The sequence below is a fragment of the Mixophyes fleayi genome, chromosome 6, assembly GCF_038048845.1.
Source record: "Mixophyes fleayi isolate aMixFle1 chromosome 6, aMixFle1.hap1, whole genome shotgun sequence".
NCBI lineage: Eukaryota > Metazoa > Chordata > Amphibia > Anura > Limnodynastidae > Mixophyes > Mixophyes fleayi.
Genome location: NC_134407.1, coordinates 181,130,361 through 181,274,539, shown reverse-complemented (window position 1 = coordinate 181,274,539; position 144,179 = coordinate 181,130,361). Strand labels below are relative to the sequence as shown.

Genomic DNA, 144,179 nt, shown 5'->3' with positions numbered 1-144,179 from the left:
TAACTAGCTAACTGACTAGAATCTGCCATGCACTATACCACGGAGTTAAAAGAATTGCAGGCTAGAGTGGATGATCTGGACAATAGGGGTAGGCACAACAATGTCCGCATAACAAGGATCACAGAAGACATCTCCACTCAAGGCATTGTCAATGTCCGCATTGAAATCTTTAATGAAGTCTTGGAACAGGATCCCAATGCCCCAAAAGCCCAAACTCTGAACTGCCCAGAGCCATTATATGCAGACTCCATTATCATTCACAAAAGGAAGTGATTTTGCGGAAAGTGTGGAATTTAGATGAAATTGACTTTGATGGTAATAGGATTCAGATGTTCCAGGATCTCTTCTGCCACACCCTGCAAAAAGAAGGAATAAAGGTTTAGAAGAGCTATGGAGAAACAACATCAATTATCTATAGGACTTACCACTTAGCTTACAAGCAGTATTCAATGGCGTGAACACTGATCCTGCTAATGGATTCTTCTGACCTTGATTAGTTCTGCTCCACTTTAGATCATCTGACAGTCACACTGCAGTACTAGCAAAATTGGACTATTCGTCTGTTACCTCCTTCTCTCCCGCAATGGAAGAGATGGCAGGAAGCACACAATCCAAACAGAAGCCTCAAGGCTGTGGCTTGTGGGAATCCAAAGGACAGCACCGGACTTTGCAGCTATCTTACGGTGAGACTCTGAGTTGTCATTCTCAAGTCCCTAGGCAAGGACATGGTATGAGCCAAAGTTTAGTGCAGCTTAAAACCTAGAAACATAGAATTTGATGGCAGATAAGAACCACTTGGCCCATCTAGTCTGCCCATTTTTTAAACTGTGGTAACCTCAAACCAGTGGCGGATCCAGGCGAGGGGGCGATTAAGGCAATCACTCCCCTAGCAGGGGCTTGCTGCCAGCGGCTGCACACTATGTGCAGGTCCGTTCGGCAGAGACAGGCAGGGAGAGTGTGCTGCCCAGCTGCTCTGATCAAAGCAGCTGGGCCGTACACTTTCCCTGCCTGTCTCTGCCGAATAGACCTGCACATAGTGTGCAGCCGTAGGCAGCCTTAGCTGTCATAAAGGGGGCAGGGACTAAATCCCCCCCCGTAAGATTATTTTCTAAATCCACCCCTGCCTCAAACCCTATTTAATCCTTATTTCTTTTTAAGGATAACCTTATGTCTCACCCAAGCATGATTAATGAAGCAAATGTATACATTTATTCTGGTTAGCCAATAAAGGTATCGCTCCTATAATACTTTTGTCTTTATTGACACGAAAGTATTCAACATCACATAGATTTTTCTGGCTGACACGGTAATGCAATAAAAAAAAAAAATTGCTTCACATTCCAAGCATGTTTAAACTGCTCTAGTATATTAGCCTCTGCCACCTCTGATGGGAGACTATTCCCTTATCCACTGCCCATTTTGTGAAGTAGTTTTTCCTCAAATTTTCTTTAAGCCTACTTCCCTCCAGCTTCAGTACATATCCTCATGTTCTTATATTTACTTTATTAGTCCCTTCCTCTCTCAGGATGCCACCAAAACTATCATACACGCACTCATCATCTCCCACCTTGATTACTGCAACCTCCTCCTTACTGGCCTCCCCCACTCCCACCTCGCACCCCTCTGCTCTATACTCAATGCGGCTGCAAGACTCATCTTTCTTTCACGCCGCTCCTTCTCTGCCTCCCCTCTCTGCCATGCCTTACACTGGCTCCCTTTCCCCTACAGAATCCTTTTCAAACTCCTTACCACCACATACAAGGCTCTCTCTCAGTCCACGGCCCCTTATATCTCTAACCTCCTCTGCATTCACACTCCTGCCCGCTCCCTACGCTCAGCCAATGACCGCCGCCTCTCCTCCACTCTTATCACCACTTTCCACTCCAGAATCCAAGACTTCTCCCATACTGCCCCCCTTCACTGGAATGACCTCCCTCGCTCCATCTGTCTCTTTCCTAATCTGTGCTCCTTCAAACGAGCACTCAAAACTCACCTGTTCCTCAAAGCCTACCAACCTTCTACCTAACCCCGCATCTTCTCCTAATGTTCTACCCTCTCTCCTCCCGGTCCTTCTCCCCACACTTCAACTTCCTCCTATTGTGTCTGTTTCGTTTCACCCACCCTTAGGATGTAAGCTCGTATGAGCAGGGCCTTCTTCCCTCTTGTCTCCACACCTGTTCTTCTACTCCGCCTTTACTGCATTAACCTGCCTGGAGTGTCTGAAGCATTGGTATTTTTGTTTATTGTTCTGTACTGTCTCAACCTGTATAGTCTACTGTTTGCTTTGTGTACGGCGCTGCGGAAATCTTGTGGTGCCTAACAAATAAATGATAATAATAATAATAATAATTAGTAGTTTAGTCCTAGTTTGTTCTAATATTATAATCTTATACTGCATCTAATAACATGTGTTGTATTACTCTAAAATCTGTTGTAGACTTCTGAGCTGTTTGTTTTAGTATTTCCCGTTGCAGGCTCAGTTTGGTCTAATACAACTATTTTATAAAGAAGTTTTCGCACCACTTAAGCTGATCAGTATGAAATTGCATCAATGCTACTGACTGTGGATCATAGTGTAGGCAATGGTGCTTACTGTGACTGTGAGATTCATGCCATAATGTTCCCCTCTTGAGACCCAGCTACAGTCACATTACAAGTCCAGTGGTGTTGCTTCTTAACTTACTAGTCTATATGACTTATTCTGTGTCTTTGTATTTCAGTGTTCTTAATTGAATTTGCTCTAAGCATCAATTTCGTAGTATTTTACTATTCTTAATACCACCAGTTCTTAGCGTACATTGTACTTTGTTCATTATATATTTTACGATACTATTGTTTTTCTAATCCACAAGTTATTTTAGCACCATCTAAGTAGTGGAAGCTGTCGCTACTCTACCCCTGATGGCAAAGCTGTCAAATGTTTTGTCTACCTAGCCATGGGAAGGGCTTTTCATTCATGATGTTTACGTGCGGCGTTCAAATGCTATGTCATTACTTGTCATTAGTCTGTTTCTCTCTTCAATTGTTGCTGCTATTCCCCTTTGTCTCCCCAATCTTACCTCCCCCTTTTGTTTTCACCAGGGTGTGCCTGCTATTTTTATTTGTTGTATCACAAAATGCTGTCCACTCAGAATAGTTGCCCAGATGCCACAGCTAATATGGTAGATTCTCTTAAGCTCTTAACACTGAAAGAGCGATTAGAAAGGTAGGATGAGAACCAGAATAGGACAATGTCTTGAAGATCTAGGGATTGTAGCATATGTATGAGACGTGAGTGGTCAGCAGTATCAAATTCAGCAGAGAGAGCCAGGAGTATTAGACAATATGCAGTAAAATAGCTGTTTCAGCATACATAGTACCCTTACCTTTTAACATTAAAGAATTTCATAGGAAGTTATGACTATATGACTGTAGGGATCATTTGTTGCAATGCCTCTGTGCTTGAAATAATGTGCTCTATTAAATTGCAGACTTGCACTACATTGTACCACTACATAAACCACCTCATTGCAATGTATAGCATGACAGCAATTGCCCTTTATGTTATGTCACCAGTTGTGAATTTAACTTATTCTCCCCCATATTGTGAGCACATGGATTAAATCTTTCCCATATCTATGTCCTTGAATCTATTCTCCCCAGGGGATGACTGAACTCCTCACTTTAAATTAATTTGTGAATTGACTTTCAGATCACTGATATTCTTCCTCCCTTTAATTGATCCGCTGCATTCTCCTATAGATCACATTGGCATGCAGCCCCCACAGTACTGATTTCCCCCAGCTCGCACTGCTCCCCCATTCACTTAGTCTCTGAGGTGATTAGGCAGCAGCAACTATGCAGATGCTCATCTGCCTGAACCCTTAGGCTCTGTCCTGGGCTGATACAATTAGCGGTATATTTACTAAACTATAGGTTTTAAAGAGTGGAGATGTTGCCTATAGCAACCAATCATATTCTAGTTATCATTTATTTAGTACATTATACAAAATGACAGCTAGAATCTGATTGGTTGCTATAGGCAACATTTCCAGTTTTTCAAACCCACAGTTTAGTAAATAAACCCCTTAGTGATAAGAACCCATGTCTTTCAGTCTAGTAGTGAAATCTATTTGCACAGCTATTTGGATAAAATGGGAAACATGTATAAGTTTATTTTACTGCTGTTCTACAAAGTCTATTTTACAAAATTGATTTATATAAATAACTATGGTTTCCATTCACAAACTGGGATAATAGGTCACCAGGTATAAAGCTCTGTGGTGTTTATGGTTATTTTGGCCGTGCATAACTGTTATAACTAATTTTAAGTAACCTATTTACTATTTTTATCACGTTGAGGCTTTATGTCTGCTGCTTATAGCTATATTGTTTTTTAGAATATGTTGTGCCAAAGATCAGCATATCCCCTTCCTGTGGTCACTAATTGTGAAACAACATGCTTGTAGAACAGTCAATTTTATCTTCTATAACAAGCCTGAAAGTATGATAATGTCAGTAGCAGCAGTTTTAGTTTGTAGTAAAAAGTGTAGTAAACTTGTCTCATTTTTAAATGTTCACCAACTTCAGTTAGAGAAGAAATTATATTATAGTTATATGAAGATCGACAAGAAAAACTGAGGAAGATTGATACCATGAGTTAGTATGATATAAGCAGTGTGCACAGTTTTCACTGCGGCAAGAACAAAAACGACAGGTTTAAATAGGGTTTAATATAGACAATAAAAGACATATTCTTAAGTAATGCCAATATAACCAATCTTATAGGACTTATGCCAACCTGGTTGACACTGTGAAGACTCAATGCAAAACAACGTCTGAAATGCTAAATAAAAGAACTTCAACCAACTTTTTTTATACATTTTTCCAAATTTGTAATAACATTATTTGTGTATTGATGTTTTTTTAGCTGCCTTTAACTAATACAGCACATACTAAAGCTTTATTGGTCTGGGATACTATATCTCCCCTAGCACCTGCTAGTTGTGACAAATTAACTAAAGCAGAGCAGGGCCATAGACAGCAACCTCTTATTACAGATATATTGTTAAATCAGTTGATACAATCTTGAACACCATTAACTCTTAAGGTGCAGTGTTGCAGATGATATCGTCCAACTGGCCACTGGTTCATTTAACATTCACGTATTTTGCACAGATCTGCAAAACTTAAAGATGAATGACCTTGCGCCACACCAATAACTGCACATCTCCAAAAACAGGATTTTGTACTGGGCCTTTGTTTGCACTTTTGGTAGTTATAAATTACCGCCTAAGAAGATTCTACTAAAGTTAAGCAAATTACAAACCAAAATTTCTGTTTGCAGTTTAATATCTGGAGTCTAGTTTCTACTTGGAATGGAATCATTCTTTGTTCCATATCACAGTCAGAGCAGTGGCGGATCCAGGGAAAGCCGATCGGGGCATTCGCCCCTCCTAGCAGCAAAAAGCTAGGTCCCAGCCACCGATCAAAACGGGAGGGGCGGGGCCAAGTGTGGGCAGAAGGCGGGGTTTAACGCGGGCCAGCCAATCAGAGCAAAGGAGGGGCGTGATTATGCAAAATCGCCCCCCCTAAACATAAAGTCTAGATCCACCCCTGAGTCAGAGTATTCCTGGATGCAAGGGAAGTTTGGGCCAGAAGGACTGAAGTAAGGATACCAGAAGCAAGGAGCGGTGAAGCCATCAGTGATCAGGGTTGCATCTGTAGTCTGAGCAGAGATCAGAGAAGTCTGTAAACAGAGAGAGGGTCAGAGAGCCCGGAGGATTGTCCGGGATACCTCATGTCATGCACAAGAAATCAGAATACAGAGAAACGGTGGACCACGGCGTTGAAGCAGAATAATCTGGCCACTTCCCTTAGCAAGGCACCGACTATATATGCTAAGGTGTCAAGTGCGCAAACTGACACAAACGCTGTTGCACACCACAATGAGCATGCCCACCACAACCTGACGCACAATTTCCGGCAGGTGCCCGTGTGTTCACCATCTGATGTGCGTGACACAGAGGAACGTGACAGTTATACGTTTCACAACACAGTATTTTTTATTACTCTTGTGCATTTTGTGCATTTTGGGGGTAGGATGGCCAATATTTGAAATGTCTCTCTACTTTAGCCCTGGCAGCTCAAGTCAGATTAAGTATTAATATTTTTTGTAATTTGAAGTATCCCAAAAGCTTGGTTTATGTTTGGCTAACAAGAACCAAAGTTGAGCACTAATAATCTCTGCCCAACTGCAAGAGACAGTTCAGTGTCACACTGTGGGCCAGGGGATAAGGAGCCAATATGCAAATATCTCTCGGTTTAGTCAAAAGAGCCACATAAGCACCAGAAAAAACTTAGCTTCTGATAGGCTAGTGCGCTCAAACATGCTGTTTGTGCTTTCTTGCCATTCACAACATAAGGAGGCTCCACTGAGCAATGAATTATTGTGACAATCATTATTTAATATTTAAGGGGGAAATTATTTTTTTTTAAGAATTATTTATGATGGGAACAACACTAATTATATAGCACTACAAGTGCCAGCATACACTTGCGCACATGCACATGTGCATGCTGGTACTTTTAGTGTGCAATATAAATGGTGTACATGAAATAATAAGTACTATCTCCATCATAAATAATTATAGCCCCTGTTAGCAATCACATATTTTGCACCTTACTATAATGGACAAAAAAAATGCCCTCTTAAGTAAATTATAAATTTAGTTTGTCCCCATAAACATTTAATAATGATGCCACAATAATTCATAACCCAGCGGTGCCTCCACCTACATTATGAATGACACGATAGCTCAAACAGATGCTTTTTGAACAATTTTGCCCCTTGCAACCACCTGTTTTGGCTGTTTTGTTAGACCGCTGCTACATACATTCAATGGCTTGTCTGTGGTCAAAGTTAAAAATCAGGAAGGTGATGTTAAACGTTTTTCTGGATGAATCAGTTTTGCATTTAATACATCGGGCGGTTTAAAATCCGCCCACGACCGCCTTCTGATGCATTCACCCTTAGTGTTAATATACTATCTGTAATGTAAAGTGTAATGATGTATTATGATACTGTAATGCAATAACAAAAATGATCAAAATGTAATCCTTCTACTCCTAATTTGAGAAGAAAACTAGGTTTAAAGACACTGGCTCCGTTTTTAGTAAGGTGATTAGAAAATAGCATTTACATGTTCAATGGCTATATACAAACTTTAAGAAACCCATCCATTTTTTTTTGTCTTAGATGCCCCTTACCAAGGGGACAAGAAATAACATTTAGTTTCTGCTTGAAAGTAGAGGGTCTGCTGTGTTTTGGAAATGTGGTCAACACACTAACTTAATCCTCTACACCACATGACAAAGCTGTAATGCTTTCTCAGAATATAGATTGCTGTATGTCTTTGGGGCTGTACCCTGCATAGTAGTTCATGAAAATGTTTATTTCCTTAGCTTTACTTGTTTTTTTTTTTAAAACTCAGTAAAATACTATTTCCCCTAAAAGCTCTGGTTGTTAGTTAAGCACATTCTTTTTAGTGAAATGTTATAGAGTGGCCCTTGGGTACATTCAAGACAACAGCTTCTCCCTCTGCAGTGCGTCCCACAGACCATTTACTATAAAAACATGTAAGAATTACACTTTGGGTGCACACCCTTTTAATGTTTTAAAGAAGAATTAAAGTAAATATTTCTTATGCTGTAGTACACTGTACTTTTCTTGATGCTCTATATAAAAATTTTTAATATTACACACTGCCATATATGTGAAAGTCCACCTCATACATAGAAGGTAATATATGAATGGAACACATGCAGTATTTTTTAATGCACTCTGCTTTATGCAGAAATATACCCACGTGCTATGTGCATACACAGGTGTACACTACCATTCAAGTTCTACGTGGTTTACTGATGCTTTGTGCATTTTGCTAGTTTGCGTTCATCACAAAGCTGTGCATGCCAGAAGTAAGAATTCACTTCAGAGGCCTGTCTACTAAACATTTTTGTATTAAAATACTGCTCATTAGAACCTTAGATATTTTTTCATTAATTTAAGGTAATAATTAAAGGGAACATGGTGATTTATGTTATGTTACAATAGTACATTTTCTTATTTTAATTATATTGGTTTGTGTTTGCATATATATGCACTTTCCAGTATAAAACATGCTTTTGTTGGAAAGTATTGACTGGTAATCAGTCGTCAACATTTTAGAGGACATGTTAAAGATCGAACTGTTTTGCCAAGGTTATGTTGATGCTATCTTTGAGTTCAGCTTTGCCATTTCATGAACTGGCACTCCCCATTGTATTTGTAAATTCTGCATTCTGCAGAACTTATGGTCCTTAATTGTATCTGGAAAGGTGACTGTGCCATCTCATTCTGCTCTATGGTGTGGTTGGTTTATAATATGGGAGAAGTCCGAGTGGAACAAAATTTGTAGGGAGAATTACGTGCGGAACATTTTAGGCCAAAATCCACTGGAGAAACACGCAAAATTCCACACTCAAAAGGGAATATGGTAAATACTCCATAGAATAGTGGACTACATGCTTAGTTGTTAGATATGCTCTTATTGCTTGCTGAAATACTAAGGATATCTCTTAACCTTACTATGAGAAGCAGACATCTACATGCAAGCACAATTTTCCAGGTATTCAGAGATCAATTTTACTTAATTTAACTGAATCTACTTTTGTGGTAATCTTTCTCAGTATAGGATACCCAGGGCTGTAGGAATAGTTATGGGTGACCTTTGCCCCCCACCTCAGGCCCTCTAGCATGCCGCTAGCATCATACAAAGTAACTGTGTGGGCGGGCATCAGTGCTCTGAAGCCCCAAGCTTATGCTCCTCGGTGTCAGGTTGGGAGTGGCACTACACTAGGTTGTCACAGCACAACACAACCCTGCCAGCCCATCGCAGACACACAGGAGCAGCGGCTGGCAACTTCACGGGTAAGAAGTGTATAGGTGTGCTCAAATTAAATTAAATAATGACTAGAGATGCTCAGGCTCGGTTCCCCGAGAACCGAACACACCAGAACTTAGCAGATCCTGCTCGGCTCTGTACATTTGCGCGCCCTTGGAATTGAAAACGAGGCAAAACATCATTGTTACGTCATCAGATTTTGGGTCTCGTGATCTCTCTTTTCTATAAGTTCCGCCCTCGACGGCGATCCAGCGCCATTTCACAGCGACACACAGAAGGGGTAGTGTGGTGGCCGAGTACTGATGGGATTTCCTTCCCTTCCCTTGTCCTCCAGACACGAGTCAGGTTCTTTTTTGGTCGGACATCCGGTGGTCAGGAGATAAATACTTCAATGAAAGGGACAAGGATTGGTCAAATAACTTGGGTTTATTAATAATGCGGTAAAGATAATTTTGGTAAGCCACCGTGCCACTGACCCCTTCAACTCAATGGTAATGACAAAATATTCATTTTATCAACATAGAGCACAATTGCGATAAAATCTTCAATAACAATAAATCGATTTTAGGTAAATCACTTAACATTAACATTTAACTAATACATTTGGTGCACCAATATTATCCCTGGTAACGTTACTATATTTTACACTCAGTCCTGGGCTGAACTGTGCACAGGAATTTAGTAGAAGTGCTGCACGTGGTTGGGGCCCATAAATTACTTTTTCACGCCAAATAAGCTGATGATCTTTTGTATTACACGGTCTCTTTTGTGTGTAATCACAGACCTCTCTATTGTCTCTCCTCTCACACTGTTCTCAGTACATAGCTCAGTCTGTTTAGTGTGATGTCACAGATCTCTATACTGCTTATTTGTTTTCAGTACTTTCCTTTTTACTCATACCTCTCTTTGGCTCACTTCTTCTCTTCTTCTCTTCTTACACTTACTTCACTTTTAATCTGCTTATATATCACTTTGTCCGAATTTCATTCTGTCCCTATTTTTCTCTCTCAGTCTATGCAGACACAGGGATCTCTCTCAGTCTATGCAGACACAGGGATCTCTCTCAGTCTATGCAGACACAGGGATCTCTCTCAGTCTATGCAGACACAGGGATCTCTCTCAGTCTATGCACACACAGGGATCTCTCTCCCTCAGAAGTCTAGAACTTTCCTCTTCCCACTGCCTTCTGGGAGTTCACAGTTATTACCAAAGTTAGTGGACTTGTTGCTATGCCACACACTCCTCCTTCCTGTTACTCCCGGCAACCACCAACCACTCCCAACTGTCACTTCTCCCTCAGGAAAATATTTTTTTTATTATTTTTTTTTTTAAATCTTTATAAACACTTTTAACAATTAACAAATTAAATTAACAAATTAAAAACATATAGATACACCCCAGGGTACTCAGATTTTGGGGCACCACAGTAGCACAGTTCTTGGCAGTCTCTAGTGCAGTTGGGCAGCGTCAGAGGTAGAAAAGAAAGAGTAGGGGGTAGCAGTGTTCTTCAAAGCCTCCAGTGACATTCAGGAGAGCTCCATTACTAATTGTCGTTGAAATACAAATAATAGGTCTGGCAGGCTTGGTCTTTTAAATCTGCAGTCTTTGTTTGAAAGTGTATGAAAAAAATATTGTGACCTGTGAGCTGGTCAAAATTGACTGCAAATGACTTGAAATTAGTGTTTTTGAGGTTAATAATAATGTAGGGGGAAAAAAAGCAAAAATATGTGATTTTAGCAACAAAAAAAATAAATCGGGATCTTAGAAAAAAAAAACGGGAACCAAAACACGCAAGGCCGGTTTTGCCAAAACCAAAACCAAAACCAAAACAAGAAGATAATCCAGATCCAAAACCAAAACCAGAACACTGGGGTCAGTGAGCATCTCTAATAATGACACACATTGTCAGTCAATTAGGATGGGTGGTGTGTGCTTAATATAAGTTCTCGGGTGGAGAGCCGTGGATAACAAAAATATTAAATGAGTGATATGACTCCCCCACTGGCACTGTAGGCGATATCTCCATAGACCGCCTGAGTTCACCTAATAGTTGCACCAGTCCAGACAACTCTGCCAGATTTGACTAAGCTCAGATTTGACTAATTTCAAGATCCCACCCTCAAACCCTCAACGCTTTTTCACCCTTTCAGTGACCATCTTTAGCCTATGCTAGGGCTAATGTCCTAACATCACATTTAGGTGCAAACTTTGCACTGAATTATTGCATCCAATTAGATCAGTTATGAAGCACGACGCCTGCACACTGCAAAATGTCTATGACTATGTATAGGTGTGTTTGGGTGGTCTGCTCAGTGTACACCAAGATGTACGCGTATTATGTACTCTAAAGAAACTTCTCTGCAACCTACAAGTGCACCTAAGTGTAAGCACAAGAAAATAACTTTTCTGTTTTCTCCTTGTATGATTATATTAATCAGGAGAGTGGCAGAATATGGGGACTAATTTTGTGTATTTTAAATGTTTTATTACATTGCTGAGTATGTCTAGACTGCAACAGAAAACGGAAAAAGTATAGGACCAGACATCCAGCACGGAGCTGTTACAAAACTCAGGAACTTTTGGGGGGTGGAAATAGCTGCACACAGCATGACCCCAATATGCTCCCTCTCCAACCCCTTCTCTCATTACAAATACGTTTTGCTACTTTTGTCATTTAAAAACCATATCTTGTGTTAGACCATGGAGCAAAGCATTTGGGTAAAAAGATTATGTATCTCCATTAGTTTCTCTGTTCTTCGACATGCAGAAAAATATATTAATTTACTAAACCACTGAGCCTAAATATTCTATGAGGTGTAAAGTTTCCATACTGAACTATTAGCCTCATACAGAGTTTAGCAAAATGTTCTTAAAATAAAACTGTGCTTATCCACCCACTCAATTTGGTTTCACAGCTTTTGCTTCAAATCTGATCCAGCACGGGAAAGTTTAACTGACATTTTATTTAAGGCCGTTCTGTTTACGCCCTTCTGACCGTGTCCAACGGTGCTTGTTCTTGAGATGTTTTATAGACCTCTAAAATGCTGGCAAACTGCATCCCATAGACCTCAATGGTATTTAAAAGAAAAACCACTTGAGACTAAACGCTGCTAGCATTCACGGTAAAGGGAAAAACTTTGGTTGGAGGCATTGACAGATAGGTAAAGTGTGTCACCATTGTAAAATGTGCAGATCACGTCTTAAATCAAAGTGATTCCAATCATGGCTGTTTGAAAGGCCAAAGAGCACAACAGGCAGATTGTAATCGGAATTAATAGCACAGCAAAGTGTAGACATCCAGATCTATGTCATCGCCTAGGACAGGAGCCCATGGCGGTGCTATGGGGCCTTACTATAAGATGCTGGAGATTCCAGCCTAATGCGTGTGAGTCACAGCTTCATTCTGTGCCGCTCTGTGTCATGCAGAGCTGAGTGTTACACATTTACAGCCACCAAACATAGCTGTAAGAATTCTTATGGTACAGGCTGGTTCTGTAATTCTGGTGCTGTCCTGCATCACAAAAAATGAAAACATCAAGCACTCCGGAAGCAAATGGGTTTAAAACACATGTAAAAAAAACACACAGTAGAAATGCAAAATATACTAATGGACTAAACAGTGTCATAAATAATAAAAAAAAAGAATATAGTAATCGTAGTTAAAAAAGAGCAAACACACACATTAGCAAATGCTACAAATAACACACATGCTACAAATGTAATACACATCAAACACGTAAAAATCAAGGACAACATAGAATCTATAATAATTAACACATAATACATTTGAGCATGACCTTCACAATCAAACTTGACAGCTAACATCCCAATTATACTTGAAACCATTTCAGCTATTGCCAAAAAATATAAAAAAATACTGACATTTATAAAAGTGAAGCAACAACGGGGAGCCTTGATATTTACTCCACCACAATCGCAGTAACTATTTAGGGGTTTATGTTAAGTTGAACGCAAATTGCATTCCTACCGTATAATGCACCTTTTTACTTTTGGGCAAGCGCGCAAAGCACTCATTACGAAAGTAGTAGTAGCATGCTCAGATTGAAAAAAGCACATTATACACCAAGAATGCAATTTGCGTTCAACTGCACATAAGTCCCTCAGTGTTTAAATTGTGTAAATTAAAAAAAAATATACATGAATACCGTTTTGAGAACAATAACTCATGTATTCATGCACACATTCTGCTCAATAATCACCTGCACAATAGATGTGGGGTGTGTAACGATTAAATTTGTTTTAATATAATTTATTATATGTGTGACAGAAAATTGTCTTTTAAATGCTGTCAAATACATCAATCACTGTGGTTCAATTATTTTAATAGTGACACTTTGTTTATCTTGTACACCTATTTTCAGGCAATAATACATTGCCACAATATCTGGGTTTAAAATTATGTTAGTATACTTTATTCTAACTCTTTGGGCTAGATTTATTAATCTGCAGGTTTGGAAAAGTGGAAATGCTGCCTATAGCAGCCAATCAGATTCTAGTTATCATTTATTTAGTGCATTCTACAAAATGACAGCTGATTGGTTGCTATAGCCAACATCTCCACTTTTTCAAACCCGCAGTTTAGTAAATATACCCCTTTGTCTCACAAAAACTCTTTTTCACTCAAATGCCATAGTATGTGTGATGGAACTTAATACATACTACATTACATTAGCTGTGCTCAAAAATTGCTTGCTTATATATATATCTCTTTCACCCAGATAAGTATCACAACAGGTATGGTTAAGGTTCATTTAATATACACAATATAATCAATATAATGAAATCTGACTTACAAACTGAGGGGCCTCATATTATGTAAGAAACTCAGACATTAAATAAAATGACTGTACAATTACATGTGTTTGCTGAGTCGGACGTATCTCAAGATGTGCCCAAGTCTACAATGGTCGTGTATTTGCCAGGTTGACTTCAGAGGTACAATAAATGCACTTACTGCAAGATATGGCTGTGTGAAAATTCAGAGCAGGGTGTATACCCAGAGGGTATGCCGGATTTCTCAATAAAGATAAAAGCTAGCTCACAGTAGATACATTATTGTCCCTTATGTATATAACATTTCCATACAGGATATTGTGTACTTTGATGTACTTTACAATTAATGACCTAACACACACTGCAATTAGCCAGTCAATAATAAGGATCTTTCTATAGGATTGTTATTCATCTTATGGGAGCTAATATGTATTCGGCCTACACTATGTACCGGGCCTACACTATGTACCCGGCCTACACTATGTAAGCGGCCTACACTTATGTACCCGGCCTACACTATGTACCCGGCCTACACTATGTACCGGGCCTACACTATGTACCCGGCCTACACTTATGTACCCGGCCTACACTTATGTACCCGGCCTACACTTATGTACCCGGCCTACACTATGTACCCGACCTACACTATGTACCCGGCCTACACTATGTACCCGGCCTACACTATGTACCCAGCCTGCACTTGCACCACTCTTCCCGCCTTCATTCTGGTTCTATATGTGTAAGGATTTGTAACCTACGGATGTGGGCGTATGTACGGTTTATTCCCATGTGTGGTATGAGAATGCCTATTTTAAGCAAAAAAAATTAACATACGTCTAACAACTAGCTAAGAAAGATAATATATTAAGTGTAAAAGAAAAGCCAATTCAAATAGTGAAAGCTGAAACACAACCACTGTCTCAAGCTTACATTCACATTAGTTCTACTGGAGAGAGAGGGAGAGAAATAAACAAAGATGGCTCTTTGGGTGAAGAAAATTAACTGAACTGGCTTTTGCAATAGGATTTTTGCTTTTTACTAGTGAATTGCCAGATCGATTTGAAGATTCCACATTACTAGACAGTCCTGAATTGGTTGCTAATTACATTTTGAAAGTTTGCTCATCAACAATGGCTATTGCAACACAAAAGGTTGATGCAAAGTGGTTGGTAAAATGGATGTAAATTAAATTGTAAAAATAGAATATTTCCACCCATATGCAGAGCAGTGTACACCAGCCCATTGGCAGGAGGTGTACTCCACTTATATCATCATCTAACACCTGCCCTGTTAGTAGGTACTCTTATCCTTGTTTCTGCAGGTCTGTATGAGCCACATTCACTGTACTTGGTCTACACTACAACGCTCCTGCCCTTCCCTCTTATGCCTCTCCAGGCGCAGGTGGTAGTAGTGCTGGAATGCAGCAAGTCTGCATAAGTCCAAATGCATGTGCCTACTTTCTGGGCATGCGCAGAGTAATTGGACGCAAGATACGCTACGCAAACTATATACAAATTTTACATACATCAGTTTCGATTAGAAAAAGGTAAGAGTTCAACATATGATCTCATATTTCAATAACTCTTCATTTTCCAATGCATCATTGGCAATTAAGTGTATAGGAGGAGCTGTGCCTAGGGTACCAGGACTCACGCACCAGCCCTCCCTAAAACCCACTTTTTAGGAAATCCGAGGATATCCTTATAACACAAAACTGACCAGAAAAACAAAGGTAAGTCATTTTGAGGAGGCAGCTGATTAAAATGAGAAGAAGGAGTTAGATGGTATTTTTTAGGGGCATGGCTGTCACGATTCACGGCAGGGATTATGGTTCCTAGGTTTGTCATGCAGAAATACAGGTACAGGTAGGGGGACTCAATGAGCAGAGATCTTGTAGATTAGTCACACTGAACAGCTGAGCTGAGATGCTGGAAAGGATGGTAAACTCTGTGAGCTGATATCCAGGAATAAGCAGAGCTGAGTCAGACATGTAGAAATACAGGAACCGGTAGGAGAGCTCCATGAGCTGAGAACTGTAGATTAGACACAATGGTGCAGCTGAGCTGAGGTGCTGGAAAGGATGGTAACACTGTGAGTTGATATCCAGGAATGGGCAGAGCTGAGTCAGACATGCAGAGATACAGGAACAGGTAAGACAGCTCTGTGAGCTGAGAACTGTACATTAGGCACACTGGTGCAGCTGAGCTGAGGTGCTGGAAAGCATGGTAACTCTGTGAGTTGATATCCAGGAAAGAGCAGCTGAGTCAGTCATGAAGAGATACAGGAACAGCTAAACTGGAGCCAGGGAGCCAAGTCTTCACACAGTCAGGGCTGACAAACAAAGAACAGGCAACTAAGTGTTGGCCCAGGTGCCTTAAATAGTGAGGAGATGACAGGCTGAACGAATGGAAGCAGTGAGGAGGAGTTCTACCTGACAGGATGGACCTGCGCATGCAACGATCCAAATTCAAGATGGCCGCCGTCATCGGACGGACGCAGCACCCGGCGCCGACAGGAATCCCCACATATGGCAGGTGAGAGTATCGAGCCCTTTGTATTGGGGCGTTATGTGATAATGGCTTTGTGGAAGAGTGCACAGCTATATCCAAAAAGTCCTGGGGCCTGATTCATGAAGGAACGTAAGGCAAAAAAATTGAGTAACGTTCCTCCTAAATAAAACCATGTTACAATGCAAGGGGTGCAAATTAGTTTATTATTTTGCACATAAGATAAATCCTGGCTGTTTTTTCATGTAGGACACAAATACTTGATAGCTTAATTTATTCAAGCATGCCCTTAAGACTCATTTCTTTATTCAAGTCTATCAGTCCTCATAACTCCCTTGTCCTGGCTTTCTCCCCCAGTTAGTACCACCCTATTTGTGTCTCCCCCTTCCCTTTAGGTTGTTAGCTCTTATGAGCAGGGCCCTCTTTCCTTGTGTGCTCCTTCTACTGTTCCTTCACCCTCTGTACCTCTTGGCCTGCTTCGCTAGCCCTGTTTTACCTGTTTTATTAAGCTTCGGCCTTCTTCTTGCTGATTTCTACCATCCCTTTCACTATCTGTCAGATAGATTTGCTTTACCCTGTCACCTGTGTTTGTATATATTTGTGTATCATGTTGTGTCTTGGTTCTGTTTTCTGTATATGTAATGTACGGCGCTGCGTACCCTTTGTGGTGCCTTATAAGTCAAAGATAATAATAATAATAATACACTGAAATTTAAAGCTGATCTAAGATATGCTCAACTCCAACTATAAATCTGTCATCACATGTTAAATTTACCTCCCCCTCCAATGCAACATGGTTTTGTCAAGGTGCAAAGTTATTCTTTTTTTTATTTTCCTTCCTTTAATGAATCAGGCCCCTGATGTCCTCTCACTCTCATAATTAATATAGTATTTCATGAGACAAACGGATGACAGGGGCAGTTATAAAGTGACATAGACTTTTGATGTGACATTTAAACACTTATATTTCTGCTTGAATCACTCATACTATTATTATACAATTTATACTGGAAATTTCTACTAAAACAGTTCAAAGATCACTGACTGCTCTTCTAATGTTATAACACGAATGTGGAAATTATGAGTTTGCCTCATTTATCATTACATTTTTGTGGTTGATTTTCAGGATTACATCACTAGTATGTGAGTCCAAAAACATACTAGTAGGCTAATTGGCTGCTATCAAAATTGACCCTAGTCTCTCTGTCTGTGTGTCTGTGTGTGTGTGTGTGTGTGTGTGTATGTTAGGGGATTTAGACTGTAAGCTCCAATGGGGTAGTGACTGATGTGAATGAGTTCTCAGTACAGCGCTGCGGAATCAGTGGCGCTATATAAATAGATGATGATGATGATGAGTCTCTGGTGGTTTTTTCCCCTCAAAGTTTCTGTGTTAAAGAATACACATTTTAAACTGACATTAATATACATATTGAAATGTGTGTATTACACTTAAGTAAATATGTCCATCAGTGGAGTTATCAGTGGTTTAGTGGCAGGACCAGCGATGGGCCATCCTTAAATATGGAAAAGAGTAGCCAGCAGAAATGTGGATGTGACAGTCCCTGGTACCTGCTCAGTACTAGTTACACAATTTCTACACACATTTAATGGAAAGATTGCTAGCATATGAAATAATAGTACTAGTAGTAAATGGGATAGTGCACACCTAGTATGATATAGTACAATATCAGAAGTCACTGAGTGACCTTATACACGTCGCAGAACACCAAGGTGTAGGGATTGTCTTGAGTCTATTTTGGGCAATGTAGTTTCTGAGAGAGGTAAATATGATGAAGGAAGTTGTAAATTACATAAAGAAGCTGTAAGTAATATTTAAGCACAGTGTATAAATAAGTATTACATATAATTATGTTTATCAATATCTGGCATGAATGGGATATGTACTAACATGATCCTGGTAGTGAAAGATATTATTATATTTAATGACTAATCATGTAATACACCACTTAGTTACTACTACTATAATAATAATAATAAGAATAACAACAACAACAACAATAATAGCAGTATAACAGCAACAAAAAATATTGTATATGTGGAACCTGCATCTAAAGTAAACAAAATTCATGCATCTAACTTGGCATTAAGTGATTATTTATTTTCACAAATTGTATCATATTTTTACTCTAAAATCAACATCTCCAACAAGACAAAATGTGAAACTGGGTGAGACTGATCTAACAAGGCTAATTACTGAGGCTGCAATAGTGGTTTGTCCGTATCAGCAACAATAACAGGAAGTCCCCACTACATTACAGCCCTAACAATACAACGTGGGTAGGTAATGGTGTATTTAACCTACAAAACACGTTATCAAAGATGTAACCTCCAAGTTTGCAGTACAGTGTAAAATTAAAGGGCGTTAGTAAGTAACAAATTATTAATATTCAAAATATTTCTCACAGTGCTTGGGACAGAAATTGAAGGTGGCTTTTGACTGGTATAATCGGAGTAAAACGGGTGGGGTAAGATCTGTTATTAATTATGGTATTTTTTAAAGCAATGTTGTTGTCTTAAAAATTGGCACAAAACGAAATCCACAAAATTGCGCCCTATTATCTAGCTGTAATTTAGTAGTACAGTAGTAATAGAAAATTCTGATCCTTTCAAGTGGTGATATTATTAAGCCTCAACATGTTATAGGTGGAGGTTTGGAAATTGAAAGAGCCAAGTGACATTCAGACAGACACAGAATTGTATAAATATCTTTAGCTTCTGATGTAGTGGAAATACGCCTAGTTGCATGGTAAATGATACGAAGTGAAAACAATTGCAATTGCTGCCTGTTTCTGAAAGTGCATTGCCCAATGTTACATTATTGACTTCGGCAGTTCCATTAATCATTCGGGGTCAAGGTTGGAAAATGGTTTGGGTGTCTCAGCATAGGCTCTCCCACAACCTCTGAAATACTCCACGTCTGCCATTTGTCATTGAACAGTCATTTACAAAAAGTAATGTGTTTTCTTTATGCTCCATTTAGTATATGATTGAATCATTGTCCTTCAGAGGCTGCTCCTATTCGACTTCTCCCACTGGACGTGCTGGAGAGTATGGTTACACCCACACGACAATCGCCTAGTCCTGTAATAATACCCAGAGAATTAAAAAAGGAAAAACCCAGGGAAAGTGAGGTTTAAGAAAACTACGACTAAAAGCCGCACAGCCAAAGAGAGATATTGCAGTCTGTTTAAATAAATCACACAGACCAAAAAAGATATGGTAGCACTTAATGGTAGTAAACCAAATAAATATAGAGATTACTATTAATCTTTATTTATAGGGCACCACATGAGGCCCGCAGTGCCGTACAGAGGGAAAACAACAAGACAGTACACATAGATATAAAACAATATACTAAAATTATTCTAAGCGGAAACCAAAGTATGTAAATTCATTTATTAATCTAAATTGCTAAAACATTGCTACAAGGCTCAATATTAAAATATGCAGCTGACATATACAAAAAGATGATAAATCACCTAATGTCTGGAGAAAGTGGTTATAAAGGTATATGAAACCAATATGCGTTCCTCTGGAAAATTAGCTTTGGTTTGAAACAGTTGTTAATCCCAGGGTCTGTAGGTTTCCACCACTGAAGAGAAGATAGTACCCGGATAATAACAGGAAAAATCCTTCAGATGAAACCATCAGTATAGACGGAGAAACGCGTTAAGATTAAAGAAATTAAAAGACTGCTTCTTTAAGGCTCTCTCATCGCTACAATATGGTCTCACCGAAGCTGCATAAGATTGACATCCATGAATACCCCTATCAGTGGTCACATGACCACAAGTTCAAAAATGTTAGAGGGCCGTGTGCCACCTGCTGTATAGAGTGGGACAGGGGGTCAGGAGAATGCGCTGGAAGCTAAGACCAGAAGAAGCGTGACAGACCTTGGGCCCAGTAAGTGACAACGTGACTCCAGGGTAGTAAATTGATGGATTCTGCAGCTTATTTAATGGTAGCCAAACCTGTGTCGGCATTGCAGGTGGTCCAAAGGGAGAGCAATGCCCAAGAATGATTAGGTTATTATAGTGCATGCTTATAAACTTGTTTAGTAGATGATTGCTATGGGTCTGTATGTCTGGTCATATTATGGCCGCAGTATTAGATCCTTTTTTTCACCCAGCTACTTAGCCCAAGCAGGGAAGGACGGGATCTTTCCTCTTATCAACATCTCATGTTTGTGGTCAAATTGGAAAGTGATCCTGTTGGAAAAACATGGGCAGATATTGTGGTTCAGCTTGAGCACAATTGACAGCATAAGTGGGTGACCAAATGGAGAGATCTGGAAGTCAAGTGTTCAGACCAAATACAGGATCACACGGGCAGGTCTCGAACGTTGTCCGTTTTCCAACAAGTACAATCCAACTCTAGTGTATCCCGGCTGGATTCTGTTATTTTATTAATGATTGATAATTATCAATCATTATAATTATGTGGGCCCAGAATGATTACAATCATGATTTGATACCTTTGTGGCACTTCCTCTTTTACATCTGGTGATCACAATTAATTGTCATTTGGAATGTTAAGGGATAATATTAGTGCACTGATTGCACACTTGCTGCTACTTCTCTTCCCCATTCTAGCTGTGTTCTAGCTGTAGTCAGAATGCCGTGCATAGCACCAGACTATGACAAATGTTAAGCCTAGTTGTTCATATCCTTACTTTGATTTTAAATTACTTCTCATTTACAGAGGAATCCCCTTTGCTTGCTACTTTTAAAATTACATTTGAGCCACCTCGCCACAATACAGAATATCATGTTATAGGCAGCAATCTTTAATGACTCACATATCTGTGAGCAACTCATTTTAGATCTGAAGCCATCTCCTCCTACAAAGGAAAAAAACCAGCATTTATCTCTTGTTTTTCATTTTGTAAAGGGAAAGTAACCTACTAGTGATGATCACAACAAAGCTAAGATCACAGAGTGGAAATACTAAGCACAGGCAGACCCAGTTTTCAGGAAAATATTTGACTCACAGATCACGGTTTCATGAAATGTGGCACAGTCAAAACTGACAATAGAGATTCCTTTCATCTAAATGTTAAACATACTTACAGGGTACAGGGTATCCTCTAGTTACTAGTAAAATGAATTAAATGGAGTAGTAACAAATCTAACAGCAATAGTATTGCTAATTTGATATAGTATGAACACTCTACAATCAAGAATTTTTCACTGGCTTATATCTCAAAGGTATTGTATTATTATTACTATTATTATTATTATTATTATTATTATTATTATTATTATTATTATTATAATATGACCTTTATACAATTATTTTGTACAATACATCCACAAGACACTCTTTTGCAAGTACTGGGAGCAGTCTGTACTTCATTTCATATTGAGGTGCATGTGACTCTGCAATTCTCCTGGATCACTGTCAGAGGAGCCTCACATCACTACTATTGGGGACTCTGCTCCATCCACTATCTAATTCTCAGTCTGTGACTTCCCTGTTTGCCCTTATTCCCCTCTCCACATCATGACACTGCCCCTGTCCTCACTAACATAATCATACAAGTGGAAAGGTCCCTGCCTCCCATATAGATCAGCACACGCATCTCCTGCTGCTTTGGGCATTCTGATTGGTTACATTTTTGTCTTATCCCTGTCCAATTAATTTCAAACCTGAGGACATCCTGGATAAGTGTAAGATAATGATGATGGTGATGATTGAATACAATAAGTAAATGCACCTGTATTTATCCAAAACAGGTTTAACATATTTCAATTTTCTTTTAATGTCTTCTACATCTGCTGGAGGATTGTTGAAAGCATCAACTGCTATTCATCATCATTAAAATAATTTATTCTGAAGTCCCGTAAAATAAAGGTACATCAATATAAAACTAAAGCATACAATAATACATAAATGTAATAATAATATATAAACTAGGTAATGCCTAGGTACAAAATAGCATACAACAAATAAGCAATACACGTTGCTAACACAGCATTCCATATTAAGCGTAAAATGTAACGGACATACAGACATGTCCAACACACAGGAGACAAAGGGTAGAGAGGACCCTCCCTGTGAGAGCTTACATTCTAAAGGACAATAATTTATACTGCTGACCACATGTTAAGCTCCCATTACCGTATTACAGGCAACCAATATGTTATTCTGGTTATTCTGGTTTAAGCAAGGTTCTGAAAGCCAAAAAACCTGATATGGCTTCACAGAACTTACATTAGGATAATTCACAGATAATAAGACATAAAAGAATCCTGCAGTCACATATTACATTCACCACCATGTGCTTTTATATGTGTCTGTAAACTTAGATTTCATTACTGCCCTTTACATTTATAGTCGTCATTAATGCTGGCAACCTGCATATATATAAAATATTAATTAATCTGTCATTTGTAGATCATTGTTGCAGTACGTAATATAGTGTTTGTTGACTCACTGTCACAGTTCCTGATATAGATTTGAATCCTGCAAATTATAATTTTTGCTACATTTTCCTCTGTTACTAGTTATACAGGCAGCACAAAGGTTTTAGGTTATATAACGTATGACTTGTGTAAAAGTTGATTATATTTGGGAAATAACTTTTCTTACCAATATATTTTTTATCACAATGTCAATTTAGCTATCGTTTCTATATAAAATGGACTAAAGGTCTCAATTTCTTACATAATAGTGCATGAAAATCATTTGACTATCGCTAAAATAATGTTTTAGTTGTTAACCCTTAATTTGCTTCCCCTTCCCGTTTCTTTCATAGGTATCTGTAATAACCTGGCTTATTTAAAGTAAGTGCCTAAATTCCTATTGCATGTAATTGGAAACATTTTAACTTTTGCCTTTAACATCTTAGAAATGTCCAATTCACATATTGGGAGTGTTATGAACTAAATAGCATTATAAATAAAAATTGCTCCTGTAGCTTTAGAAATAAAAAAAAATTAAAAATGTATTTAAAATGTAATTTGTACTGCAGCCAGCTATCTAATTCTCCAGTTTATGTAGCGTAGCAAAAGTGCAGGTACTGTGCAAAATATTTGTATTTTGTATCATTGTTACTTCCATTATCTTTGGGTCTTATTACTTTAGAGTTAATGAAGTCATATAATGAATAAATACGATAATATTCTGGCATTTTACATGAATACGATTTACATTATCATTAATTTATGTAATCTCTGATTCTTATCCTTTGATGCCAACATTTAATAAAAATATATAAAAGCTAAATTCCTTGAAAAACACTCAAAATCTAATTCAATCAATTACATTAGCATTACATATTCTGGTTCAAAACAAAATGTAAAAGCATTGCTTGGCATGACAACTATAACAATGTTTAACTTCTTTCTTTAATTTGTTCTTATTTTTTTGCCTGCTTCTTACATCGAGCTTCTGACGGGTTTTAGAACTCCCACGCGTTCTAACACCTTTCTCTTCTGTTATGTTTTATCTTGTATATTGTTTTGTTGTTGTTCTAGTAACTTCAGGAAGGACAGTTTAAAGGACCTCCAAACCCCCAAAATGAAATTTTCAACTTTGAACCATGGGGGTAAAATACATAATTCTCCCCACTCCTATGCAGACAGATGAAACCTCTCTCCAGTTACTTCTTGTATATTATTCAGCTCAGTAATACACAGCCTTACCTATAATGTATGCATTTTAATGGTGGCATTACTTGCTCTTTAAATCCGTTCTGCTTTCAAATCTTGCTATTTGTGATGTTTAGTATAATAAGATAGGCATTTGGCTGTTTTCTGTTGTAAAACAATAAAACATGTATTCTAAGAATTTTTAATATTAGACACAATAAAGCATTACAAAAAAGTAAGGTATTTATACCCATTACATTAATAACACAATCAATTTATTTGATATATAATAAGGTTTGAATAAGTAAATGCTAAATTAATAGGGTTTAAAATGATTAACAAATTACATTGTAAAAAAAAATGACATTTCACTAGTGCTCTTTATTAATAATTGTAAAATAATATTTGTACTATTTTTTCTTTTTCTCACATATAGTTTTCTATTTTCAGATGTGAACATTTTTATTAACTCATCAATACTATTGGTATTTTAAATTTATAGTCAGCGGTTGAAGTGGAAATTTAGAAGTGACAGTATGAAAAATGTAATGGGAATGTAAGTGAATGGAATTTGATAATTTGACAATGAAGTCAGCAGGAGAAGTGTCCGTATGACATACCACCATATACACCCCCACTTCCACCACTGTTTATAGCTAAATATGATATGATTTATAAACACGCTGCTGGATGACTCAGAGTCTAAAAAAAGAATATTACCCTATTTTATATTCATATAGGAAGGTCCATGGATTTTTCAAATATTTATTATTAGTGTTAGATATGGCAGGTACGATTTTAGTGCCCAAGAAAACATATTGTGTTTTATGTACAGTGCTGTGTAACATGGTAGTACTAGATAAATAAATTAAAATAATAATAATAATAATAATAATAATAATAATAATAATAATATTGTACCAATTTCCAATATGTGTACAGAATAAAACCAACTGTGTATATATATTTACAAATTCACTGCTATATTAAATAATTTGATAACTCTTTCGTCAGTGAAAGCTGTAATATCGCGAATAATATTAGCCATGCTATTTTAATGTAATTATAAGTACATAAAAAAGTTGATTTTAGCTCAGATGATGAAGTACGTTGCTCCTGTCAGTAAGGTCATTGTCACAGAAGCAGCAGACCACATCATATCACCTTTTTTTAAAAGATTACTGTAGAATTATTTTGATGTAGGAAGTATTAGAAAGAAGGTCTGCAATCTATTTTTTCATCAAAGGAATATTATACTTAAACATAAGTGCATTATAGAGATGATTTATTTACTCCCAAGTTTGTGAAATGGTTTATTATTATTCCATGATAAATATATCTCTTTTTCATGATAAACCGGCCACTAGGGTGCCCTTTTCTTTAACTTACTTGCAGCTATCCGTTTGCCACATTGCAATTATATTAACAAATGTGAAAGAATATCTTCATGTAGAACTAGTCGGCCCCCATAAGTCTATATTTTGTTTATTATGTATAAGAAAATAAAGTCTAGGATAGTGAAGCTCCAAATGTGTAGAATGTATAAATAATATTTGCATATGTAAAACACTTCTGTAGTTTTTAGCCAATGTGTTTATTAGTATTGCATGTTAGCAGAACAGAAACAGTTTTATTGAAGTTGCAGATGTTTCTAAAGGGTCCAATGATATAGTACGTGCTGATAGTATGCAAAAATATAAGTGAGTAGAAGTGAAGTTTTCTTTTAAAATTATGTCAGTTAGTCAAATTTATTATAAAAAAAGGTTAGTAGAAGATTTGAGGTTTTGGAATATCGATAAAGATCTGTAAGAGGCTAGTAAGTTAGCACAGCACCATATAAGCACCAGTAAATAATACATTATGGTAACATAGACTATGCTTTTATTAGGTGTGGTGGCTTCTAAGCAACCTGGAATGATTGTTTTACAAAAACGCGTTAGCACAAATCAACTGTGCATTGTTGTACATAAAAGCACATTCTTAAAGTAATCCTTCAAGATGGAGTTCTCATTAGTTTACGCATTTATATTTGTAGTTCCCAGATGAGTCCCTCTGGACAAAACATTGGTGGTATCTGAAACTAATCTATCCCTACTATTCTTCTACTTATCACTTACTAAATTTATAGACTTCAGACAAAAACAATTTCAAATGTTTGGTTCTAGTGGTTTTGAAAGATCATCCGAGCTACCGTTTGGAATACACTGAACTCAACTCTACCAGGACTTATTGTACAAACAACTAAAATCAGTTAACATCAAGGACAACCCACTAGCTCAGTGATGGGCAAATCTGGAAGGTTGGACGGCCGCAGAAGCAGCCAACATAGAAGACAAAGGACGGCACTGAGGGTGGACGGAGAGCACACTGTCTCCTCTGTTACGCAGAATGACCTCCCTGTGTCATGTGCGGTCACGTGATACGGTCATCGGCTGCTAAAGCATTGAATAAGATCGGAAGTAGCCAACTAGGGGGGCCGCAGCTACCCACCACTGATCTAGCCCCTGAGAATTATTTTTGCTTACTTTTGACTAATGTATGAAACTACAGCTTCCTGTACATTTTAATGGTTAAGTCATATGTATAGTGTACATTTTGACATACATATTTAATGGTATACTTTGAACTAATACATCTGCATCTACACATAGTGTTTGCATCCAAATCCTGTGTAAGCATCACAACATCACTGTGACTCCAACTTTAATTCTGTTTTTGACTCATATTTTTTTACATGAGCACCGTCCTTCATAGCGAGCTATATTTTTGCCTCCCATGATGAGCTCCATTGTGAGCCTAACACGTGTCTATTCACCTCATCCTGCCACAACGGCCCTAAATATTGGCTGAACCAGAAACGTGACTATTCTTTGCGTGAAATGTAGAGACAGACAGCTTGTTTTGACTCTAACATAGTAACAACAGTAACTGGTATGTCCAGGTGAGCCTGGATGACATATAAACCAGAGGCTAACAATAAGCAATGTAAAAATCATGTTTAGCCTAATTTATATTGCTAATGACATTGATATTTTTAACATAAGATTTTTTAAAAACTTATTACGCAGAAGAGGTAATTCTCCCCAGCTGTGTGCCCTGAACAGTACCGCAGACTTCTCATGGTGCTGCCCACCTACTCACACTGCACACACAGGAATGTGTAGAGAAAGGGTAGAAGATAATCATCACTTCAGTTTCATATAGGTAAGGAACGTATCATAACCTCCCACTAACCATTACCACACTGCAGTAAAGAATAACATGGGAAACACACTGCTGTTTTCGCTCAGAATCACTCCAACATCCAAAATTTCTTAGCCCCCTTATCAGTTTTGTGAATATTTCCACGGCTTGCCAGACCCATGGTGCCCTCCAACCGCTCAATCACAGTAGGAAAAACTATTCTATAAAAAATGCTGAAGCTCATACTCTTATTGCTGCCAAGGCAGCAATTGCACAACACTTGAAGCAACCATTGCCTCACACTATTCATAAAACAGCAGCTAAACTCCAGTTCAGCTTCAGGATGGAGACATATGACGTCCCTTACTCTATGGCACCATCCTCACCCATAGTCAAGTGGATTGCCTGGCCTGTGTTTACCGCAGACGGTGAAGGCTCTAAGATATTATGCCGACCAGAATTGTCTGCTCTGCCGCCTTTGGCCCGCCAGACCAGCCTCTCCTCGCTCTCCCATGTGACGTGTAACAGTTGTTTGGTTCTAGTCTATTTACCTGCCAGAAGGGCACCTCATCTATTATATTTTAGGTACCAAAGTCATTTCATATTTTGTTGTATTTTATGTAATGTCTGCTCCCCACTATGTACCCCTCCCCATTCCCCTCTTTTTTTCTGTATCCCCTTCCCCATACCAATTAAATACCCTAATACAAATAATTCTGAAGCTGATTATTAGGTGCATACAGCATAAAATATTAATATATAACAATATAATTAATATTTTATATATATATATATATATATATATATATATATATATATATATATATATCACTCATTTTGGTAAGTAACTAAATTGACTCCACAGTAACTTAAAAATATGTACCGTATATTATAAAGCAGAATTAACACATTCTTTGTCTCATTTTGAAAAACCTCTCAGGTTACAAAATATGCTTGCCACTTACACAGGCTCACAGCTCTCAGAATGTCATGTGAAGGAGAGGATTGTACTTTACACATAGTAGACAGATCTCAGAGGAGCATTCCAACGCCTCTCTGCTCACTACATCATGAGCTATGTGACTCTGGTTGCCATGGAAGTCCATGACACTGTACAGTATTATACATCATTATAAATCATTAATAGCAGCATGAAGAAACAAACTAAGGAAAAATGATCAACATTCTTTTTATAGCCTGCCACAGTGATTTATGTTTATAAAAACACCTCATTTTTTAAATGGGATTTGCTACTTTGATGACAAATAAGAAGTTCTTTTCATGCATAGATATCAGTTTATTAATGGATGAATGGATAAACACTTTGTTAAATACACCAGGTATGACAGAAGTCCATTTAGGTTTATCTAGTTATGCTGATGGTTAAGTAGCAGTCACCATTAGTTTACAAACAAACAGTTATTAAAATAAGATTTGGATACATACAAATATGACACATTTTAGTTAAAAGGTACCGATACATTTCTGATGGTTCCTTTTGGGTTAAGTATACACTTTTTTAGTGAAAAAAGCAATGAAAATAATAATAATAAAAAAAAAATTAATTGCACCTTCTAAGCCATTATTTCCCCGAATAAGCTCTGCGCCACTGGCAAGCCGTGGTTTGCAAAATTTTTGCAAACAAAAATAAAGTATTCTCATAACGATCCACTATACATAGACTGTGGAAAACAACACGCTGGACTTTGCAAAAAAAAAGGCATATAGAAAGTAATATGAATCATTCCATTTGAGTTGGTTATTTAAATAATTTTAAATAATTTTATCCAACTTGACAAGATTTGGGCTTACAGATGATTGATGAGATCCAGCATAGATAAATATAAGGTAATGTACCCTGACTTATCTCCTCATTCCCACTTTGTACACACAGCTCTGTTCCTACCTACCCCTCTGTAAATAAATTTCATTATTCAGTTAATTGGAAACAACGCACCAACAGCTGGAACCCCTCCCACATATTTAGGACATGTCCTAATAGGATCTGGTACAGATCAACAAGCTGTGACTAAGTTATTGTGCTCTTACTGCCTCTGTATGAGTCAACCAATCCACACAGTGCATTTCTAAACAGCAAGTTTACACCACTGTCACTCACTGCTTGTTTAATTAGAGAATCTTCCTAACATGGCCACCTGCTGCAGAGGAGTGAAAGATAGCACTTTGGAAGTCTTTAAGTATAAATAATTTCATATATATTATTTTGCTTGGCTGTACACAACCTTTCATGTATATTAAAGTCAAGTTGTGGCTTTACTTTCTGTTTAACTCTTACCCTGCAAAACTTACCAGTATTTCACATAGCAGACAATAGCCGGAGAGCATATAATGATGAAATTAAATAAATGTTAAATAAATGGTGCAACATAGAAGGTGTGGATCATTGTAGGGGTTATCCTACATAGTTGCCTACTCCCCTGGAAAGTACAAGGGACCTCTGAGTTAGGGGGGGCCAGAACACATGAGCGAGTAGGCAGTTCTCCATGAAGGTGGACGTGGTTGCTTGTGTCACCAAGCTCCGCCCACCTCAGTGAACACTAGGTAAGCAGTGTGCGCAAAGGTGGGTTTGGCTTGGGTGACAGTTCCCATCATCATACACGTTGTACCCTCCACTTGATGATGCAAATAGGGTCATCAAGCAACCCCCACCCACCTCTTATCATATCTCACTTTCAGATATCCAAGAAGTAGGGTATGAGAAACAGTCCAGTATAAAGTACAGCAGTGTTTTATGCAGAAACCATCTGTAAAGCACACGCACAATGCACTTTAATGGTAGTTTATGTGATATATTGTAATATATGTAATATAAACTGAACAGTCACCCAGCATATAGGAAGAAATATTTATTACAATGAACTCTCATGAACACTGGGCTACCAAGGAATTCGGTCTTTAGACAGAAAATGAGCTTTGTAATGTATATTAATCACCATATAATGAAACTTATTTATACTAGTCCCAGATAAAGGGATTTATAATTGTATATACTTGATAAAGTTATGAGCTGGTATATGGACTGGTATATGATGGAGGACTACTGTTTTGGTTTAATTTGTGGGGGTCACGTCTGACTTCTGGTATAATGTGAGGGGTCTAGTGTTTGGTGGCACCATCGTGACATGTATAACTAATAATGTTGGAAAAGGAAAGTGGGGCTTGCTCGGAGGGAGATAGGCATATTTCGCTGTGTTCACATTAGGTGCTAGAACAGCTATTCCCATCACGTGTGGTAATTTCATTTATCATCTATCAACAATCGAATAAAATCTTGATATGTATATAAAGGAGGTACATGCATGAGAAGCAAGTCTAGTTTTTGTCTATGTTTTTAACTAGTGCTTAACATCATCAGTATATGCAACCCCTAACTAAATCATATCCACTACTTTCATGATAGAAAAGCATTTACTAATAGCTATACCAATTTGGATGCTATTTGTATCACCTTGTTTTTCTGAAAATGAACTCTCTACACCTATATGTTCTTGTCCTCCTGTCCTCTGTAGGTGTGAAGGGCTTCTTGTAAAAATATTCACAACAAAACATTGCATCCACTTCAGTGTGCTGCTTATCTCCTCATTCCCACTTCCTACAACCAGAGAAGGAATGTACAACTCCTGCCCAGCCATCTGTAAGTTTCATTATTCAGTTAAATGGCTCGCTGTGCTGTATTATTATAGCCTGTGAATAGAGCTGAGACAAAATAACAAAGGCAGAATAAGAAGAAAATTTTGCAGAACAGGTTTGGAAATTTACCACTTAGCCATGAAATTCTGTATGATTTGATGGCAAAAATTGGTTGAGTGTTCAGTCTGATCCAAACCACACCAAACAGCAAAATGAATTAATCGTCATCGTCCCAGCTCTATTTATAGACTATACAAAATATTCACTATATTCCTCAAAGTGTGACTGTATAAAAAGTGTGGAATGGTCATGCAAAAGCATCACTAAACAGCCTGCTCCACTCCATTAATACAACACTTTGCCAAGATTTTAGTCATTGCTAGTGGCTAATGTGATAGATTAGAATAAGAAAGAATATACAATGGAAGGAAAGAGTCTAAGAGGGGTCAGACAGGGCAGCATTGTGTATGCTAATACCATATATATATATATATATATATATATATATATATATATATATATATATATATATATAAATTAAAAGTGTTTCCTCATACTTTAAGCTCTGATATATAAATACAGCTCCGCTGATGCCTACATTTATAATGTCTAATATATTACTCTTTAGGTCTCATTCACACCTGTCTCATTTTATTGCTTTTCAAACCTTAATAAATGTACAAAAAGCACATTAAAAATAGGACAAATAAGAGTTAAATGTGTTGTTCCTACCAATGTGCTCTAAACGTAAATGCTATGTTTTAGAATGCAACAAGCTCTTTCAGTGTATTAGATTGTATTTGTAAAGTGCAACACATTAAAATATTTGCATAGAAAATGCACCACTAAATGCATCTAAAGTTGGCATTAAGAATGCATTTGATCCATTTCCCTAGTGTATATGTGTGAATAAGCCCTTAGTCATTTAAAATAATTGGACTAAAGCTCATGAGTGGTGATAGAGGAGGGCATTAGCTAGGGATGATTGTGGGTCAAGGTTTTCTTTTTAATTTTATTGGGGGGGGGGTTAAATTAGTTGGAGTTGGATGGCTAACATTTTGATATGGAGGATAGTGGTTTCTACTTAGTGGTTTCCATGTTTGAAAATATCTGTTTTTCTAATCAGCCAAGAAAATATAATTTGCTATAGAGGAAAAGAGGTATTGTGCTATATACATTATATATTCATATTCTCTGGATTTTGCAAGTAAATATTTATTGATTTAGAGTATCTCAAAAAATACTCAAAACTCAAGGTCAGTGAAAAAAACCGATTTGTTGTAGCAGTTGTAGAGCATGAATGCCCATCTAAACAGACTACAATTATTATTATTATTATTATCGTAGATTTGTAAACCACAGTGCTCCGCTGCGCTGTACAGTAGGGAAAACAGTGCAAACATGAAACAGGGACATACAAGGTAGACAAAAACGCAGACATGAAAACAAAAGGCATGGAGGATCCTGCTTATTAAAGAGCTTACATTCTAAGTAGAAGTGGGCACAGCTCTTCCACTTAGATTGTATACAAACACTAAGAGGTGTTTGTATACTAATCGCTCAAGTAGTGTGGCGGCAAAGGGGAGGAGAGAAATAGGGCAGTAGTTAGAGAGGCTGGATGGAGAGATAATTTCTTTAGAATTGGTGAGATGAGCGCATGTTTAAAGGTGGATGGCTGGAAATGTGCCAGTGGAGAGAGACGGGTTGAAGAGGTGAGGTAGTGGCGGGCATGCAGTGGAGGAGAGGAAGCAGAGAAGTTGGAAAGGAATAGTTTCAAAGGGACAGGTTGTAGGGTGAGATGATGAGATAAGTGCAGAGACTTCATCTTCAGCTACTGGAAAGAATGAATTAAAGGTGGATTCAGGAGTGTAGATAAAGGTGTGTAGAGTGGGTGGAGTGAGTAGAATTTGGCAAGAGGAAGTATCTTGTCAAATGGTTGTCTTTGAAATAGTTGTCAAATTCATGATCTGTGAGAGAGGAAGGGGGAGGAGCTGCAGGACGGCAGAGAAATAAGTTCCAGGTGGCAAAAAGGCAACGTGGGTTGGATATTAGAGATTTAAAGAATGTTTTTTTGGAAATTGAAAGGACAGTGCTGTAAGATGAAAGGATCAATTTATAGTGGAGGAAATACAATGCTTGATGTGCATCTGCTCAGCAGCAACATGTGCTGGAGCTGGCACTTTGTGAGTTATAGTCCTCTGATGAAATTGCTGATAGGTGACGAAATGCGTCAGCACAATTCTTAATATCCTGTTATACTCCTGTTGGAAGCCGTGGGTGTCATATCATTTCATTTTGATTTTTTTTAAATATATTTTTATTTTTATATTTTTTTTAATCTTTGATGTAAGCAACCTCAAACAGATTGTCCTGGATTTGCACTTACCACTCAATACGCTGGCCACTGAGCATCAGAGGATTGAGACGTGACCACTACTGCTGGATAACTTATACTGTTAGCGGTTAATCACCTGGAAGGGTAAGCAGTTGGCTCTCACTGTTCTATCCTTCTACCATTTTACGTGTGACAGTAAGTCTGCCTTGTGGTTGGTTCGTGAAACAGTGTATTTAGCATTATACTTAAGAAACGCCTTGGAATTTATGTTGCTGATGCTAATTGTGAGATTCTACTTACAGGACTGGAGAAATAGAAACAGTTCCTGCACATTTATTTGGACTGAATTAATATCCGCGTCGAGTTCAGAATATTAAAAACACATTACTGGGTGCTGAACAGAAACTCATTGACTTTAATTTGACACAATTTTTTAATTTCAGTTACATCTGACCCAACGGGAAGTTGTTTATGTGTTGCTCCAACCAATGGTAGAGTTTATGATATCTAGTGAATATTATCCAGGATATTGAATATCATTTTATAGATGTTACAGATGATTAAAGTTATTAATAAATTTACTCATTTTATTGCATTTTTCTGCGTTGTGATCATTTAATTTTTGGACTGCTTAAGTGACAACCTTTTTTCTTGTTTGTCTGCCTGTCTATTTAGGGTGGTCATCCCCCTAGGCTGAGCAGTGAGAACAGCCTACTAATTTGAATATTTGGTTTACTATAATGGTTTTTATGAGATTAATTTTTTTTTTCATCATTTGAGCAGTCTTAATTTTGAGGATAAAAAAATGAATGATTTTATTGGACATAGTGCGCCATCAGGGAGATGTGTGTTTGTTTTATACCTTTAAACATGTGCCTGGGAATTATAAACAGAAAATTAAACTGATGGCAAGTAAGTGGATATAAAATGTAATTATGAATAGATCTAAAAGAAGCTCTGCACATATCTAAAAGAAGAGGTGCTGGCAAGTAAATCTAATGGGTAGATTTCAAGAACATAAAGACAAATTAGTGTTTAATTGTCTTTTAATCATAATATTACAATAGTAGACAAAACAAGCTTAAAATTCACCAATAAAAACAAGATAAAAAAAAGCTAATTGTCATCAAAATATTAGTTAAAACAGCGCAAATAATAGGCAAAGCAGCACAGCTGCAATAAATATAGAATAGTCCTTGGCAGCACGTGTCAGGAAATATTGACCCGCAATGTCTTGCTGAACAGGTACTGAACAGTCTAAATAATATTGTAATAAAGTCTGTTGGCTCTTGAAAACCTGATTTTGGAAACTGAAATTTGCCATTTCCCAAGCAACGAAGTGGCTTGCTGAAGAAGTTCTGTTTGTCTTTTCTTTTTAGAAGAACATTCCTTATGTCTTCCATAGACTCTCTCTCTCCAGAGCTGTCTCTGAGTCCAACCCTTCTGTCATAAACATGTAAGAACTGACCGCCTCCCTCAGACCCAGGCTGACCGGACAATCTTCATTCAAGTTGTTATCTTCATTGAATAATGCCGAGCTGCGGAATAAAAATAAATGATTATTTCTGGTAAACAACTTGAAATGTATTTTGTCCAGGGGTGTAAAACTAACCAACTAACCTTGACATACTAGGATTCGACTGGGCTATGAGAATACTCATACAGGGTCCCCTTCTATTTCCTGAACCTACTGTTCAGTTCATGTTCTGTTTATATCATTAAAGTGTCAAAAGCGAATAACTGATACACATATGTGGCTACTGGTTTTATTTCTGATGTATTTTAGCCTATGGATGGCACTTATCTGCCCCCTATCTGTATTAGCCATAGTTGAATATAAACTTCAAAAACACTTCCAAAATGACTACTTAATATGTAAATAGGCAACTGGATTTTCCACTTTAAGGCATCACATTTAGCCTAGGCTAGATGGCAAACATTATTTGTAAATATTAATAAACAACTTAAATATATTAAAAAAAGTGTACATCCAGATACTTTCCTTAGCTGAATTCTATAAGTTTAGGGGCTAGATTACTAAACTGTGGGTTTGAAAAAGTGGAGATGTTGCCTATAGCAACCAATCAGATTTTAGCTGTCATTTATTCTACAAAATGACAGCTAGAATCTGATTGGTTGCCGTAGGCAACATCTCCACTTTTTCAAACCCGCAGTTTAGTAATTATACCCCTAGGTGTGGTTGTCAGCAGAAAGAGTAGACTGATTTGGTTGCAGGTACTTATAAATTTGTTGCTGCTCCATAGTCAGTAGTAAAGTTATTGGATGTACATGACACATAAATCTTAGTATACAATTGTAGAAAGATCAGACACTAACTACAGAAGAATGTAACATATAATACATGTGTGACTTTGTAACTAAATCAATAGAGTGAAAAGTCAGACATTGGAATTTTCATAATAAAACCAGAAATAAGGGGTGGTCATATTGAGTTAGACAGCAAGAGAAGATAATATAGTTATTTCAGGTTTTCTACTAACGCACGTTCAATAACTTTAAATAGCAGCGCTTACCTATCTAGATCTCTCCAGTTGAGTGTTGGCCTCCTGACAATGACTGGTTCATAATTTTGGACTACAGGAGGGGTGAATCCTTGTACAATACATGGCTCCTTTAAGATGCAGCAAATTCCATCAGAGATTTCTTTAAGAAGAGAACAAATAAAAACTATGAAGCATATTTAGCCAGTTGGATGACCAGAGGACAGTGATTTGTAGAACGTTGGTAAATAAGTCAAACAATGAATGTGTCCCCAGACATGCGACACTGGACACTAGGATATGTGACATCACCTAATATTGTAGACAAAGCTGGATTATAGGTAGGGCAACTGGAGCTTGAGCCCTGGAGCCTCACAAACTAAATGGCCACCTGTCACAAAACGACATTAGTAGGAAGCAAAGCTGGGAGCGAGGAAGGCAGAGTGTGACTGCCCAGACCACAGGGAAGCCGCCTGGACAGAGTTTATGGCTTTCAATTGGTCCTCGGCGTTACTCCCACTAGGGAGTCTGCCGCTGCTGTGTGTGCAGCCTGGCAGGGTGTGACTGCATGGACCAATCGGCAGCCGCAAGCATGAGACCTTGCAGCTTCCTATTGCTCTTCGGCAGCCACACCCACCAGGCAATATACAAAAGTCAATGCTGATCACTGAGAATGACTGGTAGAGATCCTCACAATGCTTTATAAAATTACCATAGCTATTTGAAGCTCATTCATTAGGTAGTTTGGGCTTTGTGATATTATGTTATCAGTTTAGCAGAAAAAACAGACTTAACCACTTCATGACCGGAAGGCCTTTTTTTGTGTTTTTTAGTAATAACTAATGTTTTTTGTTAGAAGATATATGATTTTACTGTATGTAATCCTTCATCACAATGCTAAAAGTGGAATCTGTTTAACACCATGATGTATTTAGATTGTTTTGCGAAGATGCAATTCAGCAATACCTGAGTGATTGACTGCTGCCCCTTCTTAAGTTAAAGGGCAGGTAACTGTGTACAAAAGATGGTGCTGCCCATATAAATTAATGAGCTTTCAACTGTATTTTTTTTTAGTACAACCTAGAAAATGAAAGGAAATATGTCTATAATTGTCCCTACATTTCAGGATGAATGTATGTACAATGTATAACATACATGTGATACACACAAAGATACAAACACATGTAGCAATGGCCCAACAAGCATAAACTTGTTCCGCAGATACAAATGATGTGTTAACAGCAGATGGCCAAAGATAGGGATTTCGGAGGGAGGGTTGCAAAAGTCTGGAATCCTCCTATGCCCAGTAATGTTACTTATATATTTCCCTTTATAAAATGTGGACTTACCAGAGTAGTAGTCCACCATATCCTGGAGCGTGGGAAAGGTCAGACGAGGAGATATATAAAACCATCCATTATCTAAGTGATTGATGCGATAATGCTTGATTGAATCCCGTGTAGCTAAATTGGTTCTCTTTACTGACAAGCTGTAACACCCTGTAAGGAACACATGCTTTATATAAATAGGTATCCAATAGACCATGCAGAAACACCAGGATGTTACAGATCTATATGTTCATGGTCTATATGTGAATGAGCAGAAGTCTAGCAATAATATACTGTATTTCTATCAGTTTATAAATAGGAAAACAAAGTAGCATTGTTATAGGAGTCTGGTGGTCACTAGTACAACATCAACTTTCAGTCCCCTTATACCAACTCAGAATTGGTCCATTTGAAACCAAACCTAAGTAGCATCTTGAATAACCGCACAAAGGGATGGTTTCACTATGTATAAGCTGGATTTAGGGAAAGGCCACATAGGCAGGACATTGAGTTAAGTAAGGATGAGTACAGCAGCTACACTGTACACCCATTGTTCCATGCAATCTGAAGAACAATCAGATAAGATAGCAGAGAATGTGAAGTGTTGTGGATGGGGGCTAATTAGAACAACAAAATATTATTATAATACACACGTAATGTAAATATAGGTATAAAATCCTGTTAATAATATATTTATAAAATGTCAGTTCTAATGTCGTCACATCACTATTTATTAGATAACCTTGGCCCTGATTCATTAAGGATCTTAACTTAAGAAACTTCTTATTTAAGTCTCCTGGACAAAACCATGTTACAATGCAAGGGGTGCAAATTAGTTTTCTGTTTTGCACATAAGTTAAATACTGACTGTTTTTTCATGTAGCACACAAATATCAACTTTAAATTTCAGTGTACAGATAAGCTATCAAGTATTTGTGTGCTACATGAAAAAACAGTCAGTATTTAACTTATGTGCAAAATAGAAAACTAATTTGCACCCCTTGCATTGTAACATGGTTTTGTCCAGGAGACTTAAATAAGAAGTTTTTTAAGTTAAGATCCTTAATGAATCAGGCCCCTTGTGTATTTTATGGGATAATGCACCTCTTACTGTGAATGATTACAGATATTAGAAGTCATAGAGGATTTCTCTGTATAAAGGACGCAACATACAGTCTTATGAATTTAGATGGTCACAGAACTTCTTGGCAACTTTAACTATCCCTATAATTTACAGTGGAAACTGCATTATCTCATTTATTTTTAAACCATGTCAATTGTATTTCAGTTTCTTTAAACTAAGGCCTTTTGGCCAATATAACAATCATTGTTTTTTCCCCACTTCCTTTTGTATACCTACCACTATATTAAATAAACTGATTAGAGAACTAAATCCCACAAGCAAATTACCTATATATAAATATTGTAAAGAGCTAGAAACAAGTGGTAAAATAAGCACCATATGGACATATAGTTTATAGAAGACAAGCTTTTCTTTTTAATATATTTGCATTTACAGTTTAATAATGGACATATGACTAATGGTGGCTGCCATATTTAGAATATAATAACTTGGCACAGTCTAACAATAATTATCCATAGGCAGTAAATGCAGCCTTGAATTATTTCCTAGGCAAACTGAGCAGTGTACTTTTAACAGCCATGAATAGTTCTGTATTATACCCTTTATTGAAATATATTTTAAAATTTAGTTTTCCTACAAAACTGGCATAAGGTTGGTAAATGCAACTAGAATATATACAGATCCAATCTGAATTACATTTTTTTTTTTTTAAATCTAGTACTAACCTCTAACTTAGTTGAAGCTAATTCAGTCACGGCTCTACATCAGTAATCATAGACTGATACACCGTCATTAAAGGATATTCAATGAAATACACTAGCGGAGCAGCATACAGAAAAAGCTAGTTGAGAGAACACTGCATTGCACCTGTGTAAGAACACCAGGCTATATGGTTTCCTGTTACTAAAGTCTTCAATGCATCATTTCCATTACTCACACCACATACTGTGTGACAGGTGTGATGACTTCCTGAGGACAGATCACAACTGTAAGAGGTTCTATCGGAAATGTAACACTCAGACCCTTTAACAGAGTTATGGCAGAATATCCATTGTAGTCTAAAAGAATACCAGTTATATAGTTTAGAAGTAAATGTTTAAAATCCAGGCGCCGTATGCACTTAGGGACTCCACAGCTATGTAACTGATTTATAATGAATTGATTCTCATGAACACTGGTTCATCCCTAAACACAACTGTCTCTGTTGTGTGTAGGGTACAATCACTGAGAGACAACTCTCCCCTGTGGTAAGTCACACTTCTATTCATGCCTGCATAACACCTTCATTATTCTGTACCACAATGTGGGCAAGAAGGATGTACCCAAGTCAGGCATCACTAGCCCCCTTTCAGTCTCCTGGGTGGTACAGGACCCATAATCTTTATAACATGTTTCTGTGTGGTCACATAACACTGGCATGAAATAAAGAAGATTAGTGTAGATGAAAAGACCAGTATGCAGAGGATATTTGACATGCATTTTTAGACCATCTTTAGGTCACTGCATGAGGAAATTTATAGTGGAACAAGACTTGAATATATTTCTGGATTTTTATTTTTCGATGCATATTCTTGTTTTTCTTTATACAGTATTTATCAGATAAATTGGAATTTTCCTGACACCAGAGTTGTTTACTACCTATACTGTACCTCTTCTAGTTTCACTCTCTCGAATCAAGAAGGAACCAGTTTGGTTGCAGTTCACCAAAAGCAACTCTTCTGCTTTTTCCCGATTTATACCTTTATACAGCCACCTGAAATAACGGGGAACTTGTGGTTAGGAATTACTCTGTTCCTTATTTGTCACATGTCAAAAAGTGTGTTTATGGTACATATCTGCATGATTACAAAATGTATACTGTAGTGTTACATGTAGAATTATCTATTGAAGGCACATATCAGTCTCCAGTCCTAGGTCTTTGCAAGTGTTTAAGAATTACTGAGTTAATTCCACAATACTTATATTACATGTTTGTTCAAGTACAACACAGAAGCTCACTACATAGTACAGGGTACTATGGGATACAGCCCTGTTAATTGTGGGTTAATTTTCATAAACATCCTGCATGGTATAACTGAGGGACCTTTATATGCTATCTTGCCAATAAATACATTTTTGTTTAAGATAAACTTTTAGTTTAACACATTCTAAATTAAAATTTTAAATTCTATAAAGAGTTCCCCAGAACTGTGTATCCTTTGTGTAATTATACAGTACTTTACTCAAATGAAATACTCATAAGCTTGTGAGCAGGGCCTTCTTACCTCTCTGTCTGTCTGTATTACCTACTATAGTTTTATTACTGTGTTTGTTCCCAATTGGTGAAGTGCTGTGGAATTTGCTGGCGCTATATTAACAAATCAAAAAAGACAGTTGTCAGCCCTTGCTAGATGTAAACCCCTATACCTGGGAGGTGAGTGCATCTGATTTTAACTGCATTTTAATGGTGTTTAAGGCATATAGGTCAGTGTAGGACCTGCATACAATGAGGTGCCCTTGACGCTGGGATGCAGGGTTAAATGTTTTGATCAAAATATGAACTAATACCTCATGTTTTCATTTTACTAGATACACACAGATATCCAGTGTTAAGGATAAGCACTGAAAACTGTCTTTTTTGTTCTGTATACATATATGGACATTTATACTGCCGTGCAGATGGTACCATATATAATATGGGATATACCGAGCGCGGGCTTGTTTTTTCTCTATATGAACAAATGCAGCTGATGATGATAATGATGATAAGCCTATCACATTTATTTGAATATGGTGCCTCCCACTCATGAAACTTATTTACATACAATGCCTTTCTGATGAAGCTATGGAAAAGTCTGCCTTTGATTTCTTCAAGCGCAGCAGTATGTAGATATCATCTTCAAAGCCACTTGTGTGACTATACAGTAAATCAGATTAACATTTTTATTTCCCTATAAATATACCTGTTGTACACTTTAGCAATATAATTTCTAGGCATGTAGCATTCTCGTCCAGTAGAAACAGACATCACTTTCCACCAATCTCCATCCCTGGAAAATATAAATGTTTTGAACACTTTAAAATGATTGCAGAAAAAGAAATAAACATATGCCAAAGTTAATAGAAACATTATTAAAATTAACCTTCAACCTGGAGGAAGCCATTTTGTGGGTTGAATAAATATCCAGTCTGCTCACAAAATGGCTGCAACCAGTGGAAGACATTTACAAAACACAAAACGGCTGAGGTGCCGGGAAAGGTTTAATCTGCAGTGTACCTCAATTTCCACCAAAGTGCATAGGTTAATAGAGCAAGAGGGTGGTGTCTGCAGAGGAGCACATGCTGGAGCCAGTTGGGTGGAGTGAGGGTTTTCCTTGCGAAGTACAGAATGTGGAGCAGAATAAAACCAACATTTAATTTTGCAGAATTTGACTTTTGCACCCTGGGGGAGCCGGCGGACTTTGATTCTTGTTCTATTTTTTTACTTGGACGTATTTTGCAGCCTCGTGTTACACTTCACTGGAGAAGCAACTTTCCAGGCACTCGCCAAGCAGTATAATAAAAAGATTCACACATGTAAAGTGACATATATAATAAAACCCCCTCCCTCTCATAATTAATTTGAGGCATAATATGCCTAAATTTATCAGCATTTTAGGTGAAAAGCAGAGAAGTTTAATTTAATGAAGGCTAGATATAATGGTAAGTGTTTGACGTTGGACTTTGACGTGGCATTGCTGTGCACCTTCTCAGATTCTTCCAACTGCACACCTAGCTACACTTTTAGATTGCGGGGCCCAAGAGAAAAGTTGGTGTGCACCTTGAAGTGCATAGGGCAGATCATGTAGATGCATCAGGTGTATTGGGCTGCACATTATAGGTGACCTCCACTGTGTGCAGGCTACAAGTATGCTTTAAAATGAAATAGACAATCCAAACAGAGGCAAACTAGTTTATATACAATGCAGGCAGAAAGCAGGTAAAAATATATATATATAGGGGTATATTTACTAAACTGCGGGTTTGAAAAAGAGGAGATGTTGCCTATAGCAACCAATCAGATTCTAGCTTTCATTTATTTACTACATTCTACAAAATGACAGCTAGAATCTGATTGGTTGCTATAGGCAACATCTCCTCTTTTTCAAACCCGCAGTTTAGTAAATATACCCCATAGTCTCATTGTAAGTTAGACACATTTGAAATTTAACACAAAATAATATTTGTATTCTACAAATTTTATATTTTTCATTGGAGATTTGTGACTGCTACGCTACAAAATGTTATTTTACACCCAGGTAATCAGCAAGACACTGTTCCTTTCAGCTTTAATCACCAAAGCATTCTCTTCATCTACTCACAATGGAGACTGCTAATATTCAGTATACATTTACTAGAAAGTGCCTCAGTGATGTCACTAGTTGCTATTGAAGTGCTGGGCTGAATTCTCCTTAATGTTGGTTCAGTCCAAAGTATGGCTCCCTCTGTTGAGTTGAGATGACTGGGGCAGCTTACGCTGGGGACCATATTGTACAGAAAATACATTATATAGCTTCATTTAAATGAAACAATAAGCTAAATGGATCTGCTCAAAATTACAGTCTCTAAAATGAGAACATGTGTCCTGCTTTTGCAGAGCTGGAAATCAATAATATAGGCCTTATCTTTTATTTATGTTAAGATAGGAACAACATATTTCTTTTACTCAGTCTGGCAATCTATATTAAAAATAGCTCCCCCCAGGTCCTAAAGAAGACAACTTCTTTTAATAAATAAACCAATGAAGTATTGAGTATATACCGTATACTTTCACTGGTTTTGTAGGAGCATATAAATGTATTTCAACCAAACATACTGCATCACAATCTATAGTGGATTGGAAGCAAGACTCTTAAAAAATAATTACCTATAAAGCTAAATTTTAAATGGTCTTTTGGGGTATTTCTGTTAATTGTGATGTTGTAATCTCTACATAGAATGGCATTTTCAAATTTCTCAGTAAGCTGAATATCAGACTGTTCTCAAAGAAAGCCAAAACATTCAGAAAAAGTCCTATGAATTATGGGTAGAGGTATGCAAATTACCACGTCTTGTCCTTCTTCAGGTTCATATAGTCTGTATAAACAGCACAGTCTGAGGCAAAAAGGCATAAAATGATAATTTGCACATTCCTCCTTCAGAAAGGTCAACCTGACTAATTCCATTAACTTGAGTTTAATTAATTACCTAATAAAAAGTATGTCCCTTACATGAATTAATAAATTCAGCTCAAATGAATGTAGAAGGAATGGGTTAGGTTGACTGGTATGCTGCCCACAATTCCTAGATTGGAATGGCAGAAATTTTCAGTTTGGTTTGATGTGGACATAACTTGCATTTTAGATTGCACATATATTTGTATTATCATTACCCAGAGTACCTGAATGCCGAAACAAGCATGGCATAAAGTGTATGCCTTGCAAATGTTTATTTTAATTTAAGTTATGGTGAGCTGAGGTGCTGAAATGTATTTAAATTGCATTATGTTCAGCTTTCAGGAAAAAACAAGCTGTTTGAGGTCACTCACTCAGAAAGGATGTTCAGCTGCTCTCCAATGCGAACACTTATATCAACTTGACCACCGACTGGAAAATTGTACAAAGCCACAAATACGCACTTGTCCACTGTTGACAAAAATAAGAATTGTGAAACAAATGTTCTTTGTGCTACATGTTTTGAACATACAGCAAAACTTGGAACAGTTTGGCAACAAAATTAAACAAGCTTACGCATCTCTAACGAAGAGTGTATAGAGTTACAACTGACTAAAGCAATAGATACAAAATGTAAAAAGACGTATTCCCCCAACCGAGAATATGTTTATTTGTAAAGTATTGTTATTGACTTTTCTGCTGATTTCTGAAGAAAAAATAGGCATATGTTGTTTCTAACCTATCTACATGTGGCTGATATGCAGGAGATTGTGGCTGATTTGTATCGAGTTAGTTTTAAACAACAAATCTGCTCCCCCACCTGCTCTTCCCCATTCACTGCAAAGAATCCTTGGTGGGTGGAAACCACAACCACTGTTTTTTCTATTAAAAATATTGCTGCACTTTGGTGAATGTTGGATTAGCAGCTAAGTGCAATTTAACGTACCTCATTAAGACCCGTAATAAAAGCAAAATACACAAAACCAATGCACAAGCCACCCATTGCAAAGATTCACATTTTGGGCCTCATGTGAAGTTAGGAGCAAAGCAATAAAGGTACATATTGCACGTTGCACTCCAGGGGGGTGGCGCAAATTCAAAAGGTGCAGACATATTTAGAGTTGGGAGTGGGCGAATTCTAGCCCAACTCTAAATTGCAGTGTATTTTTCCTGAATGCTAATAAAATAATCTGAATCTTTTCCTGTACATTATAGCTGCAAAGCTATCAGGGCCTCTCAGAACCTTACTATATAGTAACTGAGGCAGAACTGACTGCATGTGTCTGCACAGCAGTTCTTGGTTCAGCTAGATTTCTTGTAGCTAGCAAGAAATTAGGATCCACTTCAAAACATTTGGAGCCAACATATACTGAGCCATATTTGGTACCAGGTATAATATGTTGAGTGATGCCAAGTGCTAAATATAATAATAGGTATATTATATCTGGTGCCAAGCCCAATAGGCAAAGCCATGTCTGGACCCCCATCTAAAATACAGACCCACATATGGTACCCTGTCTAAAATACACAACCATATCTGGTGCTCAGTCTAATACGCAAACCCATATCTGGTGCCAAACCTAAGATGCAGACCCATATCCAGTGCCATATCTGGTGCCAAGCCTAAGATACAGACCCATATCCAGTGCCATATCTGGTGCCAAGCCTAAGATGCAGACCCATATCCAATGCCATATCTGGTGCCAATCGTTAGGTGCAGACCCATATCCAGTGCCATATCTAGAGCCCAGCCTAATATACAGACCCATATCCAGTGCCATATCTGGTGCCCAGCCTAATATGCAGACCCATATCAAGTGCTATATCTAGAGCCCAGCCTAATATGCAGACCCATATCAAGTGCTATATCTGGTGTCCAGCCTAATATGCAAACCCATATCAAGTGCCATATCTGGTGCCAAGCCTATGATGGAGACCCATATCCAGTGCCATATCTGGTGCCCAGCCTAAGACGCAGACCCATATCTAGTGCCATATCTGGTGCCAAGCCTTAGGTGCACACCCATATCCAGTGCCATATCTAGAGCCCAGCCTAATATGCAGACCCATATCAAGTGCCATATTTGGTGTCCAGCCTAAGACGCAGACCCATACCCAGTGCCATATCTGGTGCCAAGCCTAATATGCAGACCCATATTCAATGCCATATCTGGTGCCCAGCCTAATATGCAGACCCATATCCAGTGCCATATTTGGTGCTCAGCCTAATATGCAGACCCATATCCAATGCCAAATCTGGTGCCCAGCCTAATATGCAGACTCATATCCAACATAAAAATAAATTAGATTAGGAGTGCATACAGCTATACATACGTCTGTGTGTGAATGTATATGTGTACACATAAATAATAAGTATGTACATAGTGCAATGCTTTAGTCATATTCTTATTACAAAATTATGGTTTTTTTCTAACAAGAACCTACAATTTGATGAAACTATAAGAATAACATATCTCATACCAGTATGATTTATTTGAGCGTTGGCCATAGTTGTCTGAATTGCTGAATATCCTCTTTTGCTGGGTAAGTTTCCCATTCCTTCTGGTGTTTCAATTGTGAAAATCCTTTAGTAGTAACAATCTGCCAGAAATCAAAGCCATGTTATTATACACGCAGCTTGATCAGTCTACTGCTTATAGGTGTTTAACTTTATAATTATTTAGCAATTGCCATAATACGATTACTAATTCATGCCTAAACACACAGCACCAGTAATACATTAAAGCAGAGATGGATGTTGCTAATCTGTCCTTATAAAACACTGAACAATGGCATGCATTGATGAATATTTATCTATGTTCTCTGAATTATTTCATAGAAGCAAAGGTATATTTTTATAAAACTTTTTTTTAATACATAATTTGTGTATTTATAATTTATACATAGAACCATTTATCCTTTACATAAGGTTTGTGGACAAATTTAGACAAGCCTAATGCAGGGCTGGGACTACCAGCCGCCTATGTGTTAATTAACCCTTAAACATTAAGGATTGTATGTTTTTAATCATCATTTTATTGATGTAAGATGACCATTAGTTTCTAAATCTAAAATAGACAATATCTTACATGTACCTATACACTTTATAGGACATATTTGAATCAAAACTTAAAATGTTGTATTGGATGAAGTTGACGGAGTTAAAATAATAAATTAAATTTAACTTAACTTATATGCACTATTTGCCAGATCCAGTGACAAGGCAGCCTTGTAAGTATCTTACACTCAAGTGGATCTGATGAACAGCACATACACACTGTCTTATGCAACAATGGCACGGAATAGGTGAAAGCAAAAAAAATGAAAGTAAATTAAGCACAAAAGCTTCTTGTATATACTACTTAAGTTGATACAATGAAGAAGTATTGATGACAGTAAGAATTACAAAAGTGTATTAAGTAGATGTGTTGCCATTCCAGATACACAATGGGCCTGAGTCATTAAAGAGAAAAAGGCAAATATTTGATCATGGACAAACCAAGTTACAATGCAAGGGGTGTAAATTGGTTTATTATTATGCACATAAAAAAAATACTGGCTTTTTTGTCATTTAGCACACAAATACTTGATAACTTTATTTTTACAATGAAATTTAAAGTTCATGTAGGACATGCCCTGCCCCAACTATAAATCTGTCCCCACATTTTAAATTTACCTCCCCCTCCAATGCAACATGGTTTCGCCAAGGTGCAAAGTTACTCCTTTTTATTGCTTTGCTCTCCTTAATGACTCAGGCCCAATATATTTAAAAGTATATCTCTAAAAGTGTACACTGGTATAAATGTTCTATTATATACAATAAAGAACAGCATTCTACAGAAAGTGGAAGGAAGCATTCTGTACCAAGTCCCAGGTTGTGCCTTGTCTCATTATCCGATTCCCACACAAGCACTGTCTATATAACCATGTGCCCTCGTGTCTCCCCTTGTTACAGAGAAACTCCCTCTCTGCCACTTTACTGGCCTTGGGAACCCTGTATGTAGTGTGTGCTCTGTCTACAGGTAATAGTCACATCGGGTGCATTGAAACTCCTAATATCTATATCATTGCATACAGGACACACCAGGGTTCCACCTAAAAAGTATCCAGTTACCCACTGTAGAAAATGGATGCTCTGAAACCACTGTGTTCTTTTTCTGTTTATTTATACAAGTGAAGGAACAAACTTTAACATTATTGTGTATATTACTAATACAAAAAGCTTCCAATCTCTTCTACGATGGAAAATTAGTCACACATTTTCCCAATGTATGCTGCATACATTTCACATCACAAGGATGATAAGGTGCTCAGTTTTGCGTGGGTGATGGGAGGACCATTCTTTCATAATAAAGATTAGTTATGATAAGATAAAAAGACAGAGAGCGGAACAACTGTGAAACAGACATCAGATAATATCAAGGACTTATGAAAAAGGAACAAGAAAATATGAACACTTAAAAAAAAATGTTATTGTAAGATATAAACGTGTGGACACATGCTGGGAAATAAAAGTCTAACATTTAATTAGTACATTTCTTTAATGAGTATATTTATTACTTTTAATGCAATCTGTGAAATTGAGATATATGAATATGTATTATATAATTTTCCTATGAAGATGGTGAATGAAGTTTTAACCTGTTAAGTACCTTTGTACGCCTTTATTAGACATAATGAATATCTGAACTAGGGCTCTAAAGTCTTGTTTTGATAATTAGTTGCAAAGCACCCCTAATATTGAATAAACTCTAATAAGTTGCTTTATGTTAAAATATTGCCCATTTTTTGTGATGTAATGAAATATGTATGACACAGATGCACAGTTTCTATCTAATGTTACTAATTCATCGATGTGAACACAATTCTGTTCCCCAACTTCTCTGTCTCGTCCGGTATCCTTTTGGTATTTCAGCCAGTACTGCATTTATTTACACTTACATACACATTCATCCACACCACAATGACTATCATAGTTTAGCTATAACTACACTGTAACTAACATTGAAATAATTTGCCAGCTTTAATTCCTACAATAATGCTTCACACTGTTTCAACTACAGGTTTTTAAAATGTATTAATAGATTTACTTTTGTCGTTCTGATTTTAAAGTTGTGTAAAAAAAGCTGTATCTTATAATACGTTATATTTATTAAAAAAAAACAACAATCATAACAAAAGGATGTAAAAGTTTTGAGGGCCAAGGTTGTTCTTAGAAGAGTTATATATAGACATTACCTCCCAGCTGTGGTTGGGGTTAAGAACCAAAGGAAAATATAAAAGTGGCTAAGTTGAAGAAAGAGTGTTACTTCTGCTATCTTTAATTGTTAATTAGAATTCTGTTGTATTTACTGGGTCTAATGTAAGAAAAGTTTTTTGTCTTTTCCTTGTGTTTTCTAATTAGCTTTTTAGGAATACAGTTTAATGCATCTAAATATACACTTGCGAAATCAATATTTTTTAGATTGTTTGTTTTATGTATTTATTTATGAGTTCACACTACACTATGTTTGATTTATGGCACTGCATATACAGTCATTTATTTTATATATTATACAAATGTTTTACATTACATTGTTAAAAAATGTGTGATACTATAGATAAGTTTAAGATAAAAAGTTGATCTATATTTCTTAAACTGTTCATGCAAAGAAAATAGTGTGAAATTGATCATTAGTTCTGGTTGCAAAATATAGAACATGACACATGACCCCTTCCACCTAGTACAACAGTGTCTGCTGCCAAACTTCCCACATATTTTATTATTAAATTAATTGAGCGGGTTCGGGAGCAGAATATTTTGTAGAGGGCCGGTGGCAGAGCATGTTAAAGTGTTTGCAGGTTGTTGACTGTAATAGTCATATGATTCTCAAAAATAGTTGAAATAGTGGACATGCTAGCTGATTTTAGTTAAAGTTCTGTTTTATTTAAATCTTATTCTTAGATAATTGAGATTTTTTTGTGCCCACAATGTGTCTGTGTACAACCACACACACACACACACACACACACACACACACACAGCCTCAGCCAGTTTTATTGAGTAAGCAAACAAAAGAAAACTCCAAAATAAACACTTTGCTGTCGGCTCTAACTAAACACTGGTCACTCCTGACTAACAAACTAAGACAAAACAAAGAGAAGTTTCAGCACAGTAACTAACAGGCAGATATCAGGATTTCAGACACTCTGCAGCCCCTGTCCCCAGGCAGTGAGAGACGACTGAGTTTACTAGCACCACTCAGGTGCAACTCATGACTACTAGCAGAATCACTGGTAACTTGGAAGACCCGGTTAATAGGCCTTCTGGATGGAGCCCGCCCTCACACCCCCATCCATAAACCCCAGGACCCTTTTCCGGTTTTTAAACAGGCCTATAGCCCTTCAGCAGCTCACAGACAGTTACATTTTCCTGGGGATTTAAAACAAGTATATATTTATATATATATATATATATATATATATATATATAATACTGTGCAAAAGTTTTAGGCAAGTGTGGAAAAAATGCTGCAAAGTAAGAATGCTTTTAAAAATAGGAGTGATAATAATTTATTTTTATCAATTAAGAAAATGCAAAGTGAATGAACAGAAAAGAACACTAAATCAAATCAATATTTGGTGTGACCACCCTTTGTCTTCAAAACAGCATCAATGCATCAATTCTTCTAGGTACACTTGCACACAGTTTTGGAAGGAACTCGGCAGGGAGGTTGTTCCAAACATCTTTGAGAACTAACCACAGATCTTCTGTGGATGCAGGCTTGCTCAAATCCTTCTGTCTCTACATGTAAACCCAGACAGACTCGATGATGTTGAGATGAGGGGCTCTGTGAGCCATATCATCACCAGGACTCCTTGTTCTTCTTTACAATGAAGACAGTTCTTAATGACATTGGCTGTATGTTTGAGGTCATTGTCGTGGTGTAGAATAAATTTGGAGCCAATCAGATGCCTCCCTGATAGCATTGCATGATGGATAAGTACCTGCCTGTATTTCTCAGAATTGAGGACACCATTAATCCTGACCAAATCCCCAACTACATTTGCTGAAATGCAGCCCCAAATTAGCAAGGAACCTCCACCATGCTTTTTTACTATCATTATCATCATCACCATTTATTTATATAGCGTCACTGTTTCCGCAGTGCTGTACAGAGAACTCACTCACATCAGTCCCTGCCCCATTGGAGCTTACAGACTAAATTCCCTAACACACACACACACACACACACACACACACAGAGACTAGGGTCAATTTTGATAGCAGCCAATTAACCTACCAGTAGGTTTTTGGAATGTGGGAGGAAACCGGAGCACCCGGAGGAAACCCACGCAAACACGGGGAGAACATACTATTGCCTGTAGACACTGATTATTGTACAGCTTTCCAACTTACATTGGGAACTTCTTTGTTACATGTCACTTTTGTGCATTTGTGAGGGTATAAATGCACTAACCAGCATCATACGTATCTGGATAGTAAAAAAGCCATCCCACTGAAAGCTTAGGTTGACTCATATTTACGGGCACTTCTTGAGCACCCATAAAAATCAGTATATTTGCAAAGACATCTACTAATCAGAGGCCGCCTCTATAAAGTAACTCTCTTCACCCTTGGAATCTCATTTATTTATCTCGCCATGTAAAACAAAATCTCTATATTTTTCATGCTCGCAGACATGAATGTTCCATTATACTGTCCACACCACCAGCAGACAATCTGCTTACGTATAAAATAAGAAAAAATGACAATTAAGGAAAAGGTTGAAAAATAAACTGTAGATGGGATCCTAACAAAACATAAAAAATGTGGCCATGGTGATGAAACCAGGACAACTTGCAATTATGCCACCTTAGGCCCCAGCCTATGTTGCATTTCCACAAATCTAGTCCTGGTTGTCCCTCCCAAACGCCAGTGGTAGTGACACATTATAACAGTTTCCTAAGAATGACAGTGTCTGCCACTCTAGTCTCATTTTTTTGAAAAAAATACATTGTGCTTGATTCATTAAGGATCTTAACTTAAGAAACTTCTTATTTAAGTCTCCTGGTCAAAACCATGTTACAATGCAAGGGGTGCAAATTAGCATTCTGTTTTGCACATAAGTTAAATATTGACTGTTTTTTCATGTAGCACACAAATACTTGATAGCTTATTTCTACACTGACATTAAAGTTGATATTTGTGTGCTACATGAAAAAAGAGACAGTATTTAACTTATGTGCAAAACAGAATACTAATTTGCACCCCTTGCATTGTAACATGGTTTTGTCCAGGAGACTTAAATAAGAAGTTTCTTAAGTTAAGATCCTTAATGAATCAGGGCCATTATTGTTTCAATTTTACATAGATGTTTTTTTCATTCACCAATGCATGGACCAACATAAATATAAACAGTATAAGATTGAAACAGAGGGACAAGGTTGTAATATTCATATTCTTTACAGAACCAAGAAATCAACATAAAAAAATAGGAAGCAACAGCAAGAAGTGGGATGTATATTTTACAAAGTGTATAATGTTTAAATGTTTAGATACTTCTAGAGCCAGTTCTTTGTACAGTGCAAGTAAAAGGCACATTTTTACTTAATAACCCATTTGTACCTCCAAAAAAAATACCTAATCCAATTACTTATTATATGCCTCAATTTATAACATAAACAACTGACCCATTATGATGAAACGCTATTTCCACATACAGTGCACTTGCTAGACCTGAATACGTTTTTCATTACTAATCCTGTACACATGTTGACATATTAATCCCAGTATACCAACGTCTGCGCAGCTAGACACCATTTTTTTCATTTAATAGGTTAATCATAATGACAGGAACTAGCAATGTTTAACTAGTACAATTATTCAATAGGTTTTGCTTAAAGAAAAGAGGAAGGAAACTTTTTTGAACACAATTTATTGAGCCGTCTCATGAAAGTGATTACTAAGTACTACAGTTCTAAGACATTAGGGGGTTCCTTGAAGAGTAAAGCATAACATTTGACTTAGAGGTTGATGCTGACTAAGAAGTGTTACCAACTGAGGTCTATTAGGGAAAATAAATTGCAACGAGAAGTAATATTGATACTGAAAAAACTTAGGGGGCTCCATCTTCCAACACATGGAGTAACAGATTTATAAACAGGTTGTTTATAGGATCACAGACAGAATAGGATGCTCAAATTAATCTCTGTTTTATGTATTGTACTGGGGTGTGCACGCCTATTGTATTAGATTCTTATTCGCCCAGCAATGTCTGTGTGTAACCAGACTTAAAGTGGACACCCTTATGTATATGAAACAATTTCTATTAAATTATTTATATATACAACTTATTTAGATTTATACTATTGTGTTTAATGCGTAGTTGCAATAAATAAATATGTTATAATACACAGTTGTATCTAGTTAGCAGCCCACATGACATGAATTTTCCCAGTGGATTGGGCCACTTGGTTAATTTAATAGACCCAGGAAGTTCCAGTTCTGACCCTATTAGTAAGTAATGTTCATCTGAAGTATTAGCGCATGGGGAAAGGCATGATGGTATATAGACAAGAGTAACTTGTTTGCTCGAAAATGATTCCCCCCCCCCCTCCAGGGCTGCACTGAGATCCTGCCACAAGGTAAGTTATTTAGCTTCAATGATAAAGCTCTGTAGGGTGGATTGTAACGTAGGAATTTAATTTCCCACGATCTGCCACATAGTGCCCCCGGAATGGTCGTGAAGATACTGTGCAGCATGTAAATTCACTGATTTTATTTCGCACCCGATAACGGTGCGCAGGAAAATCAACAATGTTAATGTAGTATCCGGAAATTAACTCTTTGAATTCCCCCCTAAAAGTGAGAAAATAAGGTCTTATGACCAGTTATGCTACATTCAAACATTACAATAAAATGTTCCTCTACACCTTGTACTTTTCAGATGGTTCAAACTTTGTTGTGTAAAAAAAAAGCAAAAAAATAGTGGCCTACCATTACTCATGGGGGGGCTGGCAAATTTTAGCCCGGGAGGGTAAGACTAGACTCAGAAGCCTATTAGGAACATATTTAAGGTTAAAAAAATGCTGTTAGCCCAGTGAACCAGCCCAAGGTAGCCCACTATGGGACTGGCCTGGGGGGGGGGGGTTATTAATCCATTTGCTGTTGACTTTACCAAACTCTAACAAGAGTAAAGGATGGAGAAAGAAAATAATAACTTGTTGTTCAATTTCTCCTCTTAGTATACTGAGTTGATTGTTTGTTACAAGCTTTCCTGATGCTCCTGAAGCAATCATTAAGATGTAGGTGATATTATTCTAACATTTTCTGTGCACAAATATTTGCCATGACAAATTAATTAGTTTGCCAACAACAGGAAAAATATTTTATTTTTATTTTTTTTTAAAAAAAAAGATACAGTCATAGATTAATTCTGTTTACTGATCACTGTACCAGCAGCAATAATTCTGCGTGTGTTTAAAGACTGCAGTCTAAAGAGTAAAGACACGGCAGCACAGGCAGTTATAACCCCCGCATACTTATTATGATAAAGCAGACTAACCAGGCAATGTTTTCGAGGAGCACCTCTTTCAAGCTTGTGATGAATATAGAATAGAATATAGAGGTTATAGTGTGCCGTGTTCATCCAATGTTATCGATTACATTTGAAATTTTTGTACTGAGCATGGGTGCACATTTATTTAAACATTGTAGATAAATATTCTAACAAATATATCTGCCTCCCAGAACTCACCATTTCTACAATCTGACTCTCATCAGTTAAATTCTATCTATTATAGCATTTATTTAATATTCACACATTGTATTTTTATATACTGTTTTTCTTTTCATACAGTTTAATACCATCATAAAAAAAGAGAGCAGCAGGAGACATGGCCAGCGATGGCATTACCAGCGCACCCCTGCCGGAGTTTGCACATACACAGTTATGCCCCTTTCCCCCCAAAACCAGGTGACTATTCCGATCGTCAAGACATGGACTCAGATTCTAAGGGGGTAGGTGCTAGCAGCAAAAAAAGTATTCATGGCATGTCACCAGTGGCTGTAAGCTACATGGTTTTCATAGAAGGCCTAATGATTTAAAACTTCTACTATCCACAGCCTCATATTTTGCAGAATGTCTATTACTAGTATGTATTTTATACTACTATCATTTGTAGATCATTAACTAAGTTTATTTGCGCAGTGCCATCTTTACCTTCCATTCCATGTCATTGTGTGCATTTTATTTGCATCATGATCCCTGGAAAGCACAGAGCTGCTTCATATGTCTGCACTTTATAGGACAATATTCATTTCTAAAATTCTGCAGAACATTGTTCTGTTCCAACTGTATATTTTGTGAAATATCTATTTTCTTCTTAAATTAGGATAAACTCGTGTATTTTTTAGCTCTTCACACTGTTAATACCGTGTATTGGCTGTAATGGGGCATATTCTTGCTTCATGGTAAATGCACATCTGAACTTGTGTGTGGCACTTGTCTTTCCTGAATTATAGCCATGTGCATATAGCTTTACATTAACTCCTCCATATGTTCATCTTCCATATGTACAATACCCGAATTTAGGCTAAATAAGTGTTTTTGATGACTGTATAAAAGGGCTCTGATACTTGGAAACAAAGAGAAGCTCCGAACCCAATTTCATGTATTTGATCATTTATTCTCAAGTCGTTCTGTGAGGAAACTCCCTTTCTGAAATTCATTTATTGTTATGTACACTTGTACCACAACTAGCAAATATACATGTTTGGCACCATCTAGCAATGATCTGTTGCAATGTTTTTTTAATTATGCTGCCTTAGCTATTGTTTGTGAATATGCTCTAAATATGTTATTGTTCATACAACAAGCTCATTACCCGCTATTCAATAACCCCCGTACATTACTTTTACTAGGGCAAATGCTGCTCAAGTTCGCAAATGCTCACATACAGCCCAGGATCTATTCAAACAAATGCATCTAGTAGTCACTATGGAAGAATTCAAAGATAACAGAAGCTACAGAAAAGCTTGGCACATCTGTTCTATCAGCTATAAGTTCTTCAGTCCTGTCATTTTCACATAAATTAGTATAGTTATAAACCCATTTATCTTTCCGAACTTTAATTTCTAACTAGATGAAATCTTCCTCTAAAATGTAATAATGTTATAAACATTCTTTTAAACGATTCAGACTGCAATTCTTAATTTCCAAGGACAGTCCCGCGATTTAAAGTTTGTTTTTTCTATCGAGGTGTTCAAATTTTAAATATTGACATCTGTAAACTACATTTTCCTTGGTTCATTATATAAAGTGCTAGTCTCACAGGTTCCTATTTTCTAGGCTGTTAATATTTATCAGAATGTTTACAATGTAAAAGAACATTAGAACTAGTATTAGCAAACATATCACCAGCATTGTTACACACAATGGTCTACCTAGACAATACAGTGCGTGAGTGACAGAGATGGACCTGCTCAGTCTCAAACAGACCCTAGAAATTTTAAAGCAACTGGGCAACCCAAGAAATGCCCAAGATGCACATATATTATTATTATTATTATTATTATTATTATTATTATTATTATCATCACATATACACCTATTATCTCAACGTTTTACATGACCAAAAAAGGACAGATAAGATTGTCAGAACAAATAGACCCTTTGTGGGAATTATACACGTGTATGCACTACTTGCTAAGAAAATTATTATGCACCGTTATAAACACCAAAAGGCATATATAAACAGTAATAATAAATAATGTGTTAACCATAAAAAATACTGAAACTAAACAGATTCATTCGTATTTCTGTTCTGACATATACATATGCCCCTGGGGCATTTTTGTTGGAAAGAGGGAATGAAGAATTTAGATCCAATATATAGATTTCAATGTATGTACTAAATCCATTTGACCTCAAGTGGATTCACACACTGATTTTAAAATGTAAGAAACATATTACATAGCTGTCGCATGAACACAATGCAAATAACAAAGATATAGAAAATGGTTTAGAAAAGTGACAACGATAACAACTGCAGCTTCCAACTATAAAATTGTAGCATTCAAAGTTTTTAAGCAAAACTGTATCCATGACAAACCTCCTTAAATATCCACAAATATTCTACATTGCTAGTGCTCATTAATATAGTATGAATCATACAACTTACTTTGCTAGCATGTTTTATCAGCAGGGAGTGAAGTCTGCTCTGACTATTCCTGTCAGTGAGAGCTAATGAGAGCTACAGTCTCCAGTATGACAGCTAATTTGTTAATGAACAGGGTATAGAGTCAGACGGGGACGGGGCTTGTGTGGGCAGTCTCTGCAGCAACCTGACTATTACAGCACCATGACATCACTCCCAGAAGTCAGAGGGGAGACCTGAGTGATGTCAGGGAGAGCAATGTAGGAGTGTGTGTGAAACTGCCAGTCTAACCTGACTTGTGTCACGGATTGTATGGTGTAACATCACTATACCCGTAGGTCACGGAAAGTACAGGTTGTTTGTGAGTCCCTTTGAAAAATAAAGAACCCAGCACAGCAGCCAAACGTAATAGATCTTCTCTCCTTAAACCACACGTCAGGGAACCCCAGACCGCAAATCTCCCTGTAGCAATTTATTTATCCTTAGTTAAAGGAGCATTCTAAGATAAGTTCAGCTTAACCGGCTTCACTCATTTGATGTACACAGCTGTAAACACATGATCTTAAGAAAAATAAATAGGATGCAGAAGATTTTTTTTGTTGCTTTTTTTTAAAGCTAATATTCCCCTCATCCCAGTTAGCAGAAGTGTACAGGTACCACACTACCACAGCTGGGTAAAGTCATCCCGGCACCAACGCTGCTAGGAGTTGTTATCCCGTTTGCCACTCTAAAAGATGAGAGTGCTGCCGCTGAACATGTGGGGTGTGCAAAAATGTCAATACTTTTTTTGCAGACATTGTAAAATTAAGTGAAATTAAATCTTACTACTTAAGCAATAGGGATATATATATATATATATATATATATATATATATATATACATCTATATCAATCGGGAATGAGCGGGCTCGGATTCCCGCAATCCGAACACCCCCGAACAGTGCGGATCCGAGCCCGATCCGAGCACTGTTCGGGTATTTCTGCTGATGGCAAAAATGAAAACGAGACTTTAAGTCATAATCCCGCCGTCGGATCTCGCGAGATCCGGATTCTTTATATTCCCCGCTTGCCGCCGCCATCTTCACTCGGGCATTGATCAAGGAAGAGGGAGGGTGTGTTAGGTGTCCTCTGTCCTGCTCTTTCTCGTGGTGCTGTCCTGTGCTGTGTCCTGCTGAGTCCAGTGGTGCTGTGTCCTGTGCTCTGTCCTGCTGAGTCCAGTGGTGCTGTGTCCTGTGCTCTGTCCTGCTTAGTCCATTGGTACTGCAATATAACTACGTTCACTGTTCCTGCAGTATATAAGTCCATTGGTACTGCAATATAACTACGTTCACTGTTCCTGCAGTAAATAAGTCCATTGGTACTGCAATATAACTACGTTCACTGTTCCTGCAGTATATAAGTCCATTGGTACTGCAATATAACTACGTTCACTGTTCCTGCAGTATATAAGTCCATTGGTACTGCAATATAACTACGTTCACTGTTCCTGCAGTATATAAGTCCATTGGTACTGCAATATAACTACGTTCACTGTTCCTGCAGTATATAAGTCCATTGGTACTGCAATATAACTACGTTCACTGTTCCTGCAGTATATAAGTCCATTGGTACTGCAATATAACTACGTTCACTGTTCCTGCAGTATATAAGTCCATTGGTACTGCTGTATAACTCCAGTCCAGTGGTACTGTCCTGTGCCGCATATAATTTTTAAAGGCTTTGACGAGTGTGTGTGGTTTAGGGGTACGCTCTCTTGTGCTGCATATAATGGAGAACCAAAATTTGGAGGATAAAGTAGGGAAGGATCAACAACCACTTCCTCTTAATGCTGAAGCTGCTGCCACTAGTCATGACATAGACAATGAAATGCCATCAACGTTGTCTGCCAAGGCCGATGCCCAATTTCATAGTAGAGGGCATGTAAAATCCTAAAAGCCAAAGGTCACTAAAATGATCCAAAAAAAGAAATTGAAATCATCTGAGGAGAAACGTAAACTTGCCAATATGCCATTTACGACACGGAGTGGCAAGGAACGGCTTAGGCCCTGGCCCGTGTTCATGACTAGTGGTTCAGCTTCACCCAAGGATCAAATCCCTCCTCCTCCCCCCCCTCTAAAAAATTTAAGAGATTTAAGCTGTCATCAACAACACAGCAAACAACTCTGTCTTCTAAAGAGATGTCATCACAAATCCCCAAGGCGAGTCCAAGGGTGTTGGTGGTTGCGAAGCCTGACCTTCCCATCACTGTACGGGAAGAGGTGGCTCCTTCCACCATTTGCAGCACGCCCTCTGCATATGCTGGAAGGATCACCCACAGTGCAGTTACAGATTTGGATAATGAAGGTGTCAATGTTGTACACCGGGAGGAGGATATTGATGTAGCTGGCGCTGAGGAGGAACTTGACGAGGAAGATAGATGCTGATGTGGTTATCTTAAATGAGGCACCAGGGGGGGAAACAGTTGTTGTCCATGGGATGAAAAAGCCCATCGTCATGCCTGGGCAGAAGACCAAAAAAATCCACCTCTTCGGTCTGGAATTATTTCTATCCCAATCCGGACAACAATTGTATTGCCATATGTAGTTTATGTGAAGCTGCAATAAGCAGGGGTAAGGATCTTGGCCACCTAGGGACATCCTCCCTTCTACGTCACCTGAAGACCCTTCATAATTCAGTGTTTAGTTCAAGAACTGTGGCTAGGACCGTCAGCAGTCCAGGGACACCTAAATCCCTTGGTCCTGTTGTATCCACACCAGCAACACCCTCCTCGACAATTTCCTCCACGATCTCGATCAGAGAAAGTCCTGCAGGCCATGTCACCGGAATGACTGAGTCCTCTTCAATCCGGGATTCTTCCGGAGGATCCTGCAGCGGTACGCCTACTACTGCCGCTGCTGCTGTTGCTGCTGGAAGTCGGTCATCTTCCCAGAGGGGAAGTCGTAAGACCGCTACGTCTTTCACTAAACAATTGACCGTACAACAGTCGTTTGCCATGAGCACGAAGTACGACAGCAGTCATCCTATAGCAAAGTGGATAACTGCATCCTTGACAGCTATGTTGGTGTTAGACGTGCGTCCGGTGTCCGCCATCAGTGGAGTGGGATTTAGATGGTTGATGGAGGTATTGTGTCCCCGGTACCAAATCCCGTCTAGATTCTACTTCACTAGGCAGGCGATACTCGGGATGTACAGAGAAGTACGAAAAAGTGTCCTCAGTGCTCTGAAAAATGCGGTTGTACCCACTGTCCACTTAACCATGGACATGTGGACAAGTGGTTCATGGCAAACTAAGGACTATATGACTGTGAAAGCCCACTGGGTAAATGCATCGCCTTCCGCAGCAACAGCAGCAGCTGCATCAGTAGCAGCATCTCCGAAACGCCTGCTCGTTCCAAGGCAGCCAACGTTGTGTATCACCGGTTTCAGTAAGAGGCACAACGCTGACAACCTCTTAGAGAATCTGAGGGAAATCATTTCGCAGTGGCTTACCCCACTTACACTCTCCTGGGGATTTGTGGTGTCGGACAACGCCAGTAACATTGTGCGGGCATTACATATTGGCAATTTCCAGCACGTGCCATGTTTTGCCCACACAATAAATTTGGTGGTGCAGCATTACCTGAAAAGTGACAGGGGTGTGCAGGATATGCTTGCAGTGGCCCGCAAAATTGATGGACACTTTCGGCATTCTGCCACTGCCTACCGCAGACTCGAGCAACATCCGAAAAGCCTGAACCTGCCCTGCCATCACCTCAAACAAGAGGTTGTGACGCGCTGAAACTCCACCCTCTATATGCTGCAGAGGATGGAGGAGCAGCATAAGGCCATTCAAGCCTACACAGCCACCTACGACATAGGCAAAGGAGTGGGGATGCGCCTGAGTCAAGCGCAGTGGAGACTGATTTTCGTGTTGTGCAAGGTTTTTCAGCCGTTTGAACTTGCCACACGAGAAGTCAGTTCCGACACTGCCAGCTTGAGTCAGGTCATTCCCCTGATCAGGCTGTTGCAGAAGCAGTTGGAGAAAGTGAGGGAGGAGCTGGTAAACCATTGCGATTCCACAAAGCATGTAGCTCTTGTGGATGAAGCCCTTCGTACGCTTTGCCAGGATCCGAGGGTGGTCACTCTTTTAAAGTCAGAGGAATACATTCTGGCCACCGTGCTCGATCCTCGGTTTAAAGCGTATGTTGTGTCTCTGTTTCCGGCGTACACAAGTCTACAGCGGTGCAAAGACCTGCTGGTCAGGAGATTGTCCTCTGAAGAGGACCGTGACATGCCAACAGCTCCTCCTTCATTTTCTTCCACACCTGTGGCTGCGAGGAAACAGCTGAGATTTCATAAACGACCCGCTGGCGGGGATGCAGAGTACATCTGGTCCGGACTGAAGGACCTGCCAACCATTGCTGACATGTCTACTGTCGCTGCATTGGATGCTGTCACCATTGAAAAAATAGTGGAGGATTACTTTGCTGACACCATCCAAGTAGACATGTCAGACAGTCCTTACGTTTACTGGCAGGAAAAAAAGGCAGTTTGGAAGCCCCTGTACAAACTGGCTCTATTTTATCTGAGTTGTCCTCCCTCCAGTGTGTACTCCGAAAGAGTTTTTAGTGCAGCGGGGAACCTGGTCAGTGAGCGGCGAAGGAGGTTGCTTCCGCAAAATGTTGAGAAGATGATGTTCATAAAAATGAATTATCAATTCTTCAATCAAGACCAGCAATGGCCTCCAGAGACTACAGAGGGACCTGTGATTGTGGAGTCCAGCGGGGACGAATTGATAATGTGCGAGGATGAGGAAGTACACACTGAAGGGGGCGAGGAATCAGAGGATGACATCTTGCCTTAGTAGAGCCAGTTTACTTTGTACAGGGAGAGATGAATTGCTTTTTTTGTGTGGGGGCCCAAACAAACCAATCATTTCAGCCACAGTGGTTTGGTAGGCCCTGTCTCTGAAATGATTGGTTTGTTAAAGTGTGCATGTCCTTTTTCCGCAACATAAGGATGGGTGGGAGGGCCCAAGGACAATTCCATCTTGCACCTCTTTTTTTTCTTTGCCAGCTAGTTTTGTGGAGGTCCAAACGAACCAATCATTTCAGCCACAGTTTTATAGGCCCTGTCGCTGAAATGATTGGTTTGTTAAAGTGCGCATGTCCTATTTCACCAACATAAGGGTGGGTGGGAGGGCCCAAGGACAATTCCATCTTGCACCTCTTTTTTTGGCATTATGTGCTCTTTGGGCCTAGTTTTTCAAACTGCCATCCTGTCTGCCACTGCAGTGCCACTCCTAGATGGGCCACGTGTTTGTGCCGCCCACTTGTGTGCTTAGCTTACTCATCCAGGTACCTCGGTGCAACCTTTTAGCCTAAAAACAATATTGTGAGGTGTGAGGTGTTCAGAATAGACTGGAAATGAGTGAAAATGGTTGTTATTGAGGATAATAATAGCGTAGGAGTGAAAAAAAACAAAAAAATCTCGATTTTACCAGTTTTTATGCTTTTTTAAAAAAAAAATCAGAACCCAAAACCCAAAACCTTGAGGGGGTGTTTTGGCAAAACACATCAGAACCCAAAACGCGAAAAGTGGCCAGTGCACATCCCTAATATCAATACTTATGTATATATATTATATATATATATATATATATATATATATATATATATATATATATATATGTATAGATATATAGACACAAACACACACACTCCTCTGCACTCTCCATGTACACTCTGGGGTGCAAGAGGGGTTGCCCGATGTTATATAAACCAGAGACATGGATACTCTGCCCTTTTCAAGTACACAAATAAAACTTTTACAATTACTTTTCTATATTAAAAAACAGGGAGTGTTAGTTGCACATATTGCAATAATAAGCTGACCAACATAGTGTGTGTGCGTGTGTGTGTCTGTGTACGTGTACATGTATATGTGTATACGCACAACATTAACCCCATTGATAAGTGAAGTGATTATTTTGTTGCAGTGACACCTGTCATGCGGTAGGATATATTAGGCAGCAAGTGAACAGTCAGTTCTTCAAGTTGATGTGTTGGAAGCAGGACAATTGGGCAAGCATAAAGATCAAAGTAACTTTGACAAAGGGCTTAATTGTCATAGCTAGACGACTGGGTCAGAGCATCTCCTAAACAGCAGGTATTGTGAGGTGTTCTCGGTATGTAGTGGTTAGAACCTACCGAAATTGGTCCAAGGAAGGACAACAGGTGAACTGCGACAGGTCCATGGGCGCCAAAGACTCATTAATGTGCTTGGGAAGTGAAGGCTAGTCTGTCTGGTCCAATCCCACAAAAGAGCTACTTTAGCACAGAAGTTGGTCTGGTGTAATGAATCACATTTTCTTTTACATCATGTGGACGGCCAACTGAGTATTAATTAGGTGGTTTCAATGTAGTGGCTGATTGATATACACGCACGCACGCACACACTCTGGTCAAAGTGGAAGTTTAGAAGTCGTGGTATGAAAAATTTAAAGAGAATGTGAGTGAATGGAATTTAACAGTTTCACAATGAAGGCAGTAGGAGAAGTGGTGGTATGGCACACCACTGTACACACCCTCACTTCCACCACTGTGTGTGTATATATATACAGTATATATACTATATACACATAGACGCATCAATAGAAAATGATACAAGCACCTAAAGAAATGTAAACAGAGACTACTCGATCACTATCTAATAGATGAAAGAGACTCGCAGCCATTAGACAATATGCTCAATTGAATAATGGGAAATTCAGTTTTATTACTCTTTCCAGGAAGTGATATTTTGTGCAATCAGGTGTATATATGTGTACCTTCAATTGAGTCTATAATCAGAGTTACTAGCTACCAGTAAATAAAATTTTCTTACTGATGAGTGAAAATAGGCAACTCTGTAAAAATCATCTCCACTCCAAACACTACAATAACGCACATGCAAGTGTCACACCAGTGATTTTGAGCTTGTGTAGGGTTGTGACCCTTTTAGTTATAATCAGTGATTACCCTTTTGTTGTAGGTGATTCTTTGACCCCTTTAAGACATCTAACACAGCATTTACAGCTCTGCACCCTGACCTCTGATGGTGGAGCGAGAGGTGCTATCAGGGGCTCATGCGGGATTGTCAGGTGAGAATCTCTTGTCTGCCGTCTGTAGAAAGGTGTCACCTGAGATAGGATTCTCGCTTCTCCTCATTAAAGGAATAGCCCTCTTTCTACTTTAAATTCACATACAAATATGTCATCAATAATGGTAGCCATCAGGAATTCTTTATAACATTATCAGAAAAAAAATGTTTTTTTGTGCAAGGGTTGCCTGGAAAGTCATAGTTAAAGTATCACAGATCAAGTTAGACATTAATGTTCCAATGGAGTAACAAAGATCATTGCCAGCAGAATAGTACATTTGATTTTCTGTGTGGGAGGTATACCCACAAAGAAGATCTCACCCTTAATATTTTAATATTGGCACCGATTTACTGTAACAATAGAGACCGTCCCTATCAAATCTATGCAAAGATTCTTTCACAGAAATGATTTACATTAAGAAAGTTCATTTTCACTTCTCTAAACCAGTACATCCCTCACCAGCATAATTGATTCCGCTAAATATAGAGGAAAAAACACAATGCATTAATTGCAAATTAAACATATAGGACCTGATTCACGTTCAGACGTACCTCCATTTGTGTAGCGTATCTTGTGTGAAATAGCTCTGCGGGGGTCCAGAAACGGACATTACGCCAACTAGCGCAATTGCACGACTACCACGACATGAGAAGTGGAATGGGGAAGGGAAGGAGCGGACTAACATTTGCCATGTACAGTAAGGGTGTTCCGACGCAGATGCGACTGATTCAAGTCCTGGATTTTCAAGTCCGCTTATTTTCAGACGTATCTTTTGCACCCGCTACAGGTCAGGTGTAAATGCCGACTGATAGTGTTGACTGACACAGCATTGTCTTTGAATTAAAAAGTACACGTATGTGTGCCAATAGCTATCACATAACAACTGTATGCAACTATGATATACCATAAAAATGCATTGTATATACAGTACTTATGTTATATAATAGAAAATATATATATTTGATTTTTTTATATATATATGATTATGCTGTTAACAGTTATTTTAAATTTTAGTAACAACAGTTTTTGTGAGTGGGGTATGACAGCTCTAGAGAAAACAGCCTATGAAGCTACAGCAATCCAGTTATGTACACCCTCCTTAACAAACACTGTCCTAACACTGTCAAATACAGCTACCTGGCTTCATACTGGGAGGGTGGACTAACAGTTTAATTTATGTGGTGAGCACTAGCTTTGAAGAAGAATATTATGAAAATATTATGAATATTTCGAATATTTCACAAGTATATTATGTAAATACTCCGGCCCCTCAACACACCCACCTCTGTGCCGTCATTCACCTCTACAGCTTTTAGCAACACTTTCAGCTGCTGTCTTTTAATAAAATATCTGCCTGCCCTCACTGGAAATGTGTCGCAGGCACGGAACACACCTGACTTGTGCAGGCACCAAAGTGTAGCGGATCTCATGGTCTGACCAGACCGTGATTGTAACCCTGCACGGCGCTTGTTTTCACAGCAGTGCTCTACTGGCCGAGCCCTCTCCTCTGTGTCTCCGAGCCCTCATTCAACGGCAGGAAAGGCTGCAGCAACTCTTGTGCATTTCTCTTTGTGTTCTCCAGCTCCTGTGAACAGGTACCACATCGACTTGAGAATATATATAGCTGCGTCTCATTCCTGCACTATTGCCTGGAAGTGCTCACTGTAAAGTAGCATCCTGCTATCTCATTGTGGTGGAGTTCCCGGAGCAGCTGCAGGCTCTAATTTTTCTGTTCATCGTGTTGGGTTCTGATCGTTTTGCTTTGTTCCGATTATGTCTTTATCTAATGGCCATTGATCACTGAGCATTGTTTTGATTCTGCCAGTTCTGTTAAACTTGATCAACCTTTCTGTCTGGTTCCTAATCCTGTCGTTTTGTTTCTGCTTAAAGTCTTGATCCCTTAGGCTGTTGGATTGTTTTTATCTCCTTTTTTGTCCTGGACTGTGGTTTCAGATGTATGTTTGTGATTAACCCGTTTCTGTACCTTTTATTGCCTCTCTTTTTGGTGTCACGTTTTCTATCCTTGTTGCCCTGTTGCTTAGACCTCTGCCTGCTTTGTCTTCGCCATCCTGGCGTGTTGATCTTGCCTTGACCATCTCTCACTTCTGCTTCCTGTCTGACAACCTTATTTACCCTTGTTGAGCTCCATGGACCAAGTATTTAAAATGTTGCAATCTGAAAACCAGATGGCTATTACCAAAGGGAAAGGGGGCTGTAATAGGCTGAAGTACATGCTAAGCTCAGTGTTCGGTTTTCATCTGCTTTGCATTCTGTTTGTTACTCTGATCTACTATGCAGTTCCAGTGTGTCTCCTTATGAGTGCTGATTGAAAGGCTTCACTATATAAGCTCTCACCTGTTCTGCATATGTTGCCAGTGATAACGTTACAAGCTAGCTTTCTGGTTCCTGTATCTGTGTCCTGTGTGATTCTGACCTTGCATCAAGCAGTTTCTGGCTGTGCATTAAGCAGTCTCCTGTTTCTCGATACCTGGCTTTGCAACTTTTAGTGTACTGGTTCCTGATAGCTGGCTTTGCAGCTGCACATTATTCACGTACCTCTACACAATATCCTCAGTCACAGACTTATCATTGCTCACCCTGTGGGGCATTTACAGTAAAGACTGTTATATTCCTGCATTGCCTCAGAACCTGTGCTTTACTGCAATATCTAATGTGCTTGTGCTCAGACAATCATATGTAGTGAACTGCAATATTGTTTTTAATACATCATCACTTCATATTCTTGTGACTTTTTAACTCTCAGCCCCTGATTTTCTGTTTCTTTTTTTTTCATGTTAAATTCTATCCCATTATTTCTGCTAACCCTCATCCTAAATGGCTAACATTCTGTCCTATTCATGTTTGTTCCTGATATTACTACCAAGAGTTTTCATTTCAGCATGTGATCGGAATCTTTATGTTTTTAGTCATGGATTGTTCCTGGATGTGAGTATGTGAGAGTAATTCTTCAGTTTTTGTGCTTTGAGAAACGGTTTCTACATGTCAATTTGTTATCACTATTTTGATTTAACAAGGATTGTGAGTTTTTGTCATATTAAATCCCATTTAATAACGTTCCATCTTTGTTTTCTTAAAGAATTCATGTGTCGTATAGATGTGATTGCATTTTGGGATAAGTCAGGAAGTAACTCCTAAAAGTGTCATCTCTTGAACTAAATCTTAGTGGTAGCAGGATTTCTTCTTTCATAGTGTGTTTGCATACATTTTTGAGGGCCAGTTATAGACAAACCAGGAGGTCTGTTTGTGCTGATTAAACCTTTCACATCCATGTCATATATGCCCAGGTAAGCCTTGCTATTACACGTGGGTTTACAAGACTGTCTAATGGAAAACTGAGCTACATATACACATACACTCCATATTTTGGGAGAGGGATAAGGGATGTAACACAAAAAAAGTGTTCATCAGTTTGATAAACAAGCTAAACAAGCAACACCATATCAGCCAGCCCTGGCATCTGGAAGGGATTTGCAGTGGTAATGTTTTCTGGGTTAGTTGTAAGAGGCTTAACCATGAAATCCCAAATATGTCAATGGTCTTTGGTGTGGACAAGGTGTTTTTGTTTCCCTGTACTATTGCTAAGGTAAGCCAAGGCTACAACATGTTACTTACAAATACTGTGAAACATAAGTAAACATTTCCTCTATCTTTGGCTCTGCTAGTGGTTTTTTTTTTGTTTTTTTTTGTTGGTTTTTTTTAAGATCATAGACACACTGACAGGGTTTTTGCTCCCTCTAGTGGGGAAAAAAAGTGTAGTCTGATATACGCAATAATTTCAAATCGACAATAATAGTCATGCAGACTAAAATTCACATTGTACACAAGATTTAATTAAAAACCATGAAACTTGCAGAAATGAACAGTAGCCAGTAACATGCAACCAGATATTAACCGGCTTACTACACCTATTATATTATAATCTCACTTGAGCAGGGCCATCTTTGCATTCTGATTCATATCATTGTACGGAATCTGTTTCTATAATCACTTTAATGTCAGGTAAAGTCAGTGTGTTAAATAAAGGAAAATAAATATTAAATCTTAAGTTTTGAGATATTATTTGAGGGGGTTATAACCCCCCTCTCCCCACAAAGAATAATTAAATCTTTAAATAATATCTGTAATGAAGCAAATATTTAAAGAAATGTGTATTTGTTTTATAATTGTGATCCCAATAATACCTCATTTTAGGCACTACCAAAATTCATTGCAAATAAGCATCACTGACCGAAAATTGTCTATCCCCTGAGACTTCATCTAACTGTAGTGTTATAAATTTAGTGAAACTTGGATGAATTCAAATAAATGTGAACATATATTTATGCTTAAAGAGTGAGTAAGAGTTAATAGCATGCAGAAGGAATAGTCTGCTCAAGCAAGTTTCTAACAAAGAGGGAGATAAGACACATTCCTGTAGCTAGTTGTACCAAGTACAAGAGAAAACAGATGAAACCAAATGTACTGTGTACCTCTGCAAGGTCAAACTCTGTATAGATGGGAGTCCTAGAACAGGGTGGGTTACTAAAATCTGCCCAGTAACAAAATACGTATATAAGACTGTGCAAATGCAATATTTCTTGTGCAGATTCTTGTTTAAATAATAGACCCCTGCTTGTCTGCCTGAATAAAGAAGCTCACATTTGGATGTTTGCCTTACGATTTTTGACTATATATTGACTATATATTGCAGAGGTCCATCTGGGGGAGTGGGAGTTTCCTAGTGCCTGGAACCTCCCCTTCCCAGCCTGGGGCACTGTATGCTTGAGGTGTCTGGACCCTGCCCCCAGGACCAGCAACTTTACAGCTTTTGTGCAGAACGTTTCTGTCTGCATTGTTCACAGCTCTCTCTCCCAGCCCCTTTCTCTCCTACTGCCAGCATGTCTCATGTGTGCAGCAGCAGGACACAAGACACAGCACTAGATGAAGAAGTTTGGGGATATTTAATTTAATAGTGGGGTTATGGCGGACCTATTAACAGTGGGATGATGGGACTATTCATTTAATGCTGAAATGGTTTGGGTGCTATTAATTGAATGTGTGGCTGAGTTTGGGGAGAAGGAGAGCTATTTCTTAAAAGTGAATACTAATTATTTAATAATTTGGAGGAAATAGGCTTATTTATTAAATGTAAATACTATTAATTTAATGTTGGGGTTGTTTGGGGGGAAATGGGTCTTTTTATTAAAGGTGAATGACATTATTTTATTGTCCGGGTTGGTTCCTGGGAGGCCTAATTATTAACTATAGGTGCTTTTGATTTAATATCGGATTGTTTTAGGGGATAGAGGCCTACTGTGTTCACTTATTGCTAGGATTTCTATATCATGTACCTGTACCTTTTTCCAAACAGGGAACCAACATTCCAGGATCCAGACAAGCAGCAGCTGAGCTTAGGATACCAGCAGCAGCAAAAAGTAGTGAACACAGCAAGAACAGGTAGGAGAAAGCAGGACAATCTGCCAACTGTCCTGATTCTGGTGGGTCAGTCCTACTTTTGGGGACTTACACACTCAATCAGGACTTTGTTCCGACTACAGGGACAATTGGGAGGTATGTCCCGCTTCACACGGCTCTACTTGAAAAGGGAGAGCTGTAAGCACCTAACAGTAGTGCACACAGCATTACCTGTGTATATGATGGGGATAGGAAGAGTTGGAGCACAGCCAACCTCTGTCTAAAATTATAGCTACTCCCCCATGCATGCTGATCACACCCACTGGCAGCGTGGCATGGAAACCCCTCTCTACAAATCCTAAGTTTGACCCTTAATGCTTGGTAAAATCCTAGCTATAAGAGTAGCATGGTTGCAGCAGTTAATGTTTGTATTCTGAGAACTAACACCTGTAGAAAAGATTACACATAATAGCTTGAAGTAGGATGGAACAGGCCAGTTACAGCTAAAGCTGCATTGTAGTGTTTGTTGTCCAAAGCAACTAAACTAAATAATACTACTACACAGGAGAACAGACCTTCCTGGATCCTCTAACCTAAAGTTCTCAGGTATCATGTTGCATTAGCAAAGAAGAATGTGTGGTTCTAATATATTTAATAGAAGTCATCTGTTTGATAAATCAGATATTTTTTGGGATAGTTACAGTGCAAGGATATAATTTTGAACAGGATATACATACACAAATCAATAAAGTTGACTGTACCTAAAAATTCTACAGATTAGTCTGTATAAAGCCACAGTTACCTAAGAACAATAAAAGCAACATTGCTGGACACATGGGAGCCTAAAACATTGCAATGTGCCATTAAGCATTATCGCAGGTGACCTGTCGCTTGTGAAGCGCTTGACATGCTGCTGTATCTGTGACTTCCTGTTATTTCAACCTTGCCGTGTGGCCAGCATCTGAGAAGAAAGCATTTTGTCCATTACTGTATTATCTTAAAACGAAATAACTTGTTTTACTGTAGTTAACATCTATATTCATTCATCAAAAGCATGTTTGCACATTTTTAAGTAATTATCGGTTTTATGGGGATTAGAAGATTACTCGACGACTGATCCTTTGTAAACCTGGTACTTAATAGAAATAAACATTGATACTTGAAGGGATTAGCAAGTGATCTTTTCAATTAATTTATACTGTTACAGCAGAACTCAGAATGTGCAAGCTCCATATCCTTATTTCCTCATGAATGCATGCAGCATTCTAAGACTTGTCTCCACTGCTTTGTATCACATGCCACTTTATGATGGTAAGTGTGTGCAGTGTGGTACATCTATTCCAAGTACCCCTAATGTGTATACATTTACCAAGCAACTCTGTGGGTCATTTATGTTGAAAGAATAGCCTTTGAAATTTGTATGGTTTACCAATACCTTAAAGAATTTTAATTTTACCATACTGAAACAGCCTATGGGGCACATTTATCAATCATCGGCAAAAATGAAAAATAGTTATCAATCCTTATCGCATGGATAAGGATTGAACTATTTCTCAAATTTATTAAAAACGGATCACAGAAACAGCAGTTCCGAAAAACTGCTGTTTCTGTGATAAAAAAAAAAATCGCACTTACCCCGCCTCTTCGGAACGCGATGTCCTCCGGGTCCTCTTCATTTGTCTTCACACTGGAACGGTGCATGTGCAGTTCGAAAAACTGCACATGCGCACAGACATCTCCGATCTGTCTCTGCAACTATAGTTGCAGAGGGAGCGGTGAGTGACATGGAGGGATCATGTGATCCCTCCACACATGCGCTGTCCAGCTCTGCTCTTCGGAGCCGAGCTGACAGCATTGAAATCTGGCAATTTTGATAATGTACGCCAGCTTCAGCTTCTTTACCGGAACTTGTTAGTTTGCGGCCAGGAGCAGTCACCATACTGTTGAATGGTGACTGCTCCCAAATACTAAGAGGAGTCCACGATATCTGCTGCGATGCACCTTTCATAAATATGCGGAGGACACAGAGGGACCTTAATTTCCCGGTAAGAGCACTATCGTTCTTTCTTAAATATGCCCCCTTGAATCTCTCTAAGGTACCTCCCTGGGGATACATTTACCACAGTTCGAGAATCTATTTTAAGAGAAACTAATTACTGTAAGTGACCGGAAAACTGAAGTATAACAATATTTGCATATGTTTATGAACAATCAAATTGGATAACCAACCATGGAAGCCATGTGGTTTCTCTTACAAAAACTCAGCCCTTGCCAAGTGTGTCTTTAACACTTCAGGCACTTTACGACTGTTCTCCTTGTAGGTCTGGGCAATAACATCCTTGATCCATCTTGCTAAAGTAGGTTTTGGTGCAGCACATATTTTGAGCAGAAGAACAAAAGTTGCCATGTCTTCCTGAAACTGTTTCTCTGGAAAGATAAGTAGATATCACTCTAACCAAATCTAGAGTATTTATTTGTTCTTCTTTTTTATTAGTTGGTAGTGAATAGAGAGACAGTAGTATTATCTCTAGATTGATATGAAAAGAAAAAAATAACTTTGGGTAAATAACCAGGATTAGTCCTTAATACGACTTTATCTGCAAAGAGTTTTAAGAAAGGCTCTTTACATAATAAAATAAAGTTGTTGTCCGGTACTCACCAACAAACATTATATAAATCACTATGTGTCAGTCTATACATAAAGGAGATTTTTGTGCACAATATAGCAATATTGGGATTAAGCTCATCTGCCAACGTCAAGGCATCTCCTGTAGGTGAGTCTCTAAACTACAGATACAAATTTATATTCAGGATGTCCCATTTAAAACCTTCTCTGAATCTCTATCTTATAAAGCCTGCAGCACCCGGAGAGAGTGGCCAACTCCCAGAAATACAAACTAGAAATTAGCCTTCTTTCAATTAATGAAATGTGTGCAGGTGGTGTGTACACATTGGTCTCAAATTGTCCTTGGCTGCATTCTCAAATGATTTTATTCACTTGTACACATTTCATTAATTTAAATAAGTGCGCCTTTTTTTCTTTCACTAATCTTTACATAACAAGGTATGTAGATCTCCCACTTGACAAGCAGATGTAATTGCTAATAAAACAATACTTTAAGGGTGAGCCACTTTAGCGGGAAATCCTGCAGCGGTTCAAATGGATCTGAATTGAAAACAATATTGAGATCCCAATGTGCCACAAAATGTTTAAAAAATTGGAAAATAAGGTTTTGAAGAATACTGATTTCAGATATCTGAACCTTCAGTGTAGAGAGCCAGACCCTTAACAAAACCATCTTTAAGAAATGTCAAAATAATTGGGATACCGGCAGACATGGGATTCTCTATTCTCTCTATTTAGACTACAAACTGAATTTCTTTTCAGACTATGTTATAAGTGAAAGAAAAATTACTCTTTCTTGCTTGAAACAATATATTAATAACTTCATCAGAGACACCTTTGTGGTTTAAAGTGACCGCTAAATCTCCATCCCATCAAAGAGAGGGAATCTGGATTTGGGTGGGGAACTGATCCCAGGTGTAGAAGATCTGACCAGCATGGTAGGTCTCAAAGCCTCCTCCAAGCCACTGGAATCCAAGGATGGCAATGACAAAATGGGAGGAGTGTTACTACCTGCTTTACCTCTTTCTTGATTTTCCACAAATGCAAGCAATGATGGGAAAAGGAGTTAACACATATCCCAGTTTGAAGTTCCATGATACTGATAGGGCATCTATTCTGAGTGCCCTCTTGTACCTTTGATGGGATAAAACTGGAGCTCCTTGGCATTCTGAGCTGTATATTAGGGACTGACGATTTATGGACGAGCAGGTAAAATTCTTCTTTGTGTAAGACATATGCTCTTGGGTAGACACCTGCTGATGCTGTGACATTGTCTCTACCTGCTTTGTGAAAAGCCAAAGGAGATTGTTTTCTGGCCATGACATCAGAGTTGTCACCTCTGACATCATTATCTTGTTCTTGTTGCCTCCTTGCTTGTTTATAAAAGCAACTACTGTTCTGTTGTCTGAACATATCTATTTTAGCCACATGCTTATTTCTATATGCAGATGAGCTGACCAACCAATGGAACTTGAATCTGTTGCAAGCACTATCCACTCTGGTTCTGAAAGAGTTATACCTTGATTCGTGAAATACGGACTATAAAGGTTTAAAGAATATAATTGTGATCCCACTTGGCATATGCCATCTTGTCCATGCAAGAATTCCTATGGCTGAAGAAATATCCCTAACAGGTTGTGAAAAGTCCTCACTGAAACCCATCTTTGAGACTGGACCTACTGTGACAAGGATAGAATCTTGAAAAGAAAAAAAAGAGTGTATGTGGAGTTGGTGCACATTACTGGTAAAATATTGCAATTACTAGAATTGCTATCAGTGACATATCAAGAGTGAAAAGTTCCACATTCCAAAATACTTAAAAAATAATCTTTATTTGTACTACAAAACATTAAAGTTGAAGCAGCGAAATCAATTAAAAATATGTAAGTGTAGTGTATTGGATCTAGAAAACTGTTGTACCCAGGGCGATTTAGGCCCCACCCCCTCTGACTTCTGCAGTCCCCGCTCAGCAGTGACAGTGTGCTGCTCAGATTGTGTTTAAAACACACAGCAGCTGGGCAGCACACTGTCCCTCCCGAGCAGACCTGCACCTACTGTGCAGCAAGTCCCTGCTGTGGGGGTGGGGGTGGGGGGGGGGGGGGGAATTGCCCCGATCACCCCCCCTGGATCTGCCACTGCTAGTCAGTGGGTCTATTTTTCAGTTACAAATCCTGCTCATCTTTCATTGTTCCATTCGGTGACCTGTATCTGAAAACCTAAGAGATTCTGACACCTGTTGTCTTTAGCACAGACATGCCCACCTGGAGCCAATGCAAACTGTTTACACTGATTTAGACCCACCGTTGTTTGCGCAGTGGGGTCAGGCCTGCCTGCCCTGAGCAGAGCATACCTCAGAATATATTGTGTTATAATTACATGTTCGATACACCATATTCAAGATAAGCATGGTGGTGGTGTTCTTTAGTAAATACATCCAGAAGTGCTAGTCCATTTATATTAAATAAATCTTTTTGACACTTTTACACCCCCAAAAAATATGTACCAAGATTTATTTTCATAACTGCTGATGCTCTGGCAGAAGTTTTAATCATACTTGCATACTTTTTCATTTTGGGTTCTGGGAGGTCCAGGGGCAGGGCTAAGAATTGCATCACTAACAACCACCTCTAAGCAGTTATCACCATTGTGCCCTATCCCGGCAGGTGGTGGGGACGTGATGATGCGTGAATTGCAACACTAAGTCCCACCCCGTCTATTTAATTTACCAATCTGTCAGGGATCCCGGAGTTTGCCTTGCTCTCCTGGGAGTCTCCCGGACATTCTGGGAGAGTAGGTAACTATGATTTTAATACTGGTCACTTTAATGAATCAATGGCAATGTCAAAGTATGGTAGTATTAAGATAGCCAATGCTCAGTATCCTGCACTAAACTGGCAACTTTAATCCAGAACAGATTTATATATTTTTTATTCTGTTCAGAAAATCCAAAACATGGACTGATAAGTCTGTGCCATTAGGAGGTAGCTTAGGAGGTGATAGAACAATCCTTTAACATAATCACCTTTATTGGAGAAAATTGTAACAGCATAAAAGTGATTGAACCAATAAGTTCATGGGATGGGCAGGAAAAATGGGTCTTGTAGAAGCAAACATAGATCAGACTTGTTATGTAGCGTAATGGAATCAACATATAATGAACATTTCAAGGAGGAGCTAAAATATTTTGTAGTGCTGTAGACAGGTATTCAAAACAAGCATAGAACACATTTCACAGTTTATTAGTAAGCACGAAGTCCATTAGAATGTCAACGATTTTATTTAACAGCAGAAAATTAGTTTTAGTTATACTCAAGTCTATATTCTCGTTCAGCTACAGGAAAATATATATGTTTGTTCATGAGAAGATATAAAGTAGTAACAATCCCTTTAGGTTTATTATTGGTGCAATACTTCTCTGGCTAAAAAGGTCATTAACCACACCTGCAAAGCTAGTATAGGGCAGGTGTCTGGAAAATATAAGTGGTGATGTGGGGGGGGTTGAGGTCACAGATATAAAAACACAAACCCAAGACAACTAGCAAGCCTGAAGAAAATACAAAACAATATATACATGAGCAAAAACCACATGACATTTATGATTAGACACAAAAAACAAATGTTGTATTTTTAGGTAACCTGATCAAATGTCTATCATAAATCAGTATATGTAGTTTTATTAACAGTACGGGCAGCATCTCAGCATAAAGAGCATTCTTGGCATTTGAAAAAACAACCTTGTGTTCAGAAGAAATTGTTTTTCCTCACTAGTAGAACATTCCCTAAACTAGTAACAATATCATCTTGACCAAAAACCTCACTTTGCAATTAAGGCGCACCAATAACTATTACTTTCTTAAAATCTGTAGCAAACACTGTAGTGTATATATAATATTCCTGTTATTGAAAATAAAACTATGCCTCACTCGTTACTATTCTAGTACTAATTGCTCTGTTCTATATTTTAAGAGGACATTAATACATTTTATTTAATTCATTCCACATAAAATACTTTGTATTCTAGATTTGCCTTCTCTAACTCCACACAAAGACAAACAGCACCTAGGAAAATGGTGGGCAAAGCATTAAGACATTTTGGGAGTCTGTAGAGCATTTTACAGTCACATTTGCCATTTTTAAAGGACTCTTGTTATTGGCAGTGTCTGTTCTATACTAATCACAGCAGTGAATAAGTTATACATTAAGTGCATTAACTACCATTATTACACCAACATAAGAGAAGTGTATAAAGGATACTGAACATAATACACCAGCAGTCATTTCCCTCTTAAGTTAAAAAAAAAACAAAAACATAAATTTTCTAAAGATGAGATGACATGAAAATATATATTTAGATATAAAACAAACACCTAAAGAAACATGTCAAACTTCAGTTTGTGTCACAGATTGTTAAAGACAAGGAATGATACAAAGGATAGGATTATTCATTTTACAGAAAAGTATCAAAGGCTAATCAGATAAGTATACAGAATAGTCATGCAAACGTTATATATTTTTCAATTCAAGTGAAAGAATGGAAAGGTTATTTCCAGAGCTGCTCGGGTTGGAGGTCTAGGTGGGTCCACTGTTCAGCCGACAAATGAATGGAGCGATTTAGCAAGATAATTCCATTGTTTGAGGAGATTCTTGGACATCATTTGTCTCTGCAGTGCCAGGGGTGGTCTCTAGCTGGGCATTGCTGGTTTGGGAACGGCTGCGTGGAACTTCTGTGGAGCCACAGCTTGAGGCAGAGTGAGTGCGAGAACGTACAAGTCTAGATATACTTGCTGTTGGAACTAGAAGAGAATTACATTTGTATAAAGAAAACTTGCAAAAACCCTTTAATAAAAAAAGGTGAACAAAAGGCAAAAAAACAAAACCTACTTAACATACTTGTCTTTTCTACCAAACCTATTCAGGAACATTTATGAAAACTAGTGGATACACAACCATGCAAAATAGAAGTTGTCACTGTTAATCGTAGATTTGTTTTTATCATCATATCAAAACTGGTTGCTATGGGCAACAGTACTTCGTAAAGTTGAGCGTGCAGCAGTTCCACATGGCAAGAATCCTACATTACCTTTAAAAATGAGGGCCAAAAAAACAAACAAAAAAATAAAAAAATGAACCGAAAAAACCCAAACCCACTACAATTTGCAGCCATGCAACGTCATGCATAAACTGTCACAGCAAACATCCATGCCAAAACTTGCTGTAGTATGTAAATTTAAAACTAAAGGCAAAAATATAACAAATTAAACACAAGAGCACTATAACATTCCACCAGCAAAACATCCAAGACGTGCTGCACCACCTTCTGGCTGTAGATACCTGATTCAGTACTCAAATGACTGAGCTGAACATGTGGAACTGTGGGAACATACAACAAGAGGGACATACATAGGAATAAGTTAGAGGACATGAAAAAGGCTGCATAGACCTTGCTTCTCGCCAAAGTATTATGACTAGCTATGTCTTATGCAGTCTAAGCGAATCTAAGGCAGTAGTGATGACTAAGCTGCCTCTTTTCGGGGCATTGTGAGCATGCCCTTACCAAACACTGACAATCAAGCAGTGATCAAATCACCACAAATCTGTGTCAGAAGAACTTTTCCCCATGCAAACACCCAATTTAAACATTTAATGCACTTAGAGACTAAATCGGCTAGATTATGCCCCTACTCTGTCCTAAGGATGTGCGTTATCAACTGTACATTTCAATTAGGATATAACTGGGGTTATAGTGAAAACAATACTACATCTACACAAGATAGAGACTTTCATGTTAAGGGCTGAATTACCACCTGATTACCCAACTCACTAGGAACCAGTATCTCAAATAGCAAATCGAGCAGTGCCTCAATCACAGCTTCCAAACAAACCGATAGGCTGCATACTGGTGCAGCACATAAAACTTATGCTGCCACTGGGCAGTTGACAACTCCACTATTAGTTTAATTGGTTATAGCCAACCTTTCATACATTCACAGCCTTGGAGTGCAAGCTGCTCACAGATTTATATACATGAACTTATTACATGCTTTTAGCAAAGATGTTGTGATGGTTAATATCTGTTGGTATAAAAATCTTTATTTGCAGTTAATTGAAAGAATGCAATAAAGATACATATGTTTGCTTATGACACCCCAGTGTATAATTAAAGTACACCTTGTCTACTTGGTTATGCTTTCTTTTACTCACATCTCTGCCAAGTTAGAGAGAGTTAAACCTGTCTAAGCCAGTTTGGGTAATTGCAGTGAAAAACCAAAATACAACATGTAAAAGAAAAGGATTAAGCTTACATATTGATTGCACATACATTTTAGATTAGTTTGCAATAAAGTGTTTACATTTGTGGAACTAAACAAGATTTATGGATAACTTACTTTTTCTTTCAACCACCACCACTTTACTATACCGACTAGGACTTAGTCTCAGGTCAGTTGGAAACTCAGTGTTAGCAGTCTAGAATCTTTCCAATACTCATACAATAATTATTGTATGAGTGTTCAAAATTTCCATAAGGGTAGAACTATCTTGTGGAACTCACAAACAGCAAAGCCACCTGAAGAGTAGAACAATCTAGTGGCAGCCACAATAAAAGATTTCTGGCATACTTAAAAAGGTAGAAAAGATAAGATATTGCCTATGCGACAGGATGGACCACCTATGCCACCCTGTCTGTTGTTGCTGGGAACTGGCTGGGCTTACTTTGCATTTGGCATAACAAAAGGGAATGATGCTAAAAGCAGTAGGAAGGGCTTAAGCTGCTGCCACCACTGGACTCCTTAACGACATCCGGAACAGTGTTCCTTCTGGGTAACAGTCGCTGCTAGTCTACGGTGTTGCTGGTACCCCTGACCTCTTCCAATAGATCAGGGTTGCTGAGGCTGGATACAATCTGGCCCATCACACTGGCCAGAGCTGCTGGGTAGCGGGCAGAGCGGTGGTACCAGAAAGCTGGGTCCAAACCTCAGAACAGCCAGGAACGGATTAGAGTTGGGTCTAATCTGTAGGTCACAGGAAGTTCAGCATGGAAGGAGTTGTCAAGCGATGCTTATTTAGCTCCAGTAGTCCTAACAAGGTTAGATTACACTGGTTGAAGGTACCAGTGATCAAGAGGTCAGAAGAAACAAGTATGCTTTTAAAAAAGGCACCGTTTATTAAAAACACATTTGGAGACTAGTCTTAGTAGGAGGTAATCCGCCCTCCTGTCTGGGTTGATTCATGCAGCCTGCACTTGAATCAGCCCAGAGAGTTTAACACCTTTAACATTGCTGCTAGTGGCAAGGGGGGCTGAAGCTCTGACTAGGGACTTGGCTTTCTGGGACCCCCAGGAGACATTGCACCTCCCAGAGCCGTTTGATCTCAGAAGGCACCCATGGAAATCCCGCCATTATCATCAATTTCTATATAGCGCCACCAGTTCCGCAGCACTGTACAGAACTCATTCACATCAGTCCCTGCTCCATTGGAGCTTCACAATCTAAATCCCTTAACATACACACTCACACTGGGCAATTTAATAGCAGCTAATTAACCTACTGGTATGTTTTTAGAGTGTGGGAGTAAACCCACAAACACAGGGAGAACATACAAATCCACACAGATAAGGTCATGGTTGGGAATTGAACTCGTGCTCCAGCAGCCACTGAAGCTGGCTGCCAGGGGGTTAAGGATCCAGGACTGCCTCTGCAGCCACCACTGGACCAGCATGGACTGGGCAAGTTCTTTTATTACATTACACAAGTGTATTTAAAATGTAAAGTGTATATCTAAACTACCGGTGCTGCAGCACCCCGGCTAACTACCCATACAGTCATTTACATAGTTTTATATTTAATTAAATAAGTTTAGAACCACTGGTTTCACTCCCTGGTGCCTAGTGCTGGGGGGTTAATCCCTCAATTGCTGCAGTACTGTCGAAGTCCATTTCAAGATGGCCGCCACACGTTACTCGGGACCCGGCCACAGCCTACAATTGCTCTGCAAGAGGTTTTAACTCAGGATTAGGACTACAAAAATTGGGGTAGTATGCCTCAAGCTAATAAAATGATTACTTACTGTATCCCATTCCTTGAATAAAATATTGCAGGGCCTCAGCCAGTTTTCCAGGCTAAACAAAAAACAGAAAAGTGTACATTAAAAATAGTCACAGGAGGAATGCATCACATAACACTCACACATGCAAGTTCTTAAAATAAAACAAAATTAACCAAATCCACCTCCATCCTGGTAATTTCCTTTGTAAGATGTATGTACAGTGGTGATGGCAAATATTACAAGCCTGTTGAGAATTTAAAAGGTTTAGTAAGCCAGTGATGGGCAAGAGCTGGCCCTCCGAGTCCTCACATGTGGCCCTCAGCTCCCTCCTGCGTTATCACATTATTGTTATAGCTTGTAACACTTGTTTAAGAGGACTGTTGATATTACAGATAGGTGTCTGATTAAATGTATTGTTAACTTGTTACTGAGATTAAGGATAATGTGCAGCCTTTGAAGCTTAGAGGGCAGCACCATGAGGCCTCAAATGTTTCAGGCTTCCCTATCATGGGTTTAAAACAATGGAGACCAAGCAGCCTCAGGTGCACTGCTTTGTGCACAAACCACCACAATATGGATGGAACAGCGCCTACGTCACAGCGTGTCATCAGTTTGAAATGGAGGAGCCTTGTCACAGTGATTGCTTTTACTGGTTAGTAGCTTCTGATTGAAATGAAGCAAGTAAGGAGTTCTGTGCAGACTCTACAGTTCAATAACCCCAGCTCCATCTGTATGTTAGATCTACAAGAGTTGCAGCCATGATTGTGTTATAGTCACGGTTCAATGCCAAGGGGAGGTGTTGAAGTTTAATAATTGGATGAATGCGGTTAATCAATATTTTCTGTACACTACAATCAGTTGAAATGTGATCAATATGTCATGTAATTATTTTCAAAACATTTTATTAAGCTTAAACATGTATCACTTTATTTTATATAAAAATATGAGGATAAAATAGGTTTCCAACTTACAAATTAGTTTGGTATTTTGTTCGAAATTTCATAAGAATGTTTTGGTATTATTTACTGTAGCATTGGCCAAGTGTGAACGTTGTTATAAATATCACTTTCATACACAAGAGCCAGCTCACAGGGATCAGAAACAGATTATACAAGTCTAGAGCCAGGAAACTCAATGACAGCTGGCAATCTCAAGGAACAGCCAAAGGAATCTACCTCCCAGGAACTCCACATGATGTTGGTGATGGACCAGGCAACGAATGAAGACCTTAATATTGTAACCGTGCATCTGTGTGATGTCACTGCTTTTTACATCTGTACAGTGTATACATTGTTCACCTCTGGCTTTGGACCCCACAGCGTTCTGATAGAAGCTTGTGCAACAGGCACATATGCTTATGCATACCAAACTTTGCCTTCGGTTTTATTTGCAAAGTAAATACATGTGCTTTGGAACCACAGCGATTGCATTGGAGAATCTTTATTTTAAACTATAGAAGTCTAGGAAATGTGCCTAATTAAACAGTGCAATGTGTTCAAATGCACTGAAACTCAGATAGAAGTTTTTATATAGAGAAGTTAATAAAATTACGACCTAACCAACCTGAACTGCTTGTGGTAATCCTCCACAATCTGCCATCTAAAATAAAAAAAAACAAAGCAATCAGTATTTAACCTTTATTTGTATAGGGCCTACATATTACAGACAATATTTAATCATTTAGTCCCTGTCCCAATAGAGCTTATGATTTATATTTCATATCACATACACACTAGGATTAGCAGCCAGTTACTTTTTTTTGACTGCAGGAAGAAAATCAACCCCATGCCCCAGCACTGCAGCAATTCTAACCACAGTGCCACCATGCTGCACCTTGTGTGTATAGAAAACATGACTTTCATAATCTAGACATATTGCGTTAAATAAGCATAACGTGAGGACAATACAGAAAATATCTTGCATTTTATTTTATTATGTTAAGGTTTTGCACGTTAAAGTTGAACAGATTTCTCACAGGCTAAATGGTTGTACAATAGTAGACATTTCTGCCTCAAAGCACCAGAGTCTTGGGTGTAAGTTTGACCAGGGTACCATCCAAGTGCAGGATGCATGCTCCTCTTGAATTTGTGAATAATTTCCTCAAGGCAGCCCAAAGACCCACTGGTAGGTTAACTGGTTTAGGCCTAAGCAGCTAAACTGGGACAGGTCCTGATGTGTCCAATTAAACTCTCTGTACAGCACCACAAGCTTCCAGTGACATGTACTACAACAAATAATCTGTAATAGACATCAATTTCATAAATCATAATAGCTTATGCAAGTTTTCCAGGAGGAACAACTAAGCGCAGCAAGTACAGTGTAGTATAAGTGTAATAAAGTCTATGGGCTAGATTTACTAAAGGGTGGTTTGGTCAAACTGCCGTTTTTTGGCTATTTTTCTGGCAGTTTTGAAACCACTGGATTTACTAAAGCACAAACCGCTGTTAAACGGCCAGAATAGACATTTTTCAAAACCACCACTTTGCAAACCACCATCCCGATTTTAACAATGAACATACAAACCACCAGATTTACTAAGCTGGGTTTTTCAAGCCTGCCGCAAAACAGCCAAACGGCCAAAATGAAAGGTGGTTGTGAGTAGCGAGATTGCTGAAACCATGCTGTTTTATGTTCTGAATGGCAAAATAGATCAGAGAAACACCATTGACATTTCAATTTGGGTATTTATTAAATTAATTTTGCCCCTTAACTTTTTTTTCTCTTTATTTATTTATTTTTTTTTTAAAAGAGGACACTATAGCATTATTGGGGACATGTTAATATACATTAACTGATTAATGGTGGATATAATTAATGTTGCTCATTTTAGAATTACATCATGCCCGAATAAACTTAAATTTAACTTTTGGGGGGGGGGGGGGGGAGGGGAAGTTTCACTATACTAGGGGAGACAAAATTATTTAGCACCTTAAATCAACAAATAATGATTGCCCAAATAAGAGAAAGCACCATTTCCATTCAGAACATAATTTAAATGCCAAAGTAGTTTAAACCGCATGTTTCAGGCTTCAAGCCATTCTGAAGCAGGTATTAAAACGGTCCTGTCCTTTGGATGGCATATTTTAACCAAACCCGCGGTTTAGCTTTCAATCTGCCATACAGCGCCATTCATTTTAAAACGCATCCTCAAACTGCCCTATAGTAAATGTGGTGTTTTGGACCACTAAACCACCGACGATGGATGGCTGTTTCAAACCGCAACCAAACACGATTCTTAGTAAATCTAGCCCTATGACTGAACTATAGTATTGCAGTATAAAAAGTTGTTAGTGACAAGTTCACTAACTGTAGGAAACAGTTTCTGGGGTGATATAGTTTAGAGAACAGACATATCACTAGTCTACTAATGTAGTACTTTTACATTGGAATGTGAACAGATGTCCTAGACTAACAAGCAAGCCCACAAAGCTATAGTTTAGCCTGGCACAGTGACTGGCTTCTTGCAGGCTGTTTCCCTATATCATGTAGCCACCTTTGTAACCAATCACAACTGATGCCCTAGGACAAACACTGAAGAACCACGTTGTATCTTCTGAAGAGCATTCATAAAAATGGTATCTGGAAATACATTAACTTCCACTACAATATTACCACTGCCATTTGATTTATCAGTACAATATTTGAAAGTTCTATTATGATCAATACAAAAAAACAAAGCAATATAGTAAATTATATTATGGGCTTGTGGAAGCAAGAAAGGTGTCTGGGCTTTTACACTGTGCATCTTTAATGAAAAATATAGAAGTGTTGTAGTACAACTGTACATACAGAAGCCTACATTTATACATGTAAGGTAGATTACAAATGCTTGTTCGGCAACATTTGTAAGAAAAGCCTAAACAGAACATTGTGCGTTTGTCTCATACATTTAGATATCACCTTGCCACCCTATGACATTATGAAGCCAATAGCCAGGTTTAATTCATTTCCAAAAAGATTCACATCCACCATGAGAAATTACTTCTATGAACTACATAAAAAGATAGATCCTTACACAGTTTAGTACTACTATAAAGGCATCCTGCATAAAGGGAACACATTTGCATATAGCAAAGGCCTAATTAAATAAGGTTAACAACTGTGGGTCAACATTTTTTTGCAGACCTTTCGTTTTGAATATTGCAGAGTCCATCTGAAAACTCAGTGGTGGAGAAAAAGGAATGGTAGTCATGAAGAAACATGTAACAGCTTTACAGAAAATCTGGGGTTCCTCACGGTCATCACAGAATTACCTTAAGAAGAGTTGTTCTTGAGGGGTCTAATCTGGCGTTGCATTCTACCTGCAGACAAAGCAAATTAAGTTTTTACATGTAGTCTACATTATTACTAATCACATTTCTAACGTAACCCACAGATTGATTAAAACAGTACAGATACAGGAACAGTTCATAGTATACAGGCTTAATTATCTCAGACTGAGAAACAAACTAGTTTTTAAAATTATGCTTAATTGCCGTCTGCCCCTATATACGTTTTATACCCCTATAGAATAGATTAAATGTGCCATTCAAAACCACCTCAATTCCTTAGCACACTAATTGGACAGATACGGATAAATTAGTATGACTGCACACAGTATATTGGAATGCCTGACCATCAGTGTTAACCAATATCTGTACAAACATTTTAAGTTCTACCACATACTCCTACCAAGCCATGAATATCTTTAATACATTTCCCTGCTTGCAACAAGTGGTTCATTAGTAATGAATGTGGGCAACTCCATGGGAGGAGAAGACGATTATGTTCTGCAGCAACATTTATGTACCAATCACGTATTTACAGTGTGTAAGGCGATTGCCAACTTGGCAATAAGGTACAGCAGGGCTAATACATACATACACACCTTTAGCATTGAAAATAAATATGGAAAGCCTTTACTATATCATAATACCAATAGGTTTACAGAGATAACTGATGCAAATACCAAAATACTTAAATTAGCAGTTCTAGTAAACTTACTACAACATCAACTGCAGGCGAGTTATCACCAACAACTAGCAAAGTAGGGCACCTATGAAAAAAACAAAAACCACAAAAAACAGTGTATAGTTTATATATTTTTGAAGGCACCAAAACAATCAAAAGGCAGATACAAAAATGACATCTTGCAAACTGGCGTTCTAACTACTTTACAAGTCACTTAATAAAATGTGTTTTTGACTTTGCATCAGCCCTAATTGGCAGGCTTGTTCTCCAACTTCCCACCTACAATGTCCCATTGAAGCATGTCATATCAATTAGGACTCACTTAAGCCAAAAACCAAAATAAACAAACCACCAAAAGCAATGTTTTAGCTAAAGAAAAAAAACAAAAACCTTGTTTATCATTTTTAAAAGACCGTTCCCTTGTGGAACGCAGAGCCTCAAAGTTTCCCTGTAGCATAGTGAACTATGTATGTAAGCGAGCATTCCCATAGAACTATGCAATATCTTAGCAACCATCAACACTTCTAAAATGTTGTAGGAAGCATCTGATGGGCTTTGAAAACCCATCCATGTGAATTAGGAGGTACAAAGGCTTCACACACACTGGCATTTTTCAGTACCTATGGTGTATTATGCAGAAGTGAATTTAATATGACAGCACCAACATGTACATTTATAGTGAAGCTTGGGTTGATTTTGGATTAAAAAAAGAAAAAAAAGTGTATATTCAGAGATAAGTGAACTTAACCATTGATGCATAGATCTAGTGTCAACACCTCAGCAAATTGCGCCCCACACACCTGGAAAGTGACCACACTGCCAGTAGTTTATGGTCAGGTGATCAAGTTATATCAAATTATGCCCTACATAAATCTTTCAAACTTATGTAGCCAATCCAGAAAATAAATTCTGGAGTCCTGAAAAAGAAAACATTCTATCCCCACACTGGTGCTATAGGACACGCTGCCTCTATCATACAGGAAACCTGCAGGCATCCCATTGTGCCTCCAGCAAGGCAGACACCACACCTAACAGTACCTGCAATTAAGCCTCTATATCCATCAAATGGACAACTAGAAATGGCTTTTGCTCATAAACATATCAATAGCCTTTTTTGACCTACTTGAGTGTTCCTTCAGAATTATGGGATGGATTAAGGGGTCTCTCGATCTCCAGATCTTTGCGGCTGGGGAAAAAAAAAAAAAAAAAAAAAAAGTCTGAATAGATCATATTTTACCTCCTAAAATAAGAATTAATGTAGAAACATGGAAGTTGTAATCTGTTTATTTTATTTCCTCCCGTTTCTAATATGTAATTTTAGCTTTGCAGAGAATGAAACATAAAAATCTATGCAGATTAGTACCATGCACGTGAAATACAGAGAAGTGAAATTGTGTGTAAAATATGTCTGAAAGCAGAACATACAGTTATGTGGCGGTGTAAAGGTCTAGAGACAATGGGGGAATTCAATTGGCCACGTTAATGTAAAAAGTAATGTAGCTTGCGCACCATTATCTTTATTACGGTAATTTTAATGCCGGCTTTTTACTTGCTGCTCCCTGAGTGGTGAGCAGAAAGCTGGGTTTGTTTCGTTGTAAGAATGATAGATTTATTACAGTCTAATCTGGTGAGGGGGGGGGGGGGGGGGATTCAATTCCCTCCAATGTGGCAAATGACAATGCAAACTTTGTAATCGGTGGTGCCATATAAATGATGTTCACAACATGTGAATTTACATAGTGCCTGACATACATGAAACCAGTAAGCATAACAGGTGTGTAGGTACAATGGAGCAGAATACATCGCATGGATCCAATTGCTATGACACATTACATGACAGTCAATATCAGACAAGACCAGGACATACAAAGTAGACAGATTGTGAAAAGACATGAGGAAGAGAGGACGCTACTAGTTAGAGCTTATATTACTAGTGGGGTGTGAGGGGAGACTGTGCAATTAAGTGGAACGTTTTAGTATGTTATTGATTGGCGATAGGACAGTGTGAAAAGACATGGGAACCAATTAGTGAAGTACAGGCACACAGTGGAGCAGTTTGTTAAGGCACCAAGACAAGCTGGGCAGTGGCCTGTGTCTGAAAAGGTCCACTGTACCACTGTACAGGTGCATCAATTGTAGGGGCAGGATACAGTTCAGAGTCCAGATGGCTACTGGAACACTGAACACTAAATTAGCAAGATCTGCAGCATTTCATAGCCAAAAGCGGTATGAGACCATTTTATGTCAACAAAATATGTACACAAATGTATGATGGGTTGTCCAAGATGGTAGTACCTGGAGGGGGGAGGGGGGGGGGTGTCAAGCGGGGGCCAGCTTGCTTCCCTTTGTAACCAAATCACTCGTTCGTTGAATTTCCAGACATGTGGATATCATAGTCCATAACCTATGCAGACTGAAGTGTCCAAACTAATTATAACTCCTTAAAAAAAAAGCCCATAGTTGGAAATATGACATGCAGTACTTGCCAGGACCGATCAGTCACCTGTATTGCTGCATATTAGGACACTGTGTGCCAAGGGAATCTTCACGAACCATCACTGTGCACAGGAAACTTCAGGACTGATCGTCTCTCCAAGCAAAGAGGAGGCCAGCTAAAGTAGATGCCTCTCACACCAGATCTCCCATTGAGCATGTCATTTCCAAATGCAGTAATCAATCAGGTAGGTAAAGCAAATGTAATCACTTCTCTGTATGCGAGTATATTATGCCATGAAAATGTCCACATGAATTAAGGGTTAACTATAAAGACCACCTCAGTTTGCATTTCCCCACATTTATATATTAATAGTACCCTGTATCTGATGAAGTCAGAGGTGTAAGGAAACGCTTCAAAGATCTAGAATACATTAACACTTATTTAAAGGTGCATTTGAAACCACAATCTTCCTGCATCAGATCACTATTTGGTGGAAAAAGGGACCTTACTCTTTCCGAGATTTAATGCATCAGTCAAAGGCAGCCCTGTCCTTTAACAATCTCACTGAACAGCTTGCTGCTTTCCACAACATTGGGACACTCCTCTCACAAAAGTTTGTGCAATTGTGAACATTCTGAATATCTGATCACTACAGGTGGTTTTATCTCAACCAACTGCTTCTCCTGTTAGTCCAAGATGTCCCAAATTTGAAGATTAACTAGGGTTCAAGCACCTTATTTTATGTAGACAATTTAAAATCCAGCAGGATTAAATGGTCAGAGTACATGTACAGTTTACACCCTGTGAAAGTGCTTTTATTGCATTGCAACATTTTGACGTTAAAGGATCAGGACATAAAGGGTGCAAAGTTGAAACATTTTAAAGCAGGAAACAGACATACAGAACAGTCCAGACAAGGGCATAGCAGCAGACAGCTGTCCAAGCAACAGCTTTGGAGGGAGGGAGATCAGAAGTACAAAGGGCCTTGTTCCAGAGATGCAACAAAATGAGCCTTAAATTAATATGATAAGTTAATATGGTCTCATAACCAATGTATACAGTTATGTGATTTGGCACATAAGTAGAATAAAATGACTATTTCAGACTGATCTGCCAGATTACTACTAATGCAGTCAGTATGTTGCCCTATTGGAATGGGATGGAGTAGGCCGTGTGGTAGATATTCTATCATAATGTCATTGTATTAAGGAAAATACAGACAGACAGTCATTTTCATTTCAACAGTGGTCTATTTACAGAAGTAGAATTTTCACATGTAGTTCTGCATATATGAAGAGTGCAGAACTACAATGTCATTAACATGAAGCAACACCACAAAATGTAAAATGTGATATGCTGCATTGTTCATCCTATGTGTCATCAAAAGTATTTCATTTGCATGCAAAAAAAGGGGACATGCGCTGAAAGAAAATGAACTATTCTAGATTTCAAAAGGTCCATTAATACTATAAAACCTTCAATGGTAATACAAATGCCCATAACCAAGATCCTTAACACATCAGTAATTGGATTCAGTGAGATTACCTGTCGTAAGAATTTACAAAGAGTTGAAGGTTCTCTTGATTAATATCTTGGGCAATATGTAGTCTGTAGGTCTGGATTAAATCCACATTTGACTGAAGTTCATCCTATAAGATAGATAAGGAAAGATATAAAGTTATATACTGGACTGTTATGGTGACGATGTAATTTTCACCAGAGTACCATCCACGTATGGAAGCAAACACCCGTGATGTCCCATGTGTCTTACTTCTCTGCTCATTAGTCACTACTAGGTTTCATCGGGTTAAAATAACCATGATCAACATTACCAGACACTTTAAGAAGGCGGACAGATCATGTACTAAAATCCGGAGATTGTATTCATAATTAAAAATCTCTTAATATTTCTAATAGGTGACTAAAGCTATAAAGCAGATAAAAAAAAACAAACAACTCAACTTACATATCCAAAGAGGTGAGCCAGCACAGTGTCCACAATATTCGTTGTCCAACCAGAGAGCTAGAGAAGATTATAGAATTCTCATTCAACTATCAATTTTATCCAATTATTTGTAAAAAAAAAAACAACAAACATTATGTAAGACTGTACAGCAGGGAAATAATACACATTAATTACATAATGTGGACAAAGGACTGGTCTTGTGAGCAGGGACTGCAATCAAATGGGGAAGCAGAGGTAAATATAGAGGAGGCAAATGTGCAGATATTATGCAATGCCCCAGTTACATGTTAACATAAGGGTGTTCTGTGCCATTTTCTGTCCAAGCACAGAAATTTTTTCAATGATGAAAATGCAGAAAGGGGTCAGGTGATCGAAGGTTGAAGCTTATCCACCAAATTTGATTACTCATGAAAGACAAATGTCCATCATTTTACATTGCAGGGGGTTGAGGGTGGATGGAAGTTTAAAAAAAAAATAAAAAAAATAAAAATCATGTTTTCAATATGTCTGTTATATACGTACCTTTGAAGCTGCCCAATCAATCCATCCCTTTGCACAAGGGTCAATATTAATTAGCACAAGACCTTCAACTAGTTGTGGGTGATCAAGCTGCAGACCAGGGGGAAGAGAGGAGAGATTTCAAACATTTGTTATAACTTACAAAAAGACCAAAATATATGCCCAGAAAAAAACACAACAGCAAGATGTCAGGTTCTCACACTCCCCCAGAGCATCAATTCCTGCAGATGTGACTTAACTGACCAAGACAGGGGTTTGTAGAGTAGAAACTGCAGGGGTTGTGGGCATAGGAACCCCCTGATTATATGCAAGCAAGGGTGGAAGAGTTTATGGAAAGTTAAATAGAAATTTATTCTGATTTTAGAAAGAACCCCTCCCCCTTGTGGAACATAGTCTGTCGATGCTTAACCTACCGACAGTCGCAACAATGTCACCAGGTTCAGTGATGACAGATTGCACCCAACTCCCCCTGCACAGAACATTCAATACAATTTTGCTAAAAAAAAAAAAACCAGAGCTTGAATACAAGTCCCCATCACCACAAAATAAGAACCCCATAGAGGAAGAGGAAGACTAGGGAGAAAGGACATTTCCTTTGACAAGTATATATACTCACCGCAAATTTTGACAATATATGGGCACCAGCTCCAACTCCAATTCCTACAATGCTTTTTAGACTGAAAAAAGAAAAACAAAAAAAATTTGTTTATGTGAAACATTGAGGGGGAAGAACATACAAACTCCACACAGATAAGACCATGGTTGGGAATCGAACTCATGACCCCAGTGCTGTGAGGCAGAAGTACTAACCACCAAGCCACCGTGCTGCCCATACTTTATAATAAAGATTGCAGGTTTTTTTTCCTTGGAACAATGTACAGCAATCTGTAGCATATGGAAATACCTTCCTTTCGAATGCATTACATGGATAAAATGGAAACCTCAAAGAAAAGGTAGTTTGACTAGTTATTTCTACACCATAAAGTAGAACTTCTGGAAAAGACACCCACCTCTCAAACTACATTTTGTATTCCTATATTCTGGAGAACTGGGTAGTTTATACAGTGATGTATTTATACAGCCAATGAGCAATGTTTTAGCTTTTGTTTTCAGTCACTCACATTTTTAGCTAGGTTTTTATTTTAGCATTTTGTAAACTATTAATAGAAAATTAGCTGACAAGTCAGTGACTTAAATACAGGCTACATAGGACCCCAGGCAGCAGAGACAGCATGCAGCAAGCCACCCATAACACATGCTAGCTTCTTCTAGTCTTCCAGGGCTCCATGGATCAGCAGTTAACCAGAATATCCCATGCCAGGAGTAGCTGTTGAGACATCCTAGTGCACTTCTAGAAAAACAGTCCTGGAATACCCAATCAGGTCATCAGCTGAGCATCTTACCATGCTGAGAGCAGATTCTTATGGTACAAGAACTGGACTGACCTGCACCATTGCACAGAGATGCAACAGGTGACAGCATAGGTAGCTTGCACTGGTCACTAGCCCACATTCTAAATACTTATGCGACTGGTTTATATGGTCAGTCCTCATGTAATAAAATCTCTAAGGGGAAAACCACTACTAATTTACCAGCATGTATTTGAAATATGTTCACTTTTCTTTGTTCTCTGTGTACATTTAGGGATTTCACATCACAGTAAAAGTTCTGTAGAATCTTAGATACCAGTTGTGCCTTTTACAACCAGCCAGATTCTTTTTTTTTTTAGATGCATTAGACAAGGGTCAGAACGCCTATTGCATTGGACAAGTGGAAGATAAAGGCGGGCAAGGTTAAAAGAACCTCTAGTGAATTGGTTAAAAACAGCTCCTATACAAGCTCAGCCAATTTTATTTTCCAAATGTAGGGAAGTCTGACATTCATAAACCCAAACAGATTTCTCAATAAGCAGGGCTACAATAGCTCATGGCCTGTTCCGAGGCACAGGCCAGGAGATGCTACCCCTCAGCTGTCTGCCAGATGGTAACAAACCTGCAAAACCTGCACCATTTAATTTCATGGTCAAGATTGAAACAGCCACTAGCTTAATATTTCCCACATCCCCAATGTGGTACTGCGATTGGTGCACAGTGAACAGAAATGAGCCACGGGGGAGGGGGGGGGGGGTATGGGTATGTTAATTGATATAAAGAGATATTAAACATTTGGCACATTCCAGCCTTATAGCCACTGCAAGCGCAAAGATTGTTGCAAAAAAGTAAGTATCAAGAAATGAAAACATTGAGCAATCAATAGAGCCCACACATCAGAAGGAATAGAAGTGACAAAGAAAATGTCCATATTTAAAGATTAATGGACATCTGTGGCTGAAACCTATGTAGATGTGATAAATAAATGGACCATGTCTGCAAAACACTTTAATTGTCCTGTTTGAAAGCCAGACAAGAGATTTTCAAAGTGCATGAATAGATTTACCAGATACTTGTGTGCGTTTGCCAAGCACTACCTATCATGGTAGACTAAATTGATGTTGGAGAACATTGCTACTTGTGTCATATCTGCCAAAAACATTCCCAATGAAAATCCCTCCTTGATGTATACATGGCTGGAACACGCTTCTACTAATCGTACTGGGTCATGAATGTCACCCTATGGTGCTCACTCGAAACTTCTAGTCCGACACATATGGGAATTGCCCAATCCATAAGTTATAAATCTGCAGTACTCGAGATATTCGGAGCCATCGCTTAATTTTCAGAACTATGAAGTTTAGAAAATAATGCAAACTTATCCTGTCCAGATTTTGTACCTTTAAAAACAAACTTTATTTGAAATCTAATGAATTACCTGAGATGTGTTAAGACAGCAGATAACATATCAGCCAGCTCATCCATAGTGGGGTACTGGTACCTGAAACAGATGCAAGTTAACATATGCCAACAAGTATTACATTTATCAACAGCTGCGCTTTTAGCGAAGATAAAGATATCGGTCTGGAATAGAGGGATGCTTCTGATACTATTATTTTTCTCTACAGGAATACAGCATCTTCCACCAGTGTTTCCCAAACCATAGTCCTCAAGTACCCCTAGCATTGCATTTCTATATCTCTTTGCTGGAGCACAGGTGTATTCATTACTGACTGACATTTTGAAAGATCCACAGGTGGTGTAATTATATCACTTGGGACCTGGAAAATCTGCACCGTTAGGGGGTCCTGAGGACTGGGTTTGGGAACCACTGGCCTATACAATCAGCTGAAGAGAACTGTTCAACATACCCAGTTGGGAACGATGGTGCTCCCATCTGCTGTCCAGGTGCATCCACATGGCAAACTAAAAAATGCTGGGCGATTTCATGCATGTCTTCGTAGTTGAAAAATGTGCTGAAGCAGGACTTATCTGGAAAAGATAGATAACATGACAAAAAAACAAAACGCCAAAACACTGAACCAAATAGTAGTTACATAATCGCTTAAAATATCACTGGTTTCCCCTTTAAAGAACACTAGCCAGAGTTATTACCACTGACCTAGCAGAATTTCAGGGGTAGCGAGTGGATGGAAGCCATGCTAATGGAGGTCATCCAGAAGCCAGGTTGTTGTGTGGGCAAGGAGGCAGTCAGAGGTGGTGGTGGGAGAACTCTAAACCTTATAAAGGGGCTTTCCTCCATGTAGTACAAACATGCATAACTTCAAACACAAGCTTCAGAAACCACTTAAATTACAGTGTGCGCCAAAGTTGAAGCTTTGTTTCTGTAAGCATCTAAAAATTTAATCAACGCAGGAAGACAAACAAAAAAAACAAAGCTCCCCAACATTTTGTATTAGACTACAGACCAGACAATAGTCTGTCGTTTAGCAGACACTAATTACATTAACTGAAACACCCCGACATTATCTATTACATAAACATGCAGTGTACAATCTAAGATGGGAGCGGAAGATATTTATTTACGAGAGACAGGGTGTAGATTACTGCTGGTGTTCCATTACTACAAGTTAGTGGTTTACTTTCCACCTGAATTCTATAGAAAAAAACCCACTGGATTTATTAAAGTATATGGCCACACAGAATATTTGAGGTTTATTACAGCATAGATACGCCAACAAGCTCTCCTTTATTGGAGGTCAGCAGAAATTTTACTTTGCAGACTTTCAAGAGATTTAGCAGCTAAACTGGCTCTTTTTTCTTTAAGCTTATACTGGTGAAATAAGCAAAAGGGTTTGAGTAAAAGTTCACTAAACATCTGCACAGTGCAGTGGAGGATAATGTAACATTCTAGTCTAATAATCAACTTTTAATTTGCCAGTCAGCAATTGTACATTGTAGCTGTATTGTATGCTGTTTGTGCTTATTAGATGCATGACAATTGTGTACGCAGCCATTGCTCCAGATCTAGGACAACACCTTTAGAGTTACTTATACTGGGTGGAGGGAGGGATACAGCCCTAGCAACTGGCTGGTGACAGTTATGAGAGATTGTTCACAAGACATCAAATGTTTTTTATTAAACAGAATTGGGAAACCTGCCAGAAGTAATGGCGCAGCTCATTAAATATCAATCAGCCAGGTTACCTACATTTACAGAGCCTTACAAAGCCAATGACATATGGCAACCATTGTCCTAATGGAGCTTGCATCAATCTATCTTGCTTTGCAATGGTCTGCTTGTCTGGTGCCACCGGCTGGTCTTATAGCCTTGCCAGACACTCATGAGCACTTGAAGCTCTATTGTATGTACTGCGTCTTTTACTAATTAAGTTCTGAAACCAATACAACAGTATATTTCTAGACAATTTCATTTTGCGCTTCAACTCTTGTTGCACAATACTGTGACTATATATTTTTTTCGGGAGGGGGAAAAAAAAAAAAAAAAAAAAGGGAAGATAAAAAAATCATAAAAATAGATAAAAAAAAAAAAAAACAACAACTTACGGTTCAGGCCAATGTCATGGTATGTGAGAATCACTGGTCTATTGCCTTTTTGAGTGCCCCGCATGGTGACATGTAACACACCGTGAGCCGTCTCAATATCATGTTCCTACAGCATAAAGAAAAAAGTTGCACGACATAATGAATGACAATGTACAGTAAAATCATAGTTTACTGAAGAAAGCAAAGTTATGATGTACTTGAGCAGCTAATGGTCTTTAAAAGCCCAACTCATTTAATGATATATCAATATCTATGTATAGGCTTTGCTTCTAATTATCATCCTTTATTTAAAATGCCAACATATTACATAGCGCTTGTACATTGAGGGAAATCATGTTAAACCCACATGAAAGAGAAGGTAAAATGGCCCTACCCAAACAAGCTTCTAATTTAAGAATTGTGGGAAACAAATGACACAATGGAGCAGAATATCAACTGTAGCTGGTGGTGGGGAGAGTGTAAGGCAGAAGTAATCAGCACCAATATTAAAGCACCAACTGGCGACTAACATCTGTGAGCTACTGGTAGTGTGGTAAGGTTTGAATGAGGAGAGCCAGTGGAAGGTGGAGACATGAAGAGAAGAACCAGTAGAAAGGTCCAGTTGGGTGCCCAGAGTTTTGTATGGCCTCATGCTCACTGCTGAACAGAGCCAGGAGACGTTTCCCATGTTTGGAGAAGTTGTGGCAGCAGCTACTGTCACCAAGCAGAAAAAGATATGGCTACAGCAATGACAGTTGAACTCCCTGGGTCCAGCAGCTACTAATGGATACTATTTAAAGAGATCCTCAAAACATCCTGGTCCCACCTTGCAACAAAATTATGGGTAAGGCACAGAGAAGATTTAAAGTGCAGCCAACTTGAATAGCCATCCACATGCCATGTCTGAATAAAAAAAAATTAAACCGTAAGCTGGAAAATGCACTTTGCAGAAGTTCAAGGAAGGGAAACATTTCAATTAGTGTGTACAAAACCTAGCGAAAAACCAAGTTTCTGACAACGCAACCCCAGACACACCACTAATGACTGACCGAACAGCTCATCTCCTGCTAATGAGTAGCCCATTATTTAACAATTAAGAGTCCTATGAAACTTAGATTAATATTTATATAGTAAAACTACTATAAAAGATGCATTATGGACCACACAGGCCCTTTTCCTCAATGCATAAAACACAAGCTGGAATTAATCTAAAGCGACGACATTTACGGTCACTAGTCCAACAACAATTACTGCCAATAGGGGACAGGTTACCATTTTCTGCACATGTCATGAACATCATGATATTGAAACAGTTACACATTTTCATGTCTTTGCAGCATGCACCCCACATGCAGGACTACATATCTGCTGCAGACAGCCACCTTTATAAAAATGCATGTTCCAGATTTCTGATTGTATGCTCTACTGCAAACAGAATTGGTGTTTGTCAACATCTAATAAATAGTGCACCAACATACCAGCCATAACCGTAAAACTGTTATATTGCAATGTTCAATAAACATCTTTATTATGTTTACAATCTAAGTACAAAAAGACAAGACTTTACAGCTTTCTTTCAATAGGAAATTAACCAAAAATGCCAACTTACCACAGGAACCAGTGAACAATATATTTGGTCTATATCCAAATAAGCCATTGAGATTGTGGATGGTATTTTTGCTATTCAACATAAACAATGCAGGCATCCAGTAACAAACATTTGTAATGCAAGAGCAGTATGGATTAGTTTTACTAATTGGATTTCAGCATTTAAGAAGGATGACAGGTCACTGGAAATTAGCAGGCTACACGTATAGCCATCACTCACGGACTGCCCACATTTCTAGAAGCCACTGTGTAACCAGATTCAAACAACGAAGGAAAAGGAGACAAAAAAAAAACCCAAAACAAAACGCAGGGGTAACAGGAGAAAAGACAAAACTCCATATACACAATAGAGAATTGACTATACATAAACAGACAGTTTAATATTCAATTTGAATAAAATAATCTGAAACATGAAAGCCAAAAAAACACACACACACACACACACACACACACAATTGCTCAGCTTGGTCGTGCGTTGTGTGGGTGAATAGTGGAGCGCTACAGTGGAGGAGCCCAATGTTGAAACTGTATTTTGCTTTACTCTCCCCTACATAAAACAGGCATTTTTTCCAGTATGCTTTAAATACAGTTCAATATAAAGGAAACCTGAAAATTGTTACCAAAAGAAATTACATTAAGAAAAAAATAAATAAATGTTACTTTATATAAAAACAGATTTGCTGTGAATATGAAACTGTTAAGAAACCATAATTATAAGAGAAACAGGTGCCAATTAAATTTGAATTAGGTTCTTGTTATTCAAATTAGTTTACAGCAAGCTTGCACATGAAGAGACACTGAATATAAAGATACATTGAGTGTTTCAATGTATGAACACCTCAGATTCTGCTGCGTGATTACTACTAGACAAAAATTCATTTCAGGTTGCTTGCTGGCTAGATTTCTACAAACAGACTAACCTCTTTATATGCACATTGTGGGGTCTATGCATCAATAAGATGTGGTACAGCTAAATATGCATCGCTGCACATCACAGTGATGCAAATTTAGGTACCGCTAAGATGCACCATGCTGGGGCTACTTTGCGAGCCCCGGTGAAGAGGGCCTCTATTTTGCGAACGTTTCCTGCCCACCAGCAGCTTTGCGCTGGCGACAAGAGGAAGTGATGTGCGCACGTGCACAGCACTTCCACTGTACCGGATTCTGCAAAGCCAGAGAGGCTTCAGCAGAATCCCATAGAAAATGACATGTAACGTCATCCTGTTATGCCATTACCTGTCTCTGCAATGCAAAGCTCAAAGTTTCATGCATCGCAGAACATCGCAGTCCCCATAGTAATCTACAGGGATTGCGATGCTGCACGGTGTTTGCCTAAACGGAGGAGATTTCATATAAATCTCCTCCATTAGGCAGTTAATACATAGCAAACTTACTTAAAAGATGCGGAAACAGCTGTTTCTGCATCTTTTAAGTTTTTTCTTGATGCAGAGACCCCCCCATCTGTGGTGAAAATAATCTACATTTAAATACAGATTGATTGAACTTTAAGATCCAATTTGCTACAATAAAATATAAAGATTTGAATAAGAATTACCTTATACATTGTTATTGCACATGAAAAAGGACTGACTTTAATTTGTAGCATAATAAATTCATATTTATGATGTTATTAAATAGAATACAGAACCCACCTCTGACTTTTTTCTGTAACATTAGATGCCAAATGCTAATCCAATCTGATATTTCATATGTATCAGCAGGCTTTGCAGTAGGAATAGAATACTGTGTTTTGTGAATGGCTCACGAGAATAGACTATTGTATACTGTCATTAGATTGGGCTTTGTATTGAATAGCCATCAGATGTAGATAATTAATGTGTAGAGAGGTTGGTTAGATGTGGCTATATATTATATACAGATAATCAAAAATGCATTAGACACCAATTATAATAAATTAGCATGGACGCCATTGTATTTGATTTTCACAGCCTTTGATACAGTTTGCTGGCTGTGTAAAGCCATTCCCAGTCTGAGCAAAATGGCAGAGACAACTTTGGGTCACATCCCTCTTTTCCACAGTTAAATCCCCCTGATGTTAATGCTCCTATGCTGGTCTGTGTGTACCACAGTATCTGAGCAAGGTACCAAGTGTACATTTTAGCGTTGGGTGCAGGGCAATGAAAGGTGAATGTTTTAAAGAGGGGACCACTGCATTCTATCCATGTGTCTGCCAGATTCTGGGCAAGTCTCATTATGAAGTGTGTGATACTAAACTGGAATTAAATTTGTCATTAGAGGGTGACCACCACCTTTATTGACTTGTCTATGCCTTCATGCCAAAGTCACAAGATAAATTACCTTGTCCTTTCCCTCTATACTTTTCATGTGTGTTTTTATATCATGAAGCAGAGTTGTGTCTTTGCCCCCCAGCTACAGCAAGACTGCTGGCTCTATAAAATTGGATAAAACTGTACATTGAGACCAGGTTTGTATCCCAGTGGCTCAGCTACCATTGGTACCGTAGGTGCTGTGCACCAGGGCCCATGTGCACTGATCCTCTGCAAGGCAGATGCAGAGGGTTGGAGGCCCAGTTCCCCTCTTCCCAGGGCCCCCTGCACCAGGGCCCAAAGCTCCCTAGTTCTGCCTCTGTACAGACCGTTTCAAGTCTATTTTAACAGATAAGATACCTATAAAAACCAACTTGCTCAACATTTGATGGCAATTTGTGACATGTTCATTGTGGCTGGAGTAAGTCTTTAATAATGTAAGTGGATGCTACCATACAGCTTGCTTGGCTTACCTCTATTTCCCTAAATCCTTTTTCCACCTTGTGTGAATACTACATGTTAGAAACTAGCCCAACACTCACTGGACAGACCCATGTTACAGAAAAATGGAGACTGAACGGTTAAGTCTTACCTGTCCATCAAAGTCCTCAAAGCTACGGCCAGCAGTCTGTGGGGAAAACAAAACAATGCAGTTATACATTTTCAGTCAGAATTTGTTACAAAAATAGAAAGGGCACTAATCACCACACTGACTGACAGACTTAGAGCAAAAGAAACAAAAACAAACACAAAAGGGTATAGGACAGTATGGCAATATTATGGCAAGAAGCATTGTTAGGCAAGTACAAAGTATTCAGAACAGTGTATTCCTCACATATATTGCAAATGCAAGCCCTTGACAACCTGTAGTTTGAGGAGAAAACATGCAGGCCCCTCTCGCAACCTCAAACTACCCCTCTCCAAAACATTTATTTCAATATTTAGTAAAACAGAAGAAAAGAATCCTCCCATGCTGCCACCTACACTATGGGATGAGGACTTCAGCACTTTGCATATGTCAACTATAATACTATATATCCCAAAGTATATATGGTAGGAGGGTCTTCAGATTCATGTACCATTACATACACTTTAGCAAACTAACCACCATCAATAAAAGACAAAAAAAAAAAAGCTTTATTTACAAGTTTTAAAAAATTCTCTATAATGTTAATGTGCTTTTCTTATGTGCAAAAACAAAAAAAACCCTCTGAAAATACTGCAGATACCATGATCACAATCCCTGTGCCTGCTGTTTACATGGGCAGCAGTGTAAAATGACAGACTATGGATGCATAGTTTTAAGCTGACTCGCATTTTATATTGCAGCCCATGGAAGCAGTCACCAGGAGCAGATTTTCAGAGCGGTTCTTGTTCCAAATTGACCACAAGTGCAAATAATCAACAAGTTTGTATCAGTGTTAGGAACCCCTCTAGCCGATACTGCACAACCCGGAGTCTGCTCTGCCAGTCAGGTGTTCACTGGAGCCCCTAGTGGTGGGGACAGACTTGGCTGCAGACTAGCAGAGGGTCATGAAGTGCGTACCGGCTAGGGAGAACCCAGGAAAGCAGAGTGAAGTCCAGGCAAAGGTCAAGGGCCGGCAGCAGACAGCAAATCCAATAAACAGGTCGAAGTCAAGGGTCACAAGCAAACAGGAAGATTGGTAAACATGCCAAAGGTCGGGGTCACAAGAAACACAGGCAGGGTCCAAATCCAGGCAAGGGGTCATACATGGGCAATACAACAGAATATCCAAAGGACAGGAGCTAGGAGCAGAGCAAGTCAGCAGACTGGTAACAGAAGCTATAACTGGCAGTGAGGCTGCAGACCTCACTGTCTTAAATACATAGACCAATCAGGGCTTGCCCCTGGGAAATACACACCTGCAGGCTAATTCCCTGCTATACCAACAGGCCAATCAGGGCTTATCCCTGAGGTATACAGTTGCAGGCTAGTGCCTGTTAATTCAATACCAGCTGCAGCTAATTGCTGGTCTCACGAATGCGCGTGCGCGCCCGGCTTCCTATACTGCTGGGGCGCCGCAGAGGCGTCCGACCGTGTCTTGGCGGAAGTGACGTCCCGGTCGTCATGTTGACGGCTGGAACGCATTGGAAGCGAGCCGCGGCGGCTGCGAGTACCGCTGCGGCTCGTGACAATCAGTTGATATGTGCAGTCTGCAGACCTTACCTCAGAAGTCAGATCCACCTTAAGCTAACAAGTTGCTTCCTAACATACATGAGAAGGAGCTTTCAAAGACAAGCTTAAACCAATCCAGTCCAAAAATGGTAAACATTTAGCTATATAAAGAAAACATTAATGCCAATAACCAGGTTGCAGCAGTATTTGTAGTTCTGTTGCAGTGCTATTTGTACAGGTTTAGATTAGCAGTTACATATTTTTGCAAATGGTTCACCAATGTGTAATCTTATGCCCCAGATGTGTACAACACAGTAAACATATAATTGTCCAGCAAATGAATTCAGGACAGATTAGATTGGCTTCATACAATAAACTATTCTTGCATCAATGAAACCAGCACAAAACACAAATAGTCTTTCCATATGGATGTACCAGTGCACCACCGACACAAGTATAAAGAGAATATCATGAAAATGAAAGGAACAGAACAGCATTTGTTGCAATCAGATGTGAAATCAAGTCTACAAAGTCAAAAGGAATGAAACTATGCCTTTGTTACAAAGGATATATTGTTTACAACATTAAGTGTGAATGACTAGTTCTTGGCAACCAGTTCTAAAGCGAAGAAAAATAGATTGAATCTGCAAATTAGTTCTGGATCTTAAAATTGACATTTATGTCCTTGCAGGGCTGTTAATAAAATAAAATGACCTTTAGTTAGATTTATTACATCACACCTGGAATATTAGCATGTGTTGAACATTAAAAAAAAAACAAAAAAAAAAAAAACACATACCAAACAATAAAAAGGGACATAGAGGCCCCTTTTTTTCCTTAACCAAGTGATTCCACCTTTTATGCAAAAACAAAGTGTAGTGCCATTTGTGGGTGTGTACTGGTTTCAATTTGAACATTGCACCTAACGACCAAGTCATGCGCCTTTTGGGTGGCATAAGCTTAAATTTTCTGTAATGATCCAATGACTACCAGCCAACCGTGAAAGAATTACAAATCAGATTCATTGCGACCATTCTCAGCCATCTTTGTTGACTAATGAAACAGACAGCAATTTCTCCCCAACCTGCCAAATTGAATATCAAAACCCACCATGAGTGGCTAAGTTTAGGCTGCATTCAGAATACCTCAATGAGAAGGACTGTCCGATAAAAAACTAGTTTTTAGTCTTAACAGACAAGACGAAGCTGTTTAAGAAAAGAGCCTCTCTCACTAAACAAACATTGAGGGGATCATAAGACTAGTCACAAGTTTAACACTCCATATTGTGAAACTATTAAGATACTTACCATTAACTAGTAGATGTTTACTAGTAACAAGATATTTATATTCATAAGTTTTGCAATTTATTGAAGGCTACAAGGGGTAATTACAGGCAACAAGATCAGTTTTGGCAGCAAAGTAATGTCCAGAGACACTCAATGTTCTCATGGTTATTTCTGTAGTCCAATCTCAAGTTCTATAAATGTATATAAATAAGTGGCAAATCTTTTAGTGTATTACAGTGTACAATTTATTAGTTGGTATAGGCAGTGTGTCTATGAAACGTTCGGAGAGTCCAAAATGCTTGTGAACATGCCTTTCTTAACCAAGAGTAGTTTCCAACCAATCTGTTTTTAATAAAATAAATCAAATCAGTGTATGTGGATTATTCTAAACCCAGGCTTGTAGTATACTTTTTCTGGTTGCTGTCTGAGGTTATACAAAGCAATTTCTTACTCCTATTGGCAGGAGGAAGTATGAGGATTCCTAATATAGCCCATTCTGAAGATAGAGGAACAAAGATCTAACATTCTGCATCAAAACAATGCTAACTAGAATATTTTTATAGGGGGATCTTCCCAAAGTCAATGGTATACAGATGCATTCGTAACATTTGGATGTTGGAGACTGAAAAATGTTTCATTACAATATGCTGAAAAACTAGTTTGCATGTATGCATAGAGTAAAATGCTTGACAGTGCTGGAAATGCTTATTGCCTAGGAAGGGTTGTAAAAGAATATCAATTGATGTTCCAATTTCTTATGTTATAAGAGACTATCCAATAAGACATCAATAGGGACTGTTCTAGTATTTCAGGCAAGAAATACATTAAGCTCATACCACACAAGTTTTGCTCAAGCAATAAATCACAAAGTACATATCCTGGGTATAATACGCTACAAATATCAGCATGATGTAATTTAATACTGGGGAAGCCAATTCTACCACCTCATCCCCGATTTAGATTTTTTGCAGTATTTGGAGACTTATTTTGGTGTTTAATGTGAAATAAATTGCTGAAAAGGTCATCATGGTTTCATAATTTTTATTGATAACACCTGTAGAGGATATAGCATACTAGGGAATAGAGATTTTAATATTGTTAACCTACCCAAGAATGAAGTACAGGTGGTGCCATATTTTTAGTTCCACTAAAGTTTTTAATTAATCTTTCTACACTAACCATGTTTTTTTTTACCAAATTATGTCCAAATGTTATATGGCGTTTGGCCCATTTAAGACTTAAGTTTGTGGAACACAGCCTATCTCGAAAATTCAAAGAGCAAGATTGAAAAAAAAAAAAAACAAACCCCCAAAACCTCCTATCCCCACCCAAACATTTCCTACATTTAAAAACAAAAAAAAACAACCAAAAATGTACCTTGTCTGTGAGGAGAGGTTTTATCTCGGTCAGCTGGACATCCTGCAGTTCCTCCATTTTTTAGATTTTGCAACTGAGGACAAGTTTGTAATTCTGTGACATGGAAAAAAAAAAGTAGTGCATTAAATACATATGCACAGCCAACCAAGTTGTTAGCAAGTACCAACTGTTCAATTTTGCAACCTCCAGTTGTAAAAAGCACCCCCACTTCAAGCAGGATATTCAATAACATTCTATGTTTAATATATTTTAACCAATTGTATTTCCTAAGATTGGAGGCTACAGATGGCCAAAAAAAACCCGATTATGTAAGGCTGATGACATCACAAGTATTGACAAACGCATCCTTATGGAAAAACCCTTGTAATATATTACATGTTCTTCTGCAGCTGAAGCATGTAAATTGGATGCTGGTGGGTAGCAATGAATGGAGGCAGGCTCTGTAGTCCCACTAACACAGAACAGACAAGTAATCCAGCAGAGTTCCAATTTGACTTTCCATATACTTTAGCAGGAATGGGGGTTGGGCTTCACACAAGATCACCCAGACAAAATGTACCTTATTGTGCACACTAATAGCGGGATGAGTTACTATACTTTTTATGCCTGGTTCCTTCAGACTTCTTATAGTTGCAGTTAATGCCCAAATAAAAATGGACAGATATATTTGATGTGCCTGCGTTATGTAAATCCAGCATGCCTAACAGACCTCTCTAAAGTACGGTGTAAGGTAGAAGCATTTCCGTATTAGACACTGAGTAGCTACATACAATTTGTACTAGTATATTGTCACTAATGATACTACACAATGTAGTCAAGATGTTGGCTCAGCTACTGTATTCCCTGGGTCACTTGAAAATGCCATGTCATTAACTGTAGGGGGTATTTTGTTTTTTTTTTTTTAAACATTTTATTAAGGAGATTTTTCAGTTTTCAAAACAGTGTAAAGTTTAAGTTACATTGATCAAACAACAAGTACCTTGCAGATGAAAAGAACAATGTGAACTTTGTCAATCAAAGTAAAAACATAGAAAGGGAAAGAAAAGAGAGAAAGCAGGGAACAGGGGCAGGGGAAGGAAAGAGGGAGAGGAAAGGAGGCAATGTTAGTGTGGTAAGAGGGAGAAGGGAAAGGGGCACCTGACTTGGCATCTAGATGTATTACGTGTATCTACCATATGTTGCACATCTTCTAACTCTATATCTAATAGTTTCCATTCTAATCAGGCCTTGGTTGTTCTGAACCATAGGAGGCGAGCCAAGGATCCCAAATCGCACGAAATTTATTGGGACGGTCATTGAGGATGCTTGTAATGTGTTCACAGCTATATGTCTGCCATGTTCTATTGATGATTTCAGGCAGCGATGGGGGTTCTGGATGTTTCCAATTTGCTGCTATTGCGCATTTAGCCGCATTAAGTATATGGCCTATGAGCGCCATAGTATATTTGTTAACATCCGGTATAGGCCTATGCAATAGTGAATATGAGGGGCAGGGGGGGAGTTTTACTGCGGTGACTATTAATTAAATTGTGAATTTTCCGCCAGAATTCCACAAGTCTCGGACAGGACCACCAAACATGTTGGAATGAGCCTTCCTGCCCACATAGTCTCCAGCATTGACCAGAGGAGTCAGGATATATGGCTTTCAAGCGGGTTGGGACCAAATACCATCTATATAAGAGCTTATATGAGTTCTCCTTGGTACGGACACAGATAGAGCTCTTAGCGACTCGTGACCTAATCTTAGCCCATTCCTCTATCTCTAGCTCGACGCCAAGGTCTTCTTCCCATTTCAGCTCGTAACGATCTTTGGCAGGTTGACGAAATGCCACCATGATACTGTAAAAAGTAGATATTAGACCAGTAGGAAGGAATTTACGTCTGCAAAAAGTTTCTAAAGGTGTACGTTGGTATATAAGCTTAAGCGTTGGGAGCGATTGATATAAGTGTCTCAACTGAAGGTATTGATAGAAACGGTCATGGGGAATGCCATATCGTCGTTGTAAGTCCGCAAATTCAGGGAATATCTGCGTGGGCGCTATGTCAGTAATAAATCTTAGACCTTGTCGGGACCAGTGGTGAAAAGAGGAGTGTTGTTGCCCTGGTGGAAAAGCTGGATTGTTCCACAGTGGGAACATAGCTTCTGGGTTTTTTATTAGCTGAAACGTGCGGGTACTGTAGTCCCACATCTGGAGGGAGAAACGGGTGGTGGATAAGAGTAACGGGAGTGGTGGTCTATGTTTGATTGATATCCAAAGCAGTGTATAGGGCGAGAGTAATTGCAAAAAAGTAGCCTCAATGTCTACCCAGAGCCTAGTGGAAGATGGAGAGTGAAATAAGACTAGCTGGGTTAGGTGTGCAGCATTATAGTATTTAGAGATGTTTGGGAGGCCCACCCCCCCTTCTGAATTTCGTCGGAAGAGCGTGCAGGCTCTTACTCTGGGTCGTTTGCCTGCCCAAACAAATCTAGTAATTTGCTTCTGGAGGGTCTGTAGCGCCAGAGAGGGTACTCGAACAGGTAGGGTTTGAAACAAATAAAGAATTCGTGGCAAGAGATTCATTTTTACCACCGCCATGCGGCCGAGCCAAGAGATATATAGCTTATCCCATTTTTCAAGATCACGTTTGAGTGAGTCTAAAAGCCTAGGGAAGTTAGCTGCGTATATCTGATTATAATGGGTCGTTAAGTAAATTCCCAGGTATTTAAGTTTATCTTGTTGCCATCGGAAGTTTGTTTGGTTCTTCAGGGTATCTAATAGGCGGGGAGGTAGGTTAAGAGGGAGAATTTCTGATTTGTCCATGTTGATCTTGAAGTTAGACACTGCGCCATACTCATCAAGTTCTTTTTGAAGGGATGGGATGGAGGCAAGGGGGTTGGTAACTGCAAGAAGAATATCATCTGCGTACATAGATATCTTATAATTAGTCGTCCCCATTTGAATTCCAGAGATTGTCGGGTTCCTGCGTATACGCGATGCCAGTGGTTCCATCGTGAGAGCGAACAGCAAGGGGGAGAGTGGGCAGCCCTGTCGAGTACCATTTGTAATGTGAAACGGAGACGATGCGGCGCCATTGGCTATAACCGTAGCTGAGGGATTGTGATAGAGAGACGCTAGGCCACATAGGAAACGGCCCCTGAACCCCATTGTGCCCAAGGTGGCTCTCATGAAGGGCCATGAGACCCTGTCGAACGCCTTTTCTGCATCAAGAGACACCACCAGAGCAGGGACCCGGGCCCGGTTTGCTATTTCAATTAGATCAATAGCCCGTCTAGTATTGTCGGCTCCTTGCCGACTAGGGATAAAACCCACCTGATCTGGGTGGACCAAGGCGGGGATCACTCTGGCTAGTCTGTTTGCTAGTAGTTTGGCGAATAGCTTTAGGTCCACATTTAATAGCGAAATTGGTCGATAGCTTGCACAGTGACTAGGGTCGCGTCCCTCTTTAGCTATAACAATAACGTCTGCTCTGGTGGTGTCCCTTTCAAAGTGCCCACCATTCAAAATTGTTTCAAAAAGCGAGAGAAGCATAGGTGCCAGATCAGAGCCAAATTTTTTATAATAGATTGCCGTGAGACCATCTGGGCCTGGAGCTGCCGAGTTTCTTAGGGTCTTAATGGTTGCTTTGATCTCTTTTATCGTGATGTCAGCGTTTAGAATTAAGAGCTCTGCCGCAGTGAGGCGGGGGAGGGAACAGGTCTGAAGAAAGTCTCGTATCTGGGTATGAAGAATATCTGGGGAGTCTGTTGTCAAGGGGAGATTATATAGTAAAGTGTAATAGGTGCTGAATCTATCAGCTATAGATTGTGGGTCGTATAGTGATTGCTGTGCTTGATCCTTAATGGATATTATGCGATTACGGGTCCGCTTGCTCTGAAGCCTACGAGCGAGCAATGTATCAGCTTTATCCCCTTTTTCATAGTGTCGCTGTTGGAGCCATTGAAGGGTCTTAGCCGCCTTTGAGGCTAGTAGTTTACCTAGTTGTCCTCGCAGAGACAGAAGTTTTAAATAAGTTTTACGTTTGGGATATGTTTGGTGCTGTCTGGTTAGGGTTTGGATTTGGGCTTCTAAGTCAGTGACTGCTTTTTGATGTAGCTTTTTCTCGTGAGATGCTAAACTGATCAGGCGTCCTCTGATGGTCGCTTTATGAGCTTCCCATCTTACAGTAGAAGTGGTATCTTCTGGGGCATTGTCTGTTTGAAAGTCAAGAATAGCTTGTCGTATCGTATTAACATTGTCTTTTCTCAGAAATAGATGGTCATTTAGCCTCCATCGATAACATGGTGCAAAGGGTGGCAAAACGTCAAGTCGCACTAACACAGCTGAGTGGTCAGACCAGGGAACTGATGTAGTAGTAGCCGATTTCAAGGAACGAGTCGTAAGAGCATCTACCAGTACCATATCCAATCTAGAGTAAGTTCCATGTGGTACTGAATAATGTGTATACGTTCTGTCATTAGAGTATAGCACTCGCCATGTATCATAAAGATTAGCTTGAGTGATCAAGGATTGTAGTTTAAGGCTTTCACGTGCTATTTGACTACCTCGTAATGTTGGAGGTGAACGGTCTAATCGAACGTTTAAGATGGCATTAAAGTCCCCCCCTATTATTATCCTTCCAGTCCCAGTTTGTGAAAGTCTGGAGAAAAATTGAGAAAAAAAAAGGTGTTTTGTGATGTGTTGGGAGCATATAGTGTAGCTATAGTAATTGGTGTGCAGAGGAGAGAACCTGTTAGAATAATATATCGTCCTTGGGGGTCTGTATAGGATGTATTGATTGTTAAAGGAAGAGTATGGTGAAGTAGGATAGCTGTACCCTTGACTTTTTGGGAAGATGTGGAATAATAAACCTGGGGGTAGAGTTTGCATTGTAGATTTGGGTGTATATGTTGGAAATGCGTCTCTTGCAACATTACAATCTGAGGAGAATGACGTTTCAAGTACTGGAACAAAATAGTGCGCTTTTGTGGCGTATTAAGACCATTAGCATTTATAGTTAGAACCGAGAGGGTCATGGTTGATACCAGTAGAATTTATGCCAAGATAATTTTGGGTAGTATAAAAGGAGCAGCTCGATATCAGGCCGAGGTGCCAAGGATAGGGAGGGGAGAAAATGGGTTAGTAGGGGAATGAAAGTAGAGTGAGGGGAGAGAAGACAGCTTGACTGGCAAGTCATGTCTTCAAAAAGTCGAGACCAGTACATCCTGTGTACTTGGGGAGTGTGGGGGGTGGTTGTGTAGCCGTGGGTACACTTGCTCGGGGAGAAAGGGGAATCCTAGTCGTTGCAAATATGCGAGGAGAAATATACATGTATGTAGCTTATAAACATTTAAAAGGAAGAGATAAATACAAAAGTATTACTATGTAGAACATTATCAGTTTAGCTAACTCTATATAGTCATTTTGGCTAACAGTAACCGTAACATTAACAGAAAATAAGAACAGTGTTAACATTGGACAACCATTGAGAGACATCAGTCAGAAAACATACAAAAAATAACAACAATATTGTATCGTGAATGCAATGTAAGTCTACTTGCTTGTTGACGATAACTCAGGAACCAATATGAGTAGAATTTCCTTCATTCATGTCTCTGAAACATTATTAGAGTTGCCGCTAATCTTTTCCAGGTATCACGAAACGGTTTTCTGAACTCTCTGTCGGCAAAAGTTAGAAACTTATGTCCAAGTCTTTCATGTTTGTGTCCATGAAGCCGTGGGAGCCCCTGGTCTCACAATCTCCGCTGTGTTTGATATCAATGTTGGAGGTATCGCTATTCCCAGAGTCCGCAGCAGGGTGATTCCTTGGTCTGGCGTCTTAACCTTATGAGATTGACCTTCGTGGCCGACCAGTAGGTGGAACGGAAACCCCCATCGATATCGAATTTTGTGATCTCTTAATAGCTTAGTGATTGGGGCGAGATCTCGTCGTTTCTGCAGCGTAGAGGGAGCAAGATCTTGGTAAACTTGAAGGTCAGATCCATCAAACTGAAGTGAGGATGTCGCCCGGGTGGCCATAACAAATTGTTCTTTGTATTTATAGTAATGGAACCGGACAATGACGTCTCTAGGCGGTTGGTTAGGTGGAGGTTTCGGCCGTAGTGCTCTGTGGGCTCGGTCTGTCTGTACGTCCGATGCAGAGGTATCTGGTAGATAATGAAGGAAAAGTTTCTCAAGATATTTGGGTAGTAGATCTCCATCTATTGTCTCTGGAATATTTCGAATGCGGAGATTGTTCCTCCTATTCCTGTTTTCATTATCTTCCAGCTGATCTTTGAACGATTCCATGTCCGCACGAATGTCAGATAACTCTGTAGACACAAATTCTTGGAAGTGGCAGACCTCATCAACTTTTTGCTCTAGATCGGCCGTTCTTGAGCCAATAGCCGCTATTTCTTGGCGAAGCTCAGCCATTCCCTTTTTGAATTCTTCTTGGATAATCGTTCGTACCTCCGTTTGCATAGTGGATTTGATGACGTTTCTCAGTTCGTCAGAAATAGACGTATTAGAAGATGAGTTGGTATCTTCTTGATCTGACTCAAGTTGGTGGGATGGGGAAGACGCAGATGTTTGAGAGGCATTTTTCTTCTTAGTTTGAGTAAAGAAGGAAGTTGCTTCTGATGGTGCATTTTTTTTCTGGTTTCTGTGAGACATAGCGCCGTCTTTTTCTGGGAGCCACTGATTTTTTATTTTTTCCTTTATCCTCCTTAAAAAAGGGGTTTTGGTAAGTGCGAGAGGTATATCAGGATTCAATTATTAGTTATAAAGATCTGACTTTCTTGCGTCCGCGAACATGTATTATTGAGTTAAAGAACCATGGATTCCCCTATATGCGAGCAAGTTAGGAGCTCATCTGGTTGTTAGATTGTTTGCAGTTGGTGGCGGAATAGATGAGACTGTGGGTTAGGTATTGTTGAAAAAGAGCCATTTCTTAGCCATGAGCTCCCAGTCATTTAGAAGTATTAGAGTATTTTAGATGTTGTTTTATAAACTGCCACTAGATGGCAGGGTATCGCTGGGAATTTGAGACAGTTTTAACTAAGTCACTATAGATACAGAGTTTGCCGAGCTCTGTAAAAAAAAAAACCAAAAAAAGAAACCACAGTGACAAACAGCTTCTCTCACCTCAGCTTTCAGTGGAGATCTTAGAGCAGGGGTGTGTGTGTGGATCTGAAGAAGCTCGTTTTCAAAGCAGGGTCTCCAATAATATGATCAGCACTCCTGATGATCAGGTGCTGGGGAGATCTTCCTCAAGCCCCCTATCAGCGTTGCTGGGATGTATGGCCAGGGCTGCCAGCTCTCACCGCTCCGCTGTATCCACGCAGGGCTCCGTCAGCTGCACTGGCCAAATCCGTCGCGGCCCCGCCCCCACCGGAAGTGCGGTCTCCACGGGACCCGCAGGGCTAGACGTCGGGGCCTCTGGACCGGAAGCAGGCCTCAGTGGGTCGAAGTTCGGCAGCCAGCATCAGCAGGTGGACAGTGGACCAGGCGGCAGCCGCACTCACCGCTCGCCGACCGGAAGTCGATCTCCGCGGACCGGAAGTCAAGGTGGCCGGCCTGCAGCTGCTCCAGAGGACGCCGTCGCAGGGACGAGAGGAAGCCGCGGTCTGCCGAGGCGCCACCGGAGGGGTCGCCAATCAGGTAGGTCACTCTTACTGTTGCAGGTCTTCCTGCGGCTCCGGTTCTCAGCAGCACTCCGGGTCCACACTGGAAAATGATCCAGGGTAAAAGCCGGACAATATAGCTTGCCTCGGCTATCAGAGGAAAGCCTCAATAGGTAGTTTAGATTAGGGGGAGCGACGCAATCTTGCCTCGTGGGTCCTAAATTAAGGCTGCGGTCCCCTGTGTCAGGTAGGCCTCCGGGTTGCCGGGCAGTCTGCAGGCAAAGAATTTGAGCGGAGCCTAATTCCGGGGCAAGTTGGAGGTGCCTCGGGATCAAAGGAGCCTGTTTATCGAATATTTATATGTGGGATCGGCTATAAAAATAGAATTTATGAGAAGATCCCCAGGAGCTTCAGTAAAACGTGGCCGATCAGGATGGCTGCCAGACCACGCCCCCTGTAGGGGGTATTTTGTATCAGGAATTCTTGTGGCCAAGACAGTTCCTTTATATGTAGCAACATGTTTAATTAGTAAATTAAGCACATCCCTCCAAGTCCCCTGTGCATATGCAGACATGTGAACACAATGTGTGCTACAATAATTAACAAACATGCCATCTCCAGAGCTGCAGTTGATCGGATCACACACACCTCATTGTATGCAGGGATCTAGACATGTGTGGTCACTAGTCTGACTAGGGTATAAAGCATGAGGGTGAACGGCTAAGCGTGGGTGGGACATCTGGATCACAACTACCGAGCAGAATCTGCAGATCAGTCAGTGAGGAGACACCGCGGAGCAGGGAGCCGTGTGAGCAGGTATCCCAGGCCGGGTAACACAGGACTGCTGCTAGTTTTAAGTTGCAAGACCATGTATCGTCACAACTCAACAGTGGAGAGCCTCCATCAACCAGCTTTTAGCTAGTGGGTAATCAGACAGCTGTAATTTGTCAATGGTCTTGATATTAATGTTATGTTCTCTTCATATTTAAGCAAATAAACCAGACATGTCCCCATTATGATTTTTTTTTTATTTATTTATTTTTTTTAATTTTAGGTCAGCACCATTCTGCCTCACAACTCAATTAACCACCATCTCATGTTGAAGAGGAAAAACAGTCAGTAAAGTTTGTGTGATTTTCTGAACAAAGACTTCTCACTAGCACACATCCAATTAGGACAATTGGCAGTTAAAAAAAAAAAAGCCCCACCTAATCACATGGCCCATTGTGACAGTGTTCCACAAACAGCAGTCAAGCAACTTGTTAGCACAGCCACTTTGCACAACACAGCTGGGGGTTTGGGTGGAACAGAAAACAATCCTGTAAGCAGATATCCTGATCTCAAAAGAACCAAAAAACACTGTTACACACAAAACTCCATAAAGCCTGTATATAAAAAGACCTTCATGCTTGTACTAATCCTGTGTATATCCTGAATAGTGAACTATTAAGCCAGTGAATGACAGAGTACAATGCCCTACATCAGTCATTAATAACCATGAATCTCATTCCCTTGGTAGTGGGGGAGGAAAGTGTGTTCATGAAAGATTTATGTCACCTTCAACATAAATACAAGGACATACATAGCCAGGGAGCCCAATAAAAGCTCAAGAGACTGCACAACACGGCGGATTACCTGTACAGCATCGTCTTAACAGTTGTGTGTTTGCCCTTATTAAAAATATAATACTGTGCCCCCACAACCCCCACCAATTACCACGCGGGAAATCTTCAGGGAAAAAAAATAAATCTTTCAATAGTAAGTAAGCCCTTTTCAGCCACAAAATCCAAATAGCCACAACACGAAACTTCATTAGAGGCTCTGAGTCACTGCAGTAGCTGAGCAACTGGTTCAGTGTAAAGAATGATGCTGACATTTCAATTGCAGGACAGTCTGGTGGTCAGAGAACGAGCACACAACTGAATTACACGCTGCCTGCAAGAGCCACCACACCTATACGTTACAATTTCACCAACAGGCTATTTTATGAACAGACAGTTAAAATCGCATATGTAGTTTGCTGCCGTTGTATTTTCAGCAAGGCTCATTCCTTTACAGCAATTCCTTAAAAATATAAATAAAACCCCCACATATCCAGTGTGAAGGATTTCTTCATTTTCTTTTAAACTACAAAGTAAAATTACCATTTCTGCCTTGTCACTCCACAACAGAAATAGGCCCCATTTCTTATCCCATATAGTCTGTTACACATTACACTGTACACAAGGGGGGAGGGAGGAATAAAATAAATAAAAAAAAAATGATAAAACTTTAACAGGAAGTTCTTAATGTAAATGTTCATATTCTACACCAAACAGACTGGTCTGAAATAATTTGCATTTAAGTACTTTCTCTTGCTGACATGAAAGGGCATATTCAATTGTTGGCGAAAACGCCAAAAATCTCACGGCGCGTGCACCATTACCGTCATTACGGTAGTTTTCTTGCTGGATTTCAGCTCGTGGCTCATGGAGCCGCGAGCCGAAATCCGAGTAGAATTACCGTAATACCCGTTTATTTTTCCGCTGCGGAAAAAGTAAACAATTGAATATGCCCCGAAGTCTCAGATTGATGAAAGCACACAAGACAGAGCATGTATGTATCAAATACTAACAAAATCGATAATATCAGTGATGCGTCTAGATTTTCTCATTAGTTTAGCAAGAAAATTCATATATAAGAGGAAAACCCTTCCAGTAGGCACAAAAAAAAAAAGAAAATTTAAAAAAATTCTATACAAATAAAAACCTAATGTTGTTGTATATACTACAACGTAAAACCAAACAGTTTCATGGATACAAAATCTACCTGCTGACTACAACAGTAGTTTAGATTTAACAATTATATACTTTTTTTGCGTAAACCAGAATCACAGCTCTGAATTCCATGCTTTATATTCCCGATACAAAATACCCCCTACAGTTAATGTATCCCACAACTATATACTGTATGGACTGTGTTCAATTGTACTATAATGTATGGGATGCTCCCAGCTTTCTGCATCTTAGGAGTTCACAAGACCCCAAATATTCAGCAGGTAGAGAAAATTGTAATAAGAGCTCACCAATCAGCAAGGAAGAGCTCACCAGTCTGTCATGCTCCTTATATCCACCCCACTAGGTTACTTGTATTTCCGGCTCTCTCCTCAACAGCAGTATTCCAACAGTCCTGCTTTGCAATTCCAGCCTTTCCGCAACATTTGCTTAAAGTATTGCTCATATCCATTGCTACTGGTGCTTGTTACCAGGCAATTTTTTTTTTATATACATAGCCATTATAATTATGTAATTAAGCTGTGCTGTGTGTTATGTCTATCTCTGTAGGTAAACCAAATGATACAACTATATCTACATATAGCAAAAGTCATAAATCCTGTGTCACGCTGGTTTCACAAGAGCCCAAAAATTTATTGTGCAACGGCTCTATTGAGATAGCAAAAATTGAATATTTTAAAGTTTACAGGTTTCCCGCCCCCCCCTTTCCCAATTCTTGCATTAGCCATCTTCACAAAATTAACTCAATCCACAAACCATATGTCAGTTAAAAATGACTATTGGTACTTTGCTTCTTTCCTGAACAATAGAATATTAAAAATGAACATCCATAGTACAATGAAAAGTAGATGCTCAATTACTGGCCTTATTTCAACTGAGTAAGGCCTGATTTCTATATACACTAGAAAGTGTTATTCTCAGTCTGTTGTATGTCTGTTGTGTGTATGCACCTCTGTCGGTCTTATATGCATCGGACATGGGAGTAGTGGGGGACATAAGCCCTAATTTGAGTTTTTTTAAATCTGATCAAGTAGTGTTTAAAGAAATGTTCACCCTAATTTTAGATGCTTTTTGTTCATTTAGAACTATTACAATCCCCAAAGCTTATGGGGCTAGATGGCTCAGGCCATTCAGTTACACATATACATAATGTAGTTTCAGGTTTGAGGTCTAGCTGGATATGTGCTGGTGTAGTGTCTCAACGAAGAACGTTGATCTGAGGTCTGCAAAAGCTGCATAATTTTGAGCATTCACAAACTTATTTAGACATAAATCATTTTAAAAATATATAATTTGTTTTACCTCCCTGGGCCACCTGCAATGGTCATAAAGTGGTTACCGGTATATATTTTACAAAATATTTAACTAGGGCATTCCCAAATTTTCCATTCAAAACTTTACTTGCATGATCTGAGATTCAATTTTATGCAGCAACAGAATGCTGCTACACCACAGAATACTGTACATTCCTTATGTAGGAAAGCCTGTTCAAATTTCAGTGCAAATGTAGAGTGATTATTAACATGAGTATGAAATGAAGATCTGCAGTAAATAAGGAGGCTGAAAATGTATTGACACAAAAACAATGCCTCAAGTCCAAGTGATGTCAATATATTCTAGTGAATGAACAAGCTGCATTCTCAAGTGGTTATAACAGCGTATAACAAAGCATAACATGTTTTGCGTTTGTGAACTAGCATCTTCAGCAGTAGAATAAATTTGTAAGTGTTGCACAGGAGTGGAAAAAAAAAAAAAAAAAAAAAAAAGTATAAAATAAGTTTCCCAAACAAAGTGATTCTGCAAATCAAGGACCAAAAAGAAATTTATAATGCATTATTTAGAAAGATGAAGTTCATAGTTGGCTCCAACTACACATATAACCAACTGTATATCAAGAACATCATGTTCTAAGAGAACAAGACTTACTGTCTTCATAGGAAAAAATCCACAGGCTTTCGCTGCGACGACATAGGTTTTAACAAAAGATCATCATCAAGTTAATTTCTTGCAGTCGCTAATTGCAGATTTCTTTCACAAAACTAAAGAATGTTTCATAGATTGAACAGAGAAGTGCTGAACCCCCACAGGCTTCCTCAAGTTGCCTTCACCATGGAAACCAGCCATGGGATTCTGAGCTAACCGTGCTCCATCTGTGAAGATTTATTATGGTCGTTCCTTAAAAACATTAACATTTTGCAAAACTCAATAAGGAATGTCAATCACGTCAAATGCGGTTGTCTTAATGCCCCTGTAGGATTTATTTCTATAAAAAAAAACAAGTAATGTATAGTACATAAAATAAAATACTGTAGGACACTAACAGTTTTGTAGTGCAGTTGGAAATGCACTGTCTCCCACTTAGTCATTCAGCACTCTCGCTGCTGCAAGTTGAAATCCTGTGTCTGAGTATTGTGGTATTACCAATGTGTCAAATTCACAGCCCGCACAAAACCAAATCTGGTGCAGCAGCATCCTCCTCTCCTCACACTGAATGTTTGGTGTGATGACTTCAAGCCATACATTTGCAGTGAGGAGCCACGAGAAGAAAACAGAGGAGAAGAAAGGCAATAGAAAGGTAGGTGAAGGGGAACAAAAGCAGCATGGAGGGCACAGTGTCAAGCATTGGAAAGAAATCAGTAAACAGAAAGACGGGTTAAATTTACCCTAATAAGGGTAGTAGATTTAACGCTGGGCTAATTTGGGGCAATTGAACCCTTCCCCCCCCCCTTGAGGTTTTATACCTACAACATTTTAGGTCTAGTACTGTACACTACTGATTGTACTTTGTAGTGTTGCTCTATGGCAATACTTATACGGTTCTGATGTCACTCAAATATGGTGTCAGATATACAGTCATTTAGAGCTGTTGAAAGACAAAGGGAAAATGCTACAGTTTTAAAACGGGGTTCAAGTTAGACAAAAAAGGAAAAATCAATAAAAAATAAAAATAAACGGATGTTCATACATTTACCCCCAGGTCTCAAGACATTGCCTCCATAGTTTGGGACTTGTATTAAAATGCGATCCGTTTATTTTAATAACTTCAACAGGAACAAAAGTAACTCCCCTTCAGATGGAAGATGTTTCAAATAAGCAGAATAATTTAAATGATGCTCAATGAGTATAAATAGGCCTAATGTGTGCCAAGAAAACATTCCCCACAACATTACATCACCACCAGATTCTGACCCCATTATAACACAAGCCTTAGATATTCTACTGATTCATTTCATTATATACACACACCTTTATACTTGAGTAGAGTACTAAAGTAATCTACTATCTAAGGTTAGTATTGGACCACAGTTATTTTTGGTGGATTGTCATGAAAGAAGTGTGATCCAATCTTGGACAAGATTGGACTGGTATACCCATGCTAATTCAGATTATAGTATGTCAACCTCAATAAAAAGTAAAAGGATGACGGAAAAGCCTGTAGTGCACAAAAGTCACTGGATGACAGTGAACTAAAATACAAGACACCACCCAAAAAAGCCCACCCCCCACCCCACACACGACAGTCACAAAAGGTAGTGGGTATTGGGGTCTTTAAAACCAGTGGCTTCTTTTTCCACCCATTTAGATGCTTTTACTAGCATTAAAATACACTAGAAAAAGCAGGATGTTTGATGCTAGCGGCCTAAGGGACTCATCTAGCACAATGGCAAAGTTTAACTAACAGTTACCTCTATTGTGCAAGCTAAAGTTAGGATAAGGACTACACTGGAGATACAGCATGTGGTGAGAGGAGGGCTTGACTAATTTGAAGAGTTCTTTATGGCAAGAGAAGCCTTAGCCATACTTTTGATTAATGCATTTGTCAATCACAAGAGCACTTGTGTTGTATGGTTGGTTCAAATTCTGACTAACAAATTATAATGAAAGTAAAGTTAATTATATGTTCCTACACAGCTATCACTGTCCCAAGGAACGGATAAGTTCCTGTGCTTCAGTGACATAAGGTCAACAAGATCAACTCAAGCTACAACTTGGACAGAATAGAACACACTTATATCCGCTGTTGGTCCCAGCTCAGTTGTCTGCAACATTTTGGCCTGTACCTTCTAATGTAACCACTAATGAGGGTTTGGGGCTACAACAAGGCTGGGATTTATTGTGTGTGACTGAGTGGGCTTAATTATGAAGTCCTAGCGATCACCTGAACTCCACCCCTTGCTGCAAGTCACTCCCAGGTGCCCACATTGTCCACCAATACCAAATTAAACACAATTTTTGATACAAATTATACTATGACAAAATATTTAACTATTAAAGTAATTTCAATAAATATTTTCATAATTTCAGCAAAATTACTTTTTTTAGCCACCTGTTTACAAAAAACATTTTAAATTAATCAAAACTAAAAGCATAGTCTAACATTCAATATGGATCCTGTCCCAAGAAGGTTGAGGCACCTCAGCAATAAAAATACAGTTTACAATTTATTTTTAAAATTTGTTTAACATTGATAGAATTATACTTCACTTCAGGCAACATAATACAAGCCAACATTTTAGATTCAAGTGTTTAAACATTAATTACTTTACTAGTCCTAACAAGGAAGTCATCTGTTGAAGAACATCTTTCTGACCTTGGAGTCAGACATCCCAACACCTATCTATTCAAAGGCATGGAAGCAGTAAACATGGCTGGCATTGACCATGGTGGAAGAGTAAAAGCCACCTTCATAACACCATGTGACAAAAGGTGGGACAGACAATAAAGACCAAAACAAGCTCTTTTCGATTACTGAAAAACAACAAAACAAAAAAAAAAAAAAAACACAAAACCTATCTGGTAATGCCCTATATTTGTATATTTTTTTTTATATATAAATAAATCAAAGGCTACCACAAATACACAAACAAAATATATTAGCCTAATCATGTCAGGGTGCATACATGGAATTTAAATTTGATGAAATCCAAATATTTACACCCCACTAGGACTAGTGGATTTGTTTTCTGTATATTTAAGGCATACACATCTATATTGCTAAAGACTAGCAGCACATAATTAGACACATGGAACAAGCATCCGTTGTGGTTTGAGGCTACAGATAATAGACCATGTAGACACAGTTATACAGATACACACCTGTTCCCTCCCCTCCCACAGCTCCACCCGGGACACTAACACCGTGCTGCAGGGGCTCTGGTGCACCCTATTGCCCTCTCACCTGGGGTAGGTCCAGCTAGCAGTAGGGCAATACCGACGAGTCAGCAGTGTCCCCTGCACAGAAATGTCCAACTCCCTGTGGATGAGTCTCGTCGGGCCGATAGCTCCACCCTGGGAATGACAGAAGCTGCACCTCTCACTGCGCGGCTTTAAATCCCCAGCTTACACGGGCTCCTATTGGATGTCTGTGACAGCTGCTCCGAGCAATGAGAGGGGGGCTGTGATTGGACGCCTGCGCTCGCTAGTCATTTCCATGTGTTGCTGCCGTATCGCAGACAGTTGTGCTGCAATGTTATGGCGTAGGATGGGTCCAGTGCTCTGATGCAGCGAGCGAGGTGTGTACTGATTTCATCAAGTATCATCTGACTGGAGAGCATGTCTGTGCTGGCAATGCTTGATCAATGGCCGTGTCTCATATACCGTGAAGAAATAGCTTCTCATATATTCAGTATCTAAGTACTCCTTTGCAATAAAGGCAGAATAAGTCAAATTTTAATCACCTTTGATAAAGAACATATTATTTATATGAAGGATTGTCATTTTTATGATATTTGTTATAACATTTGTGGTTTATGTTATGTCAGTGTTGGCTAACCTGTGACACTCCAGGTGTTGTGAAACTACAAGTCCCAGCATATCCTTCCAGCAATAAACTGCTATATATTGGCAAAGCATGCTGGGACTTGTAGTTTCAAAAACACCTAGAGTGTCACAGGTTAGCCAACACTGTGTTATGTTGAGGAAGTGGCAGGGTTGACACCAATGGAGTCTTCTCTAATGAGAAATGTCAGTGAAGAGGGCAAGTTAAACAGGGAGAAGCACTTGCAATATTTTAATGGTGAGGGTGCCGTGTTATGGCAAAATGACATGTTGTTTTATATGTACATTGACATTCTATGGTATGTTGAAGTATTTATTTTGATCTGTAAATTACTATTTTAAGCATTCATGATTGTGTGTTTACTTAATATGCAACTTGCCGGTATGACTTCTGTTTCTTAAGGGACAGATGAGGAATTTGACTCCCCCTGGGGCAAGTTGCCAGTGGATGGTCTGGCAATCTCCTGATCCAACGCAAACCTCAGGAGATCAAAGTACCACAACTTTGGTAAATACACATTTTCAACCCCTGCCCCAGATCTTTTATAAGTCTCCATCTTATTTTGTTCTTTGTGGAACACAGTACGCATATTCTGTATCTTCCATCTGATCTATTCTGCAGTTGCCTCTGGATAGTGAGGAAGGCTACTCTCACCATTTCCTCATAACCCTTCATCATATTTTGCCTGTTGGAGTAGTCCTTGGACTTGCTTTGCCACAAGCAGGAATGGTATCTGTAGGCCTCAATAAAATTTGTCATGTGACCACCACGACGTTACCACCTTGCCCATCTTACTCCCAAATACACAATGGTACTGATGAGCCATATACTTAATGCTGCTAAATGCGCAATTGCAGAGGCCTGAAAACAACCAGAACCCCCTGCTCTCCCAGAGGTAATTAATAGGATTTGGCAAACATGCTGATGTGAATATATCATGAGTATTAACAATGACCACCCCAACAAATTTTGTGCTATTTTGAGCCCTTGGCTCCAAATAGCGCAAAATTTGCTCTCTAGCCGATTCTATTACCACACCGTTGACAACTTTATGTCCTGAATTGACCGACTATTTGCTATACTGCACGGAGCTGGACCAGACATCCCCCTCCCAAGTATCCCTAACTAACAATCCCCCTCCCCCCCACACACACACACACTCACTCACTCACACACTTTTCTCTCTTTTTTTTTTTTTTTTACTGGTTTGAGCTGCCTCTATTGTTGAGTGTATGTTTCAATATTGTCATTATACTGTAAAAATGTTGTAAAACTCTAAACAAAATATGTTTAAAAAACAAAATAAAAAAATCTTCATGTGCACTGCATTCTTATCATAAGACGCTATGTTTTTACTGCTCTGTTGTATCAGAAATCCATTCCAGATTTTGCTGAATATCAGAGTTGTTGTGTGTCTGTTGCTCACCCTGCTTCCTGAGCTGCTAAGAAGGATTCCTCATTGCAGCTGATTACCAGCTCTTGATAGACTCATCACTGCTCATTACTTAACAGCTGAGTAGTCATGTTCTTTGCTCACACTCTTTCTACCCAGCAGCTGATCAGTGACACTTTCTGCTCACATGATTTCTACCCAGCTGCTGATTGGCCAGGACCTACATACAACCCTCATTGCCATTATTTTCTGGTTGGTGTTATGTTTACAGGCTAGTTTCAGTAGTGGTATTTTGTACAGATTGGATTTATGTGTTTGACCTTGGCTTTGTTATCAGGACATTGCTGTTGGATCTCCGCTTGCCCTTGAACTCTCAGTCTGCTTGTTGACTATGTGTATCTCTTCTGTTCTCTGAGCTGGATTGCCAATTGATCATTCTTTTTTTTCTGTCCTGTTTGTCTTGTTTTGTCTGCGTGTTTCTCCATAGCTGTGACCTGACTTCACTTTACTCACAACTGTTAATGACTATACACTACTAGGATCAAGTTCAAGGGGCATCCTTGTACCAGTGAACAGTGTGGTTCCTGGGAAAGGTGGCTGCTAATGGTGAAAAAGATCCTGCATCATAGGTTTTGTAGGGGGATTATCAGTTGCTGTTTGTGGAGTTCATAACAACATGATAATATCTGAAAATAGATAAAACATGTATTTTTACCATAGTGTAACAATGCTATGGTAAATGAAAGTTCACCTACTATCTTTCACTATGCTGCTAGAACTGCTGAACTGCTGTGATTGGTCCTTACCAATTGTAAATGCTCACTTGCACAAAAATATTCTAGATGTCACCAGCGGTACATGACAATATGGAGGAAGATAAAAGTAGTGAAAGAAGAGAAGGGATGCCATTGTATAATGTGAAAAGAGCAAAACCAATGAGCCAGAGCGAGATGATGGTCAGAATCCTGGCCCAACATGACTACGAGTGCTTAAAAAAGAATTACAGAAAAATAAAATTAAAAAAAGGAAATAATTCAGAGATAGATAAACTGGTGGAAAAAGAAGCAAGTTCCAGATACAGAAGTGATGGTTAGATCTGAAGAACAAGGGAAGTTAAAGAAAATGTGAATAAATCTAAAAAAAAAAAAGTGAGTATGAAAATTTGTGTAAACACTTGTTAATGATGTAATTAACGATGACAATAATAATTTTGTACTAAACAGTGTCGACTCTTTACAGAACAATATCAACTATCTACATCAACGGATAACAAAAAGTGAAGAATAAGTCAAACAAGGTAAATAATCGTAAACAAGTAAACTGTCACGTTGTGTACGCTGCCTATATGTGAGTAGATCACTATATTTCATTACAGTTGGTATGAACCATCACGACAGTATAGCTGAATAAACCCAAGAGTGACATTGGCACAATCTGATTTCAAGCAGTGTCCAAGGTGAGCAAATGCTAGTAGCCTATTAAGTGAAAATAAATGTTGTGAACTACTTTTCAATTCTTTTTTTCACATAGTACCACCGCCATTTCTGATGAATATTCAGAGGGAGAAAGGGAGGGGGTCAAACATCAAAAGCTCTCAGGCCTCCTGTGATGCAACTGCGGCAGCATCTCATGTATGAGAAAACACTGTTGGAAGGCTCTATCCAGCTCAAATGTTAAATTCTTAATACAGAGCAATCCTAGTCAAATCATATATAGCATTCAATCATAGTCAAATCATAAAGTTCAAATATGTAGATTTATAAACTCTTCTCTGTTTAAAGAGAGTGTAGTAATTTTGTTAAGCACCTAAGTACATCATTTATGTATGGTTATATGTGTATATATAATGTAAAAATCAAATATATTTAAGGAATACTTATAGGACCACAATAGAGAATACATGTTGTACCCTGTGTACAGCATGTGTACTTGGAATGGTCATACATGTATGCCTTTTGCTAAATGATTATATTGAGATGACAAATAACTATCTGGATGCTGTATAGCTTTGATAATTGAGATGTTTATTGTGAACAGTTCATACATGTATATCTTGTTATGGGTTGAGTATTAGTTTCTGAGGGTCGCAATAGCAACTGAAATAATACTGACACAAATCCTGACACTGTAAATACTGACATGGGGAAAATTCTTAACAGTGTAAATGCCAAATTTGAGAAAATACCAACAGTCTACCTACATGTTTAAAATAACTACACGAGTAACATACTGTCAGTGTGATTACCAACAGTGAAAATGCAGACAGTCACACATTAAAATGGCAATGCGAGCAGGCCCGGCGGCTGTAAAAACCAAAACAAAAAAACCTGCCCCTCCCCAGTCATATTAACCCTACTGCTGTCAGCCTAGGGCAAGCCGAAGGAAAATCGGGAAAAATATAGTGGGGTTCCACCCCCCGATTCTTTTCCAACCAGGCCTATGCTTAGCCAGCCGGGGCTGGAGGCACCACGCTGTCAGAGGTGCAGACTATAAATAGACCTGCCGGGTGCTAGATTTTAATTCTGCACCCGGCAGGTCGGCAATTCTGTAGTCCTTTTTTTTTTTTTTTTTTTGTCTTACCAAGCATGTTCTGGCTGGATTATTTTGGGTATCAAAGAAGGAAGATTTGCTTTTTTACCTATTGGAATATTTTTTGGGTGAGCTTTTTGTTTATAACTTTACTTACTTTGGCTTAAAAGCAAAAGATTGTGTTGTTTTTTTTTTTTTTTAAAGAAAATATTGGGGTTTTAACGAGGGATGTGTTTTATTTACATTTGACATTGGTGCATTACAGGACACAGCGGGCCCTGGGTTTCAGGGTATGCTGGCACTTGTGATTCCCCAAGTGCCAGCATGCCCTGACTGTTCATGGTGGTTTGCTGGGACTTGTAGTTCATGTAAAATAGTGTTTCATTCCATTTTTATTTTTATTTTCTTTTTTAAATACACATTTATTACCCCACGCCCACTGCCAAGGGGAGTGGGAAGAGCTCTAGTGCTGTCAACAGTGGGCTGGGTACCTCTTGGGAGGGGGCCTGTATTTTTATTGCAGACCCCAACTAGGGAATTCAGCCCTGTGCTGGCCAGCCTGGGGCTGGTTGTCATTATGGCAGGGGGAATCCCCTGCTGCGGGTTCCCCTGTTATAGTGACACCAGACCCGGCTGGCTAAGCCTAGAGCTGGTTAGAAAATATTTGGTGGGACCCCATCAGGGGCAGGGGGGCAAACCAGGTTGGTCCCATAGTGCTCTACCTTGGGCTGGGCCACATGCATTTTTTACCTTTAAAATGTTCCTATTGGGCTAAAATTTGCCAGCCCTCCCTTGTGCCCCGTGCTGTTTGTGTCCCTGATCTTTCCTCCAGCCAGCCCTAGGATTAATATAAGGAGGGGGTCTTTGTTTTTAATTAAAACATTTATTTATTTTGAGTATTTACTGCTGGCTGGTCGGGCATTGCTGCTTTAATGCTAGAAGTGTGCCTGTGAGCATTTTCACACTCACTGCCAGTATTTTATATATGTATGTTGCCATGGTGACGTTTGTGTGGTACGCCCCTTATGATGTTTATGCATTGCTCAGCTATTGGCAGTCTTGATCTAGTGGGAGTGCCATTCCCCTGCAATGCATGCTGGGAAAGCAGTGCGTTACACAGGCAGCTCGTGTCACTTTCTAGCCGGTGAAAGGTATGTTAATTATGTTTGCACTATATGTATCGAGTATGTTTGTCAGAATCTCACATGATGTCCCTGAGGAAAGTAATGTACCGAAATGTTGGAATGGATTAAATACACTTTTTTAATACAACTACAATCTGTCTTAAATCTTTGAGTGCCGACACACCTGGAATCTATTCATTGTACTATCCGTACAAGTCAAGTACCAATGAAGGCAGCAGGGTAATGTACACGTTATCTAGGAGTGCCAAGCACCTGCATAATTTTTTTTTTATGTATAGTGTGTGTATATATCTATCTTTTATTTATTATAGGCAAAATAACTACCGTATTTTTCGCTCCATAAGACGCACCTAGTTTTTAGAGGAGGAAAACATACGCTGGCCCCTTCACTCACACAAAATACACTGGCCCCCACTCTCACTCACCAACACACACACACACACTATATTACCACACTGATCCCCACTCTTAGTCACACATGCTATGTTAGCACACACACACACACACACACACACACACACACACACTATAGCCTCCAGCGCGCGCACACACACACACACACACTATAGATAGGCTGGGGGACGGACGATCAGGAGGATCTGCAGCCTGGCCGGGACCCGCTGTAAGTTTTCTTCTTTCTTCCTTTCTGGCTTGCAGTATTCGCTCCATAAGACGCACACGCTTTTTTCCCCACATTTTTTGGGGGAAAAAGTGCGTCTTATGGAGCAAAAAATACGGTACATACAGGCAGCAGTCGAACTGGAAATTTAGACGTGACAGTATAGCAATTTAGTAGTGGTGATGTGAAAAATATAATGGGAATGTAAGTGAATGGAATTTGCTAGTTTTACAATGAAGGCAGTTGTAGAAGTAGCGGTATGGCGTACCACCGTATATAGCTCTACTTCTACAGGATAGGAAAAAAAATAATTAAGAAATTTACACATAGCTCATTAGTGCACTAAAACTGGAGAGTAGCATACGGTTAAAAATGCTAGTAAAACATGTAAATTGTTACTACATTAGAAACATTTCTTTCTAGTGTTACCATCCCTCTACGGTTATTACTATTTGCTAGCTTTGCTGCAACATTATGTTTGTGTTCCAGTTTTCAGCATACACTGTTCTACCCTAGTCTAAAGTGAGCTTCATTCACTAGTAAAAACACTTAGCATTTAAAAAATGCTAACAAAAGCCTTATTTTCACACCCAGGAAAATGTTTGAAAAAAAGTGTGCACAAGTCACTAACATAGCTATAGCACTTTTATGAAAGGGTTAAATCAAACTAAACAGTTGTAATATAACATAAGGAATACAATACCAGTCTCTTTAGCCGCTTTAGACTGAATGCCTAGCAGCTTTTTATTAGCACCTTGCAGGTACAATTTCCATTTATACCCCAGGGAGCCTTACCATCTTTTCCTGCAGCTGAAGAAACTTTGGAGAGCTTTTCCCAAACATACACAATCTCCCTGAGGTTTAAAAGCATATAAGACCTACAACCTGGGACATATATACCTGCCGTTTGCCACTTTCTCAGTGCTTCTGTCACATTTATAGTGTCAGAAACACTGGGAAAGTAGTAAATGCCAGATAGTTAGTACTACACCCTGTTGTATCATTGTATCTGCTGTACCTGGTCCAGATGTATCCTGCCTCCCTGTTGCTATAGAGATCTCTGCTCTGGATCCCACTACCAAGTACTCTAAGGTGTCCGCCTACCTCAGTTAAGTTATCATTACTCAAGATTTAGTCCTGGGGACAACCAAGTACCACCTTCCACAAAACTTACCTGCTGCTTACCCCTGCATTTCCTCGTTCGGGTGGTTACATGATCGTGGATGGGAGGCGGCATTTTCAAGCATGCAGAGTATATAAAGCTCACTCTGACATTGTAGCTGTGTCAGAGCAACAGGTATTCATACCCAGACTGACTCCCTGTTATGCTGTATTGCTGCTGACCTTGGCTTTCCTTGTAATTCCTACTTGGATACTGCTTCTGCTTGTTAACCCATTGTCCAGTACCAGTCCTTGCTTATTTTGATCACTCTCTCAGATCCTGATTTTTGTACTGCACTATTGCCTGTGTACCAGATCCCAGACTGTTATTGGACTTCTCTTCTACATACTGATTTTGTACCTTGCTACCGACTGTGTACTAGTCCTCAGCTAGCTGAGCTGCTTTTGGATTTCCCTTTCTCTCAGCTGTGTTACACCTAGTGGCTGATCAGAGTGCAGAGGGCTGCGTGTTCCTGGCCCAAAAGTCCATCCTGCCTTGGGGCGGTTCTTGGTAAAGTCTGAGGGACTCATTAGACTTCGCGCCTCTGTTTGACCAGTCCCAGGGCTCTCTTCCTAAGACCATTGTTACTCCAGGGAACATATCTTGTTACATGGGAATGGGGTTACTAAAGGTGAAGCTACAACTGATTCTCATAACGTAACTCTCTGCCCTGTGTTTGGTGTGTCTCTTTAAACTCCTGTCACATTCTCAGAGTCTGCTTGTGGACCTCCTCCAGTCTTCAGCCCACTTGTAGGCACCCTATGGCGTGTGGCTCCATCATAGCTGCTAAAATATGACTCAGTGGGTGCCTGTTGCCTGTATATAGACGCAATGCCTAGGTGGCATTTTACATTGCACAAACAAGTCATGTTTAGCATGTAGTAGTAACTGTCAACATTTAAGAACATTCAATAGATGTGCATACACGGTTAAACCTCTACAATCCAAGCAATATTAACTGGTTTGGGATTGAAGAGGGGTCGAGCAGCCTAAAACACTGTTTTTAAGGTCCTGACACCCCTATCTCATCACAGTTGCGATAGCTCTTTTACAGATGTAGTGGGCCTGATTCATTAAGCCGTATTTTGTGTGAAATTGCTCATAAACTGACTTCATGCCAGTGATGGCAAATGCCTGCAATATATCTACGAATGCAAATGAAGCTTCCAAAAGTCTACGACTTGAAGGAGTGGAATGGGGAAGGGGAGGGGCGTATGCACATAGCTAATATACGGTAAGGACGTGCCAAGGTCAAGCACATTCATCTGATTCAAGCACTTGGCATCTCTGAGTTACGTGATTTTTTTTTTCCCGTGTCACTTACACCAGCTACAGGGCAGGTGTAAGTGCCCATTGATAGTAACTGCTCTGTTCAGCCCTTCTATAGCTACTCCAGCCAATGAATAGCTGTCTCTCATGCAGACTTAAAGCAATTGTTTGTAAAATAATACCCTTCCAGGGTAAAAGGTTGTCCATTAGAAGCAAAGTCTACAGATTGAGATTAACATCTGGCTCGATACCTTTTTGGAGAGAGCAAATAGTCTTATTCATCTACTGCTCATGAGGATTCTTTCATCTACCAGCTCCCTCCCTCCATCAGAACTTCCCCAAATTTGTCCAGTTTCAAATGGGCCCTAAAAACCCACCTTTTTCTTAAAGCCTTTCAGTCTCCCACTTAACTTCCTACCTTATCTTCTGCCTCCGTCCCCCTACTCTCCCTCTCTCCCCTGCGTCTCTCTGTCTGTCCACCCCTCCCCTTAGATTGTACGCTCCTCTGAGCAGGGCCATCTCTCCTCCTGTTTCCACCACCTCTAACTCTGCTCTCCAGCTACTTAGCCCTCCTCCTCGAGGGTCCTCCACCCCCCGTCCCCTCTCGCTCCCTCCTCCCCCCTGGGGGTCTCCCTGTCTTCCGCGCCCTCCTTCTTGGGCCCCGTCATTTGTGGATCCTCCCTCCCCCTTCCCCGCCCTCTCTAGCTGTGCATTGAGCTTACTGAGTTACTGTGTTTACTGTACTGTGCTGTCTCCCATTGTATTGTAATTCGTTTGTCCCTGTACGGCGCTATGGACACCTTGTGGCGCCTTATAAATAAAAAATTAATAATAATAATCTACAGCCATCCTCACAAGTTCTACAAGCACCAGCATGCCTAGATTGTTACTGGAAGCCTGGTTTGGCTGGGACGTGTAGTTCCACAAAGTATATTATTATATATTTTATTTTTATTTTTTACATTTTATTACCCCACATCCACTGATATAGAGTTATGGAGTAACTGAAGACTTCCTAAATAGTGTAAGCTCTCTAGTCAATTTTTTTTGTGGCAGAATGGGGTGTTTAAAAATGACTCAAATCCACCAAAATTATTTCTCACACTCACTATTAGACAGACCATGTGATTTTCTTTTCATTTATTCTTTTATACCCATCTGATGCATGTGATCGATGTCCGGGTAAGGCTTGTCATGACAAATTGGAGGCAGCTTGTCGGATATTTTTATTTAAGAACTTAAGTGGATAAAGTCTGTGTGACTTCTGCAAAAGGAAATAGACTAATTCACCCAGGAGAACTCAATAATAATAATAATATTACACAAGACCATAGATTAGTTGATAGAAGCAATCTTGCGGAAGGATCACAAACAAGATGGAGAGATTTCATTATCTAACAGATTTGAGGATCCAGGAGCAGTTTCTAATGCTTTGCTGAGCAGATGTGAAGGAATGGGTGTTGGATCGTGAACCTACATCATCTGAGACGGCAGCCAGACTAGCTGGGCTGACAGATGTGTCAGTAATTGGGTATATGTACATAAAAAAGAAGCATTTGTACCAATGCACTCCACCTGGAAAGAGGGCCAGACTTAGAGAAACCCCCCCACTGCCAATTTACCTGTGTCATTCTTTTTTGGGAGGGTGGGGCCAAAGCCAGTTTTGGAAGACAACAAGGTGGGGTAACTCACTGTCACCTACAGAAGAAACTTGTAGCCACCATTTAGGGGATACATTCCCGAAGTTCTTACCCTGCTGTCCTGTGTGTTGCTGGACTCCCGAGAGAACCAGAAGAACAACCTGCAGTTGATCACTGTGGGTGAAAAGGTAACTGGGATTAAGAAATATTGGGGCTGATGTTACTGTTATGCATCCAGAGCTTGTTGTCGATGTTGTTATAATTCCTGGAAAGACTTGTGAAAGTGGTGGGAGGAACCCACCCTGCAGTGCCTTTGGCCCGGAGTAGAGTAGTTTGCAGGTAGAGGACTGTGAGAAGTTTGGAGAAAAATCCTTGTCGCACAGAACTCCACAAGTATCAATATATGGATGTTGTATCAAATATTATAGTGTAAATGGGTGGACTTGTGCTTTGTAGGGTGTCGATCGACAGAGCCAGCCTAGCTGTGCAACTATTGCGAGCTCCTAACATAGTGGTACTTCATCTACAATAGTTACAGCGTCAAGGCAAAAACAAGGTGTCATAAAAAATATAAATCTTTATATGTCAACATCAAACAGTACAGTCAAAATCTCACAGTATTGACAATAAATGGTGTGTTCTTAACACTCAATTTAACATCAAATCCTGTTACAAATGGGACTCAATATCAGAAAAGAGCATGCTAAAATATGCAAAGCACTCTGGTATGAAGTGTCAAGAAAGCAGATTAAATCAAGGTCTAATAGCATAGTAGAGTCAACTTTTTTCAGTTACCCATGCTCTTGATTTATTTAATATATCTGTCCAGTTTTGAATCAAATGCTGAATGTGGTTCAACAGTGTTCATGCCCATTCTCTATAAATAACAGGTGGCTTGGTCTGGTTTGAGTAATAATTTTCTACATTGGTAAATTAGTTTCTTGTGATTCCAACACTGTTTGTCATTGTCACATTATTATAGTACATGTTTTAAAGCTCCTCCATACAATGCCCTTTAAAGGAAAGAATTAGTTCTTACACATGGTGTATATTCTGGATGTGATAATCATGTTAACCATCTGCAGTCTGTGTTCTCTGACCAGGGTGTCATTCGTCCACTGAGTAAGCTGCTCGTGCTGTGACCACACAGGCTCCACGTTATTTTCTATGTTCTGTGCGCATACCCAATGTATTTCGTCTAAGGTCCAGACTTCATCAGGGAACTGCAGGAAGTAGGCGTATCAGACAATATTCTACAAATGGTTTACTCTATACTGATTTAGTTACAATGCTCAATAATTTTCAGACAATACTGCTGTTTTCTGCTGTGATGTTCTTATTATTCTTATTTTTTATTTCTAAGTCGCCACAAGATTTCAGCAGCGCCGTACAGATTACAAACAGAAAGTGGACCATACAAGGTATAAGAGCAAAGAACAATAAACAAATACTACTAAGACTGCATAAGCTCCAAGCAAAGCCAATACCAGTGTAACTGGAACAGAAGATATAAGTATTGAGACAGGAGGAAGAGGGCCCTTCTCGTAAGAGCTTACAACCTAAAGGGATGGAAACCAGACCACAGGCATAAGGGGAAGTCAGTGGAGGGGATCAAGGGTAGGGGGAGCGCATAGGAAGGACAGGTGAAGAGAGGGTGAGGTGAACAAGCATAGATAGATGGTTAGGCAGATGGTTGGTAGGCTTTTAAGAACAGATGAGTTTTCAGTGCTCCTTGGAAGGTGCACAGACTAATGAAGAATCGGATATGACGAGGGGGGCCATTCTAGTGGAGGGGGGCAGCCGGGGAAAAGTCTTGGATTTGGGAGTAGGATGTGGTGATCAGAGATGAGGACAGGCGACGGTCATTGACTGAATGCATTGGGACGGGAGGGAGTTTGTATGAAGAGGAGGTTAGAGATGTAAGGAGCATTGGCGTGAAAGAGGGCCTTGTAGATGAGAGTGAGGAGTTTGAAGAGGATTCTGTAGGGGATGGGGAGGCAGAAGAAGTAGGGCATTAGAGGAAGATAAGTCTAGCAGTGCATTAAGTATAGAACAAAGAGAAGCGAGGTGGGAGTGGGGGAGGCCGTTGAGGAGAAGGTTACAGTAGTGAAGGCAAGAGCATGGATAATAATTTGGGTGGCATCCTGGGATAGGAAGTGCCAGATGCGTACAATGCTTTGTAGTTGGGAGTGACAGGATTAGTCAAGATTGAATTTGGGGGGGTAATGGAGAGGGAGGAGTCAGGGTGATGCCCAGGCAATGGAGTTGGGGAACAGGAGAGATGGTAGTATTGTTAACAGTGATAGAGGGGTTAAGGTGGGATGAAGATTTAGAAGGGTTAGAAGCTAACCATGTTTGTCTGCAGGTACCATGCCCTGAGTTAAGGGTACAATCTGACTGGGAGAGAGGGCAAAGAGGAAATGTACATTACTTTGTACCAGAACCAGAATTGTCTGTGAAAGATAAGGTGGAGACCCACATAAATGAGTTTGGGGGGGAGGTATGCTCTCATCTACTCCCCAAGAAGACACCCAGATGGTGATAGATGTGAGAGGTTTACAGGAGTGTGACCATAGACTAAGCCCTATACACACACACAATAGCAGGTGTGAAAGGGGTAGTGTGTCAGAATGTTGGGAACTGTACATTTCCATTTCACAACTGTGAAGTCAGCACCCTTCTGAGTAGGTTTAGGAGCTAAGGTTAACTATTCCTGTTTTCACACAGAAACATCAAGTGAACAGACAGCTCCCAACTCTATGCAGATGTCACTGGATACTGAACCAGAGGTGAAAGGTTTAACAGTGCAGCCTACACAGGAAACAGACTAATATAGAGACACTGAGAGGTCTTGTACATAAGTCTCCTACTGTGTCTCTCAGGGAGAGCAGGTACAGTAATTTAGGGATTTAGAATCTGCCCCTTTAGGCACCCTGACACTCACTAGACAGCCCAGTGAGATGGTAATTGATAGAACAGGGTCACTTAGCATACACATTAGTCATGGGACAGCCTACAGCTTACCTCATGTCCTCCAGCTCTTGTTGACCTTTACCTTTTGTATGCCAGCTTTATTTTACTCCTCCTATCCAGGCACCATGCTCTTGGTGTCCACATCTCCCTTCCTTTCGCACCTCAATCTCTGGCTCTGATCATGCTAGTTGTGCCCATACTCCTGGGCACAGATTCAGATTGCTTTGGTTCATTCCTCCACCTCTCTTCCTTGCCATTTCTAGTTTTATAGTATTCTGGGATAGCCGTGTACCTTATTGCCCTGTGTGGCTGTTCATAGCTGTGTTGTAATGTGAGGGGTGCACTGGGGGAGGAGTGGGGATGTCCGAGCGCCCTAAACGCCGCAGGGGAGGAAGGCCCTTGTCTTCGTGTGTAGGGCACTCGTTTAGCTGTAAGGGGAAAGTACGGGAGGGACAGCTCCACAAAGTGAGTGCACCAAGGGAACAGCCCTCGCCGCGGTTATACTCACGAACACGAGTTGGCGACGGCAACTCCCTCTCTCCCTTCTGCTCCAGAGATCCTTGCTCACCGGGATCCTCCGCAAACCTTGCCTTACGAACCACACCTGTAAAACAAGGGAGACAAAGCCACAAACAACAATCCCTTCCCCAACACCCCAGATACTCACTCAATTCTGAGGGTCTGCTATGGAGCGCACCGTACCTTGCTTCTCCTCACATGGAACACTCCCATGTCCTGAGACCCTGTACTCCACAGGCCTTCGCCCGCGGCCCGAGCCCCGGCTGTTAAGCCTGCCTTCCCTGGGGCTCAGCACTTCGGTGCCCTTCCGGAAGGATGGAGAGGTTCTGTAAACCATTCCAGTACTCTACTTCTTAGCTACCAAGGGGCCAAGTGTCCCTTGGTAGCTACACTACACTGGGACCTAGCGTCCTACTAGCCCTGGGCCGAACGCCAATTACCTACTATAAGGGCCTACTGCCCCGCTAACCATCAGGGACCTTTTGTCCCTCTAACCGCAAGGATCCAAAGTCCTGCTACACTACAGGGCAGCCGCCTTGCTACACTGGCAGGAGCCTATTGCTCCCCTCACACAGAGGCCTGTGCCTCTCTACACTGAAGGGGCTGGTGCCCTGCTACGCTCCAAGGGCCTTGTGCCCAGCTACGCTCAAAGGACCTCTTGCCCTGCTCAACTCTAGGGCCTCTTTCTCTCCTGGCTCACTAGGGCCTTGCGCCTTACTACTGCTGACTATGGGGCCTTGCGCCCCTCCTAAGCCTCTACCTATGTAGGGTATGGTATCCCTCCTAACTATGGGGCCTTGTGCCCCCCCCTACCTGGCTATGGGCTCTATGCCACCTTCTAGACTAACTGTAGGGCCTCGTGCCCGATGAACACCTACAGTTGCCACCCCTAACTCTGCCACAGGCCTAGGGCCTGAAAGGTGCCCCTGGGCCTTGTGCCCGACCTAAGTGAGTAGTTTTATACTAACCTGCTCCGTGAAGGAAACTACGCTTGCCACGCTGTCATCAGGTCTTCCAGACCCTCCAGCCGCTGGCGCCTCTTCTGTTCGGTGCTTCAACAGGCTCCTTGGCGGGGGCGCTCTTAGTCCTTACAAGGGCTCCTCGCCGATGTTCCCCTTGCCGGCATCTTCTTCTGGGTCTTTGGGCGGCAGGGTAGCTCACAACCCTTACAAGGGCTCCCTGCCGCTTCCGCCGGCGTCTCTGTCGCTGGATGTCCTCTTCTCTGCCGCCAGACTGAATCAATGGCGCGCCCGGTGGCTTATAAAGCCGGGGTGCGCCGACGTCATCAGCCGTCACCACGAGCCCTGATTGGCTTGCGGTGGCGGCAAACGTTTAAGTGGATGCAGGCGAGCAAGGAGTGGCTTGCCGGTCCGGCCACCGATTGGCCAGCGGCGAGAAGCGAATCCCGATTGGCTTGCTTGCCCGCTGCCACCGGGACTTGGGGAGAAAGGAAAAGGATACTCACCGCTGGAACGCCGAACCAGTGAGTATCTTCCTCCGTCTTCTGTCTTTACCCTCTTCAGCGGCAGCTGGTCCATGGGGCACCTCTCCACAGTAATTTTAACTGCAGCGTGTTTATTGTATTGTCCTGTAATGCTATGTTCTGTTCTATGCTTTCTGTATGGTGCTGTGGACCTTTTATGGTCTTTGATTCTATATTACAGTGGTAAATCCCTCCCTGTTATTTTATTTATAGGGTGCCACAAGAGATCTGCAGCGCCTTGCAGAGAATATAAGGGAAGACATTACATATCAAAACTGGACAAACCCCAAAAAAACAATAACAATATAGGGAATGTATTTACAATATAGGCAGAAAAATATTCTTGCAAGGAATAGCATAAGCAGCACTGAGGAGGGGGATAACCTCTCATTAAGACATGAGGCATGGGGAGAGGAGGAAATAAAGAGGAGGAGAACAGCACAAGCTGAATCTGTACCCAGTAAAGTGGGAATAGCAAACAAGATCAGACCCCTTGATTAAGGAAAGGAGGTAAGGCTGTTACCACTTGCTATTGCCTACCTTATCACCAAACCAGAATCACTGTAGCCACCATTCCTCTAGTGGATGTATGGGTTAATCATACACTTGACTATAATCCTAGAAAATCCCTGACTTTGTGCAAGTGTACCTAGAAGAATTGATGCTGTTCTGAAGGTAAAGGGTGGTCACGCCAAATATTGATTTGATTTACATTTTTCTACTGTTCATTTACTTTGCATTTTGGTAATTGATAATAATAAACTATTAACACTTCTATTCTATTTTGTCTCTCGGTATCTCAGGCACAAAGTAGACTGTACGCTTAATATGCAAGGTAAACTGGCCTTCTTCACACTTCCTGGAATAGTTTCCCCTGTGACTTATGACAGTGCGAAGATTCTAATTCACCACCCTGGTAAGAGTTGCCTTGCAATTACAATCTCAGGGAAAACCAGCATTGCAAAGTGACAGCAAGCCTTTTATATCTAATTTAATGGATGCTCAATTTGGCTAGGTTTACATTCTTAATCTTAACATGTATAATTGATTGGGCAGAAGTTGACCTCTTCTGTCACTTCAAATAACAGAATAATAATGGACAGGTAGATTATGTACAACCTCAGCAAAACTTTGAATACAGACATCTCAAGGTGAGAACGTTTTATTATTTTAATAGTTACATTTATTAGGACTATAAGTTTGGAGCATTTGTTTCTATTGTAAATTTTTGTTAATATTTTACAACTAGTATTGTTATAAAAGCACATAAATGAAATATAACTAAAATGTAATTGCTGGCAGAGGCTTCCGCAAGCTATACTAATTAATGTTATGTTGTTTTCCTTATTGGCTATATCCAGCCAAACTCTTTTTTTCCTCTCTTTTTACATATACAATAGGCATTATTTTCCTCACAGCAAGTCCAGGAGGTAAATTTATCAAGCTGTGGATTTGAAAAAGTGGTGATGTTGCCTATATCAACCAATCAAATTATAGTTATTTCTTTAGTACATTCTACAAAATGACAGTAAGAATTTGATTGGTTGATATAGGCAACATCACTTTTTTTCAAATCCACAGCTTGATAAATTTACCCCCATTAGTGTGGGAAATGAAGCAGTCCTCATTTTGAATCCTGTACCTGGCATTTTCTGTATTAAAACACTCATTGCTTTCTGTAACATATATTCATAATCTTTGCAAACCGACACTAAACTATGTGTTTACCATCATGTTATGTCTATTTTGAAGACCTAGCAAAATTATCTATGAAGTAATATATGTTGTTGCAACGCAACTAAGAAATCGTAACATATCTAATATTTTGCAGCATTGCATATAAGCAAGGAAGACATTGGTAACACACTCTAGTCCCACTTTGACACAGTGCTGCTATATCCCTGCCGTTTTGGCAATTTCGGTTGTTGCCCAAATTACATTTGTTTTAGGTACCTATTAGGGAGAAAGCATAGGATCCTCTACATAACGATCAGTACTTCTTGCAACTATATTATATGCCATTCATTCTATCAGCAGAATTAGACATTTATTAGGAACAGCAAGCCAGCATGGTAGAGTTCTACCTTTTAACTGATTTATCATTAGGTCAATAAACATTCCACCAATTTTAATATTTCGCTCTAGTATTTTAACCAATTTTTTCAATAAAGTTTATATTTTATTATTCATTATAAACAATACACTAAAATATTATTTGTATAAAAAGAGTGCCCTTCAAATACTATTCTCTCTTTTTCTCTTCTGTATGATAGTTGATGTATTAGTATGGGAGCACCTCCCCTATTTGGGTAACTAGCATTTATACTAATTAAAAATAAGGGGTTTACAGCTTGGTGTGGTGTACTATAAATTTCTAAGATTATAATACTCCTCAACCATCATCTTAATCTCCCTAGATTACCCTATTACCATCCTCTACACAGCTAACGCAAGACAACAACCCTCTGACCAACATTGCCACACACAGCCCACTCAATACTTTTACCTTTGCATTCAAGCTGGTCCATTGTGCAATATAATGTAGCACATGCCCTTGTGTTTCAAACTCCCATTGTCCTATAGATTGTAAGCTTGCGAGCAGGGTTCTCTTACCTCTCTGTCTGTATGTATTAGCCAGTATTGTATTATTAATGTTTTGTTCCCAATTGTAAAGCGCTACGGAATTTGCTGGCGCTATATAAATAAATGTTGATGATGATGTATGTCCTTTTAGGGGCCCATTCTCTTGTGCAGTGCTGGGGCCTTAACCATTTCAAACTCGCTAGGACCAATAATAGAGCGCGAGGGGGTGCATGCAAAAAAACAATTGAATTGAGGGTTGTTTTTTTTTTTAAACGCGCGCTCGAACAGGAAAAAACGAGCGCGTTTTTTTTTTCCGAGCGTGAAATTTTAACGCATCTCGCTAACAATTGAATACCCCCCCCTAAGGTCAGGAGGGCACTTATAAAGCAGGAGGAAGACAAGATAAGCCACACATGCCCCTGAAGTGTGATGTGCAAAACAACTGGGCAGGGCCATTATATGTTTTACACTTGAAACTGCATTTTTATGAAAATTGGGACTTTATCATATGCCAGAGACTAGGCTAAGATTATAGTCTAGACAACTGATGGTTGTATTATATGATGCTTAGTCCCATATAATATGCCTATCAATTGGGGTTGTATTAAATGGCTTTGGTCATTAATTGAGATATCAATTTGGTTGGCAGAGAATAGATACAAAACTTAAGGTTGCAATTTTGACTATTAATTAGGCCAATTCCAATCAACTTCTGATGTGGAGTCATCGGGTAAATATGTGGATGGACAGTAAATTCAGGTGGATGTTGACCGCATGTTACAGTGCATGCATTTATCACCTGATACAAAAAATAGCAATCTTTTCTGTGCTAACCTTGCACTGGGCTAAAAATAGAAACCACTATCATCCAATTTATCTAAAAGATAACACTTTTGTCCCGAAACCCTTTCAGAATCGATCTTGATGAGAGCTTCACCCATAGCAATCGCCATTCCCACGGAACTTGATATGTTCACCCACACTTGGTTCTTCTCAGGACTTAAGCTCAAGTAGTGGTCACTATAGGTGAAGCTATCATCAGGATTGGTTCTGATAACATAGCTAGTAATGGTTTTGTGACAACTTTAACAGAATTAGTAAAATTACAATCGAAATTAAATACTAATAAAACTATCCAATAGCATGTTAAAGAGTCCAGATAAAGTGGGAAATACTTATAAGTGGTAAAAACTTGCAGTATCTTTATAATAGATGATACGACCACTTATGTAAAACATCCCAAGAATAATCAGGGACCTGTAAGGTTCCACTTCTGTATAGTTTAATAGGCCATAGAAAACAAAAAGTAAAAAAAACTTATAAACATCCACCAGATAGCTTGTATAATCTCTCTAGTGGACTTTGAAGTGGTTCACAGCTATTTGGAAGGTTATAAAACAATCTCTGTGCAGGTATCGGCTGGCATATGTTTATTAGTTTGATTTACTCCAGTTTAATAAAATAGCTCAAATCATGCTGTTTAAATAATCTTGCTTAAGGGACAATCCATATGCCCATTCCTTGTATTAAATACAAAACTACAGGTCATAAATATATAGTTTTACCACTGTCAACACCAATATGGATCATTCAGCGCAATCGCCACATAAGCACAATAAGCAAGCAGAAGTATTTAAAATATTTTATATTGGTTTACCCATCACTGACGCGTTTCTCTCCTTCTGGTGTGCAGGTTTTTGTTTTTTTTTAGAGGATATGGGTATGGGATCTCTATGTCCAGGGGATTTAAATGTCAACATCAGTTAATCAACTGGCTGCCATTACTGTAAATTATATGATAAGAATTAAATAATTCTTAATCTATCAACAAATGTCATGCAGTTATACCTGCAAGTTAAAATTTGTATGTGCTAATTAAGTGAAGCATACACCAGCTGTTAATTAACACACTGTATACTGTGATGATTCACACCAATCGCAGTATTCTTTGTATTGTTCACAGTATTCAGTGTACCATAAAACAAGGATTAATATAAAACAAAATAAGAGACTTTTGACAGATTTAGCCATCATAATCAAGTGACGCAGTGAGTTATATTTAGAATGATAGTGAAGACACTAGATTGCAGGCTACATTAAGGAACCGCACAACTGAAATTCACCGTATAATGGCATTACGCATGACGCAGATTGAAATGCATAATTTTTATGTGACTGCGAAAAATAGAGCCAACTTTGAGCAGCTATAGGACTTCATTTATCAGAGTCCAGTTAGTTAGTCTAGCGGGCATTCCAGAGACACTTCGTGGCAGAGATTTTAACAGACATCTCTGCTCATTTTTCTTCGTACCCCATAGAGGTATGAAGAAAACTGAGCAGCTAATTGAATCTGCCCCATTATGTATTAAAGTGGTGTTGCTCTCACCTACCTGTTATTGCAGCTTTCACAACCTGGTACTGGATTCTTGCATGGATCCTGGAATGTTGGGTTCTGTTTCGAAAATGTATAGGTACATTAAACATGGAAATTAAGAAGTAAGCTCAGTACACAAAACCGATCACGCAGTATATAATTATATAAGCTAAATATGTGTGATAAAAATATCACATATATCACATCAAGAGGGGGGATTCAACTGTCCGCGTTACTCTCAAAATTAATGCGACCTGTGCACTATTACTGTTACTATGGTAATAGTGCATATTATTACCGCAAGACGAAACCTGGGTTAAAAATTACCATATGAACAATAATAGTGCGCAAGCCGTGTTACTTTCAAGAGCAGCGTGGTCAATTGATTTCTCCTCCATATGCGATATCACATCAGTGGCAGATCCAGGGGGGGGGGGGGGGGGGCAGTGGTTTTAAACACAATCAGAGCTTCCGGGCAGTACACTGTCCCTACCTGTCACTGCTGAACGGACCTGCACATAGTATGCAGCTGCCGGCAGCCTCAGATGTAAAAAAGGGGGCGGGGCCTAAATCGCCCCGGGTAGAAGAATTCTCTAGATCCGCCCCTGTATCACATATATCTATATGTTTGGAAATGGTCAGATAATGAAACACAATTGAAGCGTATAAGAGAAATGGCTGTCTCTAGGGGCTCTGAAACCCCATGCAAAAATAAATAAACCAAATAAAAACCCTTAAACATAAATTCAATAATAAGAGGAATTACATAAAATTTTAAACTCCAAACTAATTTATCAATAAAGTATTCAATTGTATTGTATGTAATTGTATGTAAAGTATTCATAAAAGATTCAATTGCCGGCAATGTGTGACACGGACATTGCACTGTGCACATTGCTGGCGATTACTATAGGAATATCTGCCCCGAGGTGTCTTGTGGACCTTCCTGAGACACTTTGCATCTAATTGAATCCCCCCCTATGTCTCACAATACAAAAAAATTATTATATATATATATATATATGTGTGTGTACACTCCCCGTGTTTGCGTGGGTTTCCTCCCACACACCAAAACATACTGGTAGGTTAGTTGGCTGCTATTAAATTGACCCTAGTCTCTCTTTCTCTCTCTGTGTGTATGTTAGGGAATATAGACTGTAAGCTTCAATGGGGCAGTGACTGATGTGGGAGAGTTCTCTGTACAGCGCTGCGGAATTAGTCGCACTTTATAAATAGATGAAGATGATAAATATATAGGATGTGCACACCTTCAATAAAATATATATATATTTAAGGGTTTTTGAGCGCCTTAATTTTCAGCATGCATTTATCACGCTAACCCCCAAGCCACATCACGGCACCCTCCCGAGACACATCACATCACCGCAGAGCCGTAACTTAGAATTCTAGTGTCCTGGGCGAGAAAGACAAATGCCCCCCTAGCCCTCAATTTTAACCAAATTAACCTAAATTATTCTTAAATTGCGCCCCCCCCCTTCAGCGTTGCGCCCTGGGCGGTCGCCCCTGTCGCACAGCCCTAGTTACGGCCCTGCGTCACCGCCACAACCACATCATAACACCCCCAACCCAAACACATCACCCCTCCCCAGACACATCATAACCCCGCCTCCCAGCTTACTTACCTAAGCTCAGGGGCACACGCAGGATTTTTAGGGGGGGGTTTCCCCGAAAGAGAAAGAGAGCTCTGCGGCACTGTATTGTACAGCAGCTGCGGCGCTGTCAAAGAAGCGTCCGCTGCAGTGCTGTATTACTACAATACAGCCCTGCCACGGACGCTTCTTTGACAGCGCCGCGGCTGCTGTACAATACAGTGCCGCTATGTAGGGGCACTGTTTAGCCCCCGATCTTTGCGGAGAACCAGAACCCCCCCCCCCCCCCCTACCTGCGTGCGCCCCTGAAGTTGTGCTGGTACTCGGTGTGTCATTAATGGAGGCAGAGCTGGATTCCCTCCTTCTTGCTCTGCAGGCTGCTGGGACATAGTACTCTACATTATTACATTACAATGTACTTTCATGAGTGTTCCCAAAGATCTCCATTTTATTTTTCCAATCAATAACAAATCTGAGTACTGAAAGCAATGGCAAAATTGACGCAAAGCAATCACTTGTTAAAGTGTGTGTACAGACACATATCCTTACATAATTTTTTGAATAATAAGCATCAAACCTCATTGAATAGATGTTTAGAACATACATTAAACACTTTCAAAGAACTCCCATGTGTAAAGGCCTAAATGACACATTGAAACTTTGAATAAATGTTAATTTATACCTGAACTCTCTGGGCACTATAATTACCAGCAGTATGGAGTAATCCTGCCATCTACTGGATCATTCATGAAGTTCTATCATTTAATTTACTTTGTTTTTCCTTTATTGCAATTATTTTTCCTTTTGGCTATGTTCCTTTTTTTTGAAGGGACAGACTCACTTTTTAGCCCAAACCTTTCCTTCAAAATGGTTCTTCTGTGTGATCTGATGGATATGAATTCTATATGAATACATTCCCATATTGCCTTCCAAAAGTATTCGTTGGCACTTAAATTTATAGTAGCATACACCCTATTTGATTACGTTTCACTTGCTTATATTAAAGCAGCAATCCCACATAGATGATTTTAATGTTTTTCCTTAAATAGGAATTTGAGCATATCTTAAGCTATCCTCCTACAAATCATTATATCCTGTTCAAAAGTTATCTGGCAAACAAAAATGGCTGCCAGACACAGTTAGTTTGCTACACAGACACAGGTTCACACCTGGCTGCATGTCATGTGATGGCAGAGTGTGCAGAAGGATGATGTCACAATGCAGACAGAGCTGAGAGAGGTGTTCCAAAGTCAGCAGCTGAAGCTCTACAGTAAGCAGCCGTTCCTGGGAGTAAGCCCAGGAGGGAGCCTCTGGGGGATCGTCCCCAGGCTGTGAAATCTGCAAAGCCTCCAGCTCTTTCATCAGAGAGCACCAACCTGGATAGAAAAATGAAGACCTGAGGCATGAAAATTAACGCAAGGTCCTGGGCTCATGGCCTAGTGTGGCTGCCCTTCCACAGCAATCAAGGAGTGAGCTTGGCCCAGGGAAAAGCTACAGTTTGCAGTCAAGCAGTACAAGTGTGGTCCCTATCACTCTGAAAACATCAGGGGGGTGAGAAAATAGCTGTGTGTGCTAAGGGGGCAGCCAAAATCCCAGTGACTACCAACCCAGTAACTATCCTAAACGGATGCAATAAATCTAGGCAGATGGTCCCTGATGAGCAGGGGGCCGTGGGGAACAGTGGCGGATCCAGGGGGGGGCGATCGAAGCGATCGCCCCCCCCTAGCAGGGGCTTGCTGCTGACGGCTGCTCTGATTGTGTTTTAAACACAATCAGAGCAGCGGGACAGCACACTGCCAATGCTGAACGGACCTGCACATACTGTGCAGCCTTAGACATCAGAAAGGGGGTGGGGCCTAAATCGCCCCCCCCTAAAATCGCCCCGGGTAGACCAGTTGCCTAGATCCGCCCCTGGTGGGGAACACCTCTTGCGTTTCATCTGAATGGGAGATTGTGGTATTAATGAAGGCTCCAGCGGCAGGGGAAGACAAGAGCAGGCAAGCATGAGTGCGGACAACACTGAATCTACAGGATCTGATGATGCTGTAATTACGGCTAAGGAGGTGGAAGTGACCCGGCTGAATAAGAAAATTGCAGTTAAATGGAGGCAGAGGAACTGCGCCTTTAGTTATAACCGTGTAGCTTACACTTGTGAGATTAATGAGATGATGGAAATCTTAAATGAAAAAGAGACAAGACTAGACAAGACTAGAGAATTTAAAGGTGAGGATCAGAAAATGATCCATAGAGGTGGTGAGAGCGCATCAAAGGAAGGATTGCAAGTCAAAGGCGCAAAAGAGCGGTTAGAAAAGAGGTGGGCAGACCCAAGGCCGTGTTTCCGACTGGGCACTATGGGCAGGTGCTCCGGGGCCCAGCGGGCAAGGGGGGCCCAGACAGGACTCTCAATGAAAATAAAAAATCCTGTAAAAAAACAAAACAAAAAAACCCTTACCTTTTGCGTCACCTGACTGTTCAGGTCAGGTGGTCAGGTCAGGTGGCGATCCGGCTCCCTCCCTGGTCCCCTCTTCCGTGCTGCGCACGCAGTGAATGTTCATCGTGATGACGTCATCACACCCGACATTCACTGCAAGCAAAGCACGGAGGAGCGCAGAATGGAGAACAGCGACTCAGCGAGGACTCAGAAAAAAGAAGAGAAGGGGATCAGACTCGAAGAACAAGGCACTTGAAAGGTAAGTTAAGGGGGATTTGATTCTCTAGCTGAAGGGACGCTGAGTGAGCATAAGTAAAAAAAAAAAAAAGTGATATATGGGCCCCGGTGCACTGCTTTGTTGCTAAGATGGCCCTGCGCAGACCCGCAGACCTTTCATTGGCCAGTGCCCTCTAATGGCCAGACTATATAAAGCATCTCTTTTCATTTATTTGGTGGCAGATCTTCGAGATCTTTGATCTCCTACCTGTGAAGTTGTGGCTTTTCCTGGCTCCTGCTCAGCTGGACATCCGTGTACTTCACTCCACAGACCAGTGCACCTTCTCTGTTCCAGTTATCCTTCTGTCTGCTTCTAGGAGGGAGTTGGAGAGGAGACTCTTGCACTCCCACTTTGATGAGCTGCTGTCATTGAGGGCCTGCCTAGGCAGTGTCTGTAGGACAGGTATAGCTTTGGTAAACTCCCAGAGGATACCCCCCAAAATACAGAGACATTGTCTGTCTCTCCTTTCATGTGAGGCTTTATGTGAAGTGAAATTTAAAGCACAGACAGGATGATAGTGGCTGCCCACGGGAGGTGTCTAGGGGAGGTCGAGACCATAGACCATTCTTGCTTAACTATCCCTTCAACATAAGGGTTTATGAGAGAATTTCACATGCCCTGGGTATCCCTTGTCTCTTAGGTCTTTGTTACCCAGAGTGGGCATATGGGGCATTCACGAGGTTTGGGAACTTTTAGTTGAGCACCTGTAATGGTCTGACTCTTTGTTGCAAGTCCTTATTGGTGCAGTTTTGCATTCTCACCACCAGTGGCCGCTATGGTGGTTAGGTACTTTGCATGTATGGCACTGTGTCAAGTCTCCATTAAGCAGAAGATCCTCCCCTGTGAAGTGGTGGTGGGCTATATCTTGCATGTGGTGAGAAAGGTTCATAGTCTGGAGAGGACATGGGTGGATGCGTCAAGTTGGCAGTGGTGGTGGAGAAACTTCAGAGACCCCCCCTAGAGTTGGAGGGTATCTTGAAACCCAGACCTCCTCTTTCTATGGCTTTCTATCCGTTCCACTGCCTATAGATCTTGTTCGGGATTTTTCTTTTTGAAAAAAGGCTTTGCATAAAGGTAAAAAAGTGATGGTTCATCTGTTTTAGGTCTCCATCGTAAAATTGTATTTATGCTTTTAAATT

General features: G+C 39.5%; 2 protein-coding genes across 4 annotated transcripts; both read right to left on the bottom strand.

The window, feature by feature from the left end:
* Positions 1-34,032: 34,032 nt before the first annotated feature.
* Positions 34,033-56,377, bottom strand: SLA2 (Src like adaptor 2). The gene is made up of 8 exons (XM_075177461.1): positions 56,253-56,377; positions 45,570-45,689; positions 43,463-43,559; positions 40,860-40,946; positions 39,567-39,670; positions 36,855-37,004; positions 35,539-35,668; positions 34,033-34,542 (listed from the first exon to the last, which is right to left on the bottom strand). Exons 2-8 carry the CDS (start codon positions 45,643-45,645, stop codon positions 34,395-34,397), a joined length of 792 nt encoding a protein of 263 aa, XP_075033562.1. The 5' UTR covers positions 45,646-45,689; positions 56,253-56,377; the 3' UTR covers positions 34,033-34,394.
* An 18,235-nt stretch (positions 56,378-74,612) lies between these two features.
* NDRG3 (NDRG family member 3) lies at positions 74,613-118,924 on the bottom strand. Of its 3 annotated transcripts, none has more exons than XM_075177458.1 (17): positions 118,434-118,924; positions 102,878-102,970; positions 98,670-98,705; positions 94,203-94,308; positions 92,546-92,666; positions 92,113-92,175; positions 89,921-89,981; positions 89,308-89,394; positions 88,786-88,842; positions 88,365-88,468; positions 85,506-85,568; positions 84,416-84,467; positions 83,686-83,733; positions 80,996-81,031; positions 79,454-79,505; positions 76,721-76,759; positions 74,613-76,182 (listed from the first exon to the last, which is right to left on the bottom strand). In XM_075177458.1, the coding sequence occupies exons 2-17, from the start codon at positions 102,932-102,934 to the stop codon at positions 76,001-76,003; spliced, it is 1,164 nt and encodes a 387-aa protein (XP_075033559.1). In that variant the 5' UTR covers positions 102,935-102,970; positions 118,434-118,924; the 3' UTR covers positions 74,613-76,000. The 3 variants fall into 3 exon arrangements, with proteins under 3 accessions (XP_075033559.1, XP_075033560.1, XP_075033561.1); XM_075177459.1 differs by lacking the exon at positions 118,434-118,924 and adding an exon at positions 118,352-118,374; XM_075177460.1 differs by lacking the exon at positions 76,721-76,759 and having other exon boundaries at positions 118,434-118,921.
* Positions 118,925-144,179: the final 25,255 nt, after the last annotated feature.

Excerpts from the sequence above, each read along its gene's own strand:
- SLA2 (XM_075177461.1), bottom strand. The coding sequence starts at position 45,645 with ATGGGAAACTTACCCAGCAAAAGAGGATATTCAGCAATTCAGACAACT. Across the intron at positions 43,560-45,569 it reads CGCTCAAATAAATCATACTG|TGGACAAGTGCGTATTTGTG; the intron begins GTATGAGATATG and ends TTTTGTCAACAG. Across the intron at positions 35,669-36,854 it reads TATGGTGGACTACTACTCTG|AAATCTCTGATGGAATTTGC; the intron begins GTAAGTCCACAT and ends CTCTTCTTAAAG.
- NDRG3 (XM_075177458.1), bottom strand. The coding sequence starts at position 102,934 with ATGGAGGAACTGCAGGATGTCCAGCTGACCGAGATAAAACCTCTCCTC. Across the intron at positions 85,569-88,364 it reads TTTGTAAATTCTTACGACAG|CCGCAAAGATCTGGAGATCG; the intron begins GTAATCTCACTG and ends TTTTTTCCCCAG. Across the intron at positions 79,506-80,995 it reads GATTACCACAAGCAGTTCAG|CCTGGAAAACTGGCTGAGGC; the intron begins GTTGGTTAGGTC and ends TTTTTTGTTTAG.